Here is a 144,179-nt window from a genome sequence, read left to right on the forward strand (position 1 = left end):
GAATCTTTCCTGTACAGTTCTAATCTTCTTCTGGCACCCAGACAAGCATACATCATGATATTGGCACCCCAGTCCTGGCAGGAGGCTGGGATGTGTAGACTCCCACAACAGCAACAACCAAGAGTGCTCCAACACTAGCTTGGCCCATGACCATAATGTGTTTTTGTCATCCCTCTAGAAACTATCTTAATCAGCTTCTAAATGTTCTCAGATTCTTTTTCCTGGGGAGTAGAAATCTGATGGTGACACTGAAAGGCAAGACTCCCACAGGATTCTGTATGTCAGCCTGTCACAAGGCCCTTCAGCCAGAAATACTTTTTTTTTTTGTCTTAAGGTTTTATGTGGTCTTTTTACAGCTTGAAATAATGTTTTCTATCAGTTCAGGTAGAATATCCTTATAAATGTTTATTTATCTGTTCAGGACAATGATGAGATCTGAGGCTAAATGCTACAGACAAAAAGGAGATTGAAGTGGCATGCACAGAGATGCAGCTAATACCTCTAAGCAAATGTCATGTTCATAGTACTCGTGGTACTCTGGCATTAGGCAGAGCAGTGTCTTTTCTCTTGTGCCTTCCCAATCACTCACTGTTCCTTTCTCACCTGGTATTTTCCTATCCTCTCGTTCATTAGTGACTCTGTGCTAGGCAGAGACTTTTCATTGAACAGGCACACACTTGACAGAATATCTTCAGGTGCAATATTTACAGACAAAATTAGATTTAAAAATACTAGCTTACTCCAATGAAACATTTCCTTCTCTTTTCTCTTAGATCATTCAAAACAAGCATTCAAGAGGTTGAGGTGAAGAGGGAACAAGGAAACTTCCTGTTACCCATCCATCTTTGGGGAATTCCTTGAGATACTCAAGTAGTTACTCAGCAAGTCAGCAGTTCATGAGACAAAGAAAATGCAACTTTCACCTGAGAAAAGACTCAGGCAGAAACTCAAGTGATATTGCAGGTATTTATCCAATTCAAAAGAAATCAAAATGATTCAAAACTGTTCCTTGCATTATTGAGCCATTGAGTCACTAATTTCCTCATCAGCAGAAAAGCAGCTCCTATGTAAAAGGCAATGAAATCAGAAAATTTGCTAAAAAAAGAGATCACTATTTCTATTTCACTAAGGATATGGTACAGGTTTTCAGGTGGCCCGTTCAGCTGACCAGTGCTAATTTGTAGCTGTAAGGATCTTCTCACAGCAATATTGTCACAGCAGTTGATGTGAGCTGTCACGGACACTGAGCTGTGATTTTTAAGCAACTAAGCCTTGTTGGGCGCATGCATTATAGCCTAACAATGCTGTACCTTGCTAAATGAAAGGCAAAATTAGTCACTCACTGTATGGCATTAACAGCTCATGATCAAGGCTCTTGGTAAATTCTCATGGCTGTGAAATATTTATTTCTTCAGATTACCTGCATATGAGACAAATACCCATCACTTGAAAAGAGGAATTTAATTTGTCTGGACAAAAATAACCTCAAAGGCTCTGGGAGCTCTGAAAATAAATTCCTTGGTATTTCTAACAGGCTGGAAGAAGAAGAGGGAAAAATTCTGCCTTGGTATAATTAGAATCTTGCCTTTTTGATCCCCATTTTCAAGCTGCTGTTCTTCAGGACCAGTGAGTTTGGGCTTTGGTCACATGGCATACATGCCTGTGTGCAAGGAGGGAAGAGTGGATGTTGTAGGAAGGGATCTCTTCATCAGGTTTTGGAGGGTGCAAAGGAGGGACAGGAGGGAGGATACTGCAGCAGCCGGGGCCAGTGATCACCACACTTATCCAGGTGGCAAACAGCACATTTCAGAGTTCTGCTCTGGAAGGGAAGAATACAGCCCAGCACTCTGGAAGGCTTCCAAGTCCTTGCAGACTGATAGGGAGGCACAATAACATGAAGTGTGTGTCTAGCTCGTGAGCAGGATAGCTAAATACTTCCGAGGTTCTTACTGTGTTATAATGTGCAGTCACAGAAAACTTACTATCCTGAAAGATGAGGCAATTTTTACTTTGAAGCAGTTCAGCATTTATGAAGAATCATCTCTGATTGTAATGAGCAATGATAGGAATCTACTTTTTCCTTGATTTTCAAATTGAGTTATATTTTGTATTTTTAAAAACTTCTTAGTCAACCTTATTGAGTATAATTTCCCATTCTGTTTTCCAGTAATTAGTGAAATAAATCTCACTTCATTGTGGGGTATGTCAGCTCTAAATGGCCTGGAACCAGAATGGAATAAAAAGAGGAATTATATGGCAGACAGGGTAATGTCTACTCCATAGCGGAAATTCAAATTGTGTAATTGTCCTGCGATGCCACATGAATTCTCTGTCCAAATCCAGTCCAGCATGACCCAAACTTTGTTTCTAGTAACACATTAGGTGATCACTCAGCTCAGGCTGCTGCTAAACTCCTGCGAAAGAAATGGCACCACAAGGGCTGAGCTTCAGCTTCACACCACTGTGACAGCAAGGGCTGGGAAATTTGATGGACATCAAGTTTTTGAAGTGAGTTTATCCCTCTCCTGAGCCATGAAAATGTTTTCTCAAAAACAATTCCAGGCAATAATGATTTTACACAGAAATGTTGTGTTTATTGAGACTGTACATTATACCTTTTTGAGGGGAAAAAGAAAATAAAATGGACAGTCCTCAGAACAATTCAAAGGACTTTTTGAACCTGGAAAAAAATCATTGTTATGCTAACAAAAGAGGTACTTTAGCATTTTTCCTGGTTGTTTTTTTTTCTAAGAACATTTCCTGGTTTAATTGTCATTGCTAACTGGCTTTCATTTTATTTACCAAACGTGTGAGAAGAATTGTAAAGTACTCTCTATCAAGAATAAAAGGCAGTAAAAAAGGGTGGAGTTACAAAGGGTACAAGAGTGCAAAGCAAAATTTTAGGGGAGCAGACTAGTGGAGCAAAGCTAGTATGATTTTCTGAAAGATGCTGTCATCCTATTTGGTTGCAAAAGGGCATGCCTGAAATTAAAACTGATGAAGCAAATGGAAATATCACATTAGCTAAGAATGTTTTAAACTCAAATTCTATGGCATGCCCAAGAATTTCAGTAAAAGTATTGCTTCAAAAAAGACTGGAGAGTTAGACTTTTGGCTAATAAGAACATGTGGGATGCTTCTGGATTAGTTTTACAGATCATAAAGTAGTGGGCTATAAAACCAGCAGTACATAATAACAGCTAACTGTAAAAACTCTGTAAGCCAATCTTTCTGTTTTAACTTTAGAGGAAAATATGATTTCAGAAGTGAAGGAGACATCTATGTTTCTTCCAAATACCTCTAACTAAACAGTATTTTATGTAGTAAACTAAATGGGAGACAATAGCTTCTTTCATGTTACAATATGATAATAAACCTGAGTTTGAAAAAATAAATGCTTAGACCTAAGATTATGACTTAGCAGGAATAGCCTATTACGTATACTTAGCTTTCTAGAACCACTTTATGTGATTAGAAAAACTAATGCAAGGCAATCCATGTATACATTCCTATGTTTCTCAGTATAATTTATGCTCTATAACTCTGCCTTTTAGATGACAAGTTCACTTTGGAAAGTAGCATGGCTGTTTATGCAGCTTGTAAAAAGCGTAACATTTTAATTTTTTATACAATTTTAAGATACAGAAATGGGTCAACGTGTAAGAAGCATCTCATTGTTGTCTGCCTATGTTGAATATTGCTTTGCTTCCCATTATAATAGATTTCAAACCTTTGTGTTTAAAGAAAAATAATCCAAATATTTAATGTAGAGTGGAAAAACTGCATGCAAGAAGAAATATAAAAAAGAATTTGCATTGACATATAAAACATGTGGCTAAACAAATTAAAGTATGTCCATCTTTCTTTATGCAGATGGCCCAGCCTTCCCCTGCTTGTGCTGTGGTCTGGCTGTACATGACTGTATTAGTGCTAAAACCAGCTTCCTATCTGAGAGCTGGTTTTGTTAGCATTAGGTACCAGAATTACCCAAACCGAAGTTTGCCTGCTATCCCAGTCTTTCCGTTCCGTTTTAGGCAAATCAGTTAGGTCCTCTATGCTCCAACTTATTTGTGAAATATCTAACTGTGCTACAGGGCATGACTTCTCTTTCCTGCTCAGCACAGTGATCATGAAAGGACCTCCCTTGCTCCCAGGGCACTGTGATTAGAACTGATAATGGAAAACCTGGGAGACTGTGCCTTGAGGCTTAGGTATGTGCTAAGATGCTGAGATGCCCCCAGTTTTCCTGTTGGTTTCCTAGCTCATGTGCAGTGTCAAGAAAATGCAGCTTCACAATAAAGTCATGCAGGCCAGCAGCAGCCTTGGTGCTTTCATGCAAGGCTGAGACTGGGCTGGCAGCCCCAGGCTGACAGCCCTGGGGGTACAACACAGAGATGGATGATATGGATCTGCAGGGATCTGGGCAGCTGTAGAAGCTGAAACACTTCTGTGTGTTCACTTATCCACTCAGCTTTAGCCTCAATGCCTCACATAAAGGGCACCTCTCTGCCGATTAAGCATCTCTGATAAATGTTCACTGTGGATGTGTCAGCACCCTGAAAGGACTCCCAGGACTTGCAGTTCTTCAAAAAATGTAACACTGGGGTTTGCCTGTATTTCTTTGTGACTTCTAAGTCAAATGAACACACCAACTTTTCATCTACCAGGCTTCCAAAACTTCTCATTGATATGAAAATTATATATGCACAGGGTATATATGAAATCTCTGACTTGGATTTGTCAAAGCATTACAAAAGAAACAAACTTTGTGTTAAGAAATATCAGTCTGTGTGAGACTGCTTAGTGAGAACATACTTCTCCACATATAGAGCAGAAAGGAACAAAGCATTTTGCTTCTTTACATGAAGGACTTTTTGATTAGACTTGATTACTCTTGTACTTCTTTTACTAAAATGATACATTTGAGGGGCAATTCAATCTCATAAAAACAATATTTCATTAAAACTTGATATTTATACTTTTATTTTTGTTCCAGACCAGCAGTAAAAGAAAATATTTGGAACTTGGACGTTACCCAAAGGACAGAAATTTGGGTTTACAACAAGCAGCACTGCTTACCAGGCCTGAATTTCACACATATTGAGTGCTCTGATTGCTTCCAAACCAGTTCCTTACTGTGTTGCTTCTGTAGGAGAAATTCCATCAATTCATGGTTTACTCATATGTTGGTCATTCTCAACCATCAATGCATTTGTGAACCTCCCTGCTGTTTTACTAGCATAACTGGATCCACATGAACCCAAATCCCTGGCCTTTCTCATAATCTGCTACAAGGCCACCCTGTCAGAGCTTTCTGATTCAGCTGGTGCAGGGAACCAACGCAAGAACCGTTTCACAACACATAAGGTGCAAGTGTATTTTCTCACATTACTCCTCACCCATCCCAGCCACTAACCAAACATTAGGTGTGACAGAAGACTTCTTGTCAGCTATGGGTAAATGTGATAGATCATTCATCTTCCTTGTCTTTGCTGTAGGATTATAGCTTACCTCTTTTTTCAGCAGTCAATTGGAGAATTTAAGTCTTAGAAACTGATTATGTTCCTTACAGATTTCCAAAAGGAACAAAATCTTGAGTAACATATCTAGCAACTTAATTCTCTCTTTTGTGTTGAACATTAAAAAAATATATTTCCAGTTATATTACAGTCTCTGCTAAAAATGTTAGCCAAAAGTCAAGAAGTCAGTACGAGAAGCCGTGTTGGATGATAACAGGGACTAATTCAGTGCAGCAGTACCTCCATTAGCTGAAATGACTGATACTGCAGGTGCCATGGCAGAGAACTTGAGGGTTACCACATGTTCATCTCAGTCCTATTTCTGAGATTTAGTGACATAGTAGCAGAGTCAGACATAAGCACAGATGGAGTGAAAAATAGCCACTACCTAAGGACAAAAAATAAGAGATTAAAACCAGCCTGTTTTAGCCTGGTTGATCTTTCAGAAATAAAGGTGATTGTATCATTATCAATAGAATGGCAATGGTTTTATTCAGTTGGTTTTCTGGATTGCCTTTTAACTGGATGAGAGGCACATATGAAATTCAGCTTCAGCCCCACCTTCCCCCACTGAAACCACCACCCTTTACACAGCACTGCAGAGCCTCTTTTTGTGGTACCGCTCCCTTAGCTGAGCTGACAGACCTATCTGTCCTTGCAATCTTCACAGTCTGCTTCCATCAGCTCTCCTCTTTCATGTATGCAAATACGTGTCTATGGCATGAGCCATCAGTTGAGTTTTAGTTCTCATGAAGAAGCCAAACAACAGAACTCAGATCTTTGAGCATCTGCATATTTTTACTCAACTCTGGTTGGTTTGGGACTGCTGCTTAGATGCATTTGAAATTTCAACTTCCTTAAAAGAATCTTTGTGTCCCAGCCTCAGACCACAGGCTCGTTCCATAGTGTGCATCAAGGAAACTTCGAGATCAAAAATATCCTGGTCTTGGGTCTTACTGGAAGTAGCAAGTGAAAGGCTGTGTATTGCAGGAATCCAAACTATTCAGTATGTCAACACAGTTTGAAGAGCCACGTGTGCGTCATGTTCTTGTTTGCAAGCTAATTAGATTGCTTGTTTTGAAAGATGGATTAATGAATTAATCACAGGGTGTGGTGGATGTTTTTTCTTGGCATTCTGACACTGATTTAATATAAAGTGTTTCATTTTTTTCCATGTATGATTCACTTCAGAACTCAAAAACACATAAAATAGAAATGTGAAAATGATAACTATGTTAAAAAATGAATATTATAATCACTGCCATCTTTGGCACAGCCAGTTTTCATTTATGTTATCTAAAACTGTAGATAGTACCAGCAACCATGGAAAGAGGGAATGATATGGGAGCTTTCTTGTTAAGAAATCAAAGCTGAATGGAAAAGGTGTGGCTTTGATTGCACAAAATGTCAGACAGGTTTCTGGTTTGCAAATCTGAAAACAGGAGTGGTTCACATTTTGATGCTTTCTCATACTGCAGCATTTATGGAATTCTTTTTTTTTTACTTTATTCAAATCAATTACATTTTGGCAACTCCTAATATTGCAAAATTCACAGCCCCAAATTTAGATTCAAAAGCAGAAGGCAGCAGAGACTGGAATCTGGCTCAGCCTCTGACAATTTCTGGCCACTCATTTCTGGCCAATTCTTCCCAAGTCGGGCATTTATATGTGTACTTTTCACTTATTTTCTTGTTTTTCAGCTTTCCCATTTTAAACAACTGCCCACCTAATGGGTAGAATTATGCACGTTCTTTTCATGGTGATCCAATCTGCTGAGCACTGCATGGTGAGATCCTGGCCCTTGGCACAGAAGGAAAGAAAGAGCCTTATGTTCAGCAATGCCAAGTTGTCTGATTCTGAGCAGGACATTTAGCATGAACTGTGAACCACCTGGTCTTCAACCACTTTGAAAATGAGAGGTGGAGCCAAATTTTCAAAGGTATTTACCTTAATAAATAAAGATAGAAATAAATGTCCAAGGATAGAGATAAGGTGCCCTAGAGACTTTTTTAAAAGCTCCTGGGAAATTCTTGGGTGCTCTTTCAGTAGGGTTTAGAAAGCTATGCACTTATTAAAATCGCACAAATCAAACCTTTGCAAATGCAATCTTTGTTTCCTGATCCCTTCTGTTTTCACCTTCAGCTGTACAAACACTCTCTGTTCAGATACAGGATTGTGCAGTTCCTTCACCAGCAACCTCTTTTTCGTTCTTCTTCATTACTAAAGCTGAAGAAGTGTAAGAGATCCAAGTACAGACTGCAAAGTCTGCATTACAGGGGACATTGTACACCCCAAACATCTTCTATAAAGTCACTGAGTCAAGGCAGAGTCCCATACCTGCTGATTAGGAAAATAAGCATTTTTCTTGAATATTGACTAACTTTTAAATGGAAATTTAGCAGAAATAACACACAGAAAGACTGAGTCCTAATTATATTGCAGAGCCTGATCATACAAGTGCCTGAAAGACATTATCAAATCATAGTGAGTGAGTACTACTAATAATCCATACCACTGCTAGGTATGGATTTAGTTATGCATTGCAATTTCTCGTCATACCTGCTTTCTTTGAAAGCAATAAAGTAGAGAAAGCTGTCACAGTCATCCACTAGTTGCAAAAATCTCAAAATCATGCTTTTGTGTGTTTTATGGAGGTCTCATTGCTGTTGAGATTTTTTTGTATTGGCTGGAAAACAAAAGTGTCATTGTTTCATGTTTTCAGTTGTCTGATGGTGAAAAACACTACATTTTAGGCTGTTGCTGAGTACAATCATGTATTTCAAGACTCTGTTAATACCCTATGTTCCCACCTGAGAGTCCAGACAGCAGATTTTTAAATTTCTTTTGCTTTTTGTAAGTCAGCTACTGCGTGGCTGTGCTGCAATATGACCACATGACCAACAAATTTACAATGTAGCACTCAAAGAATATAAGCCAACATTGCTCTTTAGAATAAAATACACAGCTTTTATCACATACTGTACAGAATAGACAGGGAGATGGATGTGCCAGAAGGGGAGGGCTCTGTCACCAGCCTCAGCATCCCAGCAGCCCAGGCCATGTGGTGGGAGCCCCCTGTTCATTCCTGCTCTCCCTCTCCCCATAACCACTTCCCCATCCCCATCCCCAAGGATGCACCCAGAGCTGTGTCCCTCCTCAGGCCTTGCTCCTATTGCTCTGTACCTCTCAGCTCACATCCCTGGCAGTGAGCTCCCCTAGCTCTGCACAGCACTGGGACAGATGTCGTCCCCAAATCAAAGTGATACTTCCAGCACAGGCTGTGACTCGCCCTGGGAATAGGGATTTCCCCAGGTAACAGCAATCCTAAGCGCCCTGGGTGCTCAGAAGAATGGATGGACTCATTTGTATCCTTAGTTTTTCAGTGATGTCCTCAGAAGACTTACTTGCATTTCCAGCATTACATTACTCTTCACTCGAGACAGTCACTCACACTCATAGGAAAATCCGGAGTGAAAGGAGCTCAGACCATCTGGCTAATGAGCAAAGAGAACATGGTCAGGTCCTGTGCTTCCTGGCTTTTTCAAGAACGTGCTGCAGGCAGAGGCTGTTCAAGAGGGCAAAGCAGAAGGAAGTGCAGTGAATCAGAAAAGGCTCTCCCCTCCTCCTTCCAGGCCAGGCTTCCTTAGCCAAGGAATGATCATCGCTGCACAACTCGCAAAAATGTCTCTTGTGATTTGGAGGGAGCATGAAAGAGCTGGAACTGTTTTATTTTCCTCTGATTTATTTTTCTCAAGTGCTTAAGGTATGTCCTACCTCTTTTCTCTCTGGAAAGCCATTTGAACTGTTTGTCAGTGACTTCTTCACAGAGCTAAGGGTTTCAGCAATAAATGATTTGAGGGCATTTTGAGGCTCTGAGATCTGGAGACTCACCCTCTGCAGCTGAGACTCAGCACACTCCTCCCTAACACTTTATGGGATGAAATCAGAAAGCTATTTTGAGAAATCATATTTCTCAAAACTGAGAAAAAAATAAAACCTCAAACTTATATGCTACTGAGTGCTCACTGTCATATTTTAAGGTATAATTGTGTCTGGGATAGAAAAACTGCAGGTGTCTGTACAAAAATGAGGCAATAAAGAGTTGGATAATTCTCTGTCAGCTCTATTGCAATAGTTTTGCAAAGGGCTTCTTCACTGTACACCTGGAGTTCAAGAGCAGCTTTCTATTTGCATTACTGCGGAGTACAGTCTGTAATCTTTTTTCAGCCTCATGTTAAATAAAAAAATAGAAAATTGGAAAACAAAAATGAGATGAGCACTACTTCAGTGACCTATTTACTTTTTAGTGTTTGTGGCTTTAAAAAATTCTGTGATCATTAGAACTTGTCATTCATACTGTACAGTTTTGTTTGAGTATTGCTTAGGCTAATTCACATTAGAAAGATGCAAAATTGCTCTAATGAAACCAGTTAAGGAACTCATTTTAATTGCCAGTACCAAAGGGGCACTTCACTGTCTACTAATGTATAATATATTGGAATTAAGAGTATCCAAACTATCTGATTAATTTAAACCATACTAAATTCCTCCTTCAATATAAACTGATCTCTAACTATCTGAATATTGTTTTAGATTTTAAAAGAAGTCTTAACAAAGGCGTAAGGAACAAATCCTGATAAGACCTAATCAAAGAAATTCCTTTTATATTAAAACAGATATTTCCCAGCATTTTTTGTAGAATAGGCTTCACAGAAGTTTTAGTTCTAATCCTACTTAAAGACATATTGGAGTAAAGCAATGAGTTAGTTGCCCTACCAGATCAAGCAATCACATCCAGCAACTCTGTGGGCAGTGAAATAAAGATTGGAACCTTTTTATTTAGCCTTTATTTGCTTGTACCCACTGATGAACACTGGTGAAGTAGATCTCAGGTAAAGAAGATGCATGTGCTCAGGGGAATGCTGCTCTGTGCAAGATCATATTTCTGCACTTAAAAGGAGGTTACTGAAGTCTTTGGATTCACTCCAGCTCTTGTTGAAATCATGGTAAAGTCCCTCTGGCTGGCACAGTGGAAATTGTAGAGGCTCCTTGTGCTGCAGCGCAGCAGCCTGGATCCATGAGAGAGCAGTAAATACCATTTGTCATCACTGTTTTTCTCGTTAGACTTCCCTCCCACTTTTAAAGGAAAAAAAAAAAAAAGCAAGGGGAGAAGCCTTGCCAGCTGTGCTACTTTCTGCTGGAGGCGTTTCTATAAAGTGTACTTTTTCAACATCAGTCAAAGTCAAGATTCTCCCTGTTGAAAATTACTGTAATGATGGAAAACTACTTTCTGATTTGGTTGTGGGGTATATTTCTCACCCTCTACTCTCTTGACTCTAAATTTAAATAGCTTTTATTATTATAATCTAATTGTATAATCCTCTTTATCTTGCTTCCCACGCACAGGGAAAAAAAATCTCATAGACAACAGTGTTCATATGCATTCATTAGATACTATGAGTTTTATTACTGCATTTCACTCCAAGCATTAAAAAATGTAAACAGGACTTGTCATCTTAGAAAAGCTGCTGCAAACTTCCTGAGTAGTGCCCTCCCTGCAAGAAAGCTCACTGAGCAAAACCATCGAAATTCAGCTGGCAGATATAGTAACGTTTTTAACTTGTAGTTAATACATTAAGGCCTTTCATGAGAATTTGGCTGAGAAGTAAGGCTTAAGATTCCTGTATGCTCACCAGCTCAAAGTTTAGCCCCCCACAAAGTCAGACAATGTGATGTGCTTTGAGTTGCAATTGCATTTCAAACCTGTCACACAACAGCAGTTAGGCACCTAATCCGATTTGTCTGGAAGAGCACCAGTTTTGTCCATATTCATCTGAAATTACAGTCAGCGCTGCCAGTACAAAGGGAACCTTCATTAAAAGTGACTTCTTTTATTCCCACATAATAGATACAATGCTCTACATTCCATATATCAGTTTTTAACTTGTCTGAACTATCTCTCTTTTATGAATAGTTCACACATGAGCTGGGAACACTCATTTCTCTGGCATTTATTTGGAAATCACAGCTCACGATCACACCAGGGGTTAATGCTTTTATGCTTCTTGTTTGCATAGACTACTTTTAAATATCACTGCTCTTCATTAGGCTGTATTTTTACAGATTTATTTTACAGAATTTATCAGATGACAGACATTACTGTACAGGACCACCACATACTGAAAAATGAGGCTTACTTCAACAGAAGCGCATATTTTTGTTCTAATTATTGCCAGTGATAGACTTGCTTACTAGAAAGATAATAAGACAGATTTTGCTTTCAATAACTGCTGTAAATGCATAATTCTGGCACATCCACAGCATAGTTGTTTCAGATTTATAGAGTCATAGCTGGACTGTGTTACTTCAGTAGAATAGAATTCTTGTCCCTGTCTGGGTCAGAACAGCTGCCCTCAGCCATATGCCTGACTGCAAGCTTCAGGATAAAATCTCTCACCTCTGATCTGAGACACAAGCTTAGGGATTTATTTTTTTTTTTAATATGGCCCACTGTTTCTAAAAAAATGCTTATTTCCAAAAAAAGTTCCATGTTTTCTACCTCCTCGACTGATGAGAAGTGACAGAGAAACAGGAATGTTTCTAGTGTTTGACTCCAGGCATACAAGCTGAACTCATTGTCAGTTTGCTACTAGAAGTATGGAATTGTGAGAAAGCCCTTTATGGGGGCAAATCACTGTTAAAATTATATGTGGTGAAATTCTGCTTGCCATCATGTAACTTATCAATAAAAATACTATGTGCTTCCACATGGATATTTTTCTTTTCTCTTTTTGACATCTAAAATTCCATTGAACTATAAAGATGAAGCCAATCTTCTACTTTGGAAATAATTTACAAAGGAAATTCTTGAGTACTATCACAGACCAATTATGAAGAATCAGTGCAGATTTTCATTTTCATAAACTTTTATACAGTTCTTTGCAAGGTATCACTAAGAAATTATCTGGAATTAAGGGTCACAATGGAAGTTAAAGAGCAGGGATGTTGCAATGCAGTTTATTCAAATCTGCTTATTCCAGCAACTACTTTTCAGTGGCAGGTATGACTGTCCTGTGCAAATCACTAGTCAGGAGTTTCAGTGGCAGCTTGCCTATGCAAACCCAACTGATTATAATCACTGCTTCCCTCCTCTGCAGTAGAAATTTGCACTGTGACACACAATACCAGATGTTGGACCCTGGCTACTATAATAAAAGTTAATTTGCAGGATGGTATGGGCTGCATTAATTTTCAACATGGCAAAACACTAACAGTTGGCCCAACCTTCGGCCAGTGTTGTTTCATCAGCAAACTGAAGAAGGAAGTAAGTAATGAATCATATAAAAGCCATTAGATGACAAGTGTTTAGATTAGTCAGTATCCCAGCAGTGTGAAGGGATATTAGAGCAACCTAGAACACACAGCAGAGCAGCACAGTGACTGCTGAAATTCTTTGTGGCTAAAAAAGAAAAACAACCAAAAGAGATGAAGACATTTACCTGGAAATACAGTGCAATTTATGTAATAGCTTCAGTAAGGAACTGAAAAAATCTTCCAAGAGCACTTCCTTTCCCTGCCCTACCTCATCCAGAATATTCTACAGCCTGCTCACTAGGAAACACTGTGAAATGCATGGTTTATGTCGAATTTCTATATGATACCACATAGATACAGGATTGAAACCCAAGACTCTGATATTTCACTCAGTACTTTAGCAACAAGCCCTTAGGCTTCAAATTATATTTTTGTTCAAGAAAAGTGCATTACACAGGGTCCTGAAGTGGTCACTGCAGCGTCCTGGTCCATCAGGACAGCTCTTGCTGAGTCTCTGAGTTGGCATGAACAGAAAAGTGCCAAACTCTTGGATCCTTTCCAAGATATGAGCAGGGTATTGCATTACTCAGGGCATGTTATGATGTGTGAGAAGGCACCCAATTCTGAGATCAAAAACTAGAGTGGAGCTTCTCTCAGATTTGGACCTCGCTTTAAATCCTAGGTCCACTTTTGTATCTCACCCAAAGATACTCCTATGAAAGTCAGAGACACAGAGAGCTAAGGAGTAATAGTAATTTCTTAAACATGATCCCAAAGATTATATATATTATATACCACATGGTGTTGCTGTTAAAAGACAGCCATCCTTTACAGTTATAAACTGTGCTTAAATTGAACTTTGACTTCCTAAACAGACTTACATTTTTATAAGCCACAGTCAGAGCATGAAATGAATGCAGCCCTAAATATTAGATATTAAAAAACATTCAGAGGACACTCTGGGCTGCTGCTTTAAAAAGCACTGCCAAAATTCACAACCAACAGGAAGGGATATGGGCAATTTCCACAGGTATTGTGCCCTGGCTTCCCCAGGGAGTTTATACTGGTCCCTTTCTGTTTGAAGGTTGGTTACCGAGATGTTTGGCATGGACAAGCACTCAAAACTGTGTCACTAGCTACCTGCTGTTGTCTGCCACAGTCTCCTCATTCATCTGCACTAAGCAAGAGATTATTAAAATAAAAAGGGGTTTTGAGACCAAGAACCAGAAACGGAGTGATAGAAAGACAGTGGCAAGCACAGACAACTGCTTTAATCGAAAATCTGGCAGTGAGAGAAACGCCAGTAAGAAAACCAGATTTTGACTAGTTTGTCCATCATGTTCCCTCTCCAAAATAGGTTTAAAGCACACACCTGGATTATTCTAACTGAAAGCCAATGTCATTTCAAACCATAGCTTGTTACCCACACAAAAGCTATTCAAAGACTGCAACATCAAACAGGAGACCCAGCAGCTTACAATAAGCTAAACTAAGCACTCCTTTGAGAGCAGCTCTTTCGAGAGAGCCAGCTGAGCTACAAAACTGCTGGGGATGAATAACATCAATGCAATTTATTGGCTTTCTTCAAATAAAGACCTCAGTGTGGGGAAATGATTGAAGAGATAAGTAAACTTTGTTAGAGTAATAATTAACAAATTATAGGTTCCATTACACATATTGGTCTATACAACTCATTCAGGATAATGACAGAACAAGCTTTTTTTCCCCACAAAAAACATTTTATTAACATTACTTATGAATTTATTCTTAGAAAATATTGTAGGTGAAATTAAATGAAATTCAGACATGACTGAAATACAAAATATAAAAGAATGTGCAAAAGTATCACCATAGGCATAACCTACTATAAGAAATATAAAAGTGCCTCAAAAGAGGGATTACTCTTTTGTAGATAAAATCTGCAGAAACTTCTGCTGCTCTCTTCAACAGCCACTGCATTATCACAAATATCAAGATCTTCTGCAGTTGTAATCAGCACAGTCCCATAAAAATCAGTAAAACTGTGCTGATTAAAGCCATATGAGGATCTGGAGTAAGTTAGTAAAAATATCAAATGTTATGAAAAAGTAATAGCTACATTTTTATTTTAGTACTCAACTAGTTTATTTATTGCCTTAGAGTGTTTATCAAGGCATCCTTATCCCAAATTCTCTCCTGTGGGATGAACTGCATTTAAATTTAAATTGATACTTTTTTTACTGTTACTAAGGCTTCTGGAAGCCTTCACTGTGAACATTAACTATAAATGACAATCAATTTTAAATGGCAGGGCAATAAACCTCTGAACACACTTGTCAAAAGTTCCTTTTCTCTAGCAAGGAGAGGATGAAAAAAAAATAAAATCCATGGTAGATTTTCAGTGTTGGACTCTCCTTAGCTGTAATAACAGACAATTGATTTTTCAAATTTTAATTGATCTGCAACAGCTGAAATATTCTCCCAAGGCAGTAGCAACATTCCCCCATAGAAATCTAAACAAGTCTTTCCAAAATATTCTTGTAAAGACAACAGAGCAAAAGAACCAAACTTAAGTTCATTCTTCTAGTAAACACAGTCCATTATAAAAAAGTAAATTGCATAAAAAGCAGCTCTGAAAAACAGAACTATGTCAGTATAAAACTTTGTGAAAAATATCTTACAAAAGAACAGAGTGGAATCGACAAAGAGAGTTTCAAACATGCAAGTGCACATCAGCTTTAAGACTTCGGGTTATACGGCTGAGATTTTTTAATCAGTTTTCTCACTAATTTTCTGCGGGATACATTTGTTGGCTTGTTGATTCTTGATTTCTGATTTCCTGCTAACAAAACAAAGGAAGCAGTTAGGGAAACTGAATGACAAAACTGTTACTACTTGTTATTGTTTGGGTTTTTTTCATCTTATGCTGTTTAAGCAGTTGTCCAACAATAACAAACATACCAGAAACTGTAACGTGTTCTGCATGCCCTGTTCTCACACTGTAAGGTCTCCAGTGTGTTCACCTTTGGCACTGGAATCCTACTTTGCTGCCCTTTTCCTGAGCAGGCACCAAAGCCTTATCTAGCTGTCCTGCAGCGACAGCAGGATGGAACTAAATACACCGCCCTCTTAAAAAAACCAAAACCAACCAACCAAAAAGCCAAACAAAAAACCACCCACACATAAACAAAAAACCACAACCCTATTCTTACACTTCTCTGAACAGTGAGGCAAATGTTAAAATATAGTCAGTGCTTGCAGGAAATGAAAAGATAAAATTATTTGTGTTTCTGAACAAAACTCACAGAAGCTGCAGTGTCCTAAGGCAGTCAAGAGTTAAATCCAGATGTGCTTTCAAAGGCTGCATGAATTGTGTGAGAGAAATTCAGAAAACAAGTACTCTGCAATCTTGACTGAAAATCTTTGTCTTTACGCTACATATTTATCAGCAGGTAGAGCCACTGTGGCCAGTTCCCAATTCTTTTGCTGCCAACCCAATGCATTTGCAATGCATTTTCCAATATAAACTTTTTAAAATGAAATTAATCACAAATCTTTTCGCTCAAAACACTATAGATCAGTTTAACAAACAGCTGTACATATGCACAGGGAAGGTCAACTGAATTTAACTTGAGACTCCTAGAGGTAACAGGAAAGATGCTGAGGAGAAAAAAATAGAAGTAGGAGAAGAGGAGTGGCTTAAGTTGCCTGAATTATTTGCCTAATGTTGCTGTGCACTCCCAAGCTATAGAAATGAATATGCATAGCACAACATTAATTAGTACTAATCATGCCCTTAACTTTGGTCTTTGGCTGCACCAAGCCAACTGAATTGCGAAATCCACGAGTTGATGAAAAAGCTCGTAAGTGATACTTTACATGTGGCTATCTGGTGCTCTAGTTACAAGACAGACAGCATCTCCTTACCTCTTTCTTCCACAACAACAACAACAACAACAACAAAAAACAAAACAAAACAAAACAAAAAAAAAAGTGAGGAAGACAGAACCCCCAGGTGAATCTGGCTGGGCGTGGGCAGGGGTAGTGTGGAGGTGAGACGCTGAAGAAGCAGTTTCCTTCCTCCTCTCCCTGCACACTCCACACTGGAGCCTGGCCCTACCACTTCACAAGTAGTAATGGATGCAAATTAGATAATCACAAGCATGTCAGATAAACTTAACATAATATTAGAGACTCTCTCATAATACAATGGCAGAGACACACTCAGACTTGCCATCCACAGAAATATTACCGTCATGACTAACTAGCAGGCAACATTTTTATTTCTGAGGACTGTGCTCAGGGTACAATCCTTGCATCAGCCCAGATTTCCAGCTGAATTTCCAGCCTAGAACTGAAGCATCATCTCCCAGCATAAGGCTTCTGACTATACAACTTCAATACGAAGTACTCGGACCTTGTGCATATGATGTTTAAAACAGAGCCGCTTTTTAGTTTTTCCTTTTTCTTTTTCCCAAAGGCAATGTACATGCTCCATATAGCCTTAAATATTTTTCCCATTAGTATCAGTTTTTAAAATACTGTGCTGTGTCTGCTTCCTAAATGTTCTGGGCAACAATATACAATTATGCTTTTCTCTCTCTATTTTCATACCAATTAAACTAGAGTATTAAAATTTGCAATAGTTGGTGTGAACATATGACTGCAAATAAAAGCACAACTGTTTTGATTTACAAGCACAGCCAGTAGCTAGTTTGAATAAAAGCATTAGGAAAAATCAGTTAGCATTCCAAGCTTTCTCCCCATAGCTGGAGAAACAGCTGACACAGCACAACTGATGAGGCAGAAATCTTTAGTAATGGGAATAGGAAATATGAGTAGGCAACAGGGAATTGAGGTAGGATGGTAACTTCTGAAAATGCAAAAGAAAAACGTAAATTGGTTTCACAACTGACTTTAATCCTATTTAAAACTATCCAGAATAAAAGTGTATCTTCATTAGTGGTCATGGAGATACTGAACAGTTTAAAGACTGATTCCCTGTGGGCTCTAGAGAGTAGGCTTAGTCTTTGTGTGTCTTTGTCTACACTTCATTCAAATATGATGTAACCACCTCACATCACACTGATCTTGCCAGAAGGATTTAGCATTGCCTTTCAATTTTCCCTGCCCCTGAAAACGTAAGAGTCCAAAATGCAAAAAACATAAAAAACATACCCCTGTAGCAAACCAAGGTGAGTAAAAGAACATTATGAACACTTGTTACTAGCATGTGGATTGCTTTAACTGCTTGTGACTGACAAAATATATAAAAAAAAAACAAACCAGAAAAAACAAAACAAAACAAAAAGCCAAAAAGAAACCAAAAAAACCTTTACCATTTCTACAGACATTGTAGCAATCCATTTCAGTGACAAAGTTGTTGGCATTTCCACCACAGCCAGTATATCTGAACTCTTTACATGATTTAGTCTTGGTGTCATAGTAATAGCGAGGCACAGAAGAGGAACACAATCCTTCATCCTTTGGGCTGTAGCACAGCAAGGGGCCAGCTTGGGGAGAAAAGGACAAAGGGGAAAAAAAGAGAGAGAGCGAGAAAAATTACACAAATGCAAACTCTGTACATGGCTCCTTAAAATTGACCCTGCAATAAATTTTGCATCTAAACAGCTCTTTTTCCCCTTGAATTGACACTATTACTGATGATTTCTACATCTTATTCCTGTGAACTGTGAATTTGAGAAGGCAACAGACCGTCCTAGAAAACAGGATTATATCCCATAAGTGAAATTCATCAGCTTTCCCCATTTGTGGTGCCATACACATGCCAGCTAGATTTTTACGTAAACTTACTCCATAAATATAGGAATATAGCAATAATTTTGGTGGAACAACCTCTATAGAGAAAAAAAAATGCACAACTTTGTTATGATTTTGCCAGCAAATTCTGCTTGCAGCAAAAAGCAAAAATCCAATACCTTTCCTCAAGAGCATGTTTCTTTTTGCCTCAACAAAATTTTATATTTCCTGCTGTAGTCCCTTTATTAACTCATTGTATGTGCAACAGAAACAATTCAGCTTTCACCTAAGAAAATGCTGACAATCTGTCATCAGCCACAAATACATGTCATCAAGCACTAATAAAGCTTAGGGCAGTGACAGCTTTTATACATTCTGGTAGATCTTCAAAGAGCCTACCTTGAACTGGATATTAATCTGGTGTTCACATCAAAACTTATAGTCACCTGCTCATAATTACCACCATTCTTATTTAAAGCTCAGATGAAGAGACAGTAAAGAATCACATCAGGGAAAACATTTCAGTCAGAAGCTGAGCTGTTGAGTGCCAAAAAACCTGAGACACCTACCACCATCTCTCAGGCCTGAATTATAGAAAGGTGCTTCTGCTTTACATTACACTACTACTTCCCTGAATGTGACTACCACATTCTCTGACACATCTGCCTCAATACAGATCTTCAACCTTATTATCTGCTTTCAGATACACCCGTACAGCTCTCTAGAAGTCAAGAAATTGGTTGGGTATAGCTGTGGGTATATTTAAGATCTCAGCACTTTTGTTCTTCCAGTAACAGCTAAGATAGCATATTAAAATTAAAGTGGACAATATGAACATCTGCTTTACACAAGTCTTCAAAAATACCACTGTACAGGTATTCAGAAGAAAATATTAAATGAAGTATCATCTTCATATCACTTTCAAACCATCTATTTTATTAAAAATTTGGAACAACCATTACTTTTTTCTGGCAGACAGTGGTCCACACAGGACTGCAAATCTCTGAAGTTGTTGCCATTTCCGTAACAGCCACCATAGATGAATTCCTCACACCTCATCGAGCTCAAGTTAAAGGCGTATCTTCTTAGGTAACTCCTGCAAGGTCCTTCATCAGCCTCCATCCGGCATAATTTGGGCACCTCTGCAGAAAAAATAATTTCATCTTCTGTAAAGCCAACCCTTCATGTTTTGCATACAGAAACACATGGTAGCGTAGGCAAAACGGTATTGCTTCATCTGCAGGCAAGTCCCAGTTTGTCCCACCAGCTTTTTACCGGAGGAATCCAATCCATTAATTAGCAAGTAAGTGCAATATTAAATCACGTTTAAAATGCTAATAGATAAATTCCACATGTCATCCTGGATCAACTCACTCTGCATTTTCTGCCTGAAATTGACATCAGCAAGAAGCTGCAACAAGCAAGAGGGTCATCAGTTGGACTCGATCATCTTAAAGCTCTTTTCCAAGCTAAACAATTCTATGATTCTAAGACTCTATGATATATCGGGCGGGTGCAAAGCGTCCCGCAAAGCCAAGCAGCATCCCCGGTGTCCCCTCCAGCCCCCGGCCACCCCGGAGTCCTGCGGGGCACTGCCGGCCCCTGGACTCACTCTTGATGGTCCAGCAGCTCTTCTCGCAGTCGTCGAAGGTGAGGAAGTTGTTGGCGTTGCCGTAGCAGCCCCCGTAGCTGAACTCCTGGCAGCTCTGCGTGTACCGGTCGTAGTACCAGCGCGGCACCAGGGCGCGGCAGGGCCCGTCGTCGGGGGGCAGCAGGCAGGCGCGCTGCTTCTCTGCGGAGACAGCAACCGGGGCTGAGGCCACCGCGCCGGCGGGGCGGCCCCGGCCCCGCGGGGTCCCCCCGAGGTCCCGCTCCTACCTGTGAGGGGGCGCTGGGCCAGCGCGGAACAGACAAGCGGCAGCAGCAGCGCGGGCAGCGGCAGGCGGCGGCCGGTGGCCATGGTGGGCGGCAGCGGGGTCCCGGGAGCGAGCGGTGCTTCCCGCTCCGACGGCAGCGCTTTATACGCACCGAGGAGCCTTCCCCGGGCCGCCTCCTTGCGCAGGTGGTGGGAGGGGAAGGTCTGATTCAGCGGGACAAGAGCTCGCCGCTGGCCCGGCCGTCACCGGGCGCGGAAGGCTGTGCGATGCCGGAGTCCGGGGGCGCGGGCAGCCTCCGCCCCGCCCTGCCCCGCCGCGGTCCGCTCCGCTCCGCCGCGGGGAGCAGCGGGGGCCGGGCCGGGGGCGCCGCCGGGGCTGCCTCCCCACCGGGCTGCGCCGCCCAGAACCCAGGGGCCTCCGCCCCGGGGCTGGGGCGAGCTGGATGGGGTCCACCGCCCGCCCCGCTCATGTTACGGGATGATGCTCAGGGAGCGTTTCCTGTAAATCACGGCGAAATCCGGGACAGGTCACTTAGCGAAAGCCCCCTCTCCCTCCCCGCGTCGTCTTCGCCACCCCCCCGCCCCCGAGGCCGCTCCCTATTCGGAAGCTCCGGGTAGAGGGCGGTGGGACGCCGAAAATCGAACGCTGATCCTGCTGCAGGTCTCGGTCCAGCCGCATCAAGTAGAGCTTAGCGAGTGCCGCCGGGACAAACGCGCGGCATTATTTACCTCCGTAGTGTAAAACGCTGATGAACCTGAGAAAATCGAGGAATCGTCAGAGGGCTTGGTCTCTGGGGAAACCCGAGGGGCCAAATGGATAACATCTCTGGCAGTGCAAAGAGAGATGGATTTCAGGAAATATCATGACCTGGTTTATTCTGTATATTTTAATCCCACCAGGCAATGCAGTGTGATCTGTGGGAGGAGGGGTGAGCAGCAAACAGTATACTTTCCCTCTCTAATCTATTAGACACATTGCATTAATTAGTGTTTACCCCAGATTGAATATAGTAAGAGAGATAAGAGTGGCTGTAATTAGGCGTGTTCTCCATAGATAACGACAAACTAATCTGATCTCCTATTGTTTTTGTCTGCTCCCTTTACAGGGACATTGGGCCGCAGTCCTGCAGGCAGGCACTGCCCTCGATGGGTTGCAATACAGGGCTCTGGAAATCCGTGGCCTGAAGGAGAGAAGCCAAGACTGTACGGGCTGTAAGCAGGAGGTGCTTCAAGGCACTCTGATTATTTGAACTTTCTCTCCACGGCTTCTCTGCTTTACTTATGTCGTGGAGGATTACAACCTAGTTTCCTGACACAGTTTGATTTTTCATAAAGGCAAGAAAGGAGCAAGTCTAATCCCTACACCACCTATGTGACTTCTGAAAGGGTGTGAATGGCACCTCTTTCCCTCCTTTTTCAGAGCTGTTCCTTTTTTCAGAATATCCAGTAGTTAAAGGACAAGTGGGTCCTTTAGTGACAAGAAAATAAACCCTGATGTCACGATGGGACATATTTGCCATGATTTAGATTCTTATAGCTACAACGGTTACTAATGGGTATCCTCATTTTTATGAGGATTTAGTTCAATTTATTAGGCAGAACAACTATATTAAAGTTTATGTCACTCCAGAAGAAAAGAACCAACAAACAAAAAAACCCACATACTTTTTTCTATTTTCAAAAGAAAGCAGAAGTAATCTTTCTAATGTTGGGAAACTAAAGTGGTTTCAATATAATGTTCTTTAATATGTTGAGCTAGACTGACGTCCTCTAGTTTTCGTCACATTCTTTGGGATTGCAAAGAAATTTAAATACCACATTAAACAATAGCAGCAAAGTGAATGCTGTAATGCAAACACCATTTTCAATACTTTCCATTTCCTCTGTGCACAGACATAGAAATCAAAGTCTGAGTTAAAGCCACCTATCCATCAATGCTGCTATTCAGCTTCTCCTTTGCTTTAACTTAGATCAGGTAAATATCTGTAAAAATATATGAACCACAATAAAAGTTAACGCAGCAAATGGTAGAAAGTACATTACTGACTGCCACCTGCAGAGCTAGTCATGCCAGCAGACAGATCAGTGAAAGCTTGCCATTACAGAGCCATGGATACCAAATGCCTCCCACCCTAACTGTGTCGGTGGTTTGCCAGAGCCCACTTTCAGCTCACTCCTGCACCCTACACCTGCCTCCACCACATCACATGCTCTCTGCCTCTCCACACCACATTTCTGCTCCCACCAACAGCCCGGGCTCCTCTGAGACACTGGCCAGCCAGCTCCTTCCACCTGTTATGACTGGCCCAGGACCAGCAGCTGGTGGGGTTTGGGAATGCAGCTGTCAGTGTAGGTTATGGGGAGGTGTAGAAAATGCATACCAGGAGCTGGAGATGGTAGCCATAGGGAGAGGAAGAAAAACTGATTTCAGTGAACTGGCTAAAGTAAAACAAATACAAACCCCAAGAGCACTGTAGGAGCAGTGCTGGAGAACATGTAAATTTTTCATGCTGCTGCCAGCTGCTTATATCTGGTGAGTAGGGAGAGGAGGAGAGTGTGTTTAATGGGAAAAAATAAAGGAGGAAAGAGGGAGGGCTAACTGCCTATAAAGATCTTTGAAGTGGCAGATAACAGAAGGACTGCAAGCCCATTTTAATGGCTTGTAGCTTTGTTCAGTCTCAGGGGTCCTGAATACTGCTTCCATTGCTGTTGTAGGAAAGCAGCTGCTAGGATGAGAAGTGCTAGGTGCTGCACAAACATGCATGTAAGGACCACTCTGTTCTTAAAAACATAGAACCCTATTCGGGATTTAGACCTCAAAATTGTATGCAACCACAGGGAAAGAATTTCCTAACTCCTTCTTGCATCTTCTGGATGCATCACTTCCCTTACACTGAGTACTCCACCTCAACACCTGTCATAACTCCATGTGTCCAGAAACCCTTAGTGCAAACCAAGCACAATAACCCTCTTATGCAGTGTTGCAATACTGCTTTGCAGACATACCTACCAAAAAGTTGCAGTATCTGGCATTGATGGGCTGGCTACCTACGTCTCGGGGCACTTTATATGGGAGTGGTTTCTTCCCCTCTCTACCTTAGTTCAGTTCATCTGCAGTTGTAATGCACAAGTGTTGAGAAATGTACCCATGCACACCACCTGATTCTGCCTTAGCCGCTAGGCAGAAGAACCCAAAGATGCTGGTGGCGCAGAGCATGAATCATTTCTATGGCCAGGAGGTGCATGAAGAGAAGGTGGTAGGAAGAAAGAGCTCACTGCCGGGCCAAAAGCCCCAGCCGATCTCGCTGTTCTTGCCCCGCACTGGAATTGCGGAGGGCGAGGCCGGGGAGGTCAGCACAGGAGGGTCTTCCAGCTCCGGCTGCTGCTGGGACGGCCGGACCTCCCTGTGCAGGCAGGGCCCGTGTCAACGCCCCGGCAGCGGGGCCGGGCCGGGCGGAGGGCTCTAATCCGGTTACAGGGGATTAGCGAGCAGGTTTAAAGGCCGGAGCGGCGCGGGGCAGGGGTGCAGGCGCTCCGGGGAGGAAGCGGCCGCCGCCGAGCAGCGGGGCAACTCGGGCGGCAGCGTGTGAGCGAGCCGGGGGCGGGCCGGGGGCGGCCGTCCCACAGCCCCGCCACCGCCCGGGGGCTCCGGCCCCGGCGCCCTCGCTGCCCAGACGTAACCTTTTGTCCTCACTCCTTGCGCGCTTCGGTAGTGTAGACGATGCCAGCCATCAACATCGAGGACCTGAGCGAGAAGGACAAACTGAAAATGGAAGTGGAGCAGCTCCGGAAAGAAGTGAAGCTGGAAAGGCAGCCGGTGAGCGGGCACGGAGAAGGGGCCCGAAGCTGCCCGGGCGGTGCGGGGGCTCGGGCGGGCGGGGCAGGGGCGGCGGAGCAGCGGGAGCCGCTCGTCCCCAGAGCCCCGGCTGTTTTGGGACGGCCGCGGTTTGCACCGACGGGTCCTGCCGCCACTTTGGGTCGGGAGCCGGGGACCGCTAACGCCGCGTAGGAGCGTCGGTCCTTCCCGGGGGTCACCGAGGAGCCCGGGGGAAGGAGCGCACCAGCCCTGGGATAAAGCGCTCCCAGGGGCTGGCACGGTCCTGCCCGTCGCGGCTGTTCCCGGTGGATTTGGCACTCCTTAACTTCCCCTCCCTGTGAGTCCCTGGCACCCAAGGCCGGCACAAGGCAGCCTTGCCAGGCGAGGGAGGAGCACGTCGCGCTCCGTTCCTCTCTTCTGTAGGCAGAACGCACCGGGACGTGCTGGTGCGAGGGGAGGGATGGTCCTCCCCTGGGAGGCCAGGACAGCCCTGTCGCAGCACTACACCCTGCTGGGTCCGTAGCTGAGTCTCGGCCGCCCGCGCCTCTGGCCCATTTCCCGTGCTGTGCAGTGCCCGGGTGGAGGGCAGAGCCAGAGCATCGCCCGTGCCGAGCTGCGACCCACCCAGCCTTGTTCCATAGAAACATTTAGACATTTACACTGATTTTTCCTTCCCACAAGTACTTTCCCCGTAAAGATTTATGGTTTTGTACATTTTCTATAGACGAAAGATGTGCAGAACTGACCCTGCTCCACGATAAAACTAATATTATTTTGTTTTCCTTTTTTCTTTCCTGTTTTTTTTTTTATTTTTTTTTCATTCTTCATGCCAGCGGAAGCAAATTACACCTAAAAAACTGCTTTTGGTCCTAGTTAGGACCAAAAATACATTTCTATGTGGGAATCAGTAGCATTAGTCATGTTGACTATGTTGAAGGTATAGGTTTTAGCCCAGAAATTAAGAATGCCAGAGTTATGTTTTAGCTATGAGTTAGGTATTAGTGATAGTAGATGTTACATTATAGTCTAAAGCTCCAGCAGTATTGAGGGCTCGACATCCAACTAGTGTAGACACCTGTATCATCTCTCAGAGGGTTCTTAGACAACTGAAATACACTCTGCAGGGTGCGAACTTTTTGAAATAATATTGATTTTAAATACCTGTCTACATTTTTTGAGTAAACCAAAACCCTGATTACTTTAGGAAAATGGATATTTTTCAATTTTCCTGTAGTAAAGCACAGACAACATGCTCAATTTTACCAGCGCATAGTAACAGAAGTTTCACTGTGAGAATGAAATCTTTGTAGTAGTTGCCACAGTCCCCTGGTACCTGTATGGGTGTTACAGGGACAGGGAAATGCAGAAACCACATTACTGTTAGTACCAAAATAAAAACATCAGCCAAAACTTTTTTGACCCCCGCTAGCAACTTTACGGAATAAAAAGGAAGAATTCTTTGGAATGAATAAAATTTTCCAAATGTGTATTTAAGCAGGCTTTTTTTCTCATAAGTGAAAGTAATCCTGGCAGTGCTGACTGAAGTAAAATAAACCCTGGTCCTTCATATACTTTGGCGTGCAACTTTACTGTGGTGTTAGGTGCTCCAATTCAAATGAATAAAGGCACAGAAGAACAAGACACATATAATGGGATTTGTAGGTCCAGATTATTTGCTCTAAGGCAGCTAGATCTTATTTTATGCACTTTTTAATTGGGAATTAACTCTGTTCTTTCTGATGGCTTAAAGCTTAATTTTGCACAGGCCATGCTCTGTTGTCTGTGATACAGCGGGTAAATTCATTGGTTCTCTTTTGTAGTTTTACCTTTGAAATAAGATATAATTAACAGAGGAGGAAAGAGGCCTTAAATTAAAAATACTAATCATCTAGTGGCCTGGCCAATAGCTAGTTCCTGCTCCTGACTGTACAGTTGTACCACTGCAGGACCTGCAGGTAGGAAGGGAGGAGGTGGGGACAGAGCAGGAGTGTGTCCTCAGGCATGTCAGGTATTCAGGCATCCAGGGACAGTTTCTGCTGACACCGGGAGCAAGAGATGCGTGTGCACAAGAATCCTCGGGACCCCCAGACATTCACTTGTGCACTCTCAGACTCCACAGACACCATTACCACATGTGCTGCATGTGCTCCTGTGTCAGTGAACAGAAACTAAACACACTTCTTCTCCATAGGTGGCTTCTATGCAGGCTTACCTACATCAGTGCTGGTCGGTATGAATGGTATGGGAAGTGTTATGGTCTCATAACACAGCAGGCTCTTTTATTAACCATTGTTCAAAATAACCCCAGGTAACCAGTAAATAAATTGTCTTTCCTAGTTAGACTTTCATTCAAGGTGTATCATTACTGTAGCAGAACTGCAAAGTAAGAATTTGTATTACCACTGAAAAATCATTGCTGAATGTTTTGTTTGTGAGAAACACATAAAACTATATATACTTTGAAACTGAATTGAAAGTTACTGACCCTGAAACTATTGACTGTAAGTCATGCTGGTGCTGAGGGAGAGTGTGATCCGCAGCTTAATAAAACTAGATTGGTTAATTATGAACACAAGTTTGACTATGCAGCAACTGCTGTTCGGAGTGGCCTTTACATTCTCAGAGATACTCACATGTTCTGTCAATATAAGGCTGTGAAAAAGAGGAAGGAAGCTGAGTCTGCACGTGCTTAGTGCTCTGTGGCCAGATATTTTATGGTGGGAAGGTGAATGAGAGAGAATGTAAATTCACCGCTTTCCTCGTCTGATGAGCATTTCCCACGGCCGTAACGCAGCCACTTTTCTGTCCTTTCCCTCGAGGTGTCCAAGTGCTCTGAAGAGATCAAGAACTACATCGAGGAGCGGTCGGGAGAGGACCCGCTGGTGAAGGGGGTTCCCGAGGACAAGAACCCCTTCAAGGAGAAGGGAGGCTGTGTCATCGCTTAGGAGAAGGGACCCCGCGCCTGCCCCTGGAGCAGACATTCCTCCCGTACCCCTAGGGCGTCACTAGCGTGTCCCCACCGCCGCCGGTGCGTGTCGAACAAGCACAGGAGCGGATTTCTTTTTGTTTTCTGTTTCTCCTTACAAAAACACAGAAACCCGCGCGAAAGCTGCCGAGCCCCGCGCCGGCCGCCGGGCAGGGCCGGCTGTGCCCCCGTGGCTGCGCGGGGCCCGCTCGCCACCCGCTTGTCGGTCGCTTTATGGCTGTTGGTTGGCATTAAAGAGAACCTGCCCGTAACCCGAGAGCTGCCGTGACTTGCTGCGGGGCCGAGAGGAGCGGGCGGAGGGGCGGGGCGGGGCGGGGGCTGCCCCGGGCTGGCGGGCGGTCGGGGCCCGGCGGTGCCCGGCCTTTGCTCGGCCTTTGCCCGGAGCGGCGGCCATGGCGCTGCGGGCCGGCGGGCGCTGGGCGCGCCTGGGCCCGGCGCTGCGCGGCTGCAGCTCGGGGCCGCGGGACGCCGGGGACAGCCCGCAGCACCGCCACTTGCGGGAGGCCCTCCGGAAGGTACCGGGGGGGAACCGGGGAGCGGCGGGACCCTGGGACACCCGGTCGCGCCGCCCCGTGCGGGGAGCGAGGCGGGACAAGGGCGGCCAGCCGACAGAACGGCTCGGGTGTGCTTAAAGAAGTGAACTTCCCTCTGCCAAGGCCAGCAGCGGAGCCTGTGTGCCTGTGCCCTGCCTGTGACCCAGAGCCCTGCCCGGCGTGTGCTGCCCTGGGCGGGGCGGGGGCTCGTCCTGCAGAGCAGAGCACTGCCCCGTTCTAGAGGGGCGCGACGGACACATGATGGGAGCCTCCTGCAAAACCAAATTGTAAATCAGTAGGAAACGGGGCGCTTCTGGTAACGTAGCCAGAAACTGAATATTGTAAATTGAATGCCAAATGGCAACCTGCAAGTGCTGGCGAGCTCTGTGCATTCCCGTCAGCGAGGTCAGTGTCACCTGTAGATCTCCGTGGTGCTGTTAAGGGCACCTGCCAAGGCCACAGAGTCAGGCGGCTCGGCTGTAGGGAGCCCTGGTGTGGTGCGGGAAAGAGACTAAAGAAAGTCCACCTGTAACCTTTGAACCACTGAGAAAAGTGCTGGAGTTCAGTGCCTGCTGCAAGGGCCAAGCAGCATTCAAACACATAAGAACAAACATCCAATGGGTTCAGAAGAAGGGAATGTAAGGGCTTCTCTCAGACAGACCTGTAGGGAAGTTTCCAAATTCTAACTGGTCATGCAGTTCTCTGCAGCAGTTTTTTTTAAAGCAGCATGCTGTGGATTGCCAGATACTGATTTTTTACATGAGTTTGGAGCTATGCTGTCCTATCATTCATGGATGCTTTTAAAAATTACTTGCAGAATCTTATATTTCCCCGGATAAACTTAATTATTTCCAAATTTCACCTCTCCTCCAGTTCATTGTGGAAAAAGATAGTGGAGTTACTTCTGAGTGAAGTGATATCTACCTCAGGTTTGATTTTTTTAGACATTAACTTTCACACTTCCAGTGTTAAAATATCCCAAACCCAATGTAATTAATCAGGTTTTCTTTCACTGAGATCTGTTATCGTTGAGGTTTGGGAGAAGGGGGTGCATCTTCTGTGTTATAAAAAAGAAACCCGAGCAAGAAGGGGAAGAGATACATGTCCTGTCACTTTCTTAGTAAATTCCTTTCATTACTCTACATTCCTGGACTCTTTGCAAAGGAGAAGTAAGATGATACAGAAAGAACGAGTAGAAGAAACTGGAAATGAATCCTCCTATCTCACCTGGATTAACAGTGTAGAATTTTGTACCTAATACCATTGTGTCAAATTTGTGCTGATTCTGTCTGGAGAGGGTCTTCATTTATTTGTGTATGTGCTGAGCTATCTGCCCAACGAACTTATTCCCTGGCACACTGCTCTTCATTACCTGCCCAGGGACAACTGCTGCATTAATAAAGAACCAGTGTCCTGAAACACAGAAGACAAGGCCAGACCTTGTGAACATGGTGATCTGCAAGATTTTAAGTCCTGTTTCTTTGTCATGGATAGGTTAAGGCACACATTGTTTTATATCTCAAGTATTTGCAGCTGTGTATTTATTGAGGACAGGGAAGTAGCTATATTAGTGTCTGCCAGTGCAGTGTTTGCTGCTCTGCTGTGTGCACAATGTTTTTTTTTTGTAAAACTTTCCACTCCCTTGTTTTTATGCCTGCCATGCCTACTGAAGTGCAGATAACAGTATGCTCTGCCTCACTGGGTTCAGTGCAGATTATTGCATCATGGGCTAAAAGGGAATGTGATGCTACCTTTATCACATAAAGCCCTGTGATGAATATATTGTAGAATAAATCACAGCAGGCAATATAAAACTGCTTTTTTCATTGTCCTGTATTTTAAAAAATGCTTATGTAGCACTTGTTTTGGATTTCCTCTGATCATATTGGAAAAAAGAAAAATCACTGTGTCACATCTAGTCTGATGTTGTTCACACAAAACTCGTAGCAATCATTGTTTAAGCTAAGCCTGTTCCAAATGACTTTAGGATAAATTGAAAAGTGTCCCCAAAGTCTTTGGGAGAGAATGACCATTAAGTATCTGCAATACATTTTAAGTATACCTGCTATGTATTCTGGGGCACCCTTTCCAGTAGCTAAATACAAATGCGAGTACCAGAGAAATCAGCAGTGCAATTCCATGAGTGAGAACTGGGCTTTTTGTTTGTTTGTTTGCATTAATTTTATTTTTTAGTTTATTAAGTTAACGTGCTTTAAATGATCTATAATTTCCCAATTGTTCTGAGCAGGATGAGGAAGAGACTCTTATAATTCCAGGAGTCTGTTTTTAGCAAGGGTATTGAAATAATCCTGTGAGTGGTTTCCTTTACAGCTTTATAGGTCACCACCCTTCCTCTTGGAAACTGAAAATGTAACTTTTCCTTAACTTGTTGAACAATGCTTGCAGTACACTGATATCCTACAGCTTGCTTCAGTAATTAGTATAACTTGTTTGAAGAAAAAAGATTTAACTTATTCTGTGTATGTCTAATAGTATTCATATGCATACAGAATGTATATGGGCTGTCTATTTTTCCTTTTCTCTGGAATTAGTAGTAAAAAACTTCGGGAAATTGTGAAATTTGGCATATATTTTGCTAGAGTTGCATGTAATATAAGTGACAATTCATTTAATGCCCAGTGGTGACTGGGTATAGTTACACTGTGCTATGTGTCTAGAATAAGAATTTTCCCTGTGGCAAGAAGGCTCCACCAAAGGACACTGCTGCTTTGCCACTCTTGGCTTGCATGTAATGATTTTCTGTTTATTGATATATATATATATCTTTTGCAGAAGTTAATGTCTCTTCATATTTGAGCATACAGAATCTAAATTTACTATTGACACTTCCTTTAACTTTCTGGTAAAATTTCTGTAAATTAAAATAATAAAAAAAAATCAAAATAATATGGCCCTTTATGATGGACTACCTGCAAAATAATGAAAGGTGACCACTATTAACGTTGGAGTACCTTGGATGGAATTTTTTTGTTTATCGTTATAAGAAATCATAAACCCCTGCCACACGATGGTGAAGTAATAACTTGTTTTTATTACAAAGAATCACTTGCTAGTTTGTCACTAACTTGGAAGAGAGAAAACACACAGCTGAATCTGAACAGTACATGACTGGCACCTGTAATTTTAAAACCTAAATTATCATACACTTGAGTTAAAAGCTTCAGGAAGAAAACAGTTAGATGTGACACTGGTAAGGCTCACAGATTCTGCACTGCCCTTCTGTCAAAGGGAAGCAGAATGTATTACCAGATTTTCAGGTATTGCTGTACTCATTTTCATCTTGTGTCTGACAGAAACATCACAAATCATCAAATATTTAGGGGCTAATTCTCCTGCTGGTGCAATTTACCAGAGAGGAAATCTTCATAATTGAATTTTGTTGTTATTGGAAGAGGCAGCTGGGATACACCACAGTTATATGGGAGACCATCCAGTACACCTAGTGCCCTACCAAGAAGTGCTTTTAAATCAGTGTAGGAGAACAGGAGAAAAAAACGAGCTTCAACTTATTTAAGCAAGCTCTGTAAAAAGCTTTTTCTCATAATAGGAAAAATGTCACTTTCTGTACAAATGCTTGAGTGTGTAGCAAAAGTGCAGTAAAGGCAATTTGGTAATCAGCACTCCTATTTGTTACTTGGTGTCAGAGTAGTGCATACATCTGAGACTGTAGTTGTTGTGTCCCAACACTGGATTTTTTTTTTCCAGCCCCAAATCAATGTTAGAACTAATTTCCACTGTATCTAGTTAGACTTTTCAGTGAACAGTTTTCAGTAGAACTGTGCCTAGTGGATATTTTTGTATCTCAGATCTAGCTGTTATATTGCTTTATCATTGCCACATTTGATTAGGCAATACAGTTATGCATTTTTGGCAACTAAAATTGTGTCTTAATAAGCAGTTTATAACTAGGCAAACAACTGAGGTTGATACGGGTTTTGTCTGACAGTTCAGATGTGATGGTGTTGCAGTGAGAGAACTTGTTTTGTTCCTACAGGGATGTAACCAAGAGTCAGAGGATCCAAACCCCAACATTCCAGTCTCTGGTGGACATTATTGCTATATTTCATCAGCATCTCTGTGTTGGGAAGTATGATTTGCAGGTGCAAAAAAAGATGGCCGCTTGCTCAGTTCTGTATCTCTTTCATAACTTGATACAAGGAGACTGGATACTATTCCAGTGGCCAGAGCTCCCTGTCATCCAAAAGGCTTGTCCCGGATCAGTGGCTAGATTGGCGCAGCACATATTTCTGATCTTGTAGGACTAGCCTGTTTTAAAAGCTTCTGCCCTCAGATCCTAGGAATAGCTGTGCTCTCAGCAGTCACTTTTTCACAAATTTTGGGATCCTCCCTTTTCTGCCATACTCTTGGATAGAGCAGTTGAAGGGACTGCCAAGACACTCAGGTCTGCACAGGAGGGATTCGTCTTTCCAGCTGTCTTTGGAAAAATGACATAAGGAGGGAGAAGGTGCTGGCTGGGATCATGTGTGTTCCTTCCCAGCTGGAGCTGCCTTCTAGCCTCTCATTCCTCAGGAAATGGTTGAGCAGGGCTCAGCTTCAGGGTGGTGGGCTAAACCTTTCATTTTCTTAGTATGCTGATGATGTGTGCCCTCTCTGCGTCAGCAGTGGGGCAGAACATGTTTCTGCACTCACTGGTGAACTTGTAGCATTTTAAGATTTCAGTAAGTGTTGGCAAAAACTTTGTAGTTGATTCAGGGTTTGGATTTTTTGGTTTCCTAAAACAAAAACTGTAGCCAGATGTATGGGACAAAAAAATAATCAGTATTCAAATTTCTGAACCAGTAATCTGCCTTGCTTTTTCTATGAGGTTTGTTGCAAGGAACTGCGTTGCAGTGAAAAGGAAGAAACACAATGACTTAAACAGAAGCATGTCTAGATACTGGCAAATGAATAGACCAGGCACAATTGCAGAATACTTATAAAGTGCATGCTTTTTTTTTTCCATGGAAAATCAGATTTTGTAAAAATAGATGAGGGCAGGTATGTTTTATTACACAATGAGAAGTTGCCAACTCTTACATTATAGGGTTTTTCCCTCAACTATTTTTTTTCCTGTGAGAAAGGGAAAACTTCATTTAATAACTGTTTGTTCCTGTATTTGGTGATCACTGCAGTCTTTGATACCCAGTGCTGTAGCCGGTTGCAGATTACTTTGTTGCCTATGGCACAGCTTGATTGAAGGTACAAAAAGGAATTGTGATGCTCTAATTAATCAGTTTTAAATACATGTATTTCCCATTTAAGCCTTATATTTTCCAGCTATTAGGAAAATTTTCTAGGTTTTTTCCTTATATAAGCCTACTCAATATTGGTTTAGAATCCATTGGAAGCTTCTTTGGAAGGTCAGTTCTGGCCACAGCTATGTGCAGCAGCACTGGAGAAACCCAGTTGCTTTTTTCTTCTCCGTGATATATTCCAGCTGGCTTGAAGTATCCTCTTCATCCAGTAGTTATTTTTCTCTGGGTGGGCTATATCTTGTCCTGCAGGCACCAAGTAGAACCATTGGCTTCTGCACATGGAATGTATGAAAAGTTGAGGAGATCAAACTTTTGAAAAGCTTAAGTCAAAATTACTTCATTTTTTTCTTTATTTTAATTGTTAGGATATTCTGCTTCTAGGACTTTTTTCCCCGCCACGTTTTTCACAGGATCATGAAATGGATGTCTACTTGTAAACTGAGCTTTTTCAGTTCAACTCCATGTTATCATGGAAAATGTTTTCTTGGCTTGTTTTCAGAAATAGTCTGATAGCAGTTCAGAGTTCAAAAGATTCCATATCATCATTGAGGACCAGCCTCAAATCCCACATGAAACTCTTTTAGCTGGTCATTTGCCCAGGTGTGTCACATGGTGTATTTGGCAGGTATCCAACTGGGAATATTCAGTAAAAGGTGCATATTGTATCCAAATGCCAAATCTTCTATATTGTGGGCAAGAGGAGACTTGTCTGTGAAACAGAGAAATGTTTTGGCAGCTTCTGGGACATTTGCTATCTGGACAGAACCCCTTGCATAGCAGTGAGTTATATTTTAGATAGGTGATCTAGTTGAGCTCCTAACTAATAGGAGGAGTGAGGGCTATCCCACTTGTTTCAGTTAGTATTAAAAGAAACAAAACAACGACAACAACAACAACAACAACAAAACCCAAACAATCCCAAAAAACGCACCCACAAAGAAAACAATCCCCAGAAGACAGTCCTGCAAAACTTCCTGAAGACCTTTGCCCTGTGCTGGTGGTGCATCCTGAAAGAGGAAGCAGTAGGCTGCAGTTTCTCTCTCTAGACTACTGCAGATCACAGGCAAGCTTGTAGTAATGGATTTTGTTTGCCAGAAGAAAGTGCACTAAATAACTTTGTGTGAGCAGGCAAGGTTAGCACTGCAGGGACCATTTTCTGGCTGCTGTGTGGTTAAATCATATTTGTTTAATGGGGTTATTTTTAGCCTGTTCTGATCTTTTAAGTCACATACTGTCTCTGCTTCTGTACTTGATGTCATAACAGACTGAATGATTGCCTCGTCTGCTGGGGCACTGAGCCTGTCAGGTCACCATGCTGAGTGATCCAGGCACATGGGAAGCTCCTGGCTTCTGCTAGGGTCTCCTAGTATGTGTTGTGGGGACTGGAAGCATGGCACTGCCATCCATCTTGCCAGTACTGGAGGGATGTCATAAATGCAGGAGGGACAGGTGGATATGGATTTGCCTACCACATGCCATAGACATTCTCATCAGTGAGCTGCTGTGGCAGAGGCTCAGTCTCTCCACAGACTCCCTTGTAGGTAGCAGCTACAAAGAGCTGACCTGCTTCTCTCATGCACTTACATTCTCCCTAGTTCTGTTCTGAATGTGTTTCCACACCTCAGTCTCCTTCCCTGTGCCCTTTCTCTAACATTTTTCTAAAGAATATTACTGGGAAAGTATTGTCCATCAAACTTTATTTAGGGTTTTGGAAGAGTCTTGAGACAGTCAAGGAGGGCCATGACCTCCAAGCCCAAGAGTGAGGAGAAATGAGTAATATATTCTGAGAAACTCATTCAGGTGTGCTTGGGATCAACATGTGGGCAGCTGGTCTTTGGACTTAGGACTTTTTTCTTCCCCATGTTTTTCACAGGGTCATGAAATGGATGTCTACTTTTCAACCCTATATCATCATGAAAAACCTTCCTCAGGCCCTCTTGGGGAGCAGCTGAGAAGACTGCATATGTGGCCAGTCAGGAGCTCACCAGTGGGGTCCTGGCTGCCTTGCACCCTTGGGGTGAATTTTGGTGTCCACATTTGGTAGCACCCACGTGTGGCCCATGGGTTTGCCCAGCTCAGCTTTGCCGGGCATCTTTCTGAAGTACTACCTTGACCTCGATACAGTGTTGCTACTATGCTGAGTTTTCTCACTGCACAGTTATTGCTGCTTGTGGTTTTGATTAAAACTAAAGGACAAATACTGTTTTGAAGGCTGTTAATTATTTGCTTTATTTATTGCTGATATGGAAAACAAAGGAATCTCTGGTCTATTACCTCCTGTTCAAGTTATTGTTGTGCTAATGTCTAGGTATAACCACACAAGAACTGTTATTAGTGGTTTGTTGTTTATTTATTTGCTTTTTACATTAAAGATCCTATTAACTGTGTCATCTTTGGTTATATTAATAGAGCTAAGTTCAGTTGATGTAACTTGATTTAAAGGGGAAAAAATGCTGCTCCTAACGTAATATGGAACAGTTATGTCATAGAATCATGGAATGGTTTGGGTTGGATATGACCTTAAAGATCATCTATTTCCAGCCCCCCTGCCATGGGCAGTGACACTGATCACCAGATCAGGTTGCTCAAGGCCCCTTTCAACCTGACCTTGAACAGTTTCAGGGACAAGGTATCCACAACTTCTCTGGACAACCTGTTCCAGTGTTTTACCACCCTCTGAGTAAAGAATTTCTTCCTTACATCTAATCTAATCCTGGCCCCACAGACTCAATTTAATCTTCTTAATACAAAACACGTTTTCTTAGATATTTTTTCCTGCTTCTCTAGTAAATAAATCTAATCTCAGCTGAGGTATAACTCACAGGAAGCTGTAGTAAAAATTTGTGTAGTTTAAGAATTCAGTTTATTGTTTCAAAAGTTGTTGTCCTACTAATAGTGTGCTGAAACTGTATGCTGTACACTCTTTTAAGGGGTACTTAGAAGAGGTATTGTGTGTAGAACTGGGATGGTCTTTAATTTCTCCGTTGCATGATAGAAGGTAAACATACTGGTGAATAATGAAAACTGATCTTTAATTGCTGTAAAAAACATCTGTACATACTCTTAGTACTCAAATTAATTCAAGCACAGTTTCTACTGTTGTAGGATGCATTTATTTTAGAATGCAGAATTAAATGGCAATCGCTAATGGTTTTGGGTTGTTGCTAGTATAATATCAGCACAAAATAGTGAGCATCTGCATCATATATTTTTGTTACTTTTCTCATTTAAATAATGTACTAAGTTTCAGTGGAAAATAGTCAAAACTATGGCAGTGACTTGAGGGGATATTTTCATTACTCTTTTCTGAAGATAAATTAAAATTACCTGTTTCTAAAAAAATCTGAATTTATGTCTCTGTCCTCTCTGCAACCCTGCCATGGCATTTCCCCAGTCCTAGGCAGGAAGCTACAGGTGCTGTTTTCACAAAACTTTGTCAAGACAGTTTCTGACGAAAACACTTATTTTTCTTACCATCGTTCGACATGAAGTGAATTTGTTGGCTTGATCCATTTCCGACTGGGCAAGTGTCCAGAGTGTTTTTAATAATTCACAGCTGATAACAGCCCTGAGGCCATTTTTTGGAGGCTCCCCAGAGAGCAGCCTGAGCTCATGCTGGGATGCAGGCTAAACCAAGGCTGCCTCCAGAGCCTCATCCTTTGGGTTTGCATCTTCAGCGTTTGGATGAAGCAGCCTGAGAAAAACACAAGTTTTCGTAGATGACACTTACTGTGCCCTTGCTGTCAGGAAAACAGCAACAATAACAGTTTTTGTTGTGGTTTACTGGTACTTCATCAGATGGGAAAGTTATCCTTAATCAACTTTACATCCCAAATGCCACTGAGATTTGGCAAGCTAGATCAGGTGGAAAGATTTCTTTTGTGGCTGGGAATATCTGTCAGATGGCATTTGTAGTATGCAGTGCTAAATATTTTTACTGCTACAAGTTTTAGATCTTGTTATTGTTGCTATCCTAGTGATGGAAGTCTAAATGCTGGCACCCAGGATTTCCGTGTTTCTCATGATAAAGTGTATATAAATAAGCAGACCAGCTGCTTGCATACTGCTGAAAGCTCACTTCTGTATAATTGCCAAATGCTGCATGGATACCTTCGGTTTAAGTTAAGGTGCCTACATAATATGTGTCTGCAGTTCAAGTGTAAAATATTTTTCAGGGGGCACAAATGTGAGGAAATTACTAAAGCCAAGGGAAGGGACAAATCAGATGGTTAATTATAAAGCATTATTTGACCTGTCTTCTGCAAGATTTTAAGAAAATGTTAAATTTTGTGATCGTTCAGTTACTGCTGGCTTGACCCATTGAAAATACCTCTCCTTGTTTCATTCTAGGAAGGGATGACAATACCCAGTAATCAGTGCTGAAGCACCAGCCAGTTGAGCAGTACTGCAGTTCTCCAGCAATTTGGATTATGTTTGTATGTGGTAGTACAAGGGAAGGTGTTCCTCCAATCCCTTATGATTATAAAATAACGTGTGATTTTTTTTGCAAGCCATTTGTAACTGAAGCATAAAAGCTTTTGACAGGACTTATTTAGATCGTTGCAAAAAAACAGTAAATGGTCCAATATCCAAGAAGAAACTGTGGCTATCAGTATCTGGACTGTGATTTTTTTTTTTAATTTTTTAAAACCATAAACAATTTATGGTTTGTGCAGTGAGGTTATCTTTGGGGGTTTTATTGTAGTGTCATGCAAGGAAGATCTTGTTTTACTCAACATGGCAAACCTTACCTGTTAATAAGTCAGTTCTGTTAAGAAATTTGAGTTTTACTCAAAGGCACAGGAGCAAACCTGCAGAAGTCATGGCTTAGTCATTCAGAATCTGCTTAACTTTCAAAGGTAGCTTTGTATGTAGGCTACAAAACATTTGGCCCAGTACCAACTGCAACAAACAAAACTCTATGTTAGTATATTCACCACATATTTTTTGCCAAGATCCATCAAAACTCTGGAATAACTTTTTGTCTGCTCTGTCAGGTATTCCCCTTGGTGTTATCCAATGAGCATTACCAGACGCTATTACAGCCAAAAAGGTGTTTCACCACCTTTGACACTGAGAGTCAGCATCTTAGGATGTGAGCATATGGGATATGGCAATACAGAAGAGAAACTTGAGCTCTCCTAGATAGGGTTCTGCCAAGTATTTTTTACTATTGATCATTAGGCCTGTGTTAATCAATATAACAGAGGGAGAGAGATAATAATTACTGAATGAACGGAACATTCTGTGTATGAATTTCTCAGAATTTGGGGGGAGAAGTGAAAAACTGATTTTTCTGTTACCATCATTCAAGTATGCTTATTTCTGTGGCCAGCTGGAAGACAGAAAGCAGCCATATATGGGCTGAAACTCTCCAAAGAATGTGCAATAAATAGATAGTTTGGAAGAAGGTTCCACAGGGTCTTAAGAACACAGCAGTCTAGGAGAGAGAGGATTCTATTTCCAGCTCAAGAAATAGCACCACAGCACTTGTGTATTTAGTGGGGAAAGAAGACTAAGAGGAGTAAGTTCCTGAAATAACAAATTCTTTCTTCATGAAAGAGCAAATTAGTGAAATCGTGGTCACAGGTTAGAGGCATTACCTTTCTATTGGGAACTGGTGTTTGTTTTGGTAGGGTTTAATTTGGAGGGAGGATGTTTGCCATTTGGAGCCCCTTGTGAGGCTGACTGGGGTGTGTGGTGCCCTTGGCTGCATGGCAGGAGCAGCCTGTGCCAAGGTCTGGTTTGGGCTGCAGAGGTGGGTGGAGGTGGGCACCATCCAGCTGCCTCTTGATGAGCTGGTAGGCAGCAGGAAGACACCTGCAGGCTGCCCACTCTGCTCCTTTCCCACGGCCATGGATATCTGGGACTTGGTGGTGTGAAACATCCAGCTCTTGTGCCCTGAAACCTGAAGGTGTTGCTGAATGTGGTGGCTGTAGTCCAGATGTGTTTTTCTTGCAAAGGCTGGAAGGGAATGCTGCAGCCTGAACAGTGAGGATTGTAGCCAGGCAGCTTAGGACACTGACTTTTGGAAGGTGTGCAGCACGAGCAGTAGCACAGTCAAGAGTTGCTCAGGGACTAGATTTGGGATATATTATAAATTCTGGAAGATCACACTTTTCCAGTACATGTTCTGTCAGACTTGTGGGGAAGTCTAAATACAGGCTAGACGTGAATGTCCCAAACAGCATCGACTTCCTTGAGGATGTTTCAGGCAAAGGGAGAGGAAATGACTTGACTTTCTTGATCCTGTGTGTGGTCATCACGAACAGATCAACCTTTTTTGCCAAGGTTCTTTTGAAGACAATTCAGATTTCTCTTCCTGTCGCTTTCTAGAAACTATACCCAAAAAGGTAACAAATAATGAGGGAAACAGCCATTTTCATAGATCTTGGAGAGTCTTAAATTAGCCATGATGACCTGTTCTAGTAGTAATTGCTAAAAGAATTATTTACATTTGCCTAATTACATTTTTTGTAATAGTTGTGAGTAGAGAATCTGGATATCCAACAGGAAGTAAAAAAATTAGTGGGCTTTCAATTTTTCCCTTTATTATTTACAATTTTTATATTGTTTTTTCTTTTTGAATTACAGATTTTACGTCAAAGTAGTCAAAAGTTTTTGTGTAGGACGCCTGTAACTTGTACAATTTGTTTTCCAAATCTAGATCATTGACAAGGAGATTAATCCCTTTGTGGACAAGTGGGAAGAAGAAGGACAGTTCCCAGCACATAAAGTGTTTAAAATCCTGGGACAGGCTGGATTCCTTGGTGTGGATAAGCCAACAGGTAGGCGAGTGTATAGCTCCTGGCTCTTAATAGTGATAGACTCAATACATTAATTTGCTTTTGGCCCAGGTCTAAGCATGGGTTAGAATTCATTGCAAAGTTTACTTATATTCCTCAGTCACATACATGCTGGTTACCAACTCTGTAAATAATTTTCTATATGGAGCAGCTCACACAACATTAGCTATGCCACACCACATCATGATGTTGCTAAGGCACAGGGTTCTGTGCAATGTATTATGTCTTTTTATCACTTAATTTCAGAGGAAATATTCCCTCTTGAAATTAACTCATATTCTTATATTACAATGTGGAAAGTTGTCCCACAGCTGTTCAGCTGTTAGATCTCAGAGAGCTGTTGGGCTGTGATTGTCTGACAAATCCAATTAAGTCTGAGCTGGTATTTCTTTACAGAAATGCTGACAGTTCAAGATTATGCTTAATATCTATTTAAAGGACAAATAGGATTACTGGGAGAGAGAGAAAACCACTTCTACTTTCTGCTGTACTTGTTTGATAGGCAGATTTGAATTGCATCTCAGTGGGTCTCTTTTGCATTGCTGATACTCGTGTTGGTTGTAATGGTGGTGCATTGCATGGCTGACAGATTTCAGTTCTGCCTTCTTATGTTCATCTCGGCATGCAGAGGCTTCAGAATTTATATGCATGCTAAAGGTGCTGCACATAAAACATTACAGAGGTGAGAACTTTGTATAATGCTCACAAAATAGCTGGCCAAGAAATAACTGGAATGAAATCTAGTGAAGAAGGGTCTCGTGGAGGTAAAGGTGGCACAGAAGGTTGCATGCACTGGAATACGTCTGTCATACTCATGTTTAAGACTATTTTAACTTTGGTTTTGATGTTTATATCTAGCTGTTAATGTAATTTATTTGACCTCTGCAGCTGCATTTTATAAAAGGTGTAAAAAATTTGATAAAATCCTCAGCAACATGTGATCATCTCAGTTCAGTATTGTTGAGCACAGAAAGTGCATCAACTCCTTGAAGATGCTGTCTTTGCAACATTCAGTTGTGCAACAGAGTGTCACCAGATCCAGCTTTGCTCTGTAATACTGTAATGCCACCAGGTACATCCTGAAAGTCCTGAAACTTTCTCCTGATGGTAAGTCAAAGTAAGGTGTGTAACAGCACAGCCTCAACTGCACAACTTCGGCAAAGCCTGAAATTCTTTGTCTTCTACACTTCTACAAAGTGCTTAGGCTTACTGTATGATTAGTGTACACTGTAAAATAAAATTAAAAGATCCACCTTTTATACTCTTCCCAGCCACTTCTGTTATTTATTTGCTGTTTGCAGAGGAATAGAAGTCTTATGAGATTTGAAGAAGCCAAAAGCAGCCAGGAGCTTTGGAGGGGTATTGCAGGAGGTCTGAAGAAGGGAGGTTAAATTGATTTGAGAAGAGCAATTGCAATGCAGAGCACTTGTGAGTTAACAGTCTGCTCTGCTTTCTCTTTCACAAACCAAAATTATCATGTTGCAATCCAGATCTTAAGACATTCTCTTTAAAGAACACTGATTTTTTAAAAGTTGATTCACTTTAATAATAGCTGCAATTTTGAAATACGAATTTTATTGAATTTGTTTTCCAAGATCATTCTGTCAAGTATGGAGGGCTTTCTTTCCATAAATAATTTTGAAGCTTTCCGATTGGGCAGAAATGGGTCACAAACTTGTTTTGTTTAGATAGAAGGAAACATCTGTTGGATTTCAGATTTGTTGAAAGTGGACTTTTTCCTGTGTAGGCAGCATTCCCTTTATGAACAATGAGCTGCTTAATGGGAGTCAGGTTTTTAAAAGAACGTGCCTTACATGTGTCCCTTATCACTGGAAACTTTCTCTGTGTGGAGAACTGATTTGGGGCACTATTTGTATTGCAAAGGCTCCCTCAATTCCCACTGTATGCAGTTGCAGGCTAAAAACTTGACAAAGCTTTTCCTGTATATTTTTTCTCAGTTGTTTGCACAGTAGTTGGTTCTAGTGAATATTGGCAGTAGTTCAGGATGTTCACTGGAGGTCATGTAAACACTGTGGGCAAAGCTCAGACATATACCCATAATTAGAGAATTTTTAAGATCATCAGTAGATTTAACTTACTGCTCAGTTCTCTGCCAGAGAAAGTCTTCTCTTTGAACCATTTCTCTGCTCTGGTATTCTTTACATGACTCAAAAATAGTGCATATGTTAGTTTTGCTTAGGAAAAAGTTTGTGTTCTGTTACATTGCAAGATTCTTCCTACTAGTAAAATACATGATGAAAAGTGAACATAATTTATGACATAATTTATGCATAAAAAGTGTCTCTTTGCTCTATGCAAAATGTGTTTTGCAGAATTACTTCATTCAGAATTTAGAAAAAAAACCCCAACATCCCTATATACTTATTATTCTTCATTTACTGTGTATTTCTCCATAAACTATAAAATTCTGAGTTTTTGAGCTACTGCCAGTCCCAAAACTGAGGGCAGAAAATATTAGGGCAGGCAGCAGAAATATTTAACCAGTCTTGGTAGTTTGCCATTGTCTGTTTTGCTAAGGGAAGCGGGCAAGACATATTCTTTGAACTGTTTTATGGGCAGATTAGATAGATACTGGATTAAAAGCTGGAAGTATCTATGTGGTTATTTGTGATCTTATGGTTTATGAATCAAAGCCCTGGCTGTTGCTAAATTTTAGGATGTGTTGCCAAAAATCCAGGCTCAAAATGTACTGTGTGCCTGTGTATGCCAGTGCAGATGATTAAAAGTTGTTTTATCAGCTGATGTAAAAGCACAGGAATCCTGTAAAGGATGGGAGGGAAGGTTTGTGGGAGGGCAGTGTCTGCCTGCCTGCATATTCACATGGCATCACTGTGAAACATGAGTGATAACAATGCCTGCTCTGGGTGTTTCATTAGAGTTTACACTGGCAGTACTGTAGGAATATTTAGTGTAATGCATTAGCATCTAGAAATAATTGTGACAAGTTTGTCCAAATAATACCCTTCGTTTATTACTGTCAGAAACTTAGCAGTGAGCTTAGAAAATACGTTCTTACGTATTTCAGGAAAATTAGGTAACTGTGGTACAATTTGAACATGAATGGGAAAGTGTAGTTTTACAGTGTCTGTCCATTTTCCCTACTGCTGGGACAAATGCCAGATTTGGGACTGGCAAAAATAGTGTTTCAAGTGATGAGTGCACTGCAATTGGAAAATGATACAATACCTTTTCTTCAGAAAGCCTGTTTGTTACAAGTGTCTCTTTGTTGAATGTGGGGAGGGAATATAGGTCTATACTATCCTCTAAGGTTAATTCTGTTGTTTTCTTCACAAGTATACATTTGTCTGGTAAAATGAGACCTTGTGAGAATTTGAGCATGGAGAGTCACTTGGAAAGACTGTTTGGGGTTATTTTTTTCCCCTTTCTGTAATACTAAGCCTTGTTATTATATAGAATGAGCATAGAAGGACCTGAGAGGAGCAATAACTAGAAAGGGATTCAGTAGTTCAGGGAAAACAGGATTTGATGGTATCTAAGAAAGTAAATGGAAGATGGCCAGGTATTTCTGTGGATGGAACTAGGAGGAATATATTTGTCAGAAGTGAGCTAATTTGTCCCAAACCATTTCTGTATGGCAGTAGTGGACCAGCTGCAGTGCTTGTTCTTGGTTTAGTATATTTAAGTGTAGTCAGCTGAATTAACTGCTAGATCTTTTTCCTACTTGGAAAAGTGAGTGCAATAATAATAAATAAACAATAGTTGCACTCTAAAGGTTTGCAAGAGAAGCCTTTTGTCCATGTTTTCAGACACCAATGAACTAATAAATCAGCACTCTCGGGTATTTACCACATATAATTTATACCTGTTTTGCAATCAAGAAATAATTTTGATAGGCCTCAAAAACCAGTAGACCAAATCAGTCACTGCTTTATTTTAATCAATTTGATGATAAAATTTGTGATGTGTGGCAGGGGTTTGGAGACATTGATCAGATAAGAAATTTCTGGTGTTTATGTGACCTTCTAATTTGGTGGATTGGATTGAAATCTCAGGAAAACAGGCTTTTGTATGTCTATATACACCTGAGTTCCATGTAGTTGAGGCTTTTTTTCCCCTCCTTCATGGCTGTGAAATGCTGACTGTTCCAGTCCCATCTATTATCTTGCAAGTGCATGATGAAATTCAGTTGAAGATGGTAAGGGGTGAGTTTGCTACATTTCACAGATCACCAAGTATTTCTCATCAGATAGGGAAATGAGCACTTGAGTTCCTCTTTGGCTTTTCCCTCAGCTGTGCACATGGCTTGGGAAATAGTTGTGCTTCTTTTCTTTGTGACTGGTTGGGAAATGCAGTGGTACCTCTGGGAATAGCTTGTTCAGCTATCAATAGCAACCAGCAGAGACTGACTTACTGAAGGACACTTAGTCTTTGCAGAAGAGATAATCTTCTTTCAAATGTGTTGTTGATAGAAGGATCAGATTAGTTCCTGGGATTCTGCTTTTATGCTTCAGATAAGACAAATCCTCACACTTGTGGCTTGTAATGCAGAACACAGCAGTATTTCATGCAGTTCAGGTGAGCTAATAACATTATCTTAGGGGTCAGACTTAGGATTTTCTGAAATCTGGTATCTGTACAGGTAGTTACAAGTTATGTCAAAATTATATTGAGAAGGCAATTTAAAATGTCTCTTTCCTGGAGAAACTTAGAAGCATCTAACTGGGAGCAAATGCTGACAGCAAATGCTATGTATGTGCAATTAATGCTTGAGCTCTTGACACACATTTCTCTCACTGCAGACCTGCCATGCCAAATTCACTTCTGTGTATCAGAGGTTTTGCACACGCTGTCAAACCTACGTGGTGTCTTGAATCTGACTAGAAGCACTTAGAATCTGTTTGCAGAGATGAGAGTGTTACAGGCAGCTGTCACTATTCTGTCCCTGTTCTGCTCTGGGTTGTGCAGGAGAGTCTGTCCTCTATTGTACTTGACTTTCCTCCAGTTTTGTAGGAAATTGTTGGGCTTGGGGATTTTCAAAGAGACATATCTGCTAAGAATCTGATGCTCTTGATTTTATAATTGTGAATAATAGAAGAATGCACACTAAAGAGAACAGCTGAATATATTAAAGAAATATGAAATAATATAACACCTGAAAAGAATATAGGGATTGAGACATTATCAAGTAAGACATACTGTTCAGGTGTTTTTTATTAGAGGAGTCTTGTTTATACTTTACTTCTGTAGATCAAATGGCCAGACTGTCTCTTAACAAAGCCTGGCCAATGAATGAGCTTATACTAAAATAACCTGGGTAGTACAAATCTCTCTAATTTACACATAACTGTCTTTTCTCAGTCACAGAATTCTTGATGTCTGTCATATACATAAGTGGTGTAATTTAAAAGCTTTCTGAAAGTATAAATGCACCTCTTACGCTTCCCTGTCAGTACACTAATTGTGGTGAATTTGAGAAAATTATTTTTGTGAAGTGTAGTATTGATTCAGTTTTACCCACTCACTTTTGCATTATGAACTGCTGGATGTAAAGGCTGATTTCTTCCATGGGGCTAAAATGGGGAAGAATATTGTTAAACAGTCACTTTGATGTTGACATGGAAAATCTCTGAAAATCTGTTGACTTGTCAACACTTGCAGATCCCATTTTACAAATTTTGAATGACATCTCTCTTGAAGAGGGGATTCTCAAAGATTGCAGTAAAAGTTTGTTATTCCTAGTTGTGTTTCTATTCCCAGCATTTGAGCATGAGAAGTTGGAGTCCAGGCTGTGCAAGCCTAAAGATGTGCCTAGCCAAATGAGAAGAAATGAAAGGGGAAAAAAAAACCCACAAAAAAACCAAACAGACAAAAAATGTATTTCGTTTTGGTTCTCCTTGCAACATTTCTAATCCCTGGTGACACAGTTCATGCGAAATCTTATGCATCATTATATCTAATCCCTGGGGATCTTGCATAAGGCCTTAGCCCAGCATCTGTAATGAAGTTCAGAGGTCCTCATAACAAAAAAAGTGCTTTTAATAAAGCTGAAAATCAGGTAATATACCTGATGTACCTGCTCGTGGCAAGAGATTTGTAACTCAATGATCTTTATGGTGTCTTCCAGCCCAAACCATTCTGTAATTCTGTAGAAAGGAGGACAATCAAAGGCACGGAGCTGGTATTTGTGAATCATTGTGTGACAGGCAACTTGCTTACAGGGTAAGTAGGTCACACAACACTTTGTAGCTGGATATGCTACACTGTAATAAAAATATGTCAGGGAAGGGTAGTAACACAGAGAATTTATGTCCTTTGGACTTACTATTTATATAAGGCCAGGTCATTTATGGTTTTCTTGTTTGGTGGACTGCTACAAGTGAGTTTGTAGGCAGAGATGCAGAGAACTGTGTATTTTAATCATGCTGTATTGTGGGGAATAGGTGTCATCATTTCACAGCAAACCTGAAAGTTATCTGTACCTCGTTATTTGTCATGACTCTTATATTTATACTGCTTTTAGGTCTACTTGGAATTAATTTTTTGCTCTCATTTAATACTGATATGCACATTAGAGAGTGCATAGTATCTTCTACTAAGTGAAATAGGAAGAGAGAAATTTTGGGTTTTTTTCCAAAATAATTCTAAACTCTATTATTAAAGTGGTCTGAGAAGTATTTGGATCCTACACTCTGGTTTGTTGGCACAACCCTGTTGAACGTCTTTTATAGGGTTTGTCTAAATAATGCACCATATTGTAGATTTGAGAGCCAAAAAATAAATCCACGTTCCCTCAGTTTCTCAGCTGATTATTAAATTTAAAAAAAAAAGTGAATTATTTTTGAAGTGCTGGTGCATTGGGGACAGGAGTGAAGGATGTTTTAAAATTTCAAAACTTGTTCTTCAGTGCAAGACAAATGCTTGGCTCATTTGTGGGAAGGTAAATGGGTATTTGGGGGCATCACAACTTGAATTGCATTATTTACTGTGTGCTTTGCAACTCTGAGTGATATGTAAATTCCCAAGTTCCTTGAATCAGAGGCTCAGGTGCATGCAACCATTCAAGTGCTAAGGAAAATGTTCTTCCAGTCACCAGAACTGTACATACGCTGAAATTTAATATAATTTTTCTGTCTGAAAAAGTTTTAAAAAAGAAAAAGTTTTGAAGTAAGACCTCAGTTTCAGGGTTTTTTTTCTGTTTTGTTTTTTCCTTTGTTTTGTTTCTTAAGCAGAGGCATGGGAGGCCATTTGTGATAAACAAAGTATTTTTTGCAGGACAGTGTGTTTCCTGAAGAGTGGGTCTGTTTGTTCTCTTTCTGCCTTTCCTGGGTGGCCTAGAATAGCAGATTTCTGTTATCTCTAGTGCAGTAGCTATAGTTTTCCATAAGACTACAAACCCACTCTGTGGTCTTGCCTGCCCTGGGAGATACCTTCAGTGCTGGGTAGCAGGAGCCAGGAACATGGCATGACTCTGGAGGAGGACAGGAACTTCTTGTCTGGGACCTTTGGAACACCATGACCTGTTTATGTGCACTTCCCTTGAGACTGTGAACTGGCAGAAAATGGGCACTTGCCCAGAACTTCCACCACTTGCAAACCAGCTTCACTTGTGCACCTGAAAGAGGGAACAGAGATGGAATTAATGAAAAATTTCCTTGAATGTGTATCACGGGGGAAGATATTTGAGTTTTTCATGGCATCATTGAATGCTTTAAAATTCTTTGAAGGTGACTTGAGTCAGCATTTCTTCTGTTTCCTATACTGTGTGTCAGAGGAAATGAATGGGACTGTTCTCACCCTTGCTTTATTATTCGAGAACAGGGGTCTCTCAACAGAGCAGAAGATCAGTGAGTAATAAGCATTCTGAAAGGAATTAATTTGTTTTTTCCTTTATACATTATGTATAGCCTGTGAAACTCATTCCACAGAAATCACAAGGAGCAAAGTTTAACAGGAATCCAGAGGATGTTAAATAAATGTACAGATGATGGCACCATCCACAGTTACTGCTGGGAGAGTAATTGTATTTCTGGTCATCAGCTGCTCACTTAGCAGGTATATACACCATTTCACAGCTTCTTGTATTCTGTGGCCTCACCAATTCCCCCCTGAATAGCACATCTAGCACTGCTGCATATGCTGGAGTCTCAGCCTGGCAAAAACATTTACAATACGTATTTTGACTTGTTCAGGATCCTTCCACAGCCCAGGAAAGGAAGCTTTAATTGGTCACAGAACCATAAAGTTTGGAAAATAACTCTTAGATCATCAAGTCCAACCATTAACCCAGCACTGCCAAGTAAATTTTTGCACTTTTCTCCATCTTTGTGGTTGTGAGCATGTTTTTTACAGGTCATTACTATCCATATTTGTTTTCTAAATCTTAGCAGTTGTTTTCAGCCACCTCTATCTACTTGTGTTTCCCACTGAGCCTCATCTTTTTCTTCTTGCTTTTTTTCCCTCTTGAGAGGATTCCAGTGGGTCCTTGTGTAACTTCCCTAACAACTTCTATTTGCTGCTTCTTCTATTTTAACTGATTTTGGAAGGACTGAAGGTAATAAAAATATTTTGCAAAAAAGTAGCGAACATTTGGGTTTAAGGAGGGAGGAATCATCTTTTATGATCACATATTTTTGGTATTACTCATGACCTCAAGGTCCTGAAGACTGGTAATATTGAGGCTTTTTTAATCAGCATAATTCTTCAAAGTCAGTGCCGTTTAAGAGAAATTTAGGTAGACAGACTTTGCCTTGTGTGGAAAGCTTATGAAAGATTAAATTGCATTTTTTTTCCCTCAAGCTGGTAACATGCTATGTTTCCTTTACCTGGTCTTTTGTTTGTTTTTGCTCAATAATCTTTTTGTGAGTTATCTTTTGGAAGATAAATAGATTATCTTATTCATTCAGCATTTTAACAGGGTTTTGCTTTCCAAGTTTCTCTTCTCATAGCCGAGCAGTTCAGGCTGAATCATCTGGTATCATGGAATTCCACATTTACAGACCAAACCAAAACGGCTCTGAATCAATTTTACTGGCTTTTGGGCATTGATTGTTTGCTTGTTTTATGTATAATAATGAGGGGCACTTCCCTCTCACCCTTTTTTTTTTCCCAGGAGCAATAGCATGGGAGCAATTTGCTCTTCTGTAGCTGGTGTAAAGGAGCTGTTGGCTTAGTCTGTCACTCCAGAGCTGGTCAGGAAATTCTTTCCAGTGTGTCCAGATGCTTCCTGTGCACAAGGCTGCTGTCATACTTGGCACATGATTAAAAAAAAAAAAAATCACACTGAGGCTGCTTTTTATTTTGCTTTTAACCAGGTTCTTCGGCACCATGGAGGGATGACAGTTTTGCTGGTTGGACAGTGACACTGTGCTTGGGGTTGTTTGGAAGAACAAAAAGGAACCATGTAAATTCTTTTTTTTTTTTTTTTTTATTTTTAAAGCCTTACACTAATTCATATTCTGCATGTGTCAGGTTCTGCGTTGTTAAAAAAAATTAGTTATGGCAACTGATACTTGTAGCAGTGCTGCATTTCAGAGGAGGAGATTTTGGCCTCTGCATTCTGAGGAGTGTTTGAGTTCATCACAGTGCATCCTCTGACCTCTTTGTGGATTGTATTATTTTTTTCCATGCTTCTGCATGGGAAAAGTTGTGTAAACTGTACGTTCTGGTTGTTCTTGTAAAACCTGTGGGCTGCTGGACCTATAAAGGAAACAATTATGCACTTGCTACCTTTAGGCAGGTCTTACCTGGACTTCCTGGCACCACACTAATGAGATGCCCAGATAAACTCGATTCTCTCAAGAATAAAGGCAGTTTCCTACATTTTCTCCCTATGTCCTTACAACACAATGTTGGGAATCTCATCCTCTATCTCTGCCCAGGTTGAAACTGTGTGTCATTAGATCCCATAGCCCCAGAGGAGGATGTGGAAAGAGGAGAATACAAGAGGAAACAAACACCAGGAGGAAAATTCTTTACATATAGCTCATTTTGACAGGAAGTGTTCTACTCCTTCCGGCAGAACTTTGTAACCATTTTCAAGATACTAATTTCACTTTATTTCAATTTTGCATTTATTTCTTGCTGCTGAGAATCCAGTTTCTTCTCTCCTAGAAGATAGATGAGTATTTTGGTCTTCGAAAAGTTTGCTTCATCATTAACTTAGAGTTACCAGCAGATCTTTCATGCACGTGAAAGATGCTATACGTTCTGCTGGATGGTACATTCAAAACTGAAGGAACCCTCAGTTTTGGAGCTGCCCACTGAACATGCTTCTGCAAACTGATTGTGCAAGAACTGGCCTGATCTGTAAAGTCACTGCATTGTGTAACCCATAAGCAGCTCCAGGGACTCCAGAATACTACCTCTTTGAGATGGATCAGAATCTGGCCACTGCACAGATTCTGTGGTGCTGCCTGCTAAATTAAGGGTAGGATGGAATACCCATCCAAGAAATGGATACCCATTTTCTGTTAGGAAACTGGAAAAACAGTGGAAGATAATGAACTGGGCTTTCTCAGTTTAGTTAGGTGTCAGAAATATAAAACATGTAAATGCAGAGGATTAGAAAAATCTTCCAACTTTGATCTTGCTGAAGGTTTAACAGGTTTTAGTTGCTCCCAGGTTTAAGACAACAGACTTTGAAACAATCTAAGAGGCAAACACTAAAATGACAAGATTATGGGAGATTTTTACCGTTGCAGCAACCACTGTCTAGATCTATAGCATAGTGTGGTTTCTGCAAGGAAAAATGCGCAACAAAGTGGGGAGGGTGGAGAGGGGGGACACAGGCTATGTGGTACCTTGTGCCTGCATGATGGGCACTCAGGAGGCATCCTCAGGTCTTCTGTCGTAGTTTCAAGCTGTGTGGGATTCATGCTGAGTTCTGTGGATAAGCTTTCTAGCATGACTTTAAAATATTTTGCCTGGATTTGGGTAGATCTGTGTTTGTGGTGTGCACAGTTTTCCACTGATGGATTTAGTCAGGAGAAGCTGAACAGAGAGTGGGTATGTGGATATGGCTGGTAGATCTGGGGGTTGAAACTGCTCCCTCTCCTACCACTCTGGTGAGCACTGTAATTAATTAGCTGGTCTGTGATGAACGGTGGAAAAAACCTCCAGCAGAGATTTTCCGTGTCCTGATGGGAGATGAAGCAGCACACGTGAAGGGTGATGATCCCTAACAGTGGCTACCATCATCTCCTTCCCTGTCATTTGAATGAAGACACTGGTAGTGCTTGAAAGAAAAAATAGTTGATATTTTAACATATTTTTCCCTTTATTTCACTATTTTATTTATTCAATGGGTAGTTGTGAGCTGTATTCTGTAAATGCCTCCACATGCTGAATGATCTAATTTTCCATGTGGGAGTACAGAATAAACTTTAGAACACAAAAGATTGCATGGAAAGGTGGCATTAATTATACAAAATTACCATCAGAAGGCAGATTATTATACAGAACATTCTTTTTAACATTATGAAACAGCTTTTAATTTAATACTGAGTTTGAACTGACAACACTAAAAAAGAATCACAAAGCTTTGGAGTTTAATTTCTTGTAAGGGAGTATCCTTAAAGGTAGGTGTTGAAGCATACTAACTAAGTTTGGGGGCAAAGAAAATTTAAATATAAGTTCTGCTGAATAATAATAAAGGGAGTAATTGAATAATTAATTTCTGATTATAACAGAGCTTGGTGAGAAAAGGTGAAATGCAGTCTTTCAGTACCTTAAGGGAGCTTATAAGGAAGGTGAGGACAAGCTCTTTAGCAAGGTCTGTAGTGATATAACAGGGAGTAATGGTTTTAAATTAAAAGGGAGTAGATTCAGATTAGATGTAACATATTACAGTCAAGGTGCTGAAGCTCTGGGACAGCAGAAGTGGTAGATGTCCCTTCCATGGAAACATTCAAGGTCAGGTTAGACAGAGGTCTGATCTAATTGAAGGAGTCCACACTCAGCACAGAAGGGGTTGAACTAGATGACATTTAAAGGCCAAGCCAAAACATTCTATGATTCTACATAGTTAATTTCACAGGCATGGAAATGTAAACAAAAGCTTGCAACGAAAAGGATTGTCATTTATTTGATGTATTGTTTAAAAAGAAAGAAGAAAATGAGGCAGCAAATAAGAGGAAAAATCAAAACAGCATAGACTCTGATTTGTCTGTGGCTAAAGTTGCAAAATGTGTAATAGACAGTGATGAGGTAAGACTTGTGTTTTGCAATTATCCCTGGCTTTGGAGCTGCACAAGACCTTACATGTTTCATTTTTATCTCTAATTATGCGAGCTTATTTGAAAAGGAATGGAAAAAAAACAACCAAACAAAACCCAAACACAACCAAAACAAACAAAAAACAAACAAAAAACCCAAACAACCTGCTCCAAGAGCTACACTTACAGGGTTATTACAGTGACATGAAAGCCCTCACATGGTCATAATTCTTTCTGCTTATATCTGGAAGCCACCAGTGTAACCAGGGCCGTGATATTGGGTGGATGCTGGGTGCCTACCTGGAGCCAGGCTTCACAGCTGGGAGCTGAAATGCAGATATGGCAAAGTCTGGAGCAGAGCCAGAAAATGAACCCTAAATTTGGGAGTCTGGGTGATGAATGTGGGAGACAGGAGATTCCTGATCAGGGTGGTTTGTGCTTGCTCTCGGAAAACCTTGAGGAAGTTACTGTAGTCCAAGACTTGAAAGATCTCAACAAATGAACCTTGTGAAGAAATGTTTACCTCCAGCATCTCCCAACATCCCTACTCAGTTTTCAATCACCCTTCCCACTCTTTTCTGTGATGTTCCTGAGTCAAAGTTGCTTGGTTTTTTCTTTTGAGAGTGGTAAATTTCAGAAAAAAGGGGAATGTTTTAAAAATATAGTTGAAAATGTCCTTGCTGATCAGGTATCAGGCTGTGAAACCACTTGGCAGGGGTGGTTTTATTTCAGCTGACTGCAGAGAATCTGAAAAATGCCACAAATGCATTTTTAATGGTCAGCTGCAATTTAATCATAAGTAACAAATTGCAATCAGGGCATCATTTAGAGTGAAAAATACCTCAAAGATATGAAGTCATTCTAAAGCATAGGGCCAAATGAAAATATAATTCAACGTTCAACACAGGCTTTAAACTAACCATGTTTTAGAAGCTGGTAAGTGAAAAGCACAATCAAAACATTGCTCTTCTCTTTTGTGTGTGTGTGTGATCTGCAAAGGATGAAACTTCGGGGATTATAGTCAAGATTGTTTTAAAATTGATCCTTTGCTAAAACCGCATGTCAACATATATCTTCTTCTTGCTACAGTATTTTCAACACTCGGGCCGCTGGCTGAGACTTGGGAAATTTAATATAGCGTCTCTGTTGCTTGCCTGTCTTTTTAGCTGCTATGGGGCACATATTACCTTACTTTAAATAATCTCTGTGCAATAAAAGGCCAGAGTGCTAGTTAGTGGGTTTTGGCTCTATTGAACATCAATGAGAATTGGGGACATATTTGCAATTGTAGTTTTTTGAAAACTGAGATTGTAATGAGAGAAAGGAAATGATGTGATAAATATGCTTCCTTTTTGTTTGCCTCCTTGTTGGTTTCTAATAATGCCTTGAAGCTACCTGGAACCATGTAACCATATCAGTTGGTCTGTCCAGGTGTGTCTGGGCTGCTCCCCTGGCTCCCAGAATGATTGCACTGTTGCAATGCAGAGCAGGGGAATGATGGCACAGGTGGGAGGTACTGCTTGCACTGATTTTGAAGGCAGCATCCTCACTGACTGTAATGAGCCCTGGATTAAAGGGCAGGAGACGTCTGATGCAACTTCTCTGTAACCAAGGGAAGCTCCCTGAGCCACTCATGGAGATGTCACCCAGGGGATGGGCAGATGTCACCATGCCCCTTTCTTGTCCAGAACAGAACACTTTATAAAGTTTAGGCAGAGAGATACCTGTGATAACACCAATGCTACCTGGTCTGCAGCAATGGTCTTTGCAAGCAAGGGAGGCACTGAAAGCTGTTTTTATGAAGCTGTGATGGGGTTTGAGTCTCCGTTTCCTACAAAAATTCTTACTTTATTACGTGCTCAGTTTCCTTTAATACTTTGGGATATTACGAAGCTTAGACAGATCAATTTTTTTAATTATGAGGTCAAATTAATATTTTAATTTTAAGGTCCCAAAGATAACCAGTTCCTGAGTGTTTGAGAAAGTCTTTAATGAGTGAGAGGAGAGAGACAAGAATGTGTGCCACCAAGAAGAGTGGTGTGAGCTGAAGCTGTCCACTCCCTTGGCCCAGCTGGAGTGGCTGCATTTAGAGCTCCTTACCCCATACACCCCAGCCTTTTTCCTGGCTGCAGCCCGAGGGCCTGGAGTGGGGAGCTGTGGTGCAAAGCCTGAGCACAGAACACAACCGGGGGAGCAGAGCACCTGGAGCTCGGACAGGATTTTGCTCTATATGATGGCAAAAAACCCCACAATCTATTTTTTGTTTGCTGGGTCACCAGGCAGAGTAGTGATCATCACTGATGCCATAAATATTTATAGCAAAAAATTCCATTCCATCTTCCACTTTCACTGAGGTATTTATCTTCACTGTTTCTCTGTTTGCTGATTCATTTTTCATCACTCTACTCTTGTGGGCTAATGTAATATTGCATATATTCAGGTATCTGTGAGAAGAATTACTATGCTACTTTTGCAGGAGTGTTTTTTTACTATATATTTTGCATGCTCGTAATAGAGTGCTTCTGTATTGCTTTGAGATGGTACATTATTATTATTGAGTGTATTTTTTTATCCTTTTGGATATATTATCAAAGCCTTCACTGGTTTGGTTTTTTCAAAGAAAGTCTTTATAAATCCATTTTCAGTAGCTGTGCTTTGTATATTCATGCATTTATACATATTTTACACAGCCTTAATAAGTTGAAGAAAAATCAAGGGTCAAACAGAAGCTCACAGATCCAATTAATGAGTTCTAGTAAATGCCCCTAAATCCTTTGTGCATTGGGAGTGGGGCACAGAGGCACCTCTCCTGATGCTTATTTTCACTTCTTCAATATTTAATTAGTATGGCTTACTCACTGTAATTCTCGGTGAGTTTTAAAAATCATTTCAAACAAATTAGGCCAATTCTGTGACTGTTAATTACCCAAACCTGCAGATATAGGAATGGTAGGAGATTGGTCCATGTGAAGATACTGGGTGGAGTTTTATATCAAGGCTGAATCTCAGGTGTGGCTGAACAGACTTAGGCAAATCTCTCTGGCTTTCCCTCTACTCCTTTTGTCCTTTGAAAGAGGGAAGAGGGGAGTGGCAAAACAACCTCAGTGTTGTGCTTGGCATTTGTCCTGCAAGGAGAACCAGGTCAGCCCCAAGCAGTGTGTTCAGTCATGGTGTCTGGGACGTGAGTCAGAGTGGCAAGACATGCTGCTGGTGCAGAGATGTGTGCGCCACGTGTGTCTCACGGCACATGTGTGTTTGTGTGTGCACATGCATGTCATGACACATCACAGAGTCACAGAGTCTCTCGAGTCAGAAGGGACCCACAAATATCATAGGGTTCAGCTCCCTGCCCCTCTCAGGACTATCTAAAACTAAACCATATGACTAAGAGCATCATCCAGATATATGTATTTCCCAGTCTTTAAATTAATGAACAATTTTACTTTTGCCATAATTTTAAAGGGTGAAATAATTGTATTGTTTGTAGAACATCATATTTTTCTGAGGCTCTTTCCTGACTGGATTTACAGATATGGGAGTCTGTGCAGGAGGTCTCTTTTTTTGGAGGTTCAGTGTCCTGAAGTAGACATACTGCTAGTTGGAGATGCTCATTTGTTAATCAGCAAGTGAAACTTCAGTGAAGCATTGCAAACTCTTAAGTTTTCCATTCCTGCTTCTAGGCAGATGGGCATTACTGTAAGCTTGCAATAAATGTGTCATACTGAAATTTGTAAACTTGCCAGTTTGATTGAAGTGAGGAAGCTTACTCATGCTTCATAACTCCTGTGGTTTTGTTTAAACATTTCTTAAGCAGTCTCAAATTGTCATAAGGAACATACACCTGAGTCTCTTTGTTACTTCAGTAAAGACACAGAGGCTTAGATCTCACTCTTAGAAGAATAAAAAGGAAAATTATGCTTCTTTTTTTTTTTTATGTTTTCCAAAGCAATGCTGTCCGTTTTTCCTGCTGATACCTTGGTTCTCACCTCAGACTTTAGTCTAGCATCTTACTGAGTAGTTGGATGTGACTTGTTAGCAGTGGATTTGCAGGCATGGAAGCATTGCTGTGGTGTGCTGTGCAATCCTGCCCAGCTACTTGTTTTCCCACAGACCTGCAACCCTGCCAGGCAGCAAAAGGTGTGGATGACAGAGCAGAGAGCCTGTCTGAGAAACCACTGTGCAGCTGTGGGGTCTGGTTATGCAGCAAAGTAGGAATTAGACTTTTCTGTCCATCATTCTTCAAATGGCAACATGAACCCTGCTTCTGCCTGATTGAAGTCAGTATAGCAGTAACTGATAGGAAAATACTAGCAAGATTTATTTCTGTGTATTTACAACTGTTCCTGATGGAGTGGCAGTAGGTATTCCAAATGAGTTGCTGCGGGTGCCCTGCATTTTCAGAGACCCTCAGCTGCTGTAAATCACAGTCATGCACTGTGACTTTCAGTGTTTGTTCTTCACACTAACATCAAAACTGTGCCTGCTTTCATGCTTATCTCCCAGCCTCCCATTGCAGGAGGGAATGAAAGCAGCAGTGTTGTCTCCTGAAATACATAGGAGATAAAGTGTATATATTTTCATCAGAATATTCGTGAGGAGCTGCAGACTGAACGACTTGAGTCAGTAGTAATAACTGCAGTTGACTGTCACCCTTGAGATTTGGATGACAGTAAGATGACTTACTTGGGGGAAAATTAGATCTCCATGCACTTGGTTGCTCTAAATCCCAAGTAGCAATTGACAATATTCTTAAGTAAGATGTCTTTTAGTCTGTTATATATAGTTAATGCAGTATACGTTATTGGCTAGGAAAGCTAGCTGTGGTTAATTTGTTTAAAACTGTAGAAACAACAGAGCCCTTTCCCAGCATATGCCATGTCTAGTGGCAATAAATTAAAAAAAACAAACAAACAAACAAAAGAAAAAGGGAAAAAAAACAAAAAACAAAAACCCAAACAACCAAAAAAACCCAAAACAAAGAAAAAAAAAACCCCAAAACAACAAAAAAACCAACAACAACAAAACCCCCAAACTTAGATCTGTGTTTAATTTTTTAACTCACCTTATTTTCCTATGATTCTTCTCTTTTTCCCAAATACAAAATACTGAAAAATTACCATTTTATATACTGGTAGAGACAAGTAATGTATTTTATCCAGTTTAATTTGGTCTGTGATTCTGATTTATTTTTTTACCCATCTCTTAATCAGCTAGAAAGACATTTTTAAGAGATCTTCGTGTTTTACTGTTGGAATAACATTCCTGTGGTGCTAGACTGCTTCTGCCAGTAAAAGACTTAAGTTCAGTAAGTAGCACTGAACCATGTTCTGCTGTCAGAATTTTGCAGTTATCCTTTACGTTTGAGCAGAATTTGATCCCATTCTTTATTTTAAAAATTTGTTTTCTTTTTTCTCTTTGCTACAAGGCTGCTTTTCTTTCTGCATCTGTTTACCACTTGTGTTGCAGAGGTCATCACTGTAATTACCAGTGAAACCTCAAAAAAGAGGGAATCAATCTTTTCTGTGTTTCAGGGAATTTTCATCTACAACTCTGAGGACAAAAACTAAATTAACTACATATTTTACTAACACTGAGGACAGATTTGGAATGGAAGCTGTTAGCTGGGCATGTCTTGGCCTGAAAGTTTTTGGCAAACTAATGAGGTCAAGGAAGAAATTAAGAAAGCTCAAAGGATTGATCTGTAGGAACAATTTAAGAACGCTCTAGTTGAGCTATGGAGTGATTAGAGTCATGTGATTACAATGTGTCTGGCATAAACAAGGACATGAGGACCTGTTTAGGGCAGTGAAAGAAAATGAGAAATATAGGCTGAAAAACTGACAGCAAACGAAATGCTGAGATTATCACTTTTCACGAAAAGTTAGAAACCTTACTGGTGAAGACATACCAGTTGTATTGATGGGGAAGATATGGGACTCAGTCTTCTGGGACCTTCTGTAGAGATTCTTGGCTTTCTTTCTCATGTACTCAAGTCTTTAATCATCATTAAGAACATCTTTATGGATAAGATAGATATAAATAAGTCTCTTTTCAGTGAACAGCGCGAGAGTATGAATAATGAAAAAAATCAGGTTGGTATTGCTAATAGGCAGTTTGTCTTCAGAATCTTCACACGCTTTTTCAGGAAAAGTGTTTATTAAACAATTTCAAGCACATTTATAAGTTTCTTGTCTATTAGCAAACAGGCAGAAAGACCATTTCTGACTGCAAATTATTTGCTACACAATTTCAATAACATTTATTTTATAAAAAGGTTTTGCTCTGTTTTGGTGTAAAATAAACCTGGCTTATGTCATCATTGAAAGTAGTGAAAAATCCTAAGTAATTTATCATGCTAATGAGAAAATAATCTCAACTGTAAACAGAAAAAGATCAGTGAGAAAACCATCAGTCTTCAGTTTTCATGCTGCTCCCTCTAGACAGCTTGTTAAGTCACATTGAAATTAGAGAGTGTATGCTATGGAAAGACTTCTAAAGCAAATTTTGGGGAAAAACCACCAAAATTGGTGTGATTTTGTTCATGTCTTTTGTTATTCTGTCATGTAAAAAACCCAGTAAAGTATTAAACAGACAAATATGTATAGGAACTTCTATATAGAATTCTGCTATGGGATAGGAGGTTTTTCATGCACATCTAGTTTGGTTTTGCATTATTCAGATAGCCCTGTTGGGATTGATGACACTCATTAAAGAGTGGCCATTCGAATTAGAAAACAAAGGCAGTTTTAAAGTGGAAGCATACTTGCATACTTTAGTGCCACAAAGGTTCTTAAAGATCTGGTGTAAATTTTACAAATTGATTTTTAAAAGTATCCTTCTAATATTTAGAAGTGGGGCTCACTGTGTTGTGCAGGGAGATAGGATAACCAGTGAAGTCCATAGTGGTGTAATTTAAAACAATCTGCCACTTTTTAGTACTGATTATTTCGTAACTCTTCTGTTGCTTCAGGCAGTTGTGATTGTGTGGCTGAGGGATGGGGAAACAGAGAGAGACAAATTATGCTTAGGCTGGAGTAACAGCAGAGCTGCTGGCAGCACCACAGTGTGATGGCCACGGCTTCTCTAGGAGTCAGAAATTCTTCTCCTGCTGATTTCTGCTTGCAGATGGGGCAGTGGTTCACACTAAGGGGTAGTTTGTTATCTTCAAACCAGTCTCACAGTGGGATACGGAAAATGAGAGTCCCAGCTGATAAAAGTCCCCGACCTTTGCCTTTACCTGTTTGGGCTGCAGGCTCTGTAGAGCTGTGAGCCCCCACCCAGTTCTTAGGTTTGTCCTGTACATGCCCATTTCCATAGAGGCCACTCTTACACCAGACAAGATTATGGGATGGCAATAAAATCCTTAGTCTGTTAAAGCTGAGTTCTCTGAGCACTGGAGGTGGGTTGTTTCTCCAGTCTCTATCTGCCTCCAAAGAAGCTTTTTCTAACTGTTTGCTTTTTCCAGGAGGAATCTCCAGTTAAAGCACATGCAAAGTTGGTTGTGAGGATTCATATTTCCTTCCACCCCTTGCTTCATTGAATTAGGTTTAAAAATAAAATACTTTTATTCTTAAACTTCCTTCTCCTTTGTTTTTTACAATGGTGAGCATCACTCTTCCCAGATGTCTGCCTTCCTTTCCCTATGCTTCCCTGAAATGGTTCCTCTATTGTGTTCCTTGTTAATTAATTATACTATTCTCAGCTTCAGGGTTTCTTTTTTTTCTCCTTTGGCTTCTTCGAGACTGTGATAAAATCCCATAACTTGTGTATCAAGAGATTTACTGGTCATACTTGTGTTAGTTATCTTGCAGCATCTACTTTGTCATAGAGACCAGAAACATCACAAGAGTAAATTGCAGGCAATGCACTATTTCTAAATTACTGTGTCCTTCCATGCCATCCTTCTCCATGTCTTATACTAGTTTTGTAAGTCCTGCTGTCATCATTAAGGGCAAAGAATTTTCATCTTTTCAGTAAGTAGTAAGGCATTTTAAAAAAATTCATAATAAAATACCACGGCTTTATTGCCTCACTGGCCATTTATTTTGAAGACATATAAACTGCTTCTGTGCATATGCAAGGAGATAAGAAAATGAAGGTAGATGAATGGGTGAATTAAAGATAAGAAGTACAACTGTTAGACCTCTCTCTTCCTTAGCAGGAAAGACCTGATAGCAGATAGTGCCTTGTGTCTCTAAGTGAAATCTCACCATCAAGAAATGGGGAGGCAGAAAGGCAGTGTGGGGAGCTGAGGGCTTTTTGCTTAGCAATTGGCAGAGCAAAGCACTGTGGCTGTTGTTGACAGCAGTTGAGAAACTTAGCTAGAGGTCAGGTTAAAAAAAAATAAAGTGAGTCAATGGGGAAACATTAGGAAAAATTAAATTCCAATATGATTAGTTTTTATATAACCTTGTTGCAGCACACTCTCCATTGCTGGCAGGCTAAACAAAGAGGTCTCCTGATCCAGCTGTAAAATCTGTATGAATTTGGTTTGAATTCTTCCATCTTTTCTGTGTTTGTAGTCAACAAAACAGTCAGATCCATAATGCCCATTCATCTTGTTAAGATATTCCAAAATTGTCTTGAATGTGGGATAAAGATGATAAATCTTCATTAGCATGAGAAACAGGACTGAGTGAAGCAAGGTGCCCAAAGCTGCATTTACACTGATAAAGACCTTTCGTTGAGGAAGAAATTAGGAAGCAGTTTCACCCCAGGTTAGAATGGAATCATAAACCAGAGAATGGGATATGTCTGAAGACACATTTTAGCTCTGGAAAGTTGGCATGGAAGGATGCACTGAGAGATGGAAAACAAACAAAAATCATATCAAAGTTTGTTGTTTGATTACTTGAGCATATTCATCTTCAAATAAGAGTAACCAGTTTCTTATATCTCTTTGTTCCAACACCGTAAAACTTGGTAGTTCTTCTCTTTTGCTTAAAGTTTTAGCCTAAAGTTTTCTGGAAGCAGACAGGCTGCACACATCTTTTCAACTGCAGGGCAAGATTATACAGAACTCCAACAGCAGTAACCACTCCAACAGGCAGGAGCAAGCCAAATCTCACTGAGTGAATTGCAGTTAAATTGCAATTGGAAGATATTTTCCAGTGGTAAAACATTAGCGTGACTGACCTCAGTCTGCAGCAGCGGAGCTTCCAAACAGCAATTTCCCTAAAATGGTAAAAGGTTGGGGTTTCTTTTGTGTTTTTTTTCTGTTTCTTTCCGTGGCAATACTTCTAACACGCAAGAAAAATCTGTGCAGGAGGAATATGTATCTAGTCTTTAATGTAAATCTCCTTAAAATGCAGAGAATAGTGACATGTTTTGGTTTGAAAAAGTAATTCCTAAGGTCTGTCTTTTAGCATGCTGTTTAGGTGAACTTGTATTTGCTGCATTTTTCATGTCTTGCTTTAGTTAATTGTTCTCAGTCCATACTTTATCAGTGTACTCCAAAATTTAGAAAACAGGATTAGCTGCAATATGAGACATATTTCAAATAAGAAAAAAATTTTATTGATGCTTGGAGGTGTAAGAAAAACAGAAGCTCAGTCATTACAGTTATACCATGTTTGCATAAATGAGAGCAAAATAAATAAGCTATTTTTTTCCCTTTGCTTCTTCATTGGAGTTTTTTTGAGATAGAAGATACACATTAATTCCTGTTTTACTTGTTTTATATCACCTGACTTGAAGTGATGAGGATGCCTGACTTGAAGTGATGAGGATGTAGCCTAGAAGATGCTGTGATCTTTTCCAGACAGAATAACTTCTCTCACTTTCCCCTTTTTTTTTTTTTTTGGTTGGTTGGTTGGTTTGGTTTTGTCTTTTTTTTTTTTTTTAATAGAAAGAGGATTCCACCTTTATAAGTGATGTAATGTAATTTTTTATTATTTCAACGATGTATAGCATGGTCTTAAACCTTTTTGCTAATTTAGAGTGTTCATTATTCAATGAACAATGCATTTATCCTTTCCACAACTATTTTAAATGTGGGGTGAGAGTTGAGTAGAAATTGATGTCTTTGGTGTGGGCTTTCTCATGCTTTATGGTTTTATATAAAGATGTAGTTGAGGGAAAAAGAGGCACAGTCACTGCTGCTTTGCTCACTGCAGTGCTCCTTTGCATAATTTGCTGTTGCCAGAATCACTCAGTTTGGGACTGCCTGATGCTGAGAGATGCTATGCACTGGACTAATCATAATGAGTTAGCAAATAGTTGTAGTTCTTAAGAAGGAAAAGGATTATAATAATGCAGCACTGAAAGGATGTGCAGTATGCTTGGCATCATGAAACTTGTAAGTTGTAATGCATTTATTATAATTTTGTCTGAGACATTGCAGAAGCTTCAGAATGGGCAACATTACAGATGCTTATATATCAGTGCATTTAGCCCTGCACTTGGTCATGCTAACATTGATGGAAAAGCTGCTTCAGACCCTTGAACAGCTGACCTGGCTCTTGGCCAGTTCGTAAAGGCAGAGTCAGTGTGGGGTTGATGTCTCCACCACACGAAGGGTACTCAGACATGTTGTCTGTGCTACATTTTTGCATGACTGTGAGATACAAGATGTGTGCTGGAAATGCATTGTAAGGCAGAACCATTCCAGGGCAGACATCTGCTGCCTCTGCTGTGCAGTATGGAAAGCCCACAGTGTCTGAAGTCACCTGTGTCTGCAGGTGAACTCCAAGAGTTCAGCAGCAAGGGGCTCTTTGTGTGCCATCAGGATGATCCCTGCAGTCCCAGCCACCTCCCAAGTCATGTGCAGCCCTTAAATGAGGAAACAAATTTAGCCCAGCACCTCTTTAGGGTGCCTCTGAAATACTGGAAAGCTTATCAGCAATCTCTTTGGAGATGTTGTTTAAGAGGAGCAAGGAGGTGGTGGAAAATATTTCTCTCTCTGAACAGAAATGTCCATGAGACCACACAAAACAAAGGATTCATGAGCAGTCTTACTTAGAGTGGTTGCACAGTGAGATGTCTAACTGTGATAAAAGGTGCCTATGGTAATAGAATCCCCTTCAGTTCCCTTTCTTACAGGCCCGTGCTGCCCACTGGGGTCTCATGGCCACAGAAACCTGTGGTGATAGATGGACACGTGAAAATAAGGCAAATAGTTTGTGATAACTGAGTGTCCTTCTAAAATAGTGCCTCTTATGAGGTGGAAAGGTATGCAACTCAAAAACATGACAAGGAGCTTTAATATATTAAAATAATTTTCTAGTTGTTTGTGTTTCTGGAGATTCTTACACTACATGCCAATAAATTGCATGGGCTTTTATTTTTTTTATTCGAGATGTTTCAGTTACTCATTTAGAAACAGTACACACAACACTGTAATGAACACCTGGTGTCTGATGGATGGTGGCAAATGCTTTAAAAATTCTTTGAAATTAGATGGATCTAATGGAAAGTCCATAGCACAAGACCAATTAAAAAAATTATTAGTAATATGTAGTTTTGGCAAAAGCTTGAAATGTCTACTTTTCCCTCCCCTGTCATCCACACTTTTTGTCTACATATAGATGTGTGGGAGAGATAGGGCAAGCATGATGACTCTGGAAAGTCTGTGTCCTTGGGAGGTGGAAGGTGGAGGGGACTCCACCCTGCCTGGGTTTTTTTTTAAATTGAGCCAAGAAGATAATAATTCAGGTATTTTGCAATATTTCTAAGATTATTTTAAAAATATCTTCTGGAATAATTTCTGAATTTCTATGAAGAAGGTGGTTTTTTTCCCTTCAATATTTTTTTTCTTCTTTTATTTTAAAATATAAATATTTAAATTTCCATTTCAGGGACATCCCATAACAATACAATACATGTGTTCATTTAATATAATTTGCCTTTCAGAATTTCTTGGAGAATACAATGAAATTTAATTCCTTTACAAATTTGCTATGTGACCATCATTCACTATGTTATTGCCCTGAAAAACACATTTATTGCTATGTAAGTCTAGAGTGATATTTTGAGAACAAGAATTTGAAATCAAATTTGTTGCATAGCTACTTATGAAAAGTAAATTACTGAGATGAGTAGTAAAACCTTCATGGGTTCCTGAATGGTCTGTAAATAACAGGTAATATTCACAACTGGGAGAGGTTGGTATTTTGTCCTAAGTGTTTACATAGCAAGTGGTGCACTTTTTTTTAGTGGTTTCTGTAGACTTTAATTTGCTATGGCTAAATCTAATTTCTATTTCTGTTGTAAAAAATTACAGCTAAACTATACAGTAAAAGGGTACTTGTACTACTGGGTGCATGAATTCTTTGGATCATTAATTATGATTCAGGTAGGATTGGGAATCAAGAAAGGTGACAGGGATATTCTGGGCAGGAGGTTTTGTTATTTTTCTGAGTCTCAGTCTTCTACAGATGCCTTTGTCATTGCTCCCTTTTGACCTAGGTTGTTCTCTAGACATGTTATGGACCTCAGTGTGTCACACTGGTAATTGTGTATTAGGCAGTTTGTTGTGATTTTATTGCAAACTGTTATTATAAATATATCTGGTCTGCAGTGGGGTGCTGTTATTCCCCCTTGGAACAACCTGCTTTTCATTGGTTTGTGAGCTGATTTGTTACTGATTTCAGAACCAAATCTGTAAGAAGAAAAAGATAATTCTGATCACTAATAATTTCTTGGAAGAGACAACATTGGGTGATGACATGCTTATAGAAATAATATAACACTCCGAGTAGAAGGTTCTTTTGAAGAAAATAACGTTCAATGGGGAATTTCATTTATGGTATGTTTGCACTATACTGAAAATCCTTTCATTTTCAACCAGTAGCACGTACAAGGCACACCCTCCAATGTCAGCATAAATAAAAAATAGCAGTGTAGCATATTTCACACTGGAAATTGCAGTTCAGATTAAATCCCGCTGTGTCAGCTCTTCTACAAACAGAGAAGAATAATCTGTTTCATGATATGGTCTGGCTGGCAAATCTTAAGGACAAGGATGCACGCAGAATCATAGGCAAAAATGAGAACTGAGACAGATATTTTCAACTCTAGAATGCAGTTTGAAAGATTTATCCACACTTCTGAAACCAAATAAAAGTATCAGTTTTACTGAAGTATTGACTTTGTTGGAGAAAATGAAAGGAAAGGCATTTGTTCTGACATTGCAAAAACGCTTTCATTTTTACCCCAGAAGTGGTTTTTATTGTGATCTTTCCTTTGTGTGTTTTTAAAGCAAAACAAAGTCACCTGACAGAAGCATACAGTCTAATGTTATAAAAATACTCGTATTTTTAATTTTTATTTGACTTTTTTTCTCAGTTTGAGATCAAACCCATTGCCTTTCCTGGAAAACTGCAAATTTGGGTTTTGTCTCAAAGAGCTCACCACAATCCATTGCTCAGATCTAGAAATACTGGTTTTATTGCTTTCCTTTTGCTAACAGAAAGCAGTTTCAAAACCTAACAGGTTTCTCAACAATCACAAATACAGAAAATAATCTCCTGTGGTTTCTGCTGTTTTGGGAACCAAAACCTCTGGAGATGCTCCAGCAGCACAATGGGCTGTCCTGCCGAGTGAGAGGTTGGGAGCTGCCAGAGACAAGGAGCCGTGGAACTGGTGGTCTCAGCCCTGCCCACGCTGTGTCAGCATGCAGATGGTGATGTTGCCGGCTGAAGAGAATTTATAAACAAGGAAATTACCTAATGACAGAGGAGTGTGCTTCTAGCTGCAGGATTACTTGATAGATGTCTCTTTAATAATCTGTAGTCTGTGGCTGTGCTGGGACTGTGTTGACCTGCAGTGTGGCAGGCATTCTAGGATGGCATGTTATGCTTTGCTCAGTATCTGACCCAACATCTCAAGGACTTAAGAAGTCAGCCACTGGAAATTCATTTAGTCCTTTAAGTCTGTGCTAATCAAAAATTCCTGTGGAAACCTCCTGCAGTGCACTTCTGCTCCAAGTTTGGTGCTACTGAACTAAAACTCCTCTGTGCTGGCCAGGCTAGCTCCAGAGCACGTCCAAAGTTTATTTCATTATTCACTGCACATGTGCTGAAATCCTTTTTTTAAAAAAAGTTATTGAAAATTAGCATTTTTCAAGTTTCTCCCCCCCATGCCTGAAATTTCAATTCTCAACTTATAATTCCATTTATAGATTGCAATTTTTGGAAAGTGCAATCTAATAAAATTTATGTCTTTGGGTGTGACATGTCAAATTAAGTGTCTAAAGCTTTTCATGTCAGACAAATGTGAATTTCCAACAAGCTATTTATTAGCTTGGACTGGAATAAAAGATCTTGTAGGGAAGAAAATGAAACTTAGCTTTCAGCTGATAAATATCCACTTTGTATTAAATCCTACCATAGAAATTTTAATAAATAGCAGATGTAATAAGTCTGTAATCCTTAAATCACTGTGTTGGTTTGAAAGTAAAACCAGTGCGAGACTCCAAGTCAGTAATACAATTTAATAGGAGAAAAGAGAAAAAAATAAAATACATGCAATAATATAAAAGAAACAACCACCAACACAGTCAGAAATACAACCTGACACCCTGTCAGTCAGGGTGTTGGTAGCAGTCCGTATAAATGGTGGCTGCAGTCCTCCTGGATGACAGATGAGGTTCTGTTGAAGCAGTGCTCCTGTAGAAGGTGCAGTTTTCCTCCGAAGATCCAGCGATGATGTGGAAAAAGGTCCGACTTTCCTCTGGGATCCAGTAGAAAGGTCTGCCCTCGGGTCCCAAACCCCAGTTTTTTATCTAGGTAGGAAAGGCTTGGCTCCTGCCCCTGGTTGGGGCATCTCCCAATGGGGTGATGTAATCTTATCAGTCACACAATAGGACTTAATGGCCCATTAACAGAATATATCTTCTGGAGGAGGGATGGGTTGTGAATAGATAACGATGATCATCCCCCCATCTTATCAGATGGCACATCAGCAGAGGATATCTCCCACAGAGATAAGGATCACCACCCCTCCCACATTTTAACAGATGGTGATAGAATACACATTTTTGCATTGTACCCCAGGACAATCACTTAGTATTGCTTCTCAGTTTAGTTATTTATTAATTTGGAACTCAGAAGAAACAAAATTATGTTTTTCATATTGACTATATATCCTGATACCTTAAAGAAATGAAAGTAATTGGATGCCTTAAAGAAATTAAAGCAGTAAGTCTGCTTTTTGCTCATAGAGTGCTACAAAACCGAGTACAGTGACTCCTTTTCATCCAGCTTTTAAAAATTCCTTACAAATGTACATACTTGTATTCAGTCCTGTCACTCATCTCCTCTCTCTGCTGTGCTTAAACTGAGGTATGTTCTTTGGAATATCTCTGTTGGTTACCCATCAATCAGTCAATTCCCATTTTCTTTCCCTGTTGACCTGTGAACGGTTGTATGTCTGTACATTACTGTATATTCCTTATAATATCTATTTGTGTATTCACAAGATCCTACTGGAAGAAAATTTGCTGTGATGCAGAGTAAAGTAAACTTCTTGTAGGAGTTTGGACAATTCATGTGAGAGGACAAGTCCTGAATAGAAGCACCAGCAGCACATAAAGGTGACATGCCTGCTATATCCTTATAGGTGTGGAACTAATTACTACCTGTTCAACATGAACAGATACATTTAAGATAGCTGAGCAGCTGTTCAGACATTTTCTTGGGAGGAAGAGCACATTTTACATGACAGATGCTGATGACGGATTTCAGTGCCTCTGAGGGCTGACACTATGCTGAAGGGTTTGATGCAGGGGTGGTCTGACCATCAGAAGGGTGGCCACCTTGAAGCTGGAGAGAACCAGCATTCACTGCTGGATGTGCCTGACTGAGAGAATTTTCTTGAGCATCCACAAGCAGAGCTTAGAGCAGGTGCCTGTGCTGGAGCTGGTAGTAATGTGTGTGTTCAATAAACGAAAGGAGGTTGGCAGCTGTTGCTGGTTGACTCATCTCAAGCAGCAGGCAGGTTGCAAAGGTAATATCCTGGAAATCCATTCTGTGATCTGTTTATGAGCTTGCCCTAAGAGAAGCCTGATGAGAAGTAATGTGGCTTTTCCACTGACGCTCAGGAAGGGTGATATTCAGCCTTCATGCTTCTTGACTTCATTTTTCTGTGTGTTTGGTGTTTATTTCATTTTCTTTATGCTGTGGCATTTAGTTTGACTGACATTTTCAAATGTACAATAATTGAGATCTGTGCTCTTTAACCTTAAAGAAAAAGCTCTAAGTTGGTCTAACTATTTCGATTAAATTCCAATTTCTTTGGTACAGAAGTTGGATCACAGCTGAGTGGGGGGGAGTAATAAGCTCCATTTAAAACTCCAGGCAAAAGACAACTGAGGAGTCTGTGACCATTGCTTAAAGTTTTTCCTCTGACTTGGAGCTGATGTAATAGCTGGTGCCTGGGGCTGCGTGCACTTTAGAACTTCTTTTTCCTCTTTTCCTTTTTGGCTACTGCATCTTTTACATTGCTAATATTTCTTATGTTGCCATGTGGACATTTTATTCTATTGTACTAGGCAGCTTAGCTTTTCCTTCCCCATGACATTGTACACAGTTTCGGGGGTTTGTGAGATATTGTTTTTAAGGGCTCTGATAACCTTCTGAACTTCTGAGTTCGAAGTTTTATGCAGATGTGATTACTAACTCAGTGTCTGCAGGTGAGTCTGCACAACCACTTAGAAAATAAAGAAAACGTACAAATTTTTGAGGGATGTCTTGGAAATCAGAGGTTGCAGATATTAGCAACTTGGTGATTTAGAATATACTGCTCTGGTTGTCCTAGACAGCTTTGAACAGTTTTTAAATGTGTCCATGCTGTCCCTAGCTGGGGCCAGGTCTCTGTCGTGCATTTATCTGCTTAGTGGCAGTATTTATCTGCTCAGTGGCAGGCACTGCCAAGTTCCTCTGTGGTATTTTGTGGTGGTGTAATAGGAGAGTTTTTATCCTGACACTGTGTGAGAAGTTTCTCCTTTATTTTACAGTGTAGATCTGTCTTAATCTAAAATAGTCCTAGACAGACCCAATCACTTTATTTGTCTCAGTAAATTTAGTTTCTCTGGTGGTAACTGTGATGACTTCTCTAGCAAGAAGGAACAGAACAAAGAATACAGAATACAAAATATAGAATACAGAACACAGAATATAGAAAAATTTTGCAGGAACACATGTTTTGCATTGTTAATTGCTCTTGGGATTGTACTTGTGATGCTAACCATGAGTGCTTGAAAAGTAATGAGAAGCCAATCCATATTTTTCCTTTTCCAAGGGCTACTGGATCATGAATTATACTAAAAGTTTGGTGAGCAGAGTAAGTCCTTACCAATCTTGAAATTTTTGGATGAAGTAGTATCTGTGAGAGAGCAAATACTGAAGTGACTGCAGTCTTTCTAGGATCAACCAAACAAAATATATGAAGCACTGTAATTTTTCTTGATTTGGGACAAAATTTCATTCAGACTGAGGGAGTTTACTAAGGTAATCTGTTAAAAGGAACTTTGCTCTGTTACAAGGATTTATGTCCGGAGATATTTTTCTTTGGTTTTTTTCTTTTTTTTTTTTTGTTTTGTTTTTTTGTTTTGTTTTTTTTGTTTGTTTTGTTCGTTTGTTTGTTTGTTGCTTAGTTTTGATTTTTTCGTGAATTGATCTGGGGAAGAAAGTAGCCCAAAAATAGTCAACAAGACTAAAGTGGACTCACAGTGTTTCTGCTATGTTTAATGAGAGTTTTTTTCCTCTACACCCAGCCAGAAGCAAATAACCAAGAAGGCAGTAGGTGTTTTCTGAACTTCATCAGTCTCAGCTTTTCAGATGGTAATTCTTTAAATTCCTTCAATATAGTGCAGAGGAAACGAATTATGGTAGGAATTTCTGTACTGTTCTGTACTGATAACATTTGCAGTTATGGAGCTTCAGGGCTCTTTGTATTTCTCTGGAGTTGAAATTCTTGAACCATATTTGTGACAGGTGAATAAGGTTTGAAAACCTTAAATTTTGCTTCTGTTGATTTAAAATTGTAGGCTATGATGAAAACTGGAAATTAACTTTGTCATTCTAGTGTCAAATATAGGAGTCTCTCAGACCTATCTTCAAAATGGGATTTGATTCATGCTTTATTTGTGTTTCTAGTCACTACAAATGAGAGCACATACTTGGTTTTTTACTTGCACCGAGGTAGATGCCAATAGAAATAATTCTGAGTGATTTTCTTTGGTGTAGATACACTTCATTGAAACTTTGGAAACTGTGTAAACAAACAAGATAAATTATATAAGTATAAGTATTTAAAATGGAGTTCTGGATACAGCTGCATTGTCTTAGTACCTTTCTTTTATCCAGACTCACTTATATTTTTAAAACACTCTGAGGACCACCTGTTTCACCTTGCTTCAATTCACTTACAGACTCTTTTCACTGCAGACAGTCATTCTCACTACAGCTACTAGATGGATTCAGAAGCAAATTCCAAGTAGAGACACTTATAAACTCTTCCAAATTGTTGACTAGAGACTTCAAGCCTGTCTCATCATGGAACAGAGTCATATTTGAACAAGGATATAGAATAAGTGGCAAGAAATGCTCTGGTCTTCACAAAAGTGAAACGATTGTATGAAAGACTTCAGCTTCTCATTTCCCTTTATGTGTTCTTTTTAATAGACTTTCTCAGCCTTTGTTTTTCCAGCTGATCTTCTCAGCAGTCTTTCTGTTTTGAAATGTTACAACGGAATCATATCTTGCTCTAGTTTTGAGCATCATCTGTGCTATCTGCTCTATATTTATGTATAAAACTCCTGATACCCTAAATTGTCAGATTTAGTAGAATCTACACTTGCATCTTTTAAAAACTCTGTTTTTTAAGATTCACTGTTCTTTTGGATTCCTACACTACTGCTAAGGTCTACAAACATGACACGTAAAAATTTTCTGATCTGTATAAAATAAGGAGCTTTTGTGGGTTGGGAGTGTTAAAAAAATGTGATGGCGGTGATTAGTAGAAAAGCAGAGAACCAATATAAAGGAATAGGTTAATATACTGACCATGGTAGGGTGAGTTCACCTTGGCCAGCCACTCACTCACTCCTCCTCTTCAACAGGACAGGGCAGAAAATACAGTGCCAGGGCGTGGCTGTTGGAAAAGTCAGGGAGTTCAGTCACCAGTTACCATCATTGTAAAAAGCAGACTTGGCTGGGGGAAAATAATTTTAATTTCCTGGCAATTACAGTAGATCTGTGTAGTGAGAAGCAAAGGCAAATTAAAACAAGATGTTCCACCATCCTCTCCCCCTTATCCCCAAGTTCAGCTTCAGTTCATTATTCCTGACTCATCTACCTCACTCCCCACCCCAAGTGGCACAGCAGGATGGGGATGGGAGGTTGTAGTCAGTTCATAGAACATCCTCTCTGCTATTCCTTCCTCTTCCTATTCTTTCCTTCCTGCAGCTTGGGTCCTGCCCATGGGCTGCAGTGCAGAATCTTTATTTATTTGTATGTTTCTGTCCTCTCTGCTTTGGGCCTTTTATTTTAATTGCTTTGTAAAACAACCTGAAATCCAACAATAGATAAGATATTGTATTAGGCCATATAACAGCTGGAAATTGTGCTATTATCATCAAAACTGGAACCATTTGAATATAGCTGAGTTGCCTCTTTCTACCTGTTTTCAACTATAAAAGCAATAGTGCATTAGACTTTCTGCCTAGTTTAATCTACTTTGTGCTTTGTTCTTTTAATTTTCTTGCAAATTAAAAACGGTAATGTAGCCAAACAATTCTCTAAAGGTCCCTCATCTCATTTTAAAGTAAAATGAAATATTTACCCCAGAAATGTTTTACTTGTGAATATTTAAATATAGTTTGTTATTCTTGATATGGAGGTTTTTTTGTGTGGGTTTCTTGCTGTTTACTTTTGAGGGTTTTTTGTGTGTACGTGTGAGTTTGTTTGTATGTTTTTTAAAGCAACCAAATCTGGAATTGATTTGGTTTCTTTGATTATGGATTTTTCACCAAAAATTTCACCAACATTTTTACTCCTATGTTAGGCATGGTGTTTGCTGCTCTGAATTAAAATTTAATTGACCTATTAGCATTACATCATAGTACAGATACTTCCAGGAAATGGTGTTTGTTGATGAGACTGGCGAATACAAACCTACTACTCCCAGCATATTGCCTTTTTTGTAAACAAGAATTATTCCAAAAAGAGTAAGATCTGTTCCAAATAAAAATAGAACTTTTAACTCCTTAAAACTTTTACCATCATCACTGAAGCAGATAGAAATAAGAATGGCTTGGTGATTTTGTCTCAGATTAAGAGCTGAGTGCCATGACATGCAGGGAAATGTGCTCGGACCAGCCCCACAATCGCTGGCTGGAGTGCTGGCAGCGGGTCTGCCACTAGGAACTCAGGAAAAAAGGAAATTTCTTTGGTGCTTGTAGCCAGCATTGCCTGCTAATGCTGTGTGTGGCACCACTGGCAGCCTGTCTCAGTGTAGAGGGCCAGTTCCCCAAAGAGATGGGACACAGCCGTGCTTAGTCACTGCCTAAGTTACCTGAATTACTAGGGATAGAACAGCACAGACTGCACTGACAAATCCATCTCCACCTTGATCGAGCATTCAGGGCTCAAAAAGACTTTGCTTATCATTGTCCATCAAATCACTCACATTTCTCCATGACACTTCAGTTTCTTGGCTCCTGGAACAGAACTGATGAAAGCTTAGGTGTAGTCTGATTAATGGTTTTACCATTTGCTTCTGCCCTTCCTGCCTGCATCTGTGGTTGTCTCTAGCTTTACCTATCCCCAGATTATAAAATCTTGGGATTTTATCATCTCTTTGCCTGGCAGAGATTCCCTCTCTACCTCCAGCTCCTAAAGTTTCATTCTGCTCCTTTACTCTCTTTGGTCAGAAATGCTTTCATTGTTGTCCCTTTAAAAGTTGGCCTTTTGCAGTATTTTGTTTTTAAAGTGTACTGCTTAGTAATTTATCTCAAATGAGAGCAAGAAGAGTCTGTTATGTGGTAGTATACAATGGATTGTCGTATGGACAAAGAATGTCTCTAAGCTGTTTACTTGGATAAAGTAGCCCTTCTTTGGTTCAGTTTTGTGCATAACATTTCTCCTGGGAAGTTACTTTGGATAAATCAAGAAATTAAGGTTTTGATATGTGAAATTTAAGTGAAAGATGGGAATATAACTGCCTGGTAGACTAAAGATAAAATCAGTAATAACAGAAGTTTGGCAATAGAAGTACTTATATATATAGAAGTATTTAATAAATATTTTATTATTTAAAATAAATTTAAAAATCTAATGAAAATTATTTGCGAAGTGCCAAAACTGAGGTTATCTATTATCATTCTGCTATAGACCCATACCAAATTAGCAAAATCAGCAAAATCTCTCTCCTGCCAGATATCTTTAAATAGTCTTGCCTTTACGTGCACATCCATTCCTTATTGCTCCTCGGAGCATTTATTATTGATGGGGACTGTGTAAAGGCAAGAAAATTAGATTATCTGTTATGTTAAAAATATTAAAAACACATTTCCATATTGCTGTTGTTTGATTGTACTGCTTAAGCTCCCAGTAGGAACTTTAATTTTGTGTATATTTTTTAAAAAACATTCTTTCCAAGCAAAAGTTTGGAGAAGTAGTTGTTCTTGAATTCTGAATGTCCAGACTCTTCAGTATGACCTAAGGAGAAATGTTTTTTGGGAGCCAGACTTTATGCTTAGCCTTTCCTATTGTGTTTTCCTTTCAGCAGAGAAAGGATGCACAAAGTCAGTTTCTGTGGGTTTAGGAAACAGATGATAGCATGCAAAGCCCCATGTTTATATGCACTGTGGTGTTTTGACCTTTATTTAATGGTGTTTTTTGAAAACATCAGAGCAGGTCAGTGAAGGGGAGTACTCAGTGTTTGAGGTCAGCAAGTGAAAACAGATGAGGGTCATCTGCCCCTTATTGTGTGTGAGGAGTGAGGGTTTGTATCTATTTATTTGAAATTTTCTTAGCTGGTCTTCAAAGGAGCTAAAAAAAAAAAAAGAGGCCACATTATCTAATCAAAGCTGGTCAGTCAACTAATGACGTCAAGTGGTAACCTTCACTTTCTCACCGTATTTCCTTTGGACCATAAGCTATTTAATACAGCTAAAAATTACCTCATCCATCATAGCAATGTCGCCTTTTTCTGTGCTTCACTATGCAGTGGGTTTATCAGCACTGGGCATGGGAATGAGGTGAAGAATAATTTCTTCTTTAATTGAATTTGCAAATTGAAATGTGGGAGGGAAAGGGGGAGCAGTGGGCTGTGCTGGCAGCAGACCAGCAGCCCAGGTTGTCACTCCCTGTGAACAAAGAGTGCTTTTATCACTGCACAGACCAGGTGCCAGGGTATGGAATAAAGGTGTTCAGTACTGTAGTTGTGTCTAACATGAATTTTGAGCTACAACAATAATTTAGAATAGAAACATGACCTGCATGTGGTTGTGCTCCGTGCTGACTTGACTGCTGTGTCTGAGAAAGATGATTGCATTGTGTGATGAGAACGGGTGTCAGGTGTTATCATGGGGAAATAAAAGCACTTATTACCTTGTGGTGTGATTTGTTCATATGACCTTGCTGTTGGAAAGGATAATTTTGCCTTCTGGTATCATTTTCAACAGCCTGTCGCTTTTTCCTGCTGTTTCCAGTAAAAGTAATGAGGCTGCTTAGGATACTCAGAGGTGACTGATGTGCACATAGATAATTAGAACAGGTGTCATTCTCAATTCAGTTCTCAATATTGTAGAGAATAATGTGGTATTGCTTTTGTGAAAGGAAAGATGGTAATTGTCAAATACTTAAAAATTAGCAGTTAAATTGCAGCTGACAAGTCCTTGCAGTAGCAACATTTTTTTTTGTTGTTTTTCTTGTTGCTTATGCCAGTCTAGAATATGAGAATCACAGATTTGTTTTTTCTTCAGAATATGGCGGCATGGGTTTGGACTTCTCCTATAATATTGCAGTGGCAGAAGAGCTGGGAAATATCCGTTGTGGAGGTATTCCCATGGCTATTGGAGTGCAAGCTGGCATGGCTACCCCTGCTCTTACCAGGTAATTTTCAGAAAGCTTGATTTAGCCTAAAACCCATTGTCATGAGTAGAAAAAAACAATACTGTGTAGATTTACTGTCTAGTTGCTATTCAGTAATGCCTGAGGAAAGACTCTACTCTCTACTTCTCTCAGACAGTTTGCTTTAAGGGAGAAAATACTTTATAATTTCTTTTTTTAATGCTAGAGTTATATTAATTATATGTTAAAACATAAACGTTGTTGAGCAGTAAATGATATGTTTACAAACACAGAATCGTGGTGCCACAACTAATTAAACAAATTTTAATTCCAGAGTCCAGTTTGTTCATGTTTGTCTTTTTTCTTATATCCCAGTGCAGTAATACTAAGGATGCAATTAGTTGTAATGATTAGGATCAGTCTAATTCTGCTTTATAATTTACTTGCTCCTTTTCCAGCTTTGCAAGGTGTCAGTCCTGAAGTTGTAGCACATATATCATGCTTCCTAAATACGCCCATTCTAGACAATTAATAATTTTTCTTTTTCTCATCAGCTATGTCAGTGTTCCTATTTTAATCACTTATTATCATTCAGGCTCCTGCATTTTCTTAATCTGATCTGTTGGGGTTTTTTCCGCCCACAATGAAAGTGACAGTTACCAACTTCTTCATGCAGTCATTTCACAGACATTCTGTGTCACAACAGCAGTCCTTAAAACTAGACTGGGGCAACTGACTGATCCAGCAGTTTGCCCCTGGAATATGGATACACCTAAAATTCTGGAAGATGAGGGTGGGAATTAAATTCTAATAATTATGTTGAAATCAGGAATTTGTCTGCACTAAACACATATAAGAAAGGAAGTTTTACTCAGAAGAATATTTTAGGGATTTTTTTGGACATTCTAAGGGGGTTGTTGATTTTTTTTCCCAATTTCAATGAAAATGCCTGTAAATCTATTGTAGAATCTGGAACATAAACTCTATTTCCTTGACCCCTGCTTATCCTGCTGTATGTGTGACTTTGGAGGTCTCATCTACAACAAATTTTTCTCAAAGTTTTCTTCTCCTTTTTGTAATGCACCAAAAGCTTGCTAAATGCATGGAGTTCAGTATGTCTGTTGCAACAGTGGCTTAGCTATAGTCCAACTGAGAATAAGAATAGTATTTTAAAAGACTTCAGACAGTACTGCCTTGCCCCCATGACAGCCTTTTATTCAGGGGTTTAAAGAAAATCTATGGGTAAAAGAAAATGGGATTTTGTTCCATTGCAGTTTTTTGTCCTTCTGTTACTCTATTCTCCTGTAGTAAAACAGTGAAGGTTTGCATATTTGTGCTAATGAAATCCTACAGAGGAAGCTGTTGGAAAATAAGAGTGAAATTGTTGTTAACTTGATGAAATCTTTAACTGAATTTGTATCTGCAATATTGAATTTTTCCTTCACTGCTAAGCCAATTCCACTGGCTATTTACACAGTACAATGTCCCCCACACACATACAAAAGTGAAACTTGGGAATGAAAAGAGAAAGTTGGTTGCTACAGGAAATTTTGCCTGTGTGCATCTTTACCTCATGCTGTGTAGTGGGAGGGCCAGCTGCTTGTCCTGGGTCATGGATTCAAATGGCACCCATGTCCTGGATGGTTTCTTTAAAGATATCTGTGCACTGTGGGGATTCCAAGCACATTCATAGAGATAAGTCAGATTTTGCATCTTGATTATGCATCGTTGCACAAATCAAACAATGTCGGAATCAACCATCAACCCCTAAAAAAGCCTCTGTAGCTCTTTGTTGGCTTTCATAACTTTGTGCTTTATTCAGCATTCATCCAGCATGTATTGAGTGTACCTACAAACTAACTCTGTGAATGTAATTCCTGTAATTCCCAGAATTCCCTGAGTGAAGCAGTTGGACTTTCTAAATTTAAGAACTAAAATCAAAATGCTTTGTCGGCAGTGATCTGACCTCTTATGGTTCAGAATGTAGCTTTTCAAATGCCTTTCAAATGCATTCAGATGTAATACTTCCCTTGCTTGCATAAAATAGAGTGGAGAAAGCAGCTCCTAGCTGAGGCAGTGAATGATATGCATTTCCCAGAGCTTACAGACAAACCTGCAGGGTATCACATCTATAGTGATACCAGATCAGTTTAGAGCTGCTTATCTCAGCAGTAAGTAGTGAACTTTCCTTTTTTTTCCTCCCCTGTTGTTTATAGGCAAATAATAAGGATAATGATTATTTAGTGGGAAGAGTGTACTTTTCTATTTCATCACTTATTCTTTCTCCACCCTTGTTAACAGTATAGCTGGTAATTAATATCAAAAAAGTTAGTTTTACTGTCTGATTTATTGTTTGCTGTAAAGGAGAGAAGATGCATCTGACAATTAGAACGTATAAACAGAACTGTGTGAATCACAGAAGTGTTACATCTGTATTTTGCTATGGTTTTACTTTCCTTTTACCCTCTAATTATGAGATTGTATACCACTGGAATTTTTGTCTTCGTTTTCATTACATTCCACCAATGTTAGCTACAAAGTATGGAGCAAGAAAGGATGAACCACCTTCATGCAAGCAGTGTGTGAGAATCTCATACTTGGGACTTCTGTGTTACACAGGATCACCAAAATTCACTGGAGACTTGTGTGTGTGTATAGATACCCAAATAGAAGTCTATTTTATAGTGATGCTAAGACTGCCCAGTGGGAAACTGGGAAACCTCTGGGTATGGCCCAACCAGAGAGCAGACATGGTCAAGTCGGTCTTGAGCCAGAGCATGATCTCCTTGAAAACAGAGTTTTCTAATTCTGGAGCTGTTAAACTGGGAAGAAGTGGATGTTTGCATTTGTGCAAACCTGATATTTTTCTGGGATGCCTCTGAGACAGTTAGAATTTTACAGAAGTGACATATTTCTAACACAAAAGCTAACAGCTGAGCAAGAGGATAGCTGTCTCTTGCAAGGCACAGAGACCCACCGTCATCTAAATAGTGTTGCCCAACGTTTTTTTGGTTGCAAAATGACATCTTCTATAGCCACATTTTTGGAAAGAACTGAACTGTTTTCTGGAACTCAAAACAAGGACATCAAACCAAAAATATTATTCTAAGAAAAGTTCTTGCTGTGAAAATCCTCTGTTGAAATGCTAAAGGTTAACAAAGTTTCAAGCATCAGAAAGCATTGCCAAAAGTCACCACTATCTGCTCTTATCTTATTTTCCATGTTGTTGGTTGGGTTGTTTGGGGCTTTTTTTGACAAGTGAATGTGCAGCTAGCCATACTTGATCATGTCCCATGGAAAATTAAAAAACAAAGTATGCTCTCTAAGAGACATGGGAACTTGGTTCCAGTATGCTAGAGGAAGGAGTAGGCACTCCAAACTTGCTTCTTGTATTTATTTGGGATTGCTGCTGTGATTTTCAGCAGGGACAGGACTAGGAATTGTGCACCTTGTGCACACCTAGTGGAAGTGTCTGCCAGATCCCAGTCTGTTCTCTGGCTGTCCCATGTCCTTTGTGTCAGGGCTCGTTGGAGGGGATGGCTTAGTCTTAGCTTGTTTTAGAAGGAGGCCCCAGTGAGCCTAAGGAGGTGAGGGGTGATGATAACCTGAGGAGCCTCACAACAAAGAGGAGGCTGAGGAGGAACTTGAATTTATGGATTCCTGGACACAGAAGGCATTTCATGACCCAAGGAATTTTTCAGTTGCACAAGAGAGGTTTGAGAACTAGACCATGAACTCACCATTGGAACTGCAAGAAGAAATCAGTGAACATTAATAATAAAAAGAGATGGACCATATTTTGAATGGATACAATTTTGTAAACAATGGGAAAATAGTGTGTGCCTCTTAACTGAACTGAAATACAGGCAAGTGAAATTTTTGTGTTAAAATACCATCAACAGTTTGCTGCTTCCCTTTTTATTTTTGTGGATATAAAAAAGCAGCTGAGAAGAAGCATTAATGGATTTTACTGTGTGATTTAAATGCAGATGGGAAATATAAATAATTTAAATACAGATATTTGCAGATGGTGGCCATCACATGTCAAAACTTTTCAGTCACCACTAAAACCTGGCAAAGAGATGGTGCAAAAGTCAGAAGACAAACAGAGCAGGTCCTCCATCCTGGCTGGCTGCAGAGTGGTGCAGGAGAATTGAGGGGAATCCTCAGGGGTTATGTTATTTTCATCTGGAACTTTTAAAGCACGTCATAAAGATAGATTTTGGGCATCTAGACCACAGGTTTCTGTGGGACTAAGATGCCTGAATACTTTTCAAAACTCATTTGAAATTATTGTGACTGCACTTCTGGTAAAGACTCTGAGTCACAGTTTTGGAGGGTATCTATTCTATGTTTTGACTCTGGGACAGCTTTTACCTGGTTATAGGAAAATTGATCACTGTGTGGGTAGAACAGAATTTGTAACTTCTAGATAAAATTTACCTTCATAAGCTGTTAATATCCAATCTTTTTCATTATTTTGTTGCAGGTTTGGTTCGCATGAGTTGAAAAAACAGTTCCTTGTACCAACTATAGCTGGTGATTTTGTGGCTTGCTTGGGAATCAGTGAACCTGGAGCTGGGTCAGATGTTGCAAGTAAGTAAACTTAGCAAACTGCCAGTTTTAAACAGCCTGGTTTTTTTTAGTGGAAAGAATCTGTTTTTCCTGACCCTTCACTTTGCCCCCATCCTTTATAAGAAACAAAAGGAAGGAAAGCCTGGTGTGGTGAGGGCAAAAAGTAACATTCCAGGAACATAACACATACTTCTCATGCATCCAAAAGCAATCAATTTTAACATATTTGTCAGGTGAGTCAATGGAGTAACCTTGTGTAGGCTGAGCACAACAGATTAATACAGCTTTTAAGCTGGCCCCAGTTTTCTTCTAGCGTTGTCCTGCTCTGTCCAGGCTCACCACTGGCAGCAGCACTCCAGCACCTCATCAGCTGCACAGCCATTGTCAGTTGTGCAGCTCCATATGTAATGGCAGGGAACATAACCTGTCCAGCTGTCCTACAGCTTGGACTGCTTTGTCAGGGCATCACTTTCACCATTATTCCCTCTTACCTCACCTCAGCCCCTTCTGTCATTCCTGTGAAGCAAAAATATCTCTCAACTGATGATTATTTTATTTAGAACTAATGAAGAATTTGCCATGTCAAATCTATTATGCTTATGATTTAGTTACTTTGCATGCAACTGTTTTTCTTGGTTTAGTGCAAGAATATGTTTAGAAACCAGGACAAATGAAACCATTATTCTGAAGTGCCTGAGGCAGTAGGAAATTTGAAAAATTAAATCAAAACAGATGTGGTAGAAAAAGAAAAGTTGTCTCGTTTGATGATGAATCATGGACTTATGGAAAAGGACCACTTTTAGAGGTTTAGCTATTGGACAGAGCATGGTTAAGTTGAACACATCATATTCTTAAAAATTACTGAGACATCTTCCTGCAGACAATCTTGCCAACTCTGACAGACGTTTTTTATCCGAGGAGTCCTATATCCATCTCTTTGACCAAACTCCCATTGCTTTTTCAAGGCAGGTAGATAAACATGCAGTGTTCAAGCAAGGGTGCAGCAGGTAGATTTCAAGAACATTAATGTGGATCATGAAATAATGTGACTACATCTTCCTGCATAATTTATTGCTATTTTCCTTTCTGTTTTAATTGAATTTGTTCATAAGAAAAATTCCATAATCAGAGTAGACTTTTTTATTAAATAGTACTTATTAATAATACTTAATAATTATAAATAACAAATATAACAATATTAAATTTCAGTGTTGTTTAAAGTAACACTATTGCTTGTTATAGTTGCAATATTATTAATATGTAAATGGTAAATCTTATAATAGTACTTATTTATTTATTAAAGTAATTATAAATTTGAATTTTGCTAATGTAAGAAACACACATCATTTATTTTAATAAATATCCCTCTAGTTTAATTAGATAATTATTAGAAAATTCTAAATAGGAATTTAATTTTTTTGATGCAGTGTTCCAGATAGTAAGTAACAAATGTTCCTTCAGCAGCATCTTGTTTATCATCTAGTTAAAGTGATATGACACACTTAGATTAATGCAGTTGAAAACCAAGTTGAAATAAAAGAAGATTATCTAATGAACCTATGCTGCAGCTTGGAGACACACTGCAGGATGAAATGAAAATACTTCTTCCCTTTTCCTAGAAGATTTAATCCCTGATATAAATGCCAAATCCAGCTTAGAGTGCTTCTGAAGGGCAATTAAATTGGCAAGTTAGGTATGAGCAGCAATAGCTTGTTGCTTGAGTTGCACCATTTTGCATCTCCAGATGGCCCAGCTATAAAGTAGAGTGAGCTGTGTGAAATTGCACTTGGTGCTTCCTTTGGTTGCTCATGCTATTGGGATGTTTGTCTCCCTGAGAGAAGTGAAGGGACATAGCAGCTGCTCACATGTGAAGGTTGGGGATGTGCCTCTGCCATGTGAGCCAGTATATTTTAAAATGAAGAATGACACAGAGTAAGGTATCTCTAACATTATTTCCTGCAGTTCCAAAATTACTGAAGGTGATATGAACACAGAAGACAAAAACAATGTTTGCATGAAAACTGTACTGTGCCTCAAACTAATTTATTCAGAACTCAACAGAAAAAAAAGGACTGTGTATATTAGTCTAATACAAATTCATGTCAATTTGAAGGAACACCTCTCTGCTTTCAAGTGTAGTTGTTCTATATTATCCATAGTAGTGACCATGTGCACCAAAACTAGCACAGAGTTGACTTGAGAAGAAAAATAGAACAGTACAGATGGTACAGAAAGTGTCTTTTCAGTATTCTGGTACTACAAAGCATAAACATTTGTGTCAGTTTGAATGATACTGTCTCATTCTATCTCGTTCCAATTGCACAATTTATAGAATGTAGTCTGTGGGGTTATATAAGAACACATCATGGAAAACATGTCCTCTTTCTTCAAGTTATGTCCAGGTATCTGCAACACTGTTAATGTCTACCTCTTCAACATAAATATCTTGCTCCATTTTGTCTCAGTGGAATCCAGCCTTTCTGCTTTTCTGGGCTGAGGTTGTCTTTTCTGAGCATAAAACCCCAGAATTTCACATGGTGTCCATAATGGCACAAATACATTTCCTACCCTAATAGAAGTATCACTCTCCAATACATGACGTTACACAACAGTTTGCAGACTTGTGAATCCTGTGATTACCAAGGCTCTCATACTTTCAATAATTAATTAACTTCATCAATCACAGACTTGTGAATCCTATGGATCATCTTCATTACCAGTTTACTATTGAAACATTGCAGGATTTAGCAATCACTTTTATTACTTTGTGTCTGAGTATTTGTATTTGCTATGTTGAATTTGAAAACTTGAGATCATTCCTTTCTTGCTGGGCCATACTTCAGTTGTCTGTGTTGGTGATGTCTCCTAAGTTTTTGTCACAAGCAAATTTAATTATTATATTCCTATCCTTTTTAAAGATCATTAATGCAAATATTTAGTAGGTTTTGTCCAGAGGCTGATATCCAAGGAGGGGCTTAACTAATACTCTCCCTGCACATCAGAACTTCCTCTTTTAATGTAACCTGATGCAATTTCTGCTTTGCCAATTTTCTTATGCACATTTCCACTTTTGCCCTAATTCTTATCTTTCCAAATTTTAACTCATAGTTACCTAGCAGTGTCAATTTTACTTGCTTAGGTCCAATAGGATTTTTTTCTAGAAAAACCAATTTCATAATAAATCAGGTTGGGTTTAAAGATGATACCATAGGTAAATTGAATTCTCTTTTTTTCCTAATTTTTTTTGAGGCTGGGCAGATTGCCAAAACCAGAAACCTCTGTTTTCACTAATTTCAGTTTCAGTACAGTCTTTCTTGTAGGTGTTTTGCTTTGTCAACCATATTGTGAATCTGTAATCTTCCGTGAAGTGTTTCTTTTGAAGCATCCTCTATATGTCTCATTTTTTTCCCATCCTCTTTTCATTTCTGTGGCTGAAACAGTTTTGTTTTCCACCACAATATTCATTTATTTTCTTGGTTTTCATCTAAGATTTAACTTAGTTCAACCTGTTGCAGTACTTATCTCCTGACCTCCAAATTGTAGCTTACTTTCATGATTAATCGTGTTCATTTCCTGCAAGTCATTTCCTGGTTTTTGAAGTGATTATTCATTCAGTTAGACTTGAAGGTATTTCTTTAAAGTTTTGAGGTTTGTTTTTTTGTTTTTTTCCTGCGCTGATGATTTCAGATATGTGTTCTTAATCTTTTACTTTAAGGATGTGTGATGGCTATCTTTGACTGTAATACTGACCTTAAAAGTTGAAGCCAACCTTATTTTTAGTCAAATCTATTTAGATGTATAGCTGGACTCGAGTGCAGTGGAGAAGAAAATTGAGGCTCGAGTACGTGTGATTTGTACAGTGATGCAACCAGCCCTGGTTCATTATATGGCACCAGCTGTATCATTCACCTCTGGTGATGCCTTGTGCTCTTTCCTAGAAGGGCTCCTCAGAGCATGCTGTGTAAGGGTCAGTGGTGTGGGCCTGCAAAAATGAGTCATGGAGCACCCACTGAAATAGCCTGTTCCCAGAGCTATGCTCTATCAGGAAAAATAATTAGTCAAATATTCAAAATTGTCTTCATAGCCATATTCCTGAGTCCACTTGATCATAGTAAATTTTTAAGTTTTCAAAGCCTGCTATATTTTAAACATAAAACTTATATATTGATTTGATCATCTTTCTCCTAATTGAAGAGAATCAGTTCTTCAGAAGATCATTAAAATATTTGTTTCTCAAGTGTTTGAAGCAAACTGTGAACAATTGAATCTGGAATACTTGAACATTCTCATTAGTAAGGCATTTGTTCTTGAATCTGTATTTGTGTGGTTAGGCCCCTGTGACGCCATGCCTGCAAGAGCTGTTTACATTTGTGGTAACATCACAGTGCTCATTATTCCTTTGCAGACCTTCTATGGGTCTTCTATCTAATCTCTTCAGTAGCTGTTCCCCAGCAAAGGGATGTGTGACGTAAATCACTGTGTATGCTCCCATCCTTGTCACACCATTTCAGTACAGTTGTATTATTCCAGCTCTTGTGTGTCCTTCATTAATTATTTAGTCTCCATGTATATGAGTGTCCAATGTCTGTGTCCATGTATTATGAGTGCCAGTACTTTAGATTACTTAAGCTTCTTGGCATTCACTATTATTCAGATTTCATATTGAGTCCCCTGGACAGATTTGCCACAGTCCTTTCATTGGGTGAATTCCTCTGTGTCTGCTGGTTTTACCCACATGATTACTATCTCTTTTCTTTGCTGTTCACCTTTATCAGCTAGTACATTCCTTTACCCATAGCTATATCCCATACTTCTTTATCTTATACCTTATGCAATTTTCTCCCATCATTTTTCTCCTATGCCTTCATTAACAAGACAAATTTTCAGCCATGCTGACCTCAGTCCCAGTTTATCTCCTAAATTAAGATCAGATACTTGGGTTTGCTTTTGGTTTATGTTTAGAGCCCTCGGGAAGAATGTGCATGTGCAGACTGAGGTGATTGTGTATGAAAGTGTAACCAGACGACTTAAGCATACCTGCCCACTCTGACTCCTACCCTCCAAGTCTATGATCCCCCTTCCATGGATGGTCTCTTATGGATTTCATAGTCTTGTTACATTTACAGGTGCTAATAGGAGCTTGGTAGGGTTCTCTTATACCATCACCTAGTTCTAGCTGGATATCTGTTGGAGAGTCCTCATCAACTAAGATTCTTGTCAAAGAAGTTCAATTGCAGGGAAAAGAAAGTGGCCCTTTGGAAACTCTACTGGAGGATAAATAATAACTAATGATTCTCTCTGGCTGTCTGTTGCAGCTAGGGCTGGTTGCAACATGATGTGAACCATCACAGATGAAAATAAGATTGTTTTTTGCTGGGGTGTATAAATAGCAGCTGTTTAGAACTCCTTCATGTCCAGATACTCACTGCATTTAGACTTGGCCTTTAATGGTTTACCAGCTTTGGACATATTGCAGCACTGTTACCAAGAGCATGCAGGAAGTGCATGTTGGTTTATGTTCATGCATTCACAGATACCAAAGCTTGTGTTTGTTTAAGTCATGACTCTGGAATTAATGACGTCTTCAGGACTAAGGTACACAGTAAGAGAAACTCTAATAGATCACTCACAGTGAAATGCTTCTGTCCCAAGTTTTTGATCACCACATTTACTTACGAAGTTTTCAGCTCTCACCACTGGGATGAAGACTATCTAAAGGAAGGTGGGAGAAGTGGTCCTATTTCCCTGGCTTGCCTTCCAAGAGTTGTCCAGACTGGTTTGCCTTATGGCCTGGAAGGGTTATAGGACAGGGGGGTATGAGGGAAAACCAAATAGTTTTCTGTCTGAGAGCCAGGGATTGACCTGCCAGTCATACCTGGACCAATATAACACTCCTTCACAAGAATAACCCTTCATTTTCTGTGTTTTGAAATAGATATCAAGACAACGGCTGTGAGAAAGGGCGATGAATATGTCATAAATGGTGGCAAGATGTGGATTACATCCGGGAGCCAGGCAGACTGGATGTGCCTCCTGGCAAACACCAGCGAAGGACCTCCCCATCAAAATAAATCTCTCATATGTCTGCCAATGAACCTACCTGGTAATGACACTGAACTCTTTGTCTTCTATTTGATTTTATTGGTGTTTTTTGTATGCCTAATACAAGAAGGAAAGGTGTTTAACCAAAAATATATTTAGAGAAGTTACTCAGATACATTTTCATGGCAATGATTCATAACCATATGAAAGTAAAAGAATAAAGAGTTTAGAGATTTCAAACTTGAGAAGTACCTCCCAAGCCCAGTGGGCTTGCTAAAGAGAATTGCAGGCATATTCAGAGTGTTTCATGGCAGTGCTGTGCGAAGGGATCCTTTCACCAGGGCACTACTACCAGTTAAATTATAAAAATAGTCTAAATAGTCTAAGAATGAAATGTGGGCTGGAGTCAAAGATTCAAATATCCTGGAAGTAGGGATGTGGTTTTGAATAAGACTAGCAATTCAGGTGAAGACATGGAAGAAATACATCCTGAGCTAAGAGTACCAGTTTCAGTGGTACAGCCCACATAGTGTCTGTTCCTGAGTAATCTGCAGACCTTGCAGAATGCACGAGTGCTATATGCATGAAGAATATAATCCAGAGAGGATGCAGTTAACATTGTGACTGGTGGCAATCTTTTACAGTTTTGACACCTGCTCAAAAGTTTTTAAACCTTTTCAGTTTACACTCATTTTAATATTTAAAAATTTGCAACATATTAATTTATGGACTATATAATATATAGTATATTTAATATTTAATTTTTAAAATTAGTGTTTCTTTTATGCAAAAAACAGTTTAATACAATTTAATATTTGTTAAATCTATAATAGTGTATATTAATGCATTTATATATAAAATATTTATAATTTGGGCTCTTTTGTTCATTCAATTCAGAGTATTTTACACACAAAATATGTGCCATTATTGGCATTTCACATGTAGGAACACCACCGTAGCAGTGAAGTTAATGTCTCTATGTTCACTTAATGTATTAGACTGAGAACAAAATCTAGGTCTCCAGTGTTGCAAAAGAGGATGATGAGAGGTTCTTAAGGGAATGTCTTTCAAGTGAAGTTTTGCATGGAGTAAGTTGAGCTAGTGAGTTCCCTTTGGAATCAAGCAGGTTCTGAGTCAACTGTGAGCTTCTACTACCCCTGCTCATGAAAGACAGGCTTTGAATGGGAGCTCATGGAAGACAGACCTGAGCTGCTTTGCTAGCTGTGAATTTTATCCTTATTGAGAAGTGATGAGCGAGCATGTAACTTAGAGCCAGAATTTCTCTGAATTTCCAGGTAAATTCACTTATTAGCCATCTGCTAATAAATGAATGAAGTCCTTCTTGTGATTTTTTCATGAAAGGGTCAGAATGCAAATGCAGTACTACTTCTCTGAGATCAATCTTCTTAAAAGAACAAAGCAGCAGCCTCAGTGGCAGATAAAGTATATAGAAATTGACTTAGAGGTTTTCAGCTACTTTGCTTACTCCAAAAATGCACGAGTTGTCATAGCTCTAGGAGAGGGGAGATGCTAGATCTCACAGCCTACACACAGACCTTCTTTACCTGCATTAAATAGATTTAGAGTAGAAAAATTGCCTAAGACACCTTAAGCTGATCTGCAGAAGTACAGAAGTCTTCCTAGGAACAAAATTTGTGCTCCTTAAAATGCACGTGTTTTAATTCTTCTGTGATGATACGCATATTTACTTCCAAAGGGGTCACAATACCAAGATTGGTGACCATTTGAAATGAAGTATTAAGACTGTTGATTGTGCTCAGTGAGTGAGTCATATCAGAAGTGAGATTTTTCAGGAAGCTCCATCTGGTTTGATACATCCTAAGGATGTCTGTCTGCTAAAGATTGTGCTCTGTGGAGGCCAGCAGACCAAGGCTGTACGGGAAGTGTCTGGAGGACAGCACTGAATGATGCACTCTCAAACGTCTGTGGATGTATGTGTGTCAAAGCTCAAAAACAACTGCAATGAAATGTGTTGTGTCTGACTCACCTCTGCAGGCACTAGCCTATATGGCTGGGTAAGGAAGGATCTGTGGTGTATTTTTGCTAAAAATCTAAGCTGTTTTGTATTTATATAGTGTGGTGAAAAAAAAAAAAAAAGAGAGAGAAAAGAATTCCAAGTCTGAAAGTAAATTGTTAATTTCAACAATTGGTAGTTTTTTGGATAGACAAAGTAGGATTTGCTTCTTCTAATTTTAGGTATATATATTCTCTAATTTGGGCTGAAGCAAATCATGGTTTAGGTTTGACAGGCACTGCTGAATGCATTTCTCGTAAAGAAACTTTGTATAACAGCACCAGGGATCCACAATAGATACCCAAATTGCGTGAATACTCCTCATACAATAACCATGTATTTAAAAAGCAGCTGAATTTTTCATATAATGAAAGAGAATCTAACAAGATGCAAGATGTCTGTGACAAATAGCTTGCAGCTCTGATCTGGTAACTATTTGTCCTCTGGTTTGTCCTCTGAATCCTCAGATAGCTCTAGGGGAGATTGCAGTGAGGAGTTAATAAAGAAAAGAGCAACCAGGAAAAGAGAAAGAGCGTGTTTCTTGGATTGCAATTTAAAATATGTCTGTTTCCATTTGTAATGGCACTAAATGGTGTCAGGAGAGAGCAACTGCCTTTCTCTCAAGATAGAATATAGGAAATAAAAGAGATTGTCAGAAGGCTGGAGGAATGAGAGAAAATTTAAAATCAAAGACACTTGGGAACTCCCCAGGCAGAGAAATAGCAATCCATCTCAGTGATACTGGTGCAAATGGCTCAAATGGCTGTTAGAGTGATTTTAGTAAGTCAGGCATTTGGTCTTGTGAAATTGAGATTTGTGAGTTTTGTGTGTGATTTATGTAATACAGACGAAAACCAGGAGTTATCTGGGCCCATAATTTCTACTGCTGCTAGTAATTTTTCATTTGTAGTACCCCTTAGGAAGAGAAGGAAGATAATTAAAAGAAGGGAGATTTTGATGTCCCCATAGTGGCCAAAGAAATGATTCTGTACCATTTTCTTCCATGATGTAAAGCATGTGCTTGCCTCAGGAGGGGCATCACATGAGACTGATGCAGCTTGGTCTCCTTGTAGGTGAGAACCATGAATTAAGAGCAAGTGAAACTGGTAGGGTATGACAAAGGGGGATGCTGCTGGACCCAGGAAAATTGAACACACAACCCAGTCTGGAGTAATTACAGGCAGAAATCATTAGCACACTTAGCTCGTCTAACCAAGCCTGTGAGAGCTTTCTTCAATAGTTGTTGCTGCATGTGGTTCTGTGAAATAAACAACAGGATTGATTTAGCAATATAATAAACTGGCAGCAGTTGTGCTTTCTTGAGGCGAGTCCTTTTAAACCACCCACTAACAAGAGTAGTAAGTGCATGGGTGAGGAGCAGTGATTGCAGAAAACCAATTGGCTTTAGACCATACATGATCTCTGTGACTCTCAAAGAAACCAAATAGCAAAATTCCAGTGGGAAACAACGTTCCAGATTTCATCTGGGCTTGTAAGTTGCTCAGTGTGTGGTTATTTAGCTCTGTTTTTAATACAGAAACAAACCACAAGTGCTTTTTTGGCTGACTGAGTACAAATTGCTGGATAATTTTCAATTCAAGAGTCAAGAATTTTTATACAGCTGTCGTGATTTTTTTCCTGCATTGATCATATATCAAAGCAAGTCTTCCTAATACATAATCTGTTTACAGATTGGTTGCTGGAGAAGAAATCTTGAGCAGAACTTGTGGAAGTCTATGTAGACCTTGTTCTCAGAGCAGTCTTGGCATTTGTAAATACTATCAGTATTTCATCTCTGTGAAGAGACAAAAATTTCCATAACCTTATTTAGTGCAGCCAGAGAGAGTAAATTTGAAGGAAATTACTGCCAACTTCTGCCTACAAAACCAAAGTAATTTTCATATGGCTGAAGGCCTCCTGTGAGTAGAAGTTGAGACATCTGTATTAGTTCAGAAAGATATGTTCTCTGAAAGTTGGGAAGAATAACAAGGTACAAAAAGTACAGAGGGACCACAGCAATTGTGTGGTGACCAATCATCTTCTACCGAGCCATGCCAGAGAGTAGTAGAGGACTGAAAAAGAATAAAGAGGAAAATAACAACAGAATACCTCCTCATCAGAAAACTAGTTGGAATAACGTGTATGTGAGTAGTAAAAAGCTTTGGTTTTCTGGCAAAGATATATATGCTGAGTTGGGGGACTGTTTTGCTACATATACAGACTTGTCAGGTGCAATTAAGTGTTATGCACAAATCCTTATGCCTGGTTGTTGTCCTCCTTTTGCTTTTGAAACATTCTTGACTTTCACCCTGAATATTTGAATTAGCTCCTGATCAACAGGGAGATAAAAGATGAAGACAGGAGAATTGCCACGGGAAAACAGTGGGTGCTTGTTACTCTTGTGGCACAGTGGTAAACCGTGCTTGCATCTGAACAGCAGCAAAAAGAACTTTGTAGCTATGAAAAAACAAACATTGGAAAGGAGTCCTGCTGGTGTGATGAGGTAGCTGAACCCTTGTGTGGCCAGAGCTGAACAAACCAGGTTCATCTTCAACAGAGCAGTGCACGTGGGGTCAGAGTCAGAGCTGTGTCTTGTGGGGAAGCAAACCCTCCTCATAAACATGAAAACTCAAAGTGATCACTGTACCCGAAAAAATCAACGTAGCCTAGGAAGGGGAGGATAAATGAAGAAGATAGGGAAAGAAGAGGATTTCCAGGAGGGGAAATACTCATAGCTGCAGCTTAAAACATAACTCTGGTTTTGTCCTTAGGGGATATTTGTGCAGTGTTTCATAGCAGTGCAGGCTCTTGGCAAATATTGCCAAATAGAATTTCAGCATTTTATTATAATGTTAGATAAAAATCAAACATAAACAAATAAATATTGCATTGAAGACCTGTGTGGAGTAAGAGTATTATGACTAGTAAATATTTATTATTTGGGGACATAATGAAAAGTGGGACTTTTACTTTTAAAGTTTCTGATTTGCTGGTTTAATGAAGTGGAAAAACCTTTTAAAATAGGATTTGGGCCAGAATACTGTTATGTTTTTCCTAAAGATAGATTTCACTGTTGTCTTGGAACATACATTCACATCTGCAGACTTTTCTTTCTGAAAACATTGTACTTGTTCATAGTGCTTTTATTTTTTATGGTCTTTCTCATACACCTTTCTCTTCAGGCATTCATGTTGCTAAAAAGATAGACAAACTGGGTATGAGGGCATCGGACACAGCTCAGATCTTTTTTGAAGATGTAAGAGTCCCCTGCAAAAACCTCATCGGTGAGGAAGGAAAGGGTTTTACGTACCAGATGTTGCAATTCCAAGAGGAGCGGCTGTGGGGAGTGGCCAGTGGTAAGTCATCCTTCATTCATGCTTCTGCAGCAGGGCAGGGACACGGGGGTCACTCTTTGCATGGCAAACAGCACTTTTCTTTTCTTGTAAGTTGTGATGACCTTTTAGGATCTGTTTTTGAAATCCGTCATAGCCCGAATACAGACGACATTCCCTTCTGTAGGAAAACCTGAAGGAGAACATATTTTGTGAGACATCACAGAGGCTCTTTTTGCCTTGTTTCTTTCTCTTGGTGCTTCTCTGCTGATAAGAAAATATGGCATCATGTTATGTCTATTACAAATATAGTGCAAAAGCTATCAAAATACTGTCATGAAATAGAAGGATGGTGACTTTTCCTGTAATACAGTGAGTTATGATGCTTATCATGGATTTCAGGAAATTAACTTACTGGCTGTGTAAAGAAGTGGCTCTTGCAGGATGTCAGAGCTTTGTTTTGCAGATCTGTTTTACCTCTGTACACTTTGGACATAAGTGGTACAGCACCACATTGAAGTTATGTTGTCACAGAGTTTATGTTACTCAGAACTCAGGTTGTACTCAAATCCATGTATTTGGGTTATATGGATTCTGGATATTCCAGAAAACCACATCCGAGTGTGAATTGTCTATTTTCGGCGTGCAAACTTTCTCCCTTTCCCCCAGTGTTTGCTTCTTCAAGTTAAGTATAATGTGGTTCACTGTAAGAAGGTCGGTCCTCTTTAGATTCCAGAGTTGTCTAAATAATGTCACTGTATTCATGCCCTTGTGCATTCCCTGTCTGTGTGTGGCTGGGGAATTGAGCATTCTAAGAATTGGTGTTTTGATTCAGTGAACAAATAAAAAAACACTCACTGTTTTGGGCTCATCCAAGACCAAGTATTTTGGAGTTCAAATGCCTTTTAAAAAAAAATAGGTTTTTGATACAATGTTCTTAGTTCAGCCTGAGATAAATAGTACATGTGAGAGTAGTTTTAGCAAAGGACAGGAGGTTGAACTTGCTGAGGATGTCACTGCAGACTCAGACAAGCAGGAGTTGTGATCCTACCACTGCTTCTGCTTTAACTGAGGTGTATACGCACTGCAAGGATGTGCATTGTGCATTTTTATGCTCAGTTTGAAATCTAAATTAAACAAACCATCAGAAGCTCTGGGCTGCAGTGAGACTCCCCAGGCAGCAGAGTAGGGGCAGCATTAGTCATGCTCTAGGCAAAAGTGACGTGCACTGACAGCATCAATACACAAAGCCTGGCAGGTTAGATCACTCCTGCTAAAACCACGGGCAGCTTAGTACTGTCCAGTCTTGCACAACTGCCTGGCTGTCGCTGTGCTCTGCCAGGAACTGGAACACCAGGTTTCAATTCTTTTTTTTTTTTTTGTCCAGAACAACTTAGCAGGAGCAGGTGAACCCTTGCCCTGAATGAGCAGCCTGGGAAGGGCATCACTTCCTCACCTGCTATGGCCAGGCAGGGGCCATCAGGGAGGAAGAGTCTGGGACATCACCAAGGAGAGGGAGCTGCCTTCTGCAGGGGCTACTGTGTAAACCTTGCTGGACCCTTGGGTTTGCTTCTCTTCAGCTATCTGATAGGAAATGCATAAAAGCACTGGCAGCAGGGACAATGGGTCCATGGTTTGGGCCAAGCTGCAAACTTCAGAGATCACCAATTGTGGTAAACAAGAAAAAGAGTAACCAGTGTTCAGAAGGGAGCCCAGTACTTGATGGGTGCAGTTTGTTGTACCACAGCATCTAGAGGTGTTAACTTCCAGTCCTGCAAATGATTTCACATACGTTCAACCACGACTGCTCTGCTGAAGGTTCAGAGGTGTGAAGCAATGTAAATGTCTTCAGTAGTTTTGTGATTAGGTCTGCATGTTTAATCCTGGTCTTCTGCCCCTCAGTAGGACATTTCTATTCTTTCCCAGTTCATGACTGTGACATTGAAAATCATCAGTCTGCTTTTAAATGCCTTATACCAGTCCTGGCATCCTCACTTTCACTGCTTCCGTTGACTGATATTCTGGTCTGTTTTTCCTTTCTGGGTGTTATTTTGTTGTGTTTGGGGTATTTTGTTCTGTTTCTCTTTGTTTGGTGGGAGTTCTCTGTATTTTTGGTTTCAAGTATCACATGCTCTAGACTTCTCTTTGTTTATTAATTATCTTAATTATCTTCTTTGTGGCCAGTATCTTTCTTCACCTTTTTTTTTTTTTCCTTTTAAAATCTATTTTCAGTCAAACAGGTTTAAAATACAAATGGAAAACTAACTTCCTGGAATTGCAAAATTTGGTCCCAGGTGTGGTCTCTTCTTCTGAGTAACACATTATCAAAGGCATTGGTCAAAGTCACTGTGTTTCTTGCTTCACTAAAAGAAAAGAGGTGCCATGTGTCTCCCATGTTGTGACACTTGGTAAACGCTGTCCATTTGAGGACCTGTTGCACTGATCACAGGAAAAGAATGTTGCTATGGCAAAAAAAGCAAACAGTTGTTTTGTGAATTGCTTAACTCAGAGACAAAGAGTGCATGTGAGAGCAGAATGGCACTTTTCTAATGACTTCTATTTGCTCCTGTGACTTCAGTTTTATGAGCACCATTGAGTCATGGCCAGTAAGCAGGATGACAGATCCTTTTGCATGGGCAACACACGTTCTTAAGAATCAGATTGCTCAGCTTAGAGCTCACTGTATGTTTCATTAGAATGATAAGTCACAACCTAAGAAAAATATACTAGTTTCCTTTTCTTATGAGAGGAAACATAGCAACAAGACAAAGTGTCTTTACAGTGAGCAGACGTTTCAAATGGAATAATGTAAGTTGGATGGCAATACGAGGAAGATTATTCTGCATTTGGCAACTTCAAGTGCTTTCACAATTCTCAGCTGTGTGGTGGGCCATGCATTCCTTAGGCTCTAGAGTGACATTTCCTGCATGTGCTGTCAGTTGAAACCCATGGGGCTAAGTTTGCCTGAGGATGTGGGGAACATTGTATAAAAAAAGAAACAAATACACAGAATAAGAAGGGGGTTCCACATTATGAATGGCATTTCTCTGAATTTGTATGACTGGTAAAAAATGTTGTGTGCTGTTATCTTGCTGAACACAGCTGTTGGCTGTCATGGTATTCACAGTGTGCTGCATTTTGGTGCTATTTGCTACACAGCCAAGCTTTGCCATGTTAGAGCTGTGCTCAGAGCTCTGAATTCCTGTCGTCAGCATCACAGAATGGTTTGGACCTTTAAATTTCATCACGTCCAACCCCTCCACCACGGGCAGGGACACCTTTCACTAAACCAGGTTGTTCAAAGCCCCATCCATCCTGACCTTGAACATGGCCAGGGAATGGACATGTCATAGGGCACCCACAACTGCTCTGGGCAACAGGTAGGTTCCAGTGTCTCACCACTCTCATAAGGAATTTCTTAGAATGATAGAATGATTTGGGTTGGAAGGGACCCTAAAGATTATGTAGTTCCAATTCCAAATCATTCTTCCTTAGGTTCAATCTAAATCTACATTCTTTCAATTTAAAACCAGTCCCCCTTGTCCTGATACTACAGGATCTGGTGAAAACTCTGTCCCCATCTGTCTTAGAAGTTCCATTTATTTATGAAAAGGCTGAAATAAGGCTGCCTCAGAGCCTGCACTGATCCGGGCTGAACAACCCCGACACTCCTAGCCTGTCCTCCTGGGAGAGATGTTCCAGCCCTGTAATCTTCTTTAGGGCCCTCCTCTGGACCTGCTCCAATAGATCAATGTCTGTTTTGTAATGTGGGCTCCAGAGCTGGATGCAGTACTCCAGATAGGGTCTTAGGAGAACAGAGTAGAGGGAGAGAATCACGACCCTTGACCTGATGGCCTCTTTTGAAGCAGCCCAGGACAGTCCTTAGATTTCCTCTGTTTGTTTCTGTGTGCAAATGACAGTTCCTGAAATAAGAAGGGTAGTAATGGCAGCTAAGGAAACAGGAGGATGGATCAGCAAGGGCAGGAAGGAGGCAGTGAATTGGAGAGGTGGACACTATAAGAGCAGTTTTCCCAGAACCCCAGTCTGAGCCATGATGTGTGGTGACAGCCTGAGCAGAGTTTGGCCAAAGTGCCTTTGTGATCTTTAGACCTTTTTCAAGCAGGACCTAAACAGTTTCTGTCCTGTTTCGTACCACCTGCTCTTGCTCCTGCTTCCTCTTTGCTGTTTCCCATTCCCTCTTTCCCTGGTGCTGGATGCTGGGAACCACACAAGCTGTGCTGGATCACCTTGCTCTGGCAGACCAACACAAGATTAATCCCTCGTCTTTTTCCTTTCCACCTCCCTTCTGCTTTCCTAGCACTGGCATGCACTGTTTAGTTTCCCCCCCAGCAGCTCAGACTTTGCTGTATTCTTCCCAGATTTCCGTCTGAGGGAAAGGGACAAGTGGTGCCTGGATACTCCTTGCTGTTTCTTTACATTTCTCAAGCTGGAGACCACAGACATACAAGTAAAAAAGCTGTTGGTGTTACATATGCTACGGTGTTGTGTGACATTGTCTTTTGGAAGGACAGTATTTCTATTCAAGAGATGTTCCTGAAAACAGAAATTTATTTTCCTGTCCAGAAAGCCAGCATTTGGGTGTCAACATAGTGTGTTAACACAGAAGAAATGAGGACATTACTGTATACGCTCTTTTGAAAAATAAGCATTGAGGTTAGTTGTATGAGAAAGGGGGGGGGGGGGAATATTTAGGTAATGAGAAAAACTGATCACCCTATGGAATGTAGAGACATCATGTGAAAAATGGTGCTCTGTGAAAGTGATGGTGAATAACCATGGCAGGAAGAATTGGTGGGATGCTGAATCTACACAGGAGAGCAGTATAGAGATGAGATTTAAATAGGAATGATCTTGAAAACAAAGCAAAAAGGTACGTGGAACCACACCGTGCTCCTGCAAGGGACTATCACGTGAGTGACTGGCAGGTAGGAAAAGGGATTTCATAGCAGTTCAAGGCTTGGGTTTATTTTGCATTTCACATTCAGAGTTTTGTGGTTTTGACTCTAAATGCAAATGGATGTGGATATGCATATTTTGAAAAGAGGAAATATGACCATTCTCATACAGATAGATTTGTGAAATCATGCCCTGCTGCTTGTCATAGTAAGATGCGTCCACATTTGCCAAACAAAATTCTCCACACATTCTGTACCTGCTGTTATCCCAGCTACACTGCAAGAGACTGATAGCTTAGTCATTCACTTCAAGGCTGGTTTACCTTGGAAAATAAACTTCCGTTATTTTCATTTTTAAAATGGGATATGTCTCAGTTTGCACAAAAAGAAGCAGCAAACTAGTTCTGCTTTAAAGCATCATCTGCTGCGTCTCTCACCTGTTTTACAGCAGTACCCTATTTTCATTCTGTTTCCTTTAGGAGAATTATTTAATGTTTTTTTTTAAGTGGATATGAATTTTTTCTTCTCTATACTGGGATTTGATCACAGAATGCAGATGTAATAAGCAGTCCATTTGCATTCCATGATCTCAGAATAAGTTTCTGCCATCTCCATGAAGGCTTCCTTCTGTTTACATTCCTACAGTGTTCCTCACAAGCACACTACACTGTATGCCTTCAGATTTTTTTTCCAGGATTTTAACAAATCTTCAGGACACAGGTAGCATGAAAAGCAGGAGTTGCCACAAGCTTTTGCTAGGGCCCCAAACGACATACTAAGCATAAAGTTTACCTCATCATGTTGGTCCTGCTTTCTGTGACTCTCCCTCTTTCCTACCCACTTCCCTTCCCTCTCCTCCAGGTCTCAGCAATTTGGGACTCAAGTGAGATTGATGTCTTCAAGGTAAAAGAAGGTACCAGACTCTTCTCAGAATTGAAGCTTTACTCCAAAACGAGTGTACAGAACAATTTGCTTTAAAAAACGTAATGTGTTGGTTGTACAATGTGAAAAAACCTTTTTTTTTTCAACAGATCTGGCTCAAATGAGATCTTGTTGTGTGCTTTGTTTCTTCCAGCCCTGACCCAAATGGAAACTGTTATACAGGAAACTATCGAGTACACGCGGCAGCGGAAGGTGTTTGGGCAGCCTGTCCTGCACAACCAAACCGTGCATTTCCGCCTGGCCGAGCTGGCAACCGAGGTGGAGCTGCTGCGCTCGCTGCTGCACCGCGCCGTGGGTGAGCCACCACATCTGCTTCCCTGATGGGCTTCCCTTCCTGCAAAGAACCTCATCAGGCTAGAGGAGCGCGGGGAGGTGATTTGCAGAGTGACTGCTTTTGTATCTCTTCTTTTTGTTTTTTAGCTCTCTATGTAGAAGGCAACGATGTGACAAAATTTGCTTCCATGGCTAAGCTAAAAGCAGGTCGTCTGACCCGTGAAGTGACTGATAGCTGTCTCCAGTTTTGGGGAGGAATGGGATTCACCAGTGAAGTTCTTGTCAGTAGGTTTTACAGGTAAGGAAGTGATGAAAAAGTGGCTTTAACTGAAATTCAGCCTCTTAAATTCCCCGTTAAACAATCACCTACTTGAAAAGAATGCCAGCTCCTCATCAGTGTGAATGGTCTTGTTCCACTTCATAGCATGTCACTGAAGTGGGTTGTGGATTCCAGGACACCCAGAGCAATTCACTTTGGACACTAAGTGTCAGAGGTTACTATTCTTTTGCCAAGTCTTGGCTTTGCATTACAGTTTGAACTGCTCACAGGTTAGCTTAAATGTCAAATGAAAGCAGAAAACTCAGTATTTTCTCTGATGGTCCTCTGGTATCTGCCACAGAGTAGGAAAAAGGGGGGAAAATTGAGAGCTACCAACCAGTGACTTTTTTTTCTCTTTGCTTTTTATTTGCTTGTAATCCTGATTACAAGAACAGAACTAAAACCAGAAGCTTTCTTCTAAAATTAATGAAAATCAGCTTTATGTTTTTCCCCAGATATGTGTGCAACTGGAGTTCCCCACTTCTGCAGTAGTCTGTTCTGATAGCATTCTCCACCCTCTTAGTCACATTAGATACCATGTGAGACATATGAGAAATGTAATTGCTTCCAGAAAGTCGTTAGGTCATTAAAATGGTGCAGAGGCCTTTTTCCAAATCAACTGAAGTCCCTTCAAATTTTCGTCTCTATCTACTTAGACCAAAATTCTCCTTAAGGAAACTGTTTTCTTGGTATCTGGTCTCAGTGTCTTATATTCTGTAGAAGTACCAAAATTGACCTTATATTTTCTTGCAGTAACAGCTTTATGTTAACCCCTTATATGGACAATACCTAATCCAAAGTTTGCCAAATGAGTGGTTCAGTTAGTTGAAAGTTTTGGTAAATGTGTCTGTGTAAAGTGAGAGCAGAACACTTGAGAAAATCTGCAAAATGTTTGTTTCTTCTTAGGTAGGTTGAGTTAACTTTTTCTATTTTTGAAAGCATTTTATGAACAAGAATGCCATTGCAGTAAGTTAAGAGATCTCAGTATTTTTGATAAGTGGACTCCTGAAATTAGCCTGCTTTATGATGGTGGTTTTAAGCCAGCTGTCAATCTGATGGTTTTCCTTAGTTATTTTTTTCACAGCCTTATTTTAACAACTAATGGTCACTGGTGATGGAGATGTTAAGAGCTACTGCAGCAGGCACTCTGAATAAAATGAAGTCTTGCAGCACTTACTGTAAATGTTGTAGTCTGTACAGATTAATGTGTATGTGCTTTTACGTAGCTTTTCTTTTTAAAGATTTTGTAGCCCAGTATAGTAGTGCTAACTGTGAGCAGGGCTTTTCTCTGTGCATTCCACCAGAGTGGTTTCCAAGTACACCAGCACAGTCACAGTTTTCCTTAGAAGAAATCCAGAGTGTTTCCTGTTGGCGAACACAGCTGGCTAAAGAAATGTATCTATCTCTAAAACAAACACTGTTATAAATAAGGCTAAAGACAGTGTGATATTTATACTCTGAAATTTTCTATGCATCAGTAAAATTCCACCATTGAGTAACCAAAGGTCCAGGAAGGGACAAGGAGAGTTTTACCTAAATAAACAATTACAGGTTCAAGTCAGAATCTTGTTAATCTGTAACAATAAGCAAAGCAGCAACTTCCCTAAAGCTGCTCTTTTTCGTACAGCAGTCTGAGTAACCATTCACGTCACTGTGATGTTTGTCCAGTAGCTGCAGTATAATTGCACAGCAGGACATCTAGTCCTAATGTACAAACATTTTTGCAGCATAATCTTTATGAAGTTTCCAAAGAAAGGTTGGTTAGTCTTCGACACATCGGGCTGTTAGTCACTCCTCAAAGAACACACAGCACAAATGCATGGTTAGTACGTGAAGTCTCTGAATTTTAGTTACTAGTGTCAGTTAGAGTTCATGAACAGAAATGGCACAAAACTGTTTGCCAACTTACTTCACTCATATCTGTCATTAATCACTAACATTTTAAACTTTGTAGAACAACTGGCATTTCTTAAGCACCTATTCTCTAGAAGAGAGCTGCTTCTCTGTGTAGGTGTCTATACTGGCTTGATTTTATATATGTAAATGTCTCACTTGTACAGATTCTAATAAGGAGAAGAGGTTTAAAAAAAACCATAGAGCCCAAATATCTAAAGGTATCATAGAAAAATACAAGCCAATATAAAACTCATGAAGAATGGACTTTCCAAACTGTACCCTAATAGCAGGATTCTGGAGAAGGAAAGCACTAGCCTGGAGTCATGCTTGTTTTTATTTTTCTTGCATCTGTCTGGAAGGCCTTAAAGGCATCATGATTTGGCAAAAATCAATTATTGAACAAACCCATCATATATATGAAAAACCCAGGTTATGAGAGATGAAAGAAACCTTTTAGTATCAAGTTTATTTCAATTTTCATATTTCATGAGTGTTAAAAAATTTCAGGTAGTGATCCATACATTTTAATAGTAAGTATGTGCACTTCAGTTGTTATAGGAAGAACTTAATGTGGTCTTCTTAAAAGAGTTTGGTTTGTTGTTTTTTTTTTTTTTAATTGTTACTAAACACCATGTCTAACTGCTTCCAGTTCATACAAGTTTTACTCTTGTGGGCTGTGATGGGGAGAATGCTATCATTTCTTTACTTGCTACATTGTAAAAGACTAGAGAAAGCAGTAGTGAAAAATATTGACTACACATGTGAAACAAAAGTGTAAATAGCATTGCAAATGCATAGCTGCAGAAGAAACACGTTTTCATTTTCTCCTCGACTGTCACGTAGTTATTGCAATATGCAGGTCTTTTTGTAATTGAGGATAGTTAAAAAACAAACTTCTGTATAATTTTAAGTGGATTTTTAAAATAAGTAATATATTTCCATCTAGATTTTTTTTTCCTTTGCATATTTAAAAAGTTAGTTCAAATACTTCATTCAGTTTCATTTTTTATTTCATTATTTATAATTTTTCATTCTTTACAAAACATGTCTAAACTTGAGTGAGTCCGGACAGCTGGGGGGGTTTAATCAGTTTTTTTCATTACAGCAATTTATAGTTGTACCAAACAAAATGAAACCTATCCATTTCTGCTGACAAAAACAATTTGCTTTGAAGTCTCTAGCTAACTGCTGAGACAAGACTTAATACCAATTCCTGTCATCTGTGAAATCTGCAGTGTCCCCCTTTTTCTGCCGAGGCTTTGAGACAGATGCCTGTCTACCACTTTGACTTTTATGAGTACCTTGAGAAGGGTTTTAGGAGATGAAGCGCATGGCATCAACCTTTAAGACAGCAAATCAAAGCAGGCAGCTGTACAGTGATGACTTTAAAGTAGAGCTATGCTCTACTTTGTGCTTTATGCTTAGAGCAAGCCAAGGTGATGCCTATTCCCTCATCTTGGCCTTCAGAATGTCCCTGAGGGGGAAGGGACGGGGTCATGGGAGCTGGCAGGCACAGCTGTGGGCTGTGCCAGTCTGGTCAGAGGCCTGCTGCCCTGGGTGGCACCAGCTCAAATTCTTCCCACTAGAACAAAGCCTCCTTCAGATTCTGCATAATTTGGACAGCCTATAACTAATCTAGCTGAGTCTGAAGATAGAAGAAGTCACAAAATATTAGGCTTGAAGGTTCATCAGTACATTTTTTGGAGAAAATTCTTGGCAGTAATAAAACCTTAAAATAATTAAAACCTAAAAATCGTTAGTCATAAAAAAAAAAAAAAAAAAAAAAGGGTAAAGGTTTTGTAATCAAGTTCGTGCTGAAAAGAAGCAGTGTATAAATGGCCTGGGAAGCAGTGCTACTCTGAGCGATGCAGACCTTGGTAAGGATTTCTAACCAGGGAAGTGGAGAGCAGCATCTATGAGGAACCACTGCCATAAAGCCAGGCTATTAGGGGAAAACAGGGCTTAAGCCACCAAAACTCCCTTTCTTCCCCATGTCTGACCAGCACTGCCAGAAAAGGGAAAGAAAATTTCTGTTTATTTTGGCAGGAGTTTGAAGTTTTGTGAAGAGACCTGCATTGTATATAGTGCAGCAGGCTCCTCTCAGATTGTTTAGGAACAGAAAGGACTTCAATCCAATTCCATATGGTTTTCCAGAGGAAAATGTAGTGTAGAGCAGCTTCTCAGCTGGTAATAAATGGTACTGGAAGGCACAAGTGCAAACACGATCGCATTTGACCAACTTGAAGCTACAGACAGATTTAGTGTGCCAGGAGCTGCATAGAGCACATTACAATATCTAAAAATTTGCTTGTGCTGTGAATGGGTACCTGTCCCTGCATTATGGCTAGGGAAATCACACATAAGAGAGAGCTCAGACTAGGATAAGGACCAGCCCCAGTTATTAGGAAAACAGGGACCAAAAGTTTTAGGAGCAGGGTAGTAGACATACATGGCTTAGCTTGTGTGAAACAAGGTCCAAATGTCACTCAGGGTGCAGAGGGATGTTAAACAGCAGACTATTTAGGATGACACTATTCAGAATTACATTTTCAGGCTCTTAATTAGAGGGTTCCTAATAATTTGAACAACTTTGTTACCTCATAACCTTCAAATTAGGGTAGTCCAAGATTAAAAGGAGCTTTTTTTTCTCCTTGAAGCAGTGCTTGACACATTTCAGAAGGCTGTATGACATTGCTTCTATGGAGATGGGAAACACGATTTGACAACAAGGAGAGCTTTTTTTTCCTGTTGCTACCTAACTAGAAGTTATTGATAACCTGAATTGAGTTTGGTGAGTGGGAATAGCTCCTCACCCTCCCTCCTAAGTGCAGTTTTTAACTTGACATTGAAGAATTTTTTTGCTTTTATTCATTAAAATGTGGATTAATTTTTACCATTTATATTTCTTGATGTGGTTGAGTGAAGTCTTATAATCTACAGTGAGTATTTCATGGGATTTCCTGAATGTAAGGAAACTCTTTGTAGGGAATATTTTAGAGAGAAAGAACACAATAATTGGATTTCTCTCCTTCCTCAGTTTAACTCCCACTCTCTAAAGAAAACAGCATTCAACAGCATTCAGCAAGTAGCTAGAGGTTTGGCTCCTCAAAATGACACCTTTACAAACTGGCTGGTGTGCTGCAGGCTGTTTCCTCATGGTTCTTGGTCGGGGGAAGCCACCACAGGTTGGTGCTCACCTCAGCAGGGCAGCAGGTAGTTCAGGATGTGCTGCTCTGTCATGTGGCAACAAAAAGGGGATGCAGAAATCAAAAGCAAAATCTTACGGAGCCAGATCGAAAGCATTTACAGCAGTAGCCTAACAATGTCCCTTACAAAAGCAATTAAATTCCAGTATTTATATATATTGAAATATTTATGTGATGTATTAATAATGCATTCTTGATATAATATAAACTATCAAACCATAAGCATACATTAAATAACTGCTATACAAGCGGACTTTCCTATGTCCTCTTCCCCAGCTTTCTTATAGAGTTTCTGGCAGGATAGTTAATCCCATGGTTTTGTTTTCTTATGATGAAAGCAAGTTTCTTTCCTAGAAGAGAACTACTAGATTGAAATCATTTGTCTTTTGTCATCTTAATCCGCTTAAATTAGGGGAAACCTTCTGTCCTTTCTCCCCAGAGGAGACATCAGCTGGTCACCTGGCTGTAGATTCTGGAAGAGATATTCCTTATCTCACCCATAGAGACAAAAATATAATTATCAGCAAATTCGTAAAGATACACACAAGCACAAAACATATGAAAGGTGTTCTGTTTTGTTGAAGTGTGTCTATATGTGACAGCCTGACTTGTCTGTCACACACACCACCAAAGCCAGATCTTACCACTGCCTGTTTATAACTTCATATAAACAAGCCCCGTGTGTCCAGGATTCCTGCTGCAGAGAGAGGATTTCTATTGACATCACAGAGGAGTTCTCAGGATTAGTTACTTGCTGTTGCTACAGTGAAGATGCCAAATGCTGAGCATTGGCAGGGGCTTTCTGCAGCTTGACAAAGCAGACAGCACCACAGTGCTAAGAACGAGCAACCTACCACTGTTCCAGGTCTGCTGCCTTCAGCAAGGCCCATAGGAAGGTGGGGAATCTTCAGGTTGTTAAGTAGAGGTTGTTTAGAATTGTTCTAGTAGTTTTATAGGTGGTGTTTTTTTCTTCTCCCCAGAGGTAAAATATTTGTGAGTAAAATTGCTCGAGGCTGCAGCAGTTAGCACTCTGGCTAGTACTGGGAACTTAGGCAACACTGCTAGGGATGACTTAGGGATGGTAATGGCAGGTTTTAAACGAGTGTGATTAGAAATATCAAATCAAAGAGTAAATATTCTTGAAGCAGCCATTCATTTTTAAAGCACAGAAGCTCTATATACTATATAAAACTGTACTAGAATACTTTACAACACTACTTGTAATATTCTACTATGTAACATTAAGGTACTATATAATACTAATAAGGCTTTTACCAGATCTTACATAGCCATTAAGAAAACCTGGACTGGTTAAAAACCATGAATAGAAATTGTACCCTTTCTGTGCAATTCTCCAATACCTCGGGCTGGTCGACTCTTACCACACTTAAACAAATTTTAAGTGCTGCAACGCTTTTTGCTGCTGGCCTTGGGAAAGCTCCCTCCCCTCCTACAGTTCAGCTTCAGGCTTAGGCACCTACAGGTTTGGGACAGGCCCAGCAGGGATGCTGTGGGAAGCACCACAGACCACCTGCCCAGGGGCCACTGGATGAGGTGTTCTGCAGGCACGTGGAGTTCCTATGCCATGTGTACGTAATTCTGGGCAAGCTGTCCAGCAGAGCACCATCAGAACAGCATGCAAATGTTTAAATCTAACCTTTCTATTTCTGCAGGGACTTGAGACTGATGTCAATAGGAGGTGGCTCAGACGAAACCATGCTTTCCATCATATGCAAATACATGGATATACTTCCAAGAGTGACGCATCTCCAATCTTCCTTGAATATTAAGAAAGCAAGAGCGTGACTTGTGCTGCACACTAAAGGTGACAAGCAGCCAGTACACTTCAAGTGGAAAAGAGATCAGTAATTTTGCCATCAAAATGCACCAAGGTCTTTCGCCATTACCACTCTGTGTTTTCCAGTGTCAAATTTTTGTTGATATGAAGCACTCTGAAAGCTTGCAGCCTCCTGCATTCTGTTTTTTCAGTGGGTTAACTTAAGTTTTCCAATGACCCATGCTAAGCACACAGAAAAAAATTTGTTCTTTAGTCAAGCTTTATCTGCACTTTAGAGCATCTAAGCTGAACATTACAAAACCAAACTTCCATATGAATGAAAGCTATGTAGCTTAATCTCTTTTCAGTATAGCTTTGCTTTCAAGATGAACAATTATGACACAAATGATTCCCTGCCATAAGCAAACCCAGAACAGTGCCTTTCCTCTCAATTACAGGTACCTTCCCTATCTTTCACTTTTAGCAAGCAATCATCAAAATGAGCTCTGTCATCTTTGCTGAATCCATATCAATTTGTACTTCACTCTGTCATGGATTTTTGGTGATGGGAGTAGTGTTCAATTTTTATTTGCAGAATTCTACAAACATAAGTGTATCTGGAGCTTGCAGCAGCCTGAACTTCAGCAGCAATGTATCATGTTCTGTGCATAATTATTAATAAAAATATTAAAATAAACATGTTAATATAAAGATATTATAAAATAAAAAAATAAACACGTTAATATGAAAACTGTGCAGAATTACTTAAAGTCTTCCTAAAACAGCCATTTTAAGCTGGAGGAGGCAGCCTGTATTATTGACTAAAAAAATTAAAATTGCCCCTTAAATACAGCACCATTTCAAAAAAAATACACCGGTATTCTACAGTAGAAAAAAATGTGTATTAACAACACTAGCGAGGATAATACTACAGGACACTTTATTTGTAAGTTCATAATTGGTTATTAATGATAAGACATCATACAGTATTTCTAGAAAAGTTTTTCAAAAATTGTGGATACAATTTCAGTATCTAGGAAACTTAATTTTTTTTTTAGTTTTAAACTCAGCAATATAATAGCCTCAATGATTAGAAACTACTTGGTGAGCCAAAGCTAAGTATTCAAAATAAGTCTTCAAAATAATAAGCGTCTTAATGTGACTGTGCCTCCAACAAATGCACCATAATATGCTCTAAAATAAAATTCAAAATATCTGCCATTGTATTTCAGACATCAAGCACTATAGATTTAGGGACTATCACTAATTGAAAAGTAAACATACTAATGGTAGAAGTTCAAGTGATTCAATGGAATCATTTCAGTTTTAAATACTTTAAATATAAAGAAAATATTTGTACTGTGTCCATATTGGTTGGTCCCAATGATGAAAGGCATTTGCTTAAAAGAGTAGATGTGTAAACATGATCTGTCACATTTAAATTAAAAAATATAAATCCAGTTTTAAGTAACTTCTTGCCAAAAAGTAGTTTAAGCTACTTAAACATTATCACATCTAACCACAAAAGTAATTTTAGGGGTACCACTATTACATTTTCTAGCTTCAGGCCAGCCTTTTAAAAATCCACAGGTAAGATCTGTTTAGAAAGATCCACAGATTCTTTGTCCTTCTGCAACCGAAATTACTTTATGCCTGAAACTGGTGCTCTAATTTAGAGCATGGCCCAGAATGAAAAGCAGAATGAAAAAGAAAGCTTTGAAATTCTGCAATTACTTCATTTTCAAATAACCATTTTTCTTTGAATTTTTTCAATCAATTCTAAAAATTATTTTCCCCTAAAAAAATCCATCCCGCTACACTATCAGTTTCTGCATATTTACAAATAATCCCCCCAAAACAGGGGACGATGGAAAAACTCTGATACATTAAGAAAACTGTACATAAAACTTCGCATTAATTGTTAATGCAATTTACAACAATTTCACTGTGTTTTATCCACAAAATGTGCCACTTTAAATCAATGTCTTCATTAACTAAGACTCGAGTTGAAATTACACAATGTAAACCAGAGGTAACATGCATCACCTCAGTTTAATAATCCAGTATATTACAAAAAAAACAAATAATGAAAAGAGCATCATGTAGCATAACAGCTTTGTCTGGCTTCCTCTGGAGAGTGTTCTCAGTCTGCCCATAGTTGCACCTAGAAGTCCACCCGTAGAGTCAAAATCATTCTCCTACATTTCAAAAAAAAAAAGCAAACAGAAGAATAAAAAACATGTTCCTCTGAGAACAGAAATACCCTTATAGCTCACTAAATATAATTTTTCCTGTTTCTTCAAAGTTTCCAAAACTAAAATTATTTTTGAGGCAAAAATTAAACAGGAAAAACTTTCACCCATTTACCCAGTGCTATTTTTACCCCAAGCCAAAGCAAAGTGTAAGCAAAAAAGGTATTTTTGACTCCCTTATTTTTTGCTTCCTTCTTCCATTCTCGAATAAAATTAAATATAGAATAGTCTTTTTAATGATATTAGACATTTGCTAATTGAAAATATATACTTGTATCTGAAGCATAATGTATTTGCACATCTTATCTTTTTGAACAGAAATACTGATCCTGCTGATAAACCAGTCACATGTTAGAACAATAAGCTGTCAATATTTTAATACCCATGTTCATACTAAAAGACAGGATGCTTTACATTATTAACTTCTAATCCTGACCCATATTTAAAGAAAGCTAGTTATTCAATACTTACAATTTCTGATAACATTTTATTCTGGTTTTTAACTTCTGTTCCAATTTCAATAGAAAGCTATAAAAAAACCCCAAAAATGAAAAATAAAAGGTATTAAGTATGAGTAATCAGTTAATACATAGAGAATCCAGTCCAAAATACGTGACGTGACTAGCATTTCCCCAGTGAAAGCAATACCTGATATTTTCAAAAAACAAAATAACATGCAAAGTATTCTATCAATAACCCTTAAGGAAATAAAGATTTTTCATCTAACTAGATGAGTCTAAAGAGACACAAAAAGTACTCAATGCTCCTCTTCCCCTTTTCCAGATAATGTCTTACTTGAGTTATTGCATGGACTTTTAAAAACTCAAGATCTAGTCAAGCCTGAAGTAACAATAACCCATTTTCCAGAAAAACTGTTAAAACTGCTGGCACACAGCAGAGAGAACCATGAGCACTGTTTTGACTCAAAGTGTTGCTGGAGTTGATACTTGTAACCTGCAGACACATCTCTTCTGCCAAGCTGCTGCTGTGCTATGAACGGGACTTTGTTCAGTGAACCTGTGTAGCCTTCCTCTGCTTTGTGTCATAGAACAGAAGGGCACGGCAGGACAAGGAGGAAAGCGGCACAGGCCAGGGAGAGCCAGTCCTGAGACCAGGGCCAGCAACAGCCTGGGCAGAAGCCTGATGAGACAGGTCCCAGGTCAAGCCAGGAAGTGAAGTCAGGTTAGGGTTGGAATCAGGGAGGTATGAGAACAGGTACAGCTGGAGCTACAACATCACAAAGGTGATGCCTTTGAGCCAGCCAGAAGAGCCTTGGCTTAAAGCAGCTCTGGAGTTAAACAGGGGAGAACTGGCACTGAGCCTGAGTCTTAACAGCTGTTCCTCTGGTATCAGCATTCTGGCCTTGAACAACCTGCTCAACTCACAGGATGGAGAGAGATGCACTCCATGCTTTGGATTAGCCAAAACCCATTTGTTTTCACATGTCAAAACTTGACTCTCATTATCTTATACCAGTGTATTTCAATCAAGAGTGAAACTGATTTTACATGAGGCTTCTTGGAAGATTATGTGAAGGCTATTCCATATGCCAAGATTATCCCATTGCACTAAAAGATGCAACTCCAGAAAGAGCTCCTTGGGGCACGATGAACTGCTCTGTTGACATACATGGATTTTGAAATATAACATACCACAGCAGGAGACAAGAAATGAAATTTGATAACAAGGGTCAAAAGCTTTTTTTTTTACCCGTCAACTCACTCCAAATTCTTATTCTAAACCTGTTTGCTTTCTCTTTGAGACTAAACCAATTTTAAGCAGCCATATTAGCAGTAAGACTTCAAGTGAGTTCAGGCCTAAAAAATTCACTGGAATGTGCTTTATAAAACTTTAAGCTTTTAAGAACAAGAAATCCAGACGACTTTAATCTCAGAGCTGTCTTTCAGTTAGACTTGTTTGAAAGAAGTCCTCAATCTCTGAAAGGAATAGAATCATCAGAACACCAAACTTTTCCTTCAGAGGATATTAGCATGCTATTTCTAAAAGCTGTTTCTACATTACTTTTTTTTTTTTTACTGCAATTCCCATTCCCCATTCCCCTGCACCACTAAGGGTTAAGAAATAGAGAAAATTGAGAGTGAAATTAAGCCCAGGAAAAAGGGAAAGGTAGTGGCAAAGCATTTAAAGTCTTATTTCTCATTACCCTACTGATTTGACTGTCAATAAAATCATTTCCCCAGGTCAAGTCTGTTTTGCTCATAATGGTAATGGGTGAGTGATCTCTCCCTGCCCTTATCTTGATGCATGAACCTTTTATTGGACTTTTTCCTCCCTTGTCCATCCACCTGAGTAGTGATAGAGCAGCTTTGGTGGTCACCTGACATCCAACCAGGTTAACATAGCATAGTTTTAAATTTTTGTTTTAAACTAAGTCTGCTCTTTCCCTGACTCACACAATAGAATTTAATGAATGTGGTGATAGCACTGTAGTTAAATACGTACCGATTTAATGGCACTGACTTTTGTACGCAGACTTTCTGTCAACCTGTCATTCTCTTCCTCGTAAACACTGTAGCCACTGTTGGCATAGCCATAGCTCCCTGCAGCTGCCCCATCGCCTGTAAACACAACAGTCAGTAGTCAGAGACACAACACCACTGGAGCAGAGACCCAGCCTTTTTCTAACTAAAGTTACCCTTTAATATGCAAATAAAAGAAGAGAAACTGAGGAATAGCTGTAATTTTCTTTTTCCTTGATAGTGTTTTCAGATGAGTTCTATGGAACTCAATCCAGGCACTTCAAGGAGACGTGAACAAAACACTGAGGCCATTAAATGTGGTAAATTCAAACTGAAAACAGGAAAGTCGAGACTGTTCTCTAACAAAAAAAAATCACTCAACCACACCTTTAAAGGAGAAACTATACTATGATCATGTGAGTTTCTTTATAAACAAGACCTCAGAGCAGAAGCTAGGCCTCTGAGCAGAGCACTGCTGTTTCAGTCACCATTCTGCAGTTCTATCCTTGCTCCTGCCTTTTACTGGGGATGATGGAGCTTCAGAACTGTCATCCAGACGACTCAGTCAGCACAGTATGAGGGGCAGAAGGAAATGAAAGCTGCTCAGCCCCACACATTCACCTCCTCCAACCTCTAATAAAGATCTCCTACAGACAGCAGTTGGACAGCAGCATGGGCACAGGAGAATTAAAGTTATATCCAGTTAAGACAAAAATCAGTCTTAGACCTCCAATCTAAGAACTGAAAACAATGGAGATAAAGACTTAGAAAGGCAACCAGAAAAGAACTACTATAAGCTTTATGATAAAGATCCCACTAGATTAATTCAACTAATAATCCAGTTGTAACATTAATAAGTATTTTCTTGCCTAGTGAGAATGACGCATAAAAATGAATGCCTTTTAAATACACTTTAAAGACTTTTGTGTTTAGGTGCACTTTTTGTTTTTGAGAAAAAAAAGGAGAGAAGACACCAACCACATTCACGTTGAGAGCTCTGTCTCAGAAAGCTTCACTATATGCTCGGCATACATAATATTAACATTTTAAAATACAGCATTACAATACTATTTTGATATTTTATATTTACTCATTAAGCCATCCTTTAGATCTAAGTAATGAAAATTTTTTCATTTGTACTTGTAAATTGTTACTCTAAGTTAAGCTAGATAGATCTTCAACAAGACTGAATCACAGAATCTTCTGTGTTAGAAGGGACTACAAGGCTCATACAAGTCCAGCTCCTGGTGCTGCACAGGACCATCTTCACGAGTCACACCATGTGCCCAACACTGTTGTCCAAACCCTTCTGGAACTCTGTCAGGCTTGGTGCTGTGACCACTTCCCTGGGGGGCCTGATCCAGTGGCCAAACACCCTCTGGGTGAAGACCTTTTTTCTAATATCAAACCTAAACTTCCCCTGACGCAAGTCCTTTCACTGGTCACCAAAGAGAAGAGATCAGTGCCCGCCCCTCCTCTTCCCCTCACAAGGAAGTTGTAGACTGCAATGAAATGCACGTTTTCATTTCATCAGTGATTCAAGAAGCCTTTCTACCTGGACCTAAATTAAAAGTGCCAATGCCTAACACAGAAAAGTGAGTAAAATGTTATGATTTATGGAGTCAGGGTTGTTCTCACTGTGTCTGTTTTTACAAGTGCATCTAACTACAGTGCTTCCTATCAAGTGACACATGATCTTGATTATGATACCATAAGGTTAAGATACCATACGGCTTCATGCCAAAACACCAAAACTGGGTCTCTTAAATAGACTGTGACAATGCAGGCATGAACAAGTGCCCCAAACCTTTTCAACAGACACAGCTGCTTCTTTTATGTCATAGGAAGCAGAAGGAAGAAGCCTGGCTACAACTATTCATGGGAAGCACAGAAACTTCAGCATGGCAGTTCTATGGGCTGTCCTGCTACACTGCTCATTGGCATGTGACAGGGACACAACCAAACATAATTGTGGGCTAAGAGAGAGGTACCAGGTGACAAGCTGGTGACAACTGCAGAGGTGCTGGTACCCAGCTTCTATTTCCAGCCTATAGTTCTGAAGTGACGGCTGAAATGTCAAGGTAAAGCAGAAAATTTTACTGCAGCTGTTAACAGACATGTAAGTGTTCTGCTTAACCTTCCAGAAGATGTTTTTAAAAAACAGTTTCAGGATGATCCCTAAGGCATTGTTTGCCAGAGACAGGCTAAAGCAGGCATGCTCTTTCTTCATAACTCCTTGCATAAACATCCATCCCCTCCTCCTAAACAGCACACAGCTGGGTGGCCTCCACTCCAACCAAGAGGGAGCTGTCAGTCTGACAAAGGAAAGGACTGAAGATCTAAGCACTATCAAATGCCTACTTTTTAATGATAAACATCCTAACACCTCTCTTGATGCACTAAGAAGTGTTCCCAAGACTTGTTTTATTTCATGAAAATAGTACTGCACAATACAAATCTGAAGTGTAGGAGTAAATCTAGGGTAGTGCCAGACACACCTGAACACTTTCTAGGAGGAAGCCCCAGAACTCAGTCATACATTTCAGAGGTGTAAACATCTCCTAAGCTTTACAGTGCCGTCACAGCACCCACATGGTTGTAAAACATGACGTGGGAGTTCAAAGTTTCCTTCTAGTCATCGACATGACTCCTGGCTGAAAAATGAGGCCTATGCTGCTCAAAACACTCAGCAGGAACTCTGCAAGGATTTCCCAATATGCACCAGATTATATCTGTAATAAATTTATAATAGTTGGGATTCTTGTGGTTTTTACTCCCTAAACATGGCAGGAAAACATACAGAAGCACTAAAAAAAAAAAAAAAAAAAAAAAAACAAACCCAAAAGAACAATTTCTGAATTTGGAAAGGACTTGACAGAAGAGCAACAAATCTGCCTATCCATGGGAACACGGCTCAAACATGGTGTTAGAACAACTAAACAACAGCACTAAATGAAGCAAGACTATTTACAAGAACATGCAGAGACAGGACAAGGGGAAGGGGTTCAAATTGAAAGACAGTAGGTTTAAATGCAATTTTAGAAAACAATGCTTTACAGCGAAGGTGGTGAGGCACTGCAACAGGCCTCCCAAAGAAGATGTGGGTGCCCCATCCCAGAAGTGTTCAAGGCCAGGCTGGATGGGCCTCTGAGCAACCTGATCTAGAGGAAGGTACGACGGTATGGGGAGGTGGACCCAAAATGGTCTTTGAGATCCCTTCCAAACCGAAACTATGATTCTATGAAAAACACAAACCCTAGCGCTGCTCCGTAAATCCAGCTGGGCCAGAAGAAGAGGCAGGGGTGAGGGCCTTTCCCCGCCAATGCTCCCGAGCCGCGCCACAACTCTCAGCTCCCCTCACGCCCCCCGCCCTGACAGGGGCCGGGCCCTGCCGTGTCTCGGCCAGGCCCCGCGCCGCGCTTACCCAGCCCCGCGCGCCTCATGGCTCTGCCCTAAGCTGCCGCGGGAGGAGCGGGACGAGGAGAAGGAGGAAGAAGAGGAGGATGAGGAGGAGGCCGGGAGCGCCGCGGGGACACGGTGGGGCCTGGCGCGGCGGCCGCGGACCCTTAACCCGCGAGCGCCACGACAGCGCTAGGCGCGCGGGCCGCTGGGTGCGCGCCCGGGCGCGACGGGGCCGCGCGGGGGCTGCTGGGAGCTGTAGTCCCGGCCCAGGGCCGAAACAGACTGACAAAAAAGTTTAAATAAAGTGCTGAGAGGAGCTTTTCACGTCTTTTTCCCCTCCACGGTTTATTTAGAAATAGCAGGCATGCCACTGCAGGATACAGAAACTTAGACTGGAAACCTGACGATTACGTTATTATTAAATTATTTAAATTTTGTTTTCGAAGATAAGTTCTCCTTCATTCTTTAACCTCTTGCAATGCTTTAGCACATGTGGGTTTTGTCTGCTAATATGAAAGATGTGGCTCACTTTACACCAGTGAATGGAATTAATTTGCCAGGATGATACCAGAAGGATTTACCAGTACTCCAGTGTAAAGCAAACACCACTGAGTCCATTCAGAGTTTGCTATTTCAGGTGTGGTGTCCATTACACTAAAGAAGCTGGACTGCCATTCCAGCTACCACAGGCTGCCTTTTCATTAACTGCTCTGGTGTTTGTGTTCTGGTGGGACCCTCAGTATAGGACCAGCACCTACTTGCATTGCACAAGGTAAATAAACACAAACCACAGCTCCTTTTTCAGTGAGCTTACAGTACAGTGGGAGTCTCACCTAGGGGGAGGTAGAGTTGTAGAAGCAAGAATAAAATAGTTCTGGTCAATAAGAAGGCCCATGGCATCCTGCTGGTGTCCTGCTGACCTCCTGTGTAATTGCTGTAAGATACCCCAAGTCTCCTTTTGCAGTGAATAAACCCACAAATAACTGCAGTATTTTTTTTTCTCTCCATTTGTGGGAGTGCACTTAAGACTTTAGTTTTGTGTCTGTCCAACTTCAGGACAGACATTGAGAAGCTGTTGATTTATTTACTTCTCTGTCACCTCTGGATGCTTATGTCTCAAACAATATTATAAAGAGTAAATTTAGTTAATGCAGAAAATGTCTCTATTTAATTTTTGATAATTTAAGCAGTTTATCCAAAATTTCAAGCACAGCATCATTTGCATATCTAAAACAGAGGAGAAGGCCAAGGAGAAGAAATGAGCTGCAGAGCTGTCACCTGTAGTGCTCACTGTGAAGCTGCTCTCCATGGGATTCTGTCTGGAACTCAGCAATTCTTACAGGAATTTGCTAGCTGCCATTATTGATAACCTGAGACTTGATTTTCAGAAGTTCAGGGAAATGCATCAGTTGCTTCAAAGGAGGGAAGAGTGCTATCACCAGACTGAAGCTCAAAGATTTAGCCCTTTGAGGTAAAACCATCTGAAGTTCACAGACAGCCCCATTTCTTACCTTGCTGGGGCAAAGAGATCTCTCAAAGGATTACATGCTTAGAGCAGCAAAATTTAGGTGTTGCAAAATTTACAGAAAATGAACAGATTCTGAGAAAACCTTCTTCCTGAGTGCTTCAGATTTGAACTAGAGCTCTGTTAGGAGCAATGTCCTCATCATCACAATTTTAGAAGAAGGGCTAGTGTGACAGTCTATACAACAAGTAATCAGAGAGTTAAAACTGAAGTTTTAGGAGGGAGTAGGAAATGTCTTTTTATAACAGCTGGCCTGACTCTCTCTTTGTTAGGTGTAATTTTATTTACATTTTCATCTTCATACACCATCCAAGAAAATTATTGCTTTTTGTGACATTGCTATATGAAAAGATTTGTCTTTACAGTATTTGCTTATTATATGTCACCTTTTTCTTTCCCACACGGGTCATCTGCCATTTTTCAGTAAACATGGATTTATACATAACTAGGTAAAATGTATATCTCTTGACAAGGATTATAGTTATAATTCATGTTCAGGGGGTCACTTTTCATTTTTACTTACATTTTTTGTAAATCCCAATGAACCACATATAAGGTGTTAACAGCTCATTGTGTGTAGATATATAATCTCCTTATGATATTGTGAAATAACATCTTGAGTCTATATGCAATTTATAAAGAACACATTTAATTCTACAGTATCTTACAGCATAGCATGAAAATGGTACTGGCATGATTAATGTTTCAGATCCATTTTAGTCATACTGAATTTATGATTTTTTCATACACTGGAAGTACCTCATACGAAAGTTAATTCTGTAGAACTCCTGGAATTACAATAACGAAATCATGATTCCATCTCAGAGCAGAGGCTGGACACAGACATCAACTGGGTGTCATTAACATTCACAGTGTTTATGTTCTATTTCCATGGAACTGCTTGTATTCATGTAAATGATTTCACAGAACAAGTCTGTGAAATAAATGCAGTTTTTGTGTTGATGTGATTAACTGGTGGCTTTCTGGCCCATTCCCTGGCAGCTCCCTGCACAGAGACCTGCCCTGAACTCCTTTGCCTGGCAGAGCAGCTGTGCACGGGCAGCTGGCAGGTGTGGCTGCAGCTGTCCCGTAGCATCTGCACTTCTTCCTGCCAGGAAGCCTAAATGAGTAGTCAGCAAGGGGTTTTAAATCAGTGACTCATCAGTGGTTTTTTTAATCAGTGACAACACACAGGAAGAAAAAGCACGTTAAAAAAAAATGAAATAAATCATGCCTGCAAGCTTACCTGTCTTGTCAATGCTTTTACAATCTCTTAATTGTAGCCTGCTACAGATGTGTCATCGTCAGAGACCCTGCTGAGGAATGTGCATGTCAGTCTCCTTTCCCCAAAATATTAATGAACAGTTCACTGTTTAAAAAAATAAAAATTATGTCTTTTATAAGAAAAGCATTCCACATGTCCTACCAAATGTTCTATCACTGCTACCATTTTTACTGACTCTTTACTGACTTCTACTGGTTCTCTTTAATGACTGAAATTAAACTAGATGAATACATTTATATAGCAAACATCAAAATAGATTTTATTAGTGGATTACCCCATGACTCCACTGCAAAAGCAATAAAAAGGAAAAAAAAAACCAAACACAGGGAATAAGATTCAAACATCCTGTAAAATCAGTCTTCCAATGTACAACTGATAACCCATGACTCTTACTAACATGATATAATAATGACATGATTTTAATCAAACTATTAAATAAATAACAATAATTTCAGTGTTTTTACATGTTTTAAAACCAGGTTTTTAGTCTTCATTATTAACTTGCTACTTTCAACAATCATAGATCGTGAAAACAGCCTGACTAATCACAGGCATCGTTAGCAAGTTGAAAAGCAGATATCACATGATATAATGTTTAGTATCAAATATTTCAATCAATGTTTTGTTAAGCAGTAAGCTTCAATTATTTAAAAAAATCAACTTGCTAATTAAATCTTGATGCATTGTGTGATCAGTTAAGAAACAGCTGACATTTCTAAATAAAACTAAAACATTATTGACAGAGAAACAGCACAAGACAACAGACTATTTTAATTAGCCTCAATATCTTCAAAAAGGAGTAACATCAGCATATTTCATCAGTATCCTTGCCAATTAATATCTTGGTTGTTCTAAAACTATTTAGCAGATGAGAATCCTCAAAGTGCTTCTATTCCAACAAACCCAGTCAAATAATTTAGGACTTTGTTCCCATGTTGTTAAAAACTGATAATGGGATTAGTATGTCATCAGCCTTGTTCGTCCTGGTTGTATTCTCCAAATAATGCTGTCAAGAAAACCAGATACTGTGTATAACCTTCTGTAAGACTTTAGAGAGCTGAAAGAGGCTTCTGCTCATTGCCACCCAGACTGTCAAGTAAAGAATTAATCTTCCAAGTAATCAGAGGAATAGCATGTGCAGTCATCATTCAAATTCTTCAATGATGAGACCATGTGTAAATCACTGCAAGTACCAACAAACCTGTTGGTGTCACCCATCATGATGATTCAAAACTTTATTAAATACTGCCAAAGAGAACCATTGCTGTTTCTGGTCTTAAAGCACTTCCATCATAGCTGGCACCTTTCTTCTGGAATAGGGCTTGGACTCATTTAATCTCATTTTGTATTCTAACTATTTTTTTTAATGATGTTATTTAAATAAGACAGTTATCAAGTATCTGCCAAAATAGCCTTTTATTGTTTTTAGAAGATAACCAAGAAGATATCTACCTGGACAAGACTCTGGGAACTCCTGTAATCTTTTGTAAAACCATGTTGCTGGGAACCAGAGGAGCTTCCTTGTATATATGTAATCATATTTATCCCTGCCTAGTCATCCTAAACATTTTCATACACACATTCACAGGATCATCAACACTTTGTAGCTATGAAAACTTCCTATCTCATAGCTTTGCCTATGTGTATGATTACAGATTTAAAAAATCATGTAAACCTATCATAAGATTTTACAACTCAGTAAATATGCTTAGAGCAAAATTTCCAGTTTGCATTTATATAAAGTTGTGGCAGAACACATTCCACACTATTTTCTTGTTCCTGATTTCAGTATCATCTCAATTTTACAGTCATAGTAGAGGTCCCTCAGGAAGCTTGGTTTATCAGGCACTCATCAGTGGAGAAGAATCACCTGGGGGAAAGAAACAGTATCTGTAGATGCATCAGCAGAAAGTGTCTAGTGAGAAAGCATGTTCTTTTTCACCTTTGCAACAGTTTTAAAATTTGTTAACAGGGAAGGCATCTTTCTTCTCACTTTGATATAAGTAGTATTAGGGAAGCATTGAGCTTTATATTAGCTCATGCACAATATAATTTAATTACAAGTATTGTTTACCTAATTGCAAAATACTGTGATAATTCTTGTTTCTTTTTATTACTGTAAACTGCTCTGGCTCCTGTTTGATTCTGCAGGGAACTCACCCAGAAATCTCTGCTGTATTTTTATAAATTTCTTGTCAGTGCTGTTAAATTGCATCAAAATAGAGAAGAGAGGTTATGGACACAACTGCTGTCTCCCTCCTAAACTTCATTATGTAGGGCTAGAGTCAAAATCTACTGAAGCCATTGAGAATTTTTTGTATTGACTTTGGATCAGGCTATAAATTTTTATTAAAAACCCACCTCTGCTGATTCTTTGTCTTCCAAGTACTGTATGCTATGTAATCTATGAATAATTCCAGTCATGATTTCTTTCTCTAATATTAAGGTACCATTTCTGGTGTCAGCTTTGACTGGGTAAGTAATATCAGTTGAGTGAGTGATAAGAATTCAGAGCCATGGCAGCAGCCAAAGCATTAATAACTGTATTGTCTAAAGAGGAGGACTAATACATTTAAAATAAAAAATAGACAAAGTAATTTTTTGTTTCAGTAAAAAAAATGTATGGGATGAATGGAGCACACAATCCCAATCCTCCATAAGATGCAATTAAATAGTAATTTGATGATTTGTGTTATGTTTATTTTGACCTTTCAAATATGTGGGAAAGGCTTTCACCAGTTAAAGCAGAGAATTCAATGAAAATAGAGAATTTGAGCATGATTAGTTTCAGTGAAGGGAGTCCTATTTTGCAGACTTGCAGAGCATTTTCCTACAGGATATTTTTCAAGACAAATGAAGCAGATATCATGCTTGTTTCTTTGTCCAACAAGGCAAAACTGAGAATGTGAATCAAGATTCCTGGATATCGGAGCTAGCTTTGTTCTACTTTTGTGCTTGGCCACTGAAGAATTACTTAAGAAGAAAAAAACAAACCATCATGTACTTCCTTCCTAAGAGAACTCTCTTTAGTTTTCTCACAAGTCAACAAATCGTGCACAAACCAATTTATTTGATGTCTAATTACAGAAGCTAATGCCTGAACATAAATCTGCAAAAGGTCTTGCAAGCCACCTGTTTTCCAGAAAGGCCATTATAATCAAATTGCCCATTCAAAGCACCTTTATAAAGATAAATTTCTTAGATTGTTGCCTGGGCTGCAGCAGCTGGGTTAATTACCTGTGCTGGACAGAGCACAGTGCTAATGGGACGATGGACTTCCTGTCCTGTAGTGGCCCATTCTGAGTTTTCTCGTGTATTTCTGCACAGCACTACACTGGGCCACAAGAATACATATTTAATTTCTGTATTTATGTTGTTTGCTTTGATGCAGTGTAGCAAACTGGAAGAAAGTATAACATAGTTCTCCACAAAGATGCCTCAATGTGCTTCTAAGAAAAAGCTATTTTAACCTACTGAAAATCTGAGTACAATATCTAACTTTTAATGAAACTAATAAAAAATTACATCATTTTTTATGGCAAGGGATCAAAGACTGAAGTAATTATAGTGTAGAAAGAATCACCATATTTCAGAATAGAAAGTCATAGGTTCTCTTCATGGATTTCTGTAAATGTAGCTAAAATCAAACTTAGGTTATATTTTATGCTACTCCATGGAGAAAGATTCCATCTCCTGCAGACCATTCACCAACAAAATATTTACTTGAAAATAACTTGAAAAGTCATCGTCACTTTTGTGGTCAAAAGGGACATGATTTATGAGCTGGAATTAAATTATATTCTACACATCTGTGCCACCACAGGCAAACCATCTGCATTGACACAAACTGTACTCAGAAACCCATACTTGTACAATAATCACCATCCTCTGTCCCCTTAGGGACCGTGTTAGGCAAAAGGTCTGGAGATGGGGTTAAAGGTTTCTACCCCATTTAAACCCAGTTCAGGTGCATGAAACCTGTATCCTGTTGTGGATGGCTTGAGGTCCACCAGCCCATATCCAGTGTGTTTTGATCCTTGGGTCGAGGTCCACCAGCTGGTGCTTTGTTGAGGATTGGGTCCTGGTTTCTAGCTCAAAGTCTGCTGGACTGCTCTTCTGTCTTCTGCTCTCAGTGCTGGCCTTGGCCTGCTGGAACTCTATTCCCTGCTCTTTGACTTGTGACAAATTAAGCAGGTCTCTTAAATACTTTTTCCTTCCCTTTTATGCTTTGCTAAGGAAACATTATTCAGTTTGTCCATCCTAGTCAACACCATTTGATTTCCCTGCTGCTCAGATAATCCTTCAATAATCTGTAGTTCTTCATAGCTGAGTAAATATGGGCTGGTATTTCTGAATCCTTTTACCTAGAATCCAACTATTCAACTGAACCCTCTTATTCAAATCTCTTCCCTGAAATCCTGAATCAGGGTTTCTAGAGAATGGCTTTTCCTGGAAGGGTTCAGGAATGATGGAGAGGGCACTAGACACAACAAACTACTCAGAGTGATGTTTCTGAGTTGAATCCAAATCCTAATTACTTTTACTTCCGTTGGGAGTTCATGGAGTTGAAATACAAATGTTAGTTTACTAGAGCAATGCTGAATGTCCATATACTCCACTGATGTAAAAGAAAATGTAGACAGCATATCTGCATTTCATATTCATGAATCTTTAGTTAAAAAGATAGTTTTTCTTTAAACAAGATTACTAGGATAACCTCATTCATTAAAGTAAAAGTTGTTATTCGATATGACTGTCTTTTAAGTTATCTATTCCATATGTAAAAGTGATGCTTCAGGAATTACTAAATGAAGTATACTAGTACCCCAGTTAGAATCCCTATTTCCTGACAGGATACATGGTCATGAATCTGACTTCAAAAGCTCCTCTGATGGCTTCCTGCTCAGTGGTGTCAGCAGTATTAACTTCAGACCACATTCCTCCTTCATAGGTCAACACAGATCACAGACCATAGCTAAAGTAGGAATCATTCTGGCAACATGTTCAAGTTTTACAAGATGCAGCTTTCTCAGCTTTCTATATCTTGACAAATCATGACAACCTACAGTGTGACTGACTATATATTAATCACAAAATATCCTGAGTTGAAAGGGTCCCACAAGGACAGCCCCAAGAATTATACCACATGCCTGAGAACATTGTCCAAATGCATTGTCCAAATTGCTTCAGACCTTTTCCAGAGACTACAGTTCTTAAGAAATTAGTAACAGGAAGAAGCCTGGAAAAACCAGCAAAACCAGACAGCAAAAAAAGGCTGATCTGAGGCACCTGGTTCTTGTGCCTGGAATTTGCTTAGCACAGGCAGGTCAGCTCATCCTGTGCCAGATGTCAGACCGGAGCCACTGCTGGTGTGCAGTTGGTTTGATTTAAGTGTAACATACCCAGTGTGTGCCATGTGTGTGCAAGTCAATGTGTGTGTGCACATGGCACTGAATCCACCTCTCTCGGTTATGACTCATGGTCTTATTAATTGTAGGAAACACAAAATATCCTGGGCCAAGTCTCAGAGAAAATCTTGGTGACCTGCCAGGAGAGCAGGTCTGGCTCTAACATTAGGATTGTGCCTTCTGACATGGTGGTACCTGAGAAGTGACACTCAGTGTGCGCTCACGTGCTGCAGCTGGGAAAGGGGCAGTATTTACTCATTTCTCTTGCAGCACAAAGGGCAAATGACAGCTCAGAAAATGTTCCTAGAAAGTGATATGCAAGACGGAGGGGCAGGATGATTGGATTCTAAACTTGGAAAATAAATTCTGGGATGGAGCGAAAAACATCTCTGTTCCTCTTTTTCCCTGTCACTAAAATGTTAATTTCTTGCAAAGGATGCTAAGAGGTTTATTAAATCATTTTTATTAATATGCTCTAATGCCTTGAAATGTGGCTTAGGAAAGAGAAGTGTTAGTCATAGTCAGTGAAAGAACAATGTCCAATATTTGTGTTGCAGTAGAAATGAATCACCTGATCTATCATGTAGATTACATAGGGAGAGATGATTCCTTCCTCAAAGTCAGTGGGAGAGAAATGATCCTTTTTTTGCATTACAATGGAGTCAGATGATATTGTTCATCTTGTATGTTTTATAGAAAGCCACAACAGCTCTCCTAGATAACTCCTATGACTCCTGTAGTATGTTATCCTACTGTGAGCATAAAATTTATGCCACATTTTAGCAACAAGGAAGCCATTTGAAGGAAAAAGTATATAGAAGTGCAAACTGAATACATGAATATAACACAGTATACAAAATATGTATTTTATATATCAGTCTTTAATAATAATAAAGTAGAAAACTTTTTTTTGCTAGAAATAATGTGCATTTGATAAAAGAAGCAATATGCTTTTATTTGATGTTGTTGCACTGGAATTTCCAGTTATATGAAAAAAGACACACAATGTGCAGACAAGTTTGCAAAATCATGTTCACACACATCACCAAACAGCTGTATAGAAAGAGCTTTCATATGAGGCTTTTAAAAGTCCTATTTTATTATGGACTAGATAAAAATTCTGTGTGTGCACTTACTGGTAAGAAGAATCTGTTCTTAGGAATTGCATAATTTATGGAGCAAGAGCTCATTTTAGGAATTATAAAGAAATATTTGATATCAATCACCCTTCAAGAGATTCATAATAATTTTTTTAAATTGAGATGAAGACAGATAAAAATAAGCAGATTTGTTCTATTGTATACTATGAACTGATTTTTTCAAAGCTTTCTCCTGACCTTCCCTGCATCCCCCACCCAGTGATTGTCACAAAGTAAAAATCCATCTTTCTTTTATGGCACTGCCAGCAAGGAGGAAAGCAGCCAGCAGCATCCAGAAGGATCCCTGCATCCTGATGTGCTCACAGGCACAGGGGTTTCTGCAGGAGGAGAGCTGAAGACACAAGAGCTGCACATTTCTCTGCTGTTTCAGGTTGAGCTCCTTCAGCATCAGCTCTCGGGTGCCCATGGTGAGGGTGCTGGGATGAGCACACCTGCTGTCCCCACTTTGGGCCACTTCAGGCAGCAGCCTTGGTGCTGATCCCAAGGAACAGAGACAGAAGGAAGAGGTAAGAGAGGGACCTTGGGAGCTGCCTGACATGTAGTCTACTCCAAGCTTTCCTGTGAGCAATGAAGGCAATGACATCTTTCTCTTCGTTTTTTTTTGTTTGGTTTTTGTTGTTGTTTGTTGGGTTTTTTTGGTTTTTGGGTTGTTTTGTTTTGTTTTGATTTGTTTTTTTGTATAGCATAAAAAGCTTAAGAACTTGCAAAACACCTTTCCCTCTACTGGTGTGTTATTAGGGTTTTTTCTACTAGTCAGGTGTCTGCAGGACACTTGTGGGAATTCAACACCAATAAGGCCAGAAGACTTTTCAAATTCGACCAGCAATCAGCTAAGGCTTGTGTTCAAATGGATTTAGGGACAGAATGCAGTGTCACTGGGAGACTCCTGGGATGACTCCTCTCCTGAAGTCATGGGGAAAAAGGGAGAAAGACCTCCTTAGACTGGAAGAAAATATGTGGAGGGGTAGAAATTACTTAAAGCCTTGTGCATGGTCAGTACAAATACAAAAGCAGGGAAGTTATGCTGTGTAGGAGATGTGCTGAGAGGGCTGAGATATTGAAGTGTCCCTACCCTGCAGAATTCTCAAAAGATGTTGAATCCTGCTGGACACTCACACATAAGGGATGTGAATATTGCAGGCAGCTGAAAATGAGAATAAGTTCTTGTAGGGGTGATTTTGCTAAGAGCTTAATGAGTTGTTACTTCTTAACTTCGATGTTCTTTGGTGAACTGTTTTGTACCAAACTGATTTTCAGGCATCTCTTATATGAACTTTGAGAGTAATCAATTCTAGACAAGGCTTTTAAAATAGTCCAACTCACTGCCTTCAATCATTTAAGAGCTTTTTTTTTTCTAAGACTCTGGAGACTATTACCTTGATGTCAAATAAAACTGTTTACACATACTGTGAACGATCAGCAAAACAATTAAACCTCTTTCTGGGAGACCATAATGCACTGACAGTTAAGATTTTATTTAGTGGAATACTAACAAGGATTTTAAATGACATTTAATGGATTTGAAAAGATTATTTTCTTTCCACAGCTGAATTATTAGTAGGTTTGTACTGAGTTCCAGGGTATCATTATTATTTTTACATCAGTAATGCCTTTCTAACCTCAATTAGCAGGAGATCAGAAGCCACGCTCTGAATCTTTCACTGAAATGCAGTTGTCAGCTATGTAAATTACTTTATAAATATGTCCTAAAAATGGAAATGGTTTATGCAAATTAACCTGAACAGCAGTGTGCAAGATTGGAAGTATAATAAATAACTCAGTGGTGTTGGGAAGCATTGAAAAACATGACTTGGAGAATCAGCTGAACTCCACCAGAGGCAGGAAAGGAGACCTCGCTAACATTTTCAGGACTGCCAAGGATGGAGAAAGATCTCTTCTGCTCGCCCTCTTTCCTTATAAAATATTTTTTTCATTCTCAGCGTGTTTCTTCTCTTGTAAAAAAGAATCATAATTTTAAATATATCTTCACCGACTAGAAAAACACTACTACAAACAGAAATCGATTTAAAATTAAGACATTAATGTTTCACACTCCTTAGTGGTAGCTGGCTCTTATAAAGATTTGGAAAGAAATATATAAATCTTCGAAACCTTTCACTTTGAATTATTTGAAAGCTGATAGACTGGCAAAAAGAAATGTAAATCTTTTTCCTTCCTTCAAAAGTCCTGAATATTTGCTAATATTTGCTATTTCATCTATTATACTAAAGAGTTATCACAAGCGTCTGCTCTGAATTTGCTTTAGTCATTGATTATTAATTTCTCATACGCTGTCATGTGAGATGTTATTACTCAGTGTCTTTCAGTAGGTTTGACTCAGTAAAATCTGCAATTACTGCTCCTTGGACAGATTTTGTGTAGCCTGTGTTCATACAGCTTGGGTGGTATTTCTGACCCAAAACATACTAAGAGGTACAATTGACCTTAAAGAGCGCTGAATTTTGACCCTGAAATGAAAACAAATAGCTGAAAGAGGTTCCAAAAGAGGACCAGAACGATGTCTGATGTGAAACAGGTTCAGGTGTTAGGTTTTAGCTTGTACATATGTAATAGTATAGATAAAAAGATACACCTTCCTCAATTCTAGCAGACTTGTTTCTCTCCTATGAGGAGTAGTGACTCTGTCCTAGATGTTTTTTTGAAAGATTTACTAATTCTTTTAAACTATTGATTCAGAAAAGCTGAGAACTTTTTAAAATGAATTAAAGTTTTTGTCAAGATACATAAAAATAGCAAACCATAGCCATTGTAGAAGTTGACAATTACAGTAGCCTTTTTAGGCCAGTGCCACTTAATAATTATTATTTCATAAAATATGTTTATCTTCTAAATTTTTTGTCATCATTTTGAAGAAGTTGTCAGTTCACTGTTAAAATGTCATATTGATGCATTCCTTATCTTCAGTATGAAAATTTCCCAAATAAGTTGAGATATTGAATCAAGTACTACAAATTATTTGTTATGTTAAATTTCCCTAAGTATCGAAAATCGGAAGGGACCTCTGGAGGACAACTGGTCCAACCCCATGCTCAAACAGACATGCAGCCAGAAGGCTGCCAGGACAATGCCCAGAAGGGTTTTGAATATCTCCAAGGATGGGGATAATGTATTGATTATCTTGTGTCTCTCAATGACTCTTACAAGCACTCTGAAAGCAGGCTGAGCATTTTTGAGAAAGCCTCAGGGACATTTGTGACTGCTTCAGAGCTGTGAAATACACAGTGATTACACTGCTGTACTGAGGGGTTACCTGAGAGTCTGCACTGAGATTCCTGGAGTCTCAAGTGAACACACTAGTATGGTTCAGTTATATCTTAAGTTTAATATTTGCCTCCTACTGTGTTTCATATATTTCCCTGGGACAAATCTGCTGAGGAATTTCATAAGCAGTTATATTTTTCATTTGAGTTTTCAATTGTATTTCCAGTCCAGCCTTTTTATCAAACACACAGCAGTTTGCTGACAGAATTCACTGCTTCATTTCAAATGCTCCACTTATCACCTGGTTTCTGCTGGATGTTTTATCTATTTTTTAGAAAACACTTAATCTGAGCTACCGAAAAACTTTCTTAATACTGAGCATGTATTAGTCAATATGGCAACAAATAGAAAGCTTGCACACATCTATTATACTGGACAAATCTGGCAATCAAAAACTTATTTAGCAGCAATTTCTGACAGCATCAAGAAATAACACAGACTTTAGGGCAGAGGATTTCTTCAATGTGAAGAAATAAATAGCCCTTAATATACAATTCTATTGTATGTAGTTTATTTTCTGCTTTTCTTAAACTATGTCAGTTGGGTTTGTAGTTTAATAATGGCACATTGAGGGGAAAATCAGGCTGTTAGGCTGTTTGTTTTTTAGCACTGAATTAGAGCTTTTTCTTTTCTTACATTTGACAGATTTGGACCTTTTATACTATGTGTATAGTATCCTAGCAGGGGCATGTCTGTTACATCTCCCATAAACAATTGTTTAATTGCCATCTGCTCACTCACAAAGATCCATGGAGCACAAAGATCCACGTGGTCAGTGCAAGTGGTAGAAGTAAAAAACTTGCTGAAAACTTACAATCATGTTTTTTCACATGCCTCCTATGAAAGAAATAAAGTGCCAGAACTTGTGCAGTGCCCAGTCCAAAGATTAGGGGATGAGGTGGAGTATCCTGTGGTTGTGTCAGCATTGACCATCTCATTTGACTCATTAAGGGCTATGTTCTCGGTTAGTTATGAATACACTGGTCTTCGAATTTGTCCAAGTGCAATCTCTTGAGCTATCACACACAGTTAGAAAGTGGAGCTAAGTGCTGCAGAATGACTCACAGAAAGCAGGAGATGGCAATGCTGGACCCAGCAGCAGCAGTGAGGGTACAACAATGACTGCTAGGAACCACAAAGGAGGCTCTGGAAGAAGTTTCTATGCTCAGAAAAAAAAGAGTTGCTTGTATTCCCATTGTTGTGACCTATACTTTAAAGCAGTCTGCAAACCAACATATGCATGGTTGTATATCCAGCAAGTGAACAATGTTTCTGTGGCTGTTGTCAGGTCACTCACAAAAAACTAATGGATATAATTTAGTATGAAAAATTCATTTAAAATGAGGAAAAATCCCCAAACTGGTACTCGCATAAGTAATAATTGAATTTTATTAATAAAGTGGTTTCTGAAGTAGTTTTATGAATGATGAAGAGAGAATTAACAAAAACCATTAAAAATCTATTTTGGGTCCGTATTCTATAAAGAAAAGGCAATAATAATTGTTTATGAAAACGGGCACCTCAAAGGCGATGTATTTACCTATGGACAGTTGAAAGGATGTGGAACTACCAGTGTACTACAGAGGCCTAAAAAACTACAGACAGAAGTAATTATAAACCTAGATTGTAGTATCCTAGAAAGAGTGAAAAACTTAATCTTTTCATCTATGCTGAATAAAGATTTTTTTTACTGCTACTGGTCAAAAAGGAAATATATTGTTTTCTCTGTTAATATTTAATATCTCATTATTTTACACATCAGAGATATGCATGGATGTGTTGTTGGAGTCCGCTAAATATTGGGGGTTTGTGTTCATTTACATTGTGTGGATTTTCAGTGTCTGTTCAGTGTTTATCCAGTAAATTCAGGAATTACAATTGATTTATTGTTTGTATCTGCTCAGGGCCCAGGCTGCATATCTCTTCTGTGGTTTACAGAACTATTGCAGTATGCTTCTTAGTGTCAGCTTCCACATGCAAGGGCAATTAATCTGTACTGAAACAATCTCAGAAGAATCTCATATTCTTCAGAATATGAAGAATGTAGAAGCACATATGTATTTCATAAGTGAGTATCTAAGTAAGTGTTTATGAATTATTTTGTCAAAAAGACCAGGGCTTTTCTCAACTGTAAATGTTGAAGAAATAATTATAAATAATAATAAGAATTAGATCTTATTTCTCTAGGGTTCATGGCTTTTGAAGCCTTTTTCAAATATTTTGTGGAGTGTTAAATGTCTGCTCAGAGTGACCATCAAGTTTACTGCACACGGGATTGCTTATGCATTATCACACATTGAAGTGAGTGTCTAAATCTGTAGATGCTTGGAAGGCTGGAGCTGCTGTGGGGTGAATTGGTTCATCTTCAGTCCTTACAAAAGGCAGGTTGCAGCTGTGTCTGAAACATCTTGCAGTACTAATGATTTCCTTCACATTGTGTGAATAATGCAAGAAACTCTGGCATTTCTGCACTGTAGTGGAAAATAAAAAACTGAAAGTTTGATTAGGGATATTAAAAAAAAAAAAAAGAGAGAGAAAAAAAAAGTGTGTCTCTGAAAGAAGGATTTAGGCAATATTTAGCTTTCAAATCCCAAACTTCAATTTCAAGAACCTCTCCACAGCTTCTGTCTCTTAATGCACACACTTAAACTCCTAAGCCCCCCAGTCCTCTAGACTCTCAAGCCCTTCTACTCAGACTCAGAAGCATTTCTGCTTGGACAAGGCTGATCTGCTCAGGATTTTTCAATTTAGAGATCAGATACATAAGACTTTTGGTGATTAGCAGCCAATACCCCTGATGTGGCTATTTCTTTTGTTTGCTATATGAAATGCTTAATCTCATATTGCCACTCAAAGGTTTTACAGAGAATCTAATTTAATTATCTTTTTTCCTCTGCTTTTATGTGTTTTAATCCTTGGGATGATTTTTGGAGATGTTTACCAACAAATGTGATTTTTTAATAAAATATTATTACTTCTTAAGTAGTTTGAAAATATTAGCTATTATATGAGCTCACAAAAAGGTTAGTTCCTCTCACTTTTCTCTTAGCAATTCTTGTTTTGCTCGTGGACTATAGGTATAATTTTTGGTATTCTGACTTTTAATAAGCTGAATAAAACATAAGGAGTAATCATTATAAAGACAGCAGATTTCAGTTATGAAAATATGAGTTGCTGGAAAGATAAAATCTTAGCCACAGTGAAGAAATCCTCTAGATGTAGAAGTCTCCTCATACATAGTCTTCATTCCAATTTGGGGTATATACCAGTAAATCAGTGTGATAAAAAAATGGGCTGACTTGAATGTCTCAGGGCTTGAGAACTCATTAAAAAAAAGATGCTTTGAAGAGTATACCTAACAATGCCTCAAAGTTCAAATTAAAAAAAAAAATCCTAATTAGGCTCAAGAACACTCTATCTTCTCACAAAGTCAGAAATATACTCCACAAAAACAATATATTTTTCTGTCAGACACTGAAAGAGAATAACATGTACTAATTTGGTTGAATCCACCACTTTTTCCACTTCTTTCTAACCAAATAATATATTTCAAATTTGGCAGCTCTCTATATTATGATCTTGAACACTTTCCAAAATCTGTGGGTGTATAATAAATTTTAAGTGAAGTCTGACTCAGAAGTTTTTTTTCTCTAATAAATGTTTGTACATTAGGGTAAGGGAAGTTCTAAAGGTATGACACTTGTGAAGAAAAATGTGAAAATAGCTATTAAAAATAATTCTTCATGTAACTATGTTTAAAAAAATCTGCTGTTTAAGCTACCATATGGGTAGCCTTCACTTTCAAAAGAGATGTCTTATTTTTGGAATAGTAAACGTTATAGAGATAGTGCTTTTGTTTTCTGTCAGATGACTGACTCTAAATGAATAGTACTATTATTGAAACATCCTCGTGTAGATTTAAAATGTTGCAGAAATACCAGCTGATAATAGGAACTGATTTTTATTTTTAAAGAAAAAAAATTGTTGTTATTTAATTCAAATGAGAAACCATTAAAATATAGTCCGGCTTTTGGGAGTTTGGGATTTTGTGTATGTATATGTTCTATGAATCCATAAAGTAGCCTGTGCTTTTCCTTTGAGTATTATGGTGCATGTCTGTGATTACTGAGCTTATTTATTTTCTCATCAATGGGCTTATGATTTCCAAGGTGAGACTATTAGCAAGTCATTAGGAGCTAAGAGCAGGTAAATTAAATACATGTAAAGAGCCACAAGGTTCTGCATTTACTTGGAACAGTTGCTCTAGAGAGGAAAAATGCAAGGCTTGAAGAACTCACAAAAAGTAATATTGTGTAAGTCCAGAAGTGCTAAGTTTACTGTGTTACCAAAGTTCTGTTTGCTCTGTGATTTGGGCCCTTCCAGCCTTACCCATTCAGTGACCATAGATGTGTGACTGTCTGGTGACTCTGTTATGATTGCACTTCTTTTGCCACAGGAATGTGTGAGAAGTGGTTAGTCTCCTGACCAATTCCAAGTGTCTAAAACTGAGACAGCTGGTTGTGGATAGGAGTTCCCAGGGATGAAGTTGAAGCCTTAACCCTGTTTTATTTGGGTTTTCTTTCTATATTTTTTTCCCTCCTGGGCGTGCTGCTTCCCTTTCTATTAGCAGAAAACAGTTTGGGATATAGGACAAATGAGTTGTTGCCAAATTTCATAACTTGCAGCCTGGACTAGATTCAGCTGACTACTAGCTGATGTCAATTCTGACTCTAGAGTCTGTTGTAGACAAAAATCGTACCAAATCTGGACTCACACTTTCAGTGTTCACAAAGTTCTGTTGTAGCCTGAACTGAAGAGTGATTTACAGCTTTATAACCTGATTAATGTCTGCTGTACGTCCCAGTAGTGTGTTGATGGAATATTTACAGTATCTGGTATGAATTCTATACATACAGTAAGTTAAGGCACATAAAGTACAAATTATTGTTCAGGTCCATTTAAAATGTCATAGGGAAAAATAAAGTAAAATAAAATTCAGACACAGAGGGCTCCCATCTTTTACCAAATAAGCTGAACTGTCTGTGATTAAGGAAGAAAGACTGCCCTCAAACCAGATGTTTTCTTCTGGACTGCTTAAGCATAATTTGTGTATTCTTTAATAAAGCAGATGTTAATTTTTTATGCTTTCATATCTTAAGATTTCAGTAAAAACAATAAAAGTGAATACTGAATATAGGGTGAAGAGTTCAACTAATGGGGCTTAATTCAGGACATCGTTAGCTGTCTTTTCATAAAGTCTTTCTCTGTTGTATTTAGCTAGCAAACCTCCTTTGTTAACCTCAACTAGATATTAATACAAAATAAAAATAGCTTAGAAATGTACACCCCAAGATAATTCAGGCATGCAGAGGTGTGCCTGCAGTGAGACATACACAGCCTCAGCAAGCAAAGAAGAGATCTGATTTCATTTGCTCTAATCAACAATGGCTGTGAGTCCACTGTGGTTTGGGGCCTAATTAGATGATTGTTAATTGCTTAATGTGTTAAGGGAAAGTTCATGATACATAAGAGAATGAGAATCTTCTGTTGCTGATGTCAAAACCCATGAGTAACCCTCAAGATTAGCAGTGGGACCGTGGCTGTCTCAGCTCTGAGCAGTGTCTATAAACACATCAGCAAAGCAAGAAGCTGATGAATTATTCTGGGGACAACTCAAGGGAGAAGCGATTTCCTCTGTTGTTAGTCAAGAGAGAGCAATAAATGTGGCCTTGCTTTGATTTGGTGTTTCTGCTATACTGCAGGTTTTTACTGTCCTTTACCATCTTCTCCTTCAACATCTGCTTTGTGCTTGTCCTGCCAGCCAGCAGCTAGAGAACATGCAGACTCTGGCTCTTGTTAAACCTGGCAGTAATTGTAAAGTAATAATTATAAAGTATTGAATACTTTGTAAGCCAGACAGACCTAAATCAAATGTAAATTAAAGTTATGGGAAATCCAGGAGGTGTGGCAGAAACTTGTCTTGACCAGGAACCTGGATAGAAGAAGGGATAATTAGAGGACCAGAGCCACTGGTCCAAGTAGAAAATTATTCTTAAGTCACCCCTGGATACAGACTGGTGTAGAGTAAGCATTTCCACAGTGACATTTAAGGAAGCAGAGCAGACCATGTCTTAAAGAGGGAAATTTTATTTTTTTTATTGCTTTTCTCGTTTTGGAGGCAGAGATGCATAAGGGTTTCCAGAATTGACAGGCAGGAAAAAAATTATTTGTGATCAAAAAACTTTTGCCTTAGGTAATGCTTGACATTTTTACCTTGCTCCTGAGTAAGTTGTAATGATGGTCTGACTTATAGAAGAAACAGCTGTTTGAAACATAAAAATTGCTGAATTCTAGTTTACAGAAATGTCAAAAATAATGTATTTGATAACCTCAAAACATCTCTTTCAATATTTTTATTCTTTTACTAGAATTAAATTCTTTTAGCAAAGGATATCAGCTTTCATGGATGCATTTTTCATTTTAAAAATACTTATAGCTGGAAATAAATAGATTGCTTTTTTAAGTGTGCTGGAGTATGTTCGTCACATAGAAGATCAGGTGTGTTCTTTTGCTACAGAGCTCATAACAAAACACCACTCTGTTACTTTCAAATCCAGAGGATCACATAGGCTAATGTTCAAATTGGAAATCAGCATTTACTTAGATCGGTTCACTTATGTACTGTGCTAAAAACTACTTGTTGTAGGTTTTGGACCAATACTGGACAGTATGGGCCGTTGCTGACCTTGCAGAGCTGGTAAATTGAATGTTTTTATTTTTCTGAAGAATGGTATGTATAGCCTGCTGAGCTCATATGAAGGAAATAATGTTTTGCATCTCCATAGTAATTTTTAGTAGTGCTTATCTGAACTGTTCGTGTAAACAATTTTGCTATTTCTTCTGCTGTAATTTCTTCTCAGCACGCATCAATAGAAAACTATAATTTAAGAATTCCTACTTCAAAGCATACTAATTTTCATAATATTTGGTGTTCTGTCAAATATGGAAAATCTCACCATGTAGAATTTTACAGTTAACACAGTTATAGCTGCAATTCAAAATTCAGTCCAGTCAATATCGGAAACTACAAATCCAAATTCAAGACTTCCCACGGGCTCCACTGAGAGAAGAACTTCATCATCTTGTACTTACCTACTTCACTAACTCTCTACTTGAACAAATAACTTCTTGCTTGTTTATCAGCATGGACTGTGATACAACATATTTTTTATTCAGTGCTTTCCCCTTCTGTGCTGAAGCATGGATTGCCGTCATCATCTGGGTTTTAGAGCTTTCTAAGGGTGCCTTGCTTGAAAGCTATATGAAGAAATGATTTTTCATTGTGCTCACCACGCTGTAAAAATGCAACCTCGACTAAAAGCATTAGGTTGATTGATCTCTCAGCAGAGAGTTTGTGTTCATTGTGTTTCACCTGAACTGCACTTTCCCAGAGATCAGTCTCAGGTTCCTTCTATCACCTGTGGGACAAAGAAGAGGGAAGTTTAAGCAATGAAGCAGTTCAAACGTCAAAACACATTCTGGCAAGGCAATTGTAACTGATTATTTGAAGAGTTCATGATCATGGCCAGCAGTGGAAAAAAAGCTACTGAGATTAATAGTTTCCTCCAAACTATTGAATATAAACAATTTGAATGTCTCTGGGAAACAGTCCCTTGTGGCTATCTGTTTCAATAAGCTTTCAAAGCAATAGGCGAAGTCTCTTTTGCCAGAAAGTCCTCAATTTTACTGCCAATTGAGAAAAACCGAATAACATCAGGATAAAGCACCCTTGAGATTCATTGATGGCTGACAAAGCTGTTAGTGTCCATTTAGGTAGAAATATCTGGGCTATTTTGGTTTTTAAATGCTAAGCACTGAAAGCACAGCTAACAGATTAAGGTGCTCAGCATCTTGGCAAGGCAGGCCCATTAGGAGTGTGCAGAATCACTAATGACTTACTTTGAGTCAGTAAACACCATTTTATGGCAAAATTACTTTTTCCAGTCAATATTATCTAAATATGTGTTCTATTGGTTGCAAAGTATGGGACTTGAAGATAAAATCTTGGTAGTCACAAAACTTGATTCTCCGAAGAAGTTTAAAAATACTCCAGATCCAATAAATCAATCAAAAGACAAAAAGGGGATGGGCAACAGGGCTCATCAGTGCAGTCATGCAGCAAAATAAATACCCCATAAAGAAAATTCATGCTCCAGACCTGTGCATACCAAAGCAGTGCCCTGTTTCCTCACCAAATTCTTAAACCTTCGGTGTTCCCTGCCCATGAAGTCATTCCAGGATTTCTAATTCTAGAACTGCCTTATATAGATACTAATGGTGAAAGCAAGGCTGGCAAAGGCAACTTAAGGAGCAGACTATGTTCCTTAGCTACACTAAAGAAATATCAATTCCTCTTGTTGAGTGGCTAAGAGCAGCACAAGTTGTGGACCCTGTGCAAACTCAGTGGGTTCTCATGTGGAAGTTTTCACCCCATGAGGAACTAGGAGGATATCGAGTGTCACTCTGCTAGTGGCTAAAAAGTTGTCTAACTCGCCTTGCTTTACTGGTTCAACTTTTTCTTGAATTTAAATAGCTATTTTCTTCCTAGCTGCACTGTAGAACAACAAAACAGTTGTGATGCCAAGTTTAAAGACTAACTGAAGTAGCTTTTTTGTACTGGAGCTAATACTATTGTATTTGTAAACTCAGCAGAACATATTAGATATAGTGCAAAATCCCATATACTGTACTTCAGTTACATCCTGGAGAAGTTGTTTCTTAATTGTCATTGAATGATGAGCAGTGACACATTTCACTAGACCAGGTTGCTCAGGATCACATCAAAATTGTCCTTGAACACTTCCAGGGATGTGCAATCCAAAACTTCCCTGGACAACTTGTTCTAGGGTCTTACCACCCTCACAGTGAAGAATTTCTTCCTAATATCTTTTCTAAATCCACCTTCTCTCAGTCTAAGGTCATTCCTGCTTAGTGAAGTACCACTACACTTCTCTTGTAGTAAGTTCCTGGTCAGTTAATAATAAAGTCATGATCCTTCATCCCTTCAGTTATGTGCTACAGGTGACAGAATATTGGGGGGAGGGCGTTGTTGTTTTTTTTGTTGTTTGCGGGGGGTTTTTTTGGTTGTTTGGGGGGTTTTTTTGTTTGTTTTGGTGTTTTTTGGGTTTTTTGGGGTTTTTTTGATTGTTTGATTTTTTTGAGGGTTTCTTTCATGCTTTCTAACGTGTACCAGCTGAGGTATCTTAAAAATTATAAGCCGTTCAGAGTTTTAAGGGAAATCATTCAAAAGAAAATTGGTAATTTAATCTTATGCTTCTTACAAAATAGTGAATGTTTATTTAAGATTTGTCACAGAAATTTAAGCAAATAAATATCTGAAATGCTCCACAAATAAGAGTAAAGATAACAGGATTTCAATTGCATGTAGGCAAATTATTTCTGTGTGTGTAATGACTGCCTGAACAAATAGGCACTCGTGCATGCAAGTGATAATTACATATGGTAATGTCCTGTTATCTACCAAACCATGCATCTTGCATGAGTAAGTGGTTTTTGGGTAGGAGCATATTTGTGTAACCTTTGCAAAGGGCCTTTTCTCAGTCTTCTCTCAGCTCTTGGGAAAAGGCTGATTCACCTCATGTTATTGGGTGCTTGATGCTCTCTGCAGCTTTTGCCCATCTGATTCAATTTGCCTGTTTTTGATAAGGAAGTTCCCATTTTTCAATACTTTCTGAATCAGCCTTTCTAAAGTGTTCTTTTTAGTTTTTATTAGGAAGTAGGGAAAAGGCAAAAGAAAGAACCAGAGGTGCAGGAGTCCCTGTAAGGACCTTCTGTCTCCACTCAGGACAGCATTACCCTCCCAGGTCTGCCTCTACATTGTAGTCCTGCTTTAATAAATGCTCTTCTCCAGCCTATTGGTTGTGAGCAATGAGAGTTTCAATGTATATTTTGCTTGAAGAGCTCTTGCTCTTCCATTACACATGGACTGCCCAGATGCTCTGTGATCATACTAGTCCATGGAATGTATCCCTTGCACATAATAGAGTACAGGTTCTTAGTTATGAAATGGATCCAAAGTTGATCTGTACTGAAATTCTCTCATTTGAAGAAAAAACTTTAATAATGTTAATTTTAATGCTTCTCAACACATAGTTTCAAACGAAATCAAGTCAAGTAACAAGCCCTCAAGTCAGTCGTAACACGTACAGAGCAGGAGAAAAGGGGAGAGTGGCAGATACGGTGCCCACCTGCTCCATAGAGGAACATCTGATGGTGAACAGTGGGTGCTAACTCTCGTGCTTTTAGACCTCTTCTTTCATAATAGGCCAAATCTGCTTCAGTCAAAGAGTGGAATTAACTGAGTTATGTTGTTGTACTTCAGCTCTGTGGAGAAGGACCTGGGAGTCCTGGTGAACAAGAAGCTGTCCATGATCCGCAGTGCCCTTGTGGCCAAAGAGGCAAATGGCATCCTGGTGTTCACTAGGAAAAGCATTGCCAGCAGGTCAAGGAAGGTGTTCCTTGTCCTCTACTCAGCCCTAGTGTGACCACACCTGGAGTGTTGTGTCCAGCTCTGGGCTCCTCAGTAAAAAGGGGACATTGAGCTCCTGGGGTGAGTTGAGCAGTGGGCAACAAAGAAGATTAAGGGACAGGAGCTTTTCTCTTATGAGGAAAGGCTGAGGGAACTGAGTCTATTTAGTCTTGACAAGAGACAACTGAGACCTCATCCATGTTTATCAGTATTGGAAGGGAGTGTCAAGAGGATGGACCAGGCTCTTCTCTGGTGCCAGGCAAGAAGACAAGAGGCAACGGGCAGAAACTGATGCACAGGAAGTTTCTCCTGAATATGAGGAAGAACTTCTTTATGTGCAGGTGACTGAGCACTGAAATAGATTGTCCAGAGAGGATGTGGAGTCTCCCTCACTGGAGATATTCAAGAACCATCTATACACAATCCTGTGCCATGTGTTCTGGGATTACCATGCTAGAGCAGAGAGATTGAACCATGTGCCCACTGTGGTCACTTTCAGCCTTACCCATTACATGATCCTGTGGCTCTGTGATGAGTAATGAATTCTTCCTTCTTGAAAGGAAAGTCTGCTGTAGTTTGAAAACTGCATCTCACATTAAATTTTTACAGATTAATGAAGCATCTAACTTTAGACTCAAACAAGCCAGGTAGGTCCTGAAACTGTTCAGTAGTCTCTGTTGATAATTGCCTGTATTGACCTATGTCCCTCTCCTTACTTCTCTCTCATCTTAGTGATATTTGTGCCTTTCTTTATGTGTTAAATCCTGTTCTTGTAAGCTTTCTAATAAAAGAAAGCTTTGTCCATTCACAATGGTAAGATACCTACCAGTAGACTTGGTAGAATTTTTTTTCAGTGAAGACTTGGAGTAAGTATGACGTCTTTGACTTTGAGATAATATTTCTGGCAACTTACAATAAATCTTGGAGAAGTGAATGATTATAGTCCTGCAGCAGTCTCATACTATTTATCTTAGGAAGCATGAGTTTGTAATTTTGAACTATATAGCCTTTGTTTAATCCATCCAGATTCTGTGCAGCTCTAGGGAGTATAAAAATATTGGCCTTTCTATGGTGCCAAGATATAAAAGTATCTAACTGGAAAACGAAATAGCATGGATTTAATGGAGAGAAACGACTGAATTGAATTTGTTCATATTTTAGACACTGCATTTGACTTGTTACAGTGCCTTATTTTAAACATGCTTCCTAAGTGATGTTTGTATTTGCATCTGAGGTCTATTCAGCCTCAAGTGAAGTTAACAGCACATAAAGTTCTAAGGATCATTTTTAACCTTTATATTAGTGTTCCATTGCTGCCTGATGAAGCCTTCATCTGTGGACACACTGTTAGAGATCTAGGAAAATTACAGCTTGGAAAATCATTTTCAGGCTGGAGTTTCTCCTGTTCTCTCAGCTCCATTCCCAAGCTGATAATGGGTCAGCTTCGGTAGGGAGATTTTCTCCCAGGATCATAACTTGGTCAAAATAGGATAGAATTAACATTAGATTAACACCTGGTACCAGCCGTGGGATTCATCCTAAACTACTGTCCCAAAGGTGTTCTCTCAATTATCCAATGAGCTACTGTCTTGTCTTAGCTCTGCAGAACATGCTATAAGTACGAATCGTGCTCTCAATAAAGTTTTTCCTCTTTCCTATCATGGCAGGGACCGTGTAGCTCTGTGTCTCATTTCTGCCGCTCCAAAGGGTTAAGTCCCTAACCCGCAGCTACATTCATCCAATGGAAAACATTTCCTTCTAACAATTCAAGATCAAATCCTAAATCTCTATAGCAGGCCTGGAATCGGGGCTCAGCTGGAATGTGAACATCACAGAAATGTATATGCTGAAACATCTGGAGGTGGCAAAGGGAGCCAGGAGGCTGCTTCTGGCTTCTCAGCAGCCCACTTTGCATCCTGGCATGCCAGGAACGTGGGGACTGCTCCCTGAATTTTCTGCTTGAAAATGCATGAGGACTTGAGAATAGAATTCCTCTCTCTCCCAAACAGTTTGCTTTAATGCACCACACCAATACCACTTGAATACCGGAGATTGGCACTTCATATTTTGCATCCTAGTAAAATGAATTGTTCCTGTGCTTGATTTCATTTCCTTGACTCCTAACCTCCAAGCAGAACAATAAAAAGTTAATAGTCTTGTCTGTGTAGGCAGAAAAGGGGGATTTATGTCAGTGGAGAAAATCATGAAATGAGCCACTCTTCTGACAGAAAACAAGAAAATACTTTTCAAAAAAGTTCAGTTCAGTAGTTTTAAAAGTATTTACATATAGTGCATCAAAATACGTTTGAACAGTGGTCAAATATATCTTGAATATTAGATTCTTAATTTCCTTGGATGTTCATTGAGTTGAACTATCCTAAACAAACCTGTAACAACTTCCCCACTGGAATATAATTTCCTTCTGCTGTGTTACATTCTTTGTTTCATTTTGCAAAAGAAACATCTAGCTGGGGAGCGAGGGCAGGTAGACTGCAATGTACCTTCTAATATTTTGGCCAGTGATACATCTGCTGTGGATATAATTTGAGCACAGTGGAATTTAGAATTATGCCTATACTGGAATTGAATTATTTGTTTTCCTTGACATCAAAATTTACACTATGTGATAAAATATAAAGCATAACTGTGCTGATTTTCTGGATTTTATCTTCTTTGTCCTCCAGCACTCAGTTTCATTTGAAACACAAGTCTACTAGTGGTAACCTTGACAGCAAGAGAAACCTCCCACTTTGGCCTTTGTGAATTGTGACATCAGCTTTTATTTAAAGTTCAGCTGAGGAGAAAAATATTTTTAGTGGAAACTGAAGGTAGTGTCTGATTTTGCTTTGGTGTTAATAGCAGCACAAACTGTGTTAGTCTGGTCTTTATATAGCAATGTTTTGAGTTTTCCAGTAGCTGACAGATGATGCTTTCACCACCCCTTCAGTGCTGGAGTAAAACACGTGCAATTTCTCTGTAAAGTAAAATCAAGGTCAATAACACAGACTAACTTGATTCAGTGTACAACTGAGGAGAATTTTATGCCTGTTCTATCTGAAAATATTTAAATAGAGAATCTCACTAACAAAGCATTAGGGGTGGGGAAAAGTTCCAGATTTATCATTCTTAAAGCTGTAAACTGAGATATCATCAGGTCCACAGAGGCAGCAGCCCATGCTAATAGATGATGTGAGGAGACCACACCACGCTTTTATCTTCTTTCTCTTAGTAATAAAATGTATATATATGCTTTCTCCATGTGTTCAGGCTGCCTGAAAACAATCCCCTGTGGATATGCTAAATGTAAATGAGACTGATAGTACTGTAGATTTAATCAGCATATGCAGCTTGATAATGAGGATGCCATGGCAAGAGCCAACAGAGCTCTGAAGAGTGCAAGTAGATTGGATCAAGTCTGGCTAACGGGAAATAAGATTTCACTAAATAGAAATGTAAAGTTTGTCTGTGTGATGTTTAACTAGATGATTGTAGTAAAATATAACCAGCCTTCCTGAAATGGTATATAAACACATGTTGCTCTCAGTAAAATTTGCATTCTGATCACCATTCCTGTCTCTCCCTCATCGTCAATAGTCCCCCTTGGATCTTGGCCTATCTTGTGAAATACTGCCTTGTGGTGGTATTGCAAATATGGGTGTTATGAAGAGTTATCCAAGATCCAATGATTTAGCAGGTACCATTGCCTGAAATCTTATTGCATTCACTACCAGTGTGATAATCCCTTCCCCATGGTGCAGTTTTCCCTTTCGTTTTTAGAATGCAATAATCATATTATGAGTGTTGTTTCCAAACTTAACTGGTTTAATTTAGTTTCTCTTAGCTCTGGACCTTAGATCAGATATTGACTCTGATATGCTTCATTTAATTATATTTAATGCAATCTCTTTGTTCCCCCAGAGGCTAAATAAACCTGCAGCCAAAGACTCAAAATGAGTACAGAGGGCTGCTTTCAGGCAGGTCTAGAAAAACTGGAGTTAAAGCATGCATTGCATCTACTGTTTAGTTCCCTGTCTCTCCATAGTACTGCATGACCCCCTAACCTGGCAGCAGGAAACCAACTCAATTTAATATGAAAAAAGAGCTCTTCCCCACTGGACAGCTAATAACCTGGGTTTGTGCATTTTTTGGGTTTCCTACTTTCTTTTATGCCTGGTCTTCCTACATTCAAATTCTTATTTTAGCTCAAGACCTGAGTTTTGTTTGGAACATCTGGCAAGGAGACATGGTACTGAGCACCTCCACAGAACATGGGGCTATTCAGTTAAATCTCATTTCCACGTTTATGTGCAGTAATTGTTGGTTTTCTGACAGTACTTACCAGAAGAGTCCCATTTATCAGTTTTCTTTCCATTTTCCAGCATGAGTTGAGTTCTGCTGTTCCAATTAGTTCCTATGTTTATCACTATTACTGTGGCTCCATTTCTTATATATTAAAAAAAGTAGTTTTCATGCCCTGGGAGATATCCTGCTGTTTCCTAGGATACTTTTCAGAGAAGCTCAGAGATGCCTCTTTCTGCAAAAGTAATATTGCTGATTGCCCACAGGTAGGGTGAAAAGGGCAGAGAGCAACTGGTTTGAGCTGAAGGGAAAACAGCATGAGGAGCAAAACTGCAGAATCTGATGGTGTGAAAATTTGTGCCCTTTCCTCTCTTTCCATATCTGCTTTTTAAAGCATCGCCAGGTCCTGTTTGCCTATTTTTACTGCACAGGTACATGCAGACACACACTGCAATAAAAGTCCTAAATGGCAAAGTATGTGTTCAAGTTTCACTGTTGGGCATGTTGCAGCAGGAGATCACTGTGAATGAAACTCCTCAGGACAAAGCAATTATGAAGAGTGAACAAAATTAGCATTTCCTCCAAAACATGGGGCTTCTGCAAGAGGAAGAGATGTGAAAGATAACTGGGGATGTGACTGGAGGTGAAGAGAGAATACAGATCCACTGTTCCTGGGCCAGATGCTCAAAGGGCTGAATTCCCTCTGCTTTGAGGAGTACTTGGCTTCCTATTACATCTCACACGTCACTGTCCTCTATTTTTGCAGGTGGCTTTCATTCAGTAGTAAAAGCCAACACAGGATTAGGTGAGAATCTGGTTAAAAGCCTATTTCATATAGAAGAATTTTATATTCCTCTGAATGTTTCTGTAGTGGTTCCAGGATTTTTTGCCTAAGCTTCATTTAGTGTAGCCTTGTAATAGTACATTTCACCCAGAAATACCAAGGGCTTAATAAATTTTTTTTTGGGTGTGTTGTGATGTACTCTAGAGATTTGTAATTAAAGCTGATTAAGAATATTCCAATTAAATTATTTTCTATTGGATTATGCACATTCTGCAGCATTAAGTTGTTCCCTTTGCCCCAGGAACCCAGGAAGGCTTCAGGGAGAAGGCTGCTGTATGGTGTAGAGCCAGCCTTAGCATTCAAGACATAGCCCTTCCCCAAAGCAAAAATTCTAAAGTGGCAGCCCAAGAGGATGTGAACAAGGCTGCCAAGGCTGCAAGTGTTCTTGGCTATATGGAAGGAAACTGAAGGCAGTCTCCAGGAAAGAGAGGTCACTGTCATTTTGAAAGGCTGAAATTAATCTTTTCAAGCCTCATTCTGTAATGACAGTTTACAACAGTCTTTCTGATGAAAAGCTCTTATTTTTTTTTCTGGAATTTAAGACTTTTTTCTTCCAGCCAACCCTTCTCTTTTCTTAATACACACAGGATTGGAGGCATTATCAGTATTTTAGCTTTTCTAAAATCTCCCAGGAAACATAGGAAATAGCCAGCAATAAAGACCAGCAGTTATTATCACTGCTGTCTGTAATGATAGATGTACAACCCCTGACACTATCACTTTTAAATGCTAGTTACCTTTAGCTATGTGGTTAGAAATCTTCTTTTAATTAATGGGTAAGATTTGTCAGTAATGATTCTTGAGCTGGATTGCCTTGGACTGACAAACCACTTACTCTTTTCTAGTGGGCTTTCTAGTAAGAATGAAGATATTTAATTGGCTAATAGGTGACTTAGAAATACAAGTGTGTGGAATCTTACCACGCTTCTTTTTCAAAGGGACATTGTGTAAACCTTGCCTTCTTCAGATTCGCCTGACCTTACATCAGCTCTCAGAGTACACTGTGCTACTCTGCTGTTGCTGACTACTAATGGCAAATAACCTCACAAATTTCTGCTAGAAGCAAGGAACATTCATGCACCTGAAAGTCACTGTACTTGGATGTACTTTAATTATGCTCTATATTTGCATTTTTCAACATCAGCATCTCAGTTTATAAATGTCAATCATTTTTTTTAAAAGACCTACAGCAAACCAAAGTTGCAGCCAACTATATTCAGGTGTCTGGGAGCAGGACCAATAATTATAAACAATCAGAGCAGCAAGCTCTGCTTATAGACATAAATTCAAAATAAACATAGAATATGAAAGAATTATGACTTTGAGAATTGCTGCTTTTAAAACTAGCTAGGGAAGCATAAATTAGTGCTCAAGTGATACTGTATTTCATGAATATATTGCATGCTATATGGCTGAGCTGAAGTCAGAACTTGGAAATATTCTTTTTTAAATCCTACTTTTGGAAAGAGAAATTGCCTAAAAGAAATCTTTAAAACAAGCATCATATTTTCTTTATTTCACTTTTAACTTAGAAACTAAGGTTTTTGTGACTGAATCTTCTTTTTCACTGTCTTTAAAGAAAAGATTTTTATGCCATCATGAGAAAACTTTCACTGCTTTTATCTGAGAGAAGATTTTATTAAAAAATTGAAAATACTTTAAAAATGCAGGAAATATTACACAGGCATAAAGAGGCAATAGCCAAAGTCATCCCAGTACAGCAATCATGCTTAAAAATATGCTGAATTTTAAGTGGTAGCTTAATTGGATCAGGATGAAAATTTGTGTGTGGAGTGAGTTTGGAATGTACAAAATAATTCCTAACCTACTCACACTGTTTATACTGTAAGCCAATGTCACAGTCCAATTCTCAAAAAAACACGCATGGAAAAAGAAACACTGTCAGAACTTTCTGCTTTGAGAGTTATAGGGCACAAAATGTTAGAAATCCTTCACCAGTAGGTATTTGGAATACATATTTGTTTCAGCTTTTCACAAAACTCTGGCAACTGCTTGAGAAGTTGGAGTGGAAATAAAGCATGGTGAGTAAAACAAATCATAAGGGCAAAGCCTGCCTAATAATATAAATAACATAAACAATATAAATAATATTAATACTTTTAATAATTTAAAAGGTAGTGGAGTATATAATTATGTTTTTAGGAAATAGGTTTTCTTATTAAAATATACTTTGCAGTAATGACTGCAGCACTGCTACAGGAATATATTAGCATTAGACAGATGATTAAACATAATATTAACTTAAAAAACTTTGGCTCTTAAAGAGCAAGATATATTAGAGAATGGAGCAGGAGATTGCCGGAATGACATTCAAAATCATCCTAAAATGGCAGTTTATGCAAAGACAAATCTATACAATGTAACAAGGTAAATTGCAGTTTATTCCCTGACAAGATTCAGCAGAGTTTTTTGAATAGAAGTTTATTCAGCTTAGCTGTTTGGAAGACATGTCTTTTTCAGGCTTTTGGGTCTTTGATATTTTCAGTGTTCAGAACTGCATAGTAGTCGTGAGTTTGTTCTTACAGCCTAAAGTACATCCTCGTCTATTTTGCTTTTAACATTTCTAGCAGCTGTTAGAACCATTCAAGGGTTTTCTCTGCTTCTTGAGACACTGAGATCAGAATTTCTACCCTGTCTTGTCTTTGGAGGGTTTTTTATTATGAAAGGTAATCATAGTATTTTGAATACCTTCCTGGGAGAAAAATTATGGATGTTTATGAGAACTCAGATGGAGCTGAGGATCTCCTCTCAGCAAATAATGTAAGTGTGCATGGCTGTAGAGAAGGGGAAGGCACATGGGTTTGAATCAAGCACTGTCGTGTTAAGCACAGATCAGCCACCAAGTTTCTTGAGCTCTGAAACTCTGAAACTGAGTGGCTTTCATCTTGCTTAACTCAGATATCACACTTTCCATCTATGCTCGGTTTATAGACAAGAAAGACAATTAGGTAAAGTCTTTTTGCACCTACTGTGCAATGAGAAAAGTTGAGGTTGACACTCTAGTGAGGAAATTTGACTCTCTACTCCACTTCCTGATGTCTTTTGGGCTCAGGTTAATGTAGTCCAATGAATTACTGCCTTGTTTTTGCCACCAAGTATAATTTGGCCCTCCCTCAAGGCCAAGTTAAAGCTCTAATTAATAAGACATTCAAATAGCCAACTTTCCTGTCTCAGGCTGGTGTCCTCTGTCATTCTGTAAAATTATTCCTGAAAAGCCTGATGTCTAAAGGACAGGATATTAGCAAAATAGCCCACTCTGCTGTGAGAGGTGTGACAAGGGAGA

The 144,179-nt window shown here is 39.4% G+C and overlaps 4 protein-coding genes across 5 annotated transcripts; 2 read left to right on the forward strand and 2 right to left on the reverse strand.

The window, feature by feature from the left end:
• Window positions 1-14,551: 14,551 nt before the first annotated feature.
• On the reverse strand, window positions 14,552-20,841 carry TFPI2 (tissue factor pathway inhibitor 2). Of its 2 annotated transcripts, none has more exons than XM_014875682.2 (5): window positions 20,452-20,841; window positions 20,186-20,365; window positions 19,536-19,715; window positions 18,153-18,326; window positions 14,552-15,655 (listed from the first exon to the last, which is right to left on the reverse strand). In XM_014875682.2, exons 1-5 carry the CDS (start codon window positions 20,531-20,533, stop codon window positions 15,552-15,554), a joined length of 720 nt encoding a protein of 239 aa, XP_014731168.1. In that variant the 5' UTR covers window positions 20,534-20,841; the 3' UTR covers window positions 14,552-15,551. The 2 variants fall into 2 exon arrangements, with proteins under 2 accessions (XP_014731168.1, XP_014731169.1); XM_014875683.2 differs by having other exon boundaries at window positions 14,552-15,652; window positions 20,452-20,752.
• Window positions 20,842-24,051: 3,210 nt separating this feature from the next.
• Window positions 24,052-27,503, forward strand: LOC106852827 (guanine nucleotide-binding protein G(I)/G(S)/G(O) subunit gamma-11). Its single transcript, XM_014875701.2, has 2 exons — window positions 24,052-24,266; window positions 27,086-27,503. The coding sequence occupies exons 1-2, from the start codon at window positions 24,171-24,173 to the stop codon at window positions 27,209-27,211; spliced, it is 222 nt and encodes a 73-aa protein (XP_014731187.1). The 5' UTR covers window positions 24,052-24,170; the 3' UTR covers window positions 27,212-27,503.
• Window positions 27,504-27,605: 102 nt separating this feature from the next.
• Window positions 27,606-105,140, forward strand: LOC106852767 (putative acyl-CoA dehydrogenase 6). The gene is made up of 9 exons (XM_014875591.2): window positions 27,606-27,767; window positions 39,729-39,849; window positions 74,989-75,118; window positions 79,566-79,672; window positions 85,587-85,754; window positions 90,911-91,084; window positions 97,052-97,213; window positions 97,339-97,489; window positions 104,286-105,140. Exons 1-9 carry the CDS (start codon window positions 27,645-27,647, stop codon window positions 104,416-104,418), a joined length of 1,269 nt encoding a protein of 422 aa, XP_014731077.2. The 5' UTR covers window positions 27,606-27,644; the 3' UTR covers window positions 104,419-105,140.
• Window positions 105,141-105,312: 172 nt separating this feature from the next.
• On the reverse strand, window positions 105,313-112,737 carry BET1 (Bet1 golgi vesicular membrane trafficking protein). The gene is made up of 4 exons (XM_014875627.2): window positions 112,546-112,737; window positions 109,105-109,220; window positions 107,113-107,169; window positions 105,313-106,587 (listed from the first exon to the last, which is right to left on the reverse strand). The coding sequence occupies exons 1-4, from the start codon at window positions 112,562-112,564 to the stop codon at window positions 106,432-106,434; spliced, it is 348 nt and encodes a 115-aa protein (XP_014731113.1). The 5' UTR covers window positions 112,565-112,737; the 3' UTR covers window positions 105,313-106,431.
• Between the last annotated feature and the right edge of the window lie 31,442 nt (window positions 112,738-144,179).

This window comes from Sturnus vulgaris, chromosome 1 (genome assembly GCF_052056855.1).
Source record: "Sturnus vulgaris isolate bStuVul1 chromosome 1, bStuVul1.hap1, whole genome shotgun sequence".
Lineage (NCBI taxonomy): Eukaryota > Metazoa > Chordata > Aves > Passeriformes > Sturnidae > Sturnus > Sturnus vulgaris.

Excerpts from the sequence above, each read along its gene's own strand:
- TFPI2 (XM_014875682.2), bottom strand. The coding sequence starts at position 20,533 with ATGGCCACCGGCCGCCGCCTGCCGCTGCCCGCGCTGCTGCTGCCGCTT. Across the intron at positions 20,366-20,451 it reads GGCCCAGCGCCCCCTCACAG|AGAAGCAGCGCGCCTGCCTG; the intron begins GTAGGAGCGGGA and ends CTGTCTCCGCAG. Across the intron at positions 15,656-18,152 it reads CTACAATGTCTGTAGAAATG|CAGGAAATCAGAAATCAAGA; the intron begins GTAAAGGTTTTT and ends TTGTTTTGTTAG.
- LOC106852827 (XM_014875701.2), top strand. The coding sequence starts at position 24,171 with ATGCCAGCCATCAACATCGAGGACCTGAGCGAGAAGGACAAACTGAAA. Across the intron at positions 24,267-27,085 it reads TGAAGCTGGAAAGGCAGCCG|GTGTCCAAGTGCTCTGAAGA; the intron begins GTGAGCGGGCAC and ends CTTTCCCTCGAG.
- LOC106852767 (XM_014875591.2), top strand. The coding sequence starts at position 27,645 with ATGGCGCTGCGGGCCGGCGGGCGCTGGGCGCGCCTGGGCCCGGCGCTG. Across the intron at positions 27,768-39,728 it reads TGCGGGAGGCCCTCCGGAAG|ATCATTGACAAGGAGATTAA; the intron begins GTACCGGGGGGG and ends TTCCAAATCTAG. Across the intron at positions 75,119-79,565 it reads GCTACCCCTGCTCTTACCAG|GTTTGGTTCGCATGAGTTGA; the intron begins GTAATTTTCAGA and ends ATTTTGTTGCAG.
- BET1 (XM_014875627.2), bottom strand. Across the intron at positions 107,170-109,104 it reads AAGTCAGTGCCATTAAATCG|CTTTCTATTGAAATTGGAAC; the intron begins GTACGTATTTAA and ends GTTTTTTTATAG. Across the intron at positions 106,588-107,112 it reads ATAAAATGTTATCAGAAATT|GAGAATGATTTTGACTCTAC; the intron begins GTAAGTATTGAA and ends TTTGAAATGTAG.